Source organism: Macrotis lagotis, chromosome X, assembly GCF_037893015.1.
Source record: "Macrotis lagotis isolate mMagLag1 chromosome X, bilby.v1.9.chrom.fasta, whole genome shotgun sequence".
In the NCBI taxonomy this organism is placed as follows: domain Eukaryota; kingdom Metazoa; phylum Chordata; class Mammalia; order Peramelemorphia; family Peramelidae; genus Macrotis; species Macrotis lagotis.
The window spans coordinates 502,937,731-503,081,909 of NC_133666.1; the positions used below are offsets into that span (position 1 = coordinate 502,937,731).

At 36.8% G+C, this 144,179-nt stretch overlaps 4 protein-coding genes and 1 pseudogene across 6 annotated transcripts; 4 read left to right on the plus strand and 1 right to left on the minus strand.

Annotated features, from left to right (window-relative positions):
• Window positions 1-227: 227 nt before the first annotated feature.
• Window positions 228-27,684, minus strand: LOC141499311 (centrosomal protein of 97 kDa-like; annotated as a pseudogene).
• On the plus strand, window positions 15,471-72,166 carry LOC141501181 (glyoxylate/hydroxypyruvate reductase B-like). 2 transcript variants are annotated; one of them, XM_074204929.1, is made up of 6 exons: window positions 15,471-15,596; window positions 54,699-55,083; window positions 57,035-57,206; window positions 58,086-58,264; window positions 67,071-67,167; window positions 70,501-72,166. In XM_074204929.1, exons 2-6 carry the CDS (start codon window positions 54,702-54,704, stop codon window positions 70,655-70,657), a joined length of 987 nt encoding a protein of 328 aa, XP_074061030.1. In that variant the 5' UTR covers window positions 15,471-15,596; window positions 54,699-54,701; the 3' UTR covers window positions 70,658-72,166. The 2 variants fall into 2 exon arrangements, with proteins under 2 accessions (XP_074061030.1, XP_074061032.1); XM_074204931.1 differs by lacking the exon at window positions 15,471-15,596 and adding an exon at window positions 54,342-54,548.
• Window positions 72,167-79,484: 7,318 nt separating this feature from the next.
• On the plus strand, window positions 79,485-80,340 carry LOC141501437 (intraflagellar transport-associated protein-like). The gene is given in 3 exon segments (XM_074205373.1): window positions 79,485-79,654; window positions 79,656-79,873; window positions 80,009-80,340. Coding segments are annotated over 3 exon segments (672 nt in total). The 3' UTR covers window positions 80,293-80,340.
• A 5,555-nt stretch (window positions 80,341-85,895) lies between these two features.
• On the plus strand, window positions 85,896-97,023 carry LOC141501195 (glyoxylate/hydroxypyruvate reductase B-like). The gene is made up of 6 exons (XM_074204949.1): window positions 85,896-86,040; window positions 90,240-90,624; window positions 91,391-91,562; window positions 92,269-92,447; window positions 94,311-94,407; window positions 96,664-97,023. The coding sequence occupies exons 2-6, from the start codon at window positions 90,243-90,245 to the stop codon at window positions 96,818-96,820; spliced, it is 987 nt and encodes a 328-aa protein (XP_074061050.1). The 5' UTR covers window positions 85,896-86,040; window positions 90,240-90,242; the 3' UTR covers window positions 96,821-97,023.
• Window positions 97,024-108,154: 11,131 nt separating this feature from the next.
• Window positions 108,155-140,746, plus strand: RBFA (ribosome binding factor A). Of its 2 annotated transcripts, none has more exons than XM_074204951.1 (7): window positions 108,155-108,571; window positions 110,707-110,749; window positions 111,455-111,631; window positions 112,846-112,958; window positions 119,735-119,819; window positions 125,397-125,467; window positions 138,979-140,746. In XM_074204951.1, exons 1-7 carry the CDS (start codon window positions 108,384-108,386, stop codon window positions 139,391-139,393), a joined length of 1,092 nt encoding a protein of 363 aa, XP_074061052.1. In that variant the 5' UTR covers window positions 108,155-108,383; the 3' UTR covers window positions 139,394-140,746. The 2 variants fall into 2 exon arrangements, with proteins under 2 accessions (XP_074061052.1, XP_074061051.1); XM_074204950.1 differs by lacking the exon at window positions 108,155-108,571 and adding an exon at window positions 108,679-109,280 and having other exon boundaries at window positions 138,979-140,326.
• Window positions 140,747-144,179: the final 3,433 nt, after the last annotated feature.

Below are 144,179 nucleotides of genomic sequence, written 5' to 3' on the forward strand. Positions count from 1 at the left end.
CAAAATAATAAGTTTAAACATGTCATGTGGGGCGGCTAGGTGGCGTAGTGGATAAAGCACCGGCCCTGGAGTCAGGAGTACCTGGGTTCAAATCCGGTCTCAGACACTTAATAATTACCTAGCTGTGTGGCCTTGGGCAAGCCACTTAACTCCCTTTGCCTTGCAAAAAGCCTAAAAAAAAACCCCATTCATTTGTAGTTATTGATTAGAAAATTACGGAATCATATTCACCTTTCTTTTTGTGAAATCATATAACCATCTAGGGCTTTGAGATTCAGGCACCAACTTACAACATATGGCTGATAATTAAATCCTGGAACAGATGGCACAGTCATTACACAAGGATTTTTCATTATTGATAATTGTTCCATCTTCAAAAGGGATGATAAGAAAGAAATCTGTAATAAAAAGATAGGTCTGTTGAGCCAAAAAGACTCAATGTCCAAACATTGGGTTTCAAGGTTTAGTTATCTTCAGTATTTATAAGTGTAACAATTTCTCCCTTTTTCTAAAAATATTCTTTTCCCCTCTCCCAAATTTGAACCAAAAGCAGTATGATCATATGTCTATTCTACTTTAGCAGGATCCTTGGAAAGTATGATCTTTACTCACTTTTCTTGTCAAAAAGAACAAATGAAGGTTTTTAAAAATACGTTTAAAAACCTAGAGATAAATAGTTTATTCCTTTTAATTTCTCTTATTCAGTTGGTCAAAGTTCCACAGATTAATAATATTATAAATGAAGGGGCAGTTGGAAGGCACCATGGCTAGAACACTGGCCCTGGAGCAGGAGTTCAAATTCATCCTCAGAATCTTGATACTTACTTAAGCTGTGTGATCTTGGGAAAGTTACTTAACCCCACTGCCTTGCAATAACCAGAAGATAGATAGATAGATAGATAGATAGATAGATAGATAGATAGATAGATAGATAGATAGATAGATGATAGATAAAATAAATGACCATGGAGAAACTCAGACCTGCTTTCTACAACCATTAATAGACTGTAAAAGGAATAGAAACTAAGCTTCAATAGTACACATTATTTCACATTTTGTGGTATCTTTCTAAGTTGTTTAAAATTTAACACAAATCTTATAACTATGCTTTCCCTCTTTTGGATCCCTTAATTATCATACTCCCATAAAATACCTTCAATTTCTTACCTCATTTAGATCACAGATTTCATTTTCTGCTAAAGAAAGGATAGTCAGTGAATGAGGTAGATAAACAGGTGCTGCTCTAAGTGAGGTTATGATGTTTCCATGTAGAAGCAAAGTCTTAAAAAACAAAAACAAAAGTAAGAGTTCATAGTAAGAGCAAAGACATTGAATACAAAGAAACTTAATTACTTTTTTCAATGCTAAAATATTATTTATGCAAATAATGTAATTCCCTTTATTATATGAGACATAACCTATGCTGTGGAATTTCAAATTCCTTTTGAATGATTTCCACTGTGCTCTTATTTAGAGTGACCTCTCCTTATCTTCATCTATCACAACCCAGGTCAAATGTCACCTTCCATATATTTTCTGATCTATCTTCTCATTCCTGAACTGTATAGTTTTCTCTAATCTCATATAGTTTTTGGTTGTTGTTTAGTCATTTTTTTAAATCATATCTGAGTCTTTGTGATCCCATTTGGAGTTTCCTTGGCAAAGAGACTAGACTGGCTGGCCAGTTTCTTCTGCAATCCCTTTTATAAATGAGGAAACTGAGGCAAAGCTAGCAAGTATCTGAGGCCAGATTTGAACTCGGGATGATGACACTTTTTATTCTAAAAGTTATTTTATTTTAGTCTTTCAACAATAATATGCAAAGATAGTTTTTAACATTCATCTTTTTTTTAAGCTTTTGAGATCCATATTTTTCTGTCTCCCTCTTCCATCCCCCTTCCCCATGACAAGTAATCTGATTTAAGTTATACATGTAAAATAATGTTTAATATATTTCCATATTAGTCATGTTGTGAAAAGAAAAATAAGAACTAAAAGGGTAAAATCATTATAAAAAAATAAAATAAGTGTTAAAAATGAACATATAGGGTGGCTAGGTGGCATAGTGGATAAAGCACTGGCCCTGGAGTCAGGAGTACCTGAGTTCAAATACGACCTCAGACACTTAATAATTATCTAGCTGTGTGGCCTTGGGCAAGCCACTTAAGCCTGTTTGCCTTGCAAAAACCTAAAAAAAAATGAACATAGTATGCTATGGTCTGCATTTAGACTCCATAGCTTTTTTTTCTAAATGTGTATGACATTTGCCAAAACAAATCTTTTAGAACTGTCCTTGATCACTGAACTGATGAGAGTTAGCGAGCTAAGTCCATCAGAGTTGATCATCATACATTTTTGCTGTTAATATGTACAATATTCAGCTGGTTCTGCTCACTTCATTCAACATCAGTTCAAGCAAGTCTTTTCAGATTTTTCTGAAGAGCAATAGTACTCCGTCACATTCATATACCATGACTTGTTCAGCCATTCTCCAATCAATGGGAATCCCCTCAATTTCCAATTCTTTGTCACTACAAAAAGAGCTGCTAAAAATATTTTTGTACATATGGGTCTTTTTTCCCTTTTTAAAAATTCTCTCTTTGGATCAATGAGAATGCATAGCTTTATTACCTTTTGGGCATAGTTCCAAACTGCTCTCCAGAATGGTTGTATCAGTTCACAATTCCACTAACAATGCATTAGTGCCCCTGTTTTCCCATATCCCCTCCAACCTTGATCATTTTCCTTTTTTGTCATATTAGCTAATCTGGTAGGTGTGAAGTGGTACCTCAGAGTTTTTTCATTTGTATTTCTCTAATCAGTAATGATTTAGAACATTTTTTTATATGACTAAAGGTAGCTTTAATTTCTTCATCTGAAAACTGCTTGTTCATATCCTTTGACCATTTATCAATTGGGGAATGACTTATATTCCTATAAATTTAAATCACTTCTCTATGTTGTTTAGAAATGAGTCCGAGTCCTTTATCAGAAACACTGTGAAAATTGTGTCCCAGTTTTCTGTGTTTCCTTTAATCATGATTGCATTGGTTTTATCTGTGCAAAACCTTTCTTTAATTTAATATAATCAAAGTTATTCAATTTACATTTTATAATGTTCTCTATCTCTTATTTGGTCATAAACTTCTCTCTTCTCCTCTCCATATAACTGACATAAACTATTCCTTGTTCTCCTACTTTGCTTATGGTATCACCTTTTATGTCTAAATCTTGTACTCATTTTGACATTATTTTGATAAAGGGAATGAAATGTGATTTTATGCCTAATTTTTGCCATACTATTTTTCAGTTTCCCCCAGCAGGTTTTGTCAATTAGTGAATTCTTATCCTAAAAACTAGAGTCCTTGGGTTTATCAGACAGTAGTTTACTAAACTCATTTCATTACCTAATCTATTGGTACCTAATCTATTCCACTGATCCACCACTCTTATTTCTTAGCCAATACCAGACAGTTTTTTTTATCAACATTTTATTTGTTTTCCAATTATATAAAATAGTAATATGTACCCATCATTTTTTGCAAGGCTCTGAATTCTACAATTTTTTCCCCCGTCCCCCCCGACAAAGGCTGTCTGACAGTCTCTACATTGTTTCATGCCATACATTGATGTAAATTGAATGTTATAAGAGTAAACCTAAGAATAAACATAAACCCCCTCCCCCCAAGAAGATGGGGAAACCTCAAGAACAGAGAGAGAGGAAAAAAATGTACTTCAGTCTGTGTTTAGATTCCAATGGCTCTGTCTCTGGGGTGAGTTGCTTTCCCTATTATAAATCCACCAGAGAAATTGCTTCAATATTTTTCCCTCACTTGCTCTTACTAGCTGTACCTCCACTCTAATTCTCCCCACTCTCATTTATTCTATTCTTTCTCTCCTTTCATCCTGACCCTGTCCAAAAGCATGTTGCATCTGAGTACCCTCTCCCTAGATCTTTCCTCTCTTCTACACCTATTTTCCCCTTTCCTCCCCCCCCCCCATTCCCCCTCATCCCATCCCTTTCCTCCCATCCTTCTCCAGGTCAAGATAGATTTCCTTACCCTATTGTGTATGTCATTTCCTCTCTGAGCCATTTCCGATGAGAATGAAGGCCCACTCATTCCCCCTTGCCCTCCCCACTCCCCTCCATTCAAAAAGCTTTTTTTTTACTCATATGAAATCTCTCAGCTTATTCTTCATCTCCTTTCCCTTCCTCCTAGTACTTTCCCCCATCACCCATTGACTCCATCCCTTTACCACATCATACCATTATATTCTGCTCCTTCCTATGTCTTGTCTATATATGCTCCTTCTAACAGCTCTTATAAATGAGAAAGTTCATAAGAGTTATCAGTATCTTCTTCCTGTGCAGGAAAACAATCAGTTCAACATCATCAAGTTCCTCATAGTTAATTCCTCTCTTCCACTCCCTCTATGGTTCACCAGCATCCTGTACTTGGAGATCAAACTTTGTTCAACTCTGGTCATCTCTTAGGAAAGTTTGAAAGTCCCCTATTTCATTGAAAATCCATCTTTTCCCCTTAAAGAGGATGTTCAGTTTTTCTGGGTAGTTGATTCTCGGTTGTAAACCAAGATCTTTTGCCTTCTGGAATATCATATTCCAATCCTTACAAGCCCTTAATGTAGATTCTGCCAGACCCTGTGTAATCCTGACTATGGAGCCTCAGTAATTGAATTGTATGTTTCTGGCAGCTTTTAGAATTTTCTCTTTGATTTGGGAGTTTTGGAATTTGGCTATAATATTCCTGGAAGTTTTTCTTTTGGGATCCCTTTCAGGGGGTGACCAGTGAATTCTCTCAATTTCTATTTTACCCTCAGCTTCTAGGATCTCAGGGCAATTTTGTTGTTTTATTTCTTGAAAACTGAAGTCTAGGCTCTTTTCCTGGTCATGGCTTTCAGATAGTCCAATAATTTTCAAATTATTTCTTCTGGATCTGTTTTCAAGGTTAGTTGTTTTTCCAATGAGATATTTCACATTTTCTTCTAATTTTTGGCTTTTTTGGGGAAGAGTTTTATTTCTTCCTGCTTTCTTGCAAAGTCATCAGTTCCTTTAGTTCCATTTTGCAGTTGAAGGAATTATTTTCTTCAGAGAGCTTTTTTTATCTCCTTTTCCAGCTGGCCAATTCTGCTTTTTAAGGCATTCTTCTCCTCATTTGCCTTTTGTTTTGCTTTTTTCCATTAGGCCTAAACTGGTTTTTAACATATTATTTTCTTCAGTATTTTTTTGCATTTTCTTTCACCAAGATTTTGATTTGGTTTTCATGATTTTTCTGCATCACTCTCATTTCTCCTCCCAATTTTTCATCCACCTCCCTTAATTGCTTTTCAAAGTCTTTTTGGAGCTCATTCACAGTCTGAGTCCATTTTCTATTTCTCTTGGAGGTTTTGGATACATAAGTTAAGATTTTGTCATCATATGAGTATGTGTTTTGATCTTCCATAGGACTGAAGTAATTTTCTATGGTCAGATCCTTCTTTTTCTGTTGTTTACTCATTTCCTCAGCCCAAGACTAATTTACAGCTCTTCCAAGGCTTTAGGGTTGTTTTTTTGGGGGGGACACCCCACTGGGACCTTTATTCCTCCAAGGTCTTATGCTCTCTAGTCATTGCTTTGATATGTAGATGATCACAGCACTATCCTCTGCCCTGAGGCTATAAGGAGGGATCTAGCTATCTTAGTATGGAAGCCCAAACTGCAACCTGGGTCTGAATGTAGGCAAACAGCAGGGTCCTACCCCAGGGAAAGCAGTGAAATCTCTGCAGATTTCCCTTACAGTCTCTGGGTGTGCAGGCTGCTTTCTTTAGATTCTTGCTGCAGATTCTGCGGCCTGTGCTCTTCACTCTACACTCACCCAGGTGCAGCAGAGTTCTCTCATTGCCCCTTCAAGCTGTTATGGGTGATCTCTGGGCTGGGCTGCACCACGGCTTTTTTTCCAACCCCCAGTCCTGATGAAGCACACCTTTCCCACAGAACTTCTAAGTTATCTTAGACTGGGAAAATGTATCATTCAGTCTTTTCTGTGGGTTCTGCCCCTCTAAATTTTTGCTACAGCCATCCTTTGTTTTTTGGGGGTTTGGGGGCTCAGAGTTGTCAGGAATTCTGCCTTTACGCCACCATCTTGGTTCCACCCATACCAGACAGTTTTAATGACTGCCATTTTATAATATGGATCTGGTAGAGAAAAGCCACCTTTCTTTGAATTTTTTTCATTAATTCCCTTGACATAAGATGAGACTTCTTAACTTCAGGCCAAGAACTCTATCCATTTTATCACCTAGCAGCCCCATATAGCTGTTCAGTTTGTTACATTTCTCTTTATTTTTTATGCTGTTAGTTCTCCCTTTGCAAACAATCTAGTATTACTGGAAAATTAACCAGTTTCACATTTGTATTCCCCCCCAGTAAAATTTAAATGAGGGCATTTTTATAAGCATTTTCAGAGCCTAACTTAGTGCCTTAAACTTTAGTATGCTTAAAATAAATGTTTGTTGAGTGTAAAAATGAATAAAAAGAACATTTACATTTATTATGTATTACAGTTATTTTAATAACTAGATAAGATCCATGAGGACATACATATATACATACCTTATCTTACATACATCTGAATCTCCCCCAACACAATGTAAACAACTAAACAATCAAATATTATCACATTTGAACATTTAAAATCTTTTTAGAACAACTATTGAGAAAAATGTATTCCTGTTAACAGTAGTTGAATAATAGAATTACCTTTTGCCTTCAAGGTCTAGAGTCCACCTACTGCTCCTGATGTCAAAAGGGAAAATAAGAGGAAAAATAGCTATGCAAAATTCGAATCATGATTACCAATTATCATTTGGTTTTTCTTAATAATATTTCCTTCTCTCTCATCAAAGTATTGCATAGCATATTTATACAATCTAATTTCAAGAACTTGAGAAAACTAGAGACATCCAAGATATAAGATGGCCAAATTTTGGAAATATAGTTTGAAGTCTACTTAAAACACACACACACACACACACACACACACACACACACACACACACACACACACTTCTCAAGCCACACAGACAAACTCTAATAACCTAGGAAAACAATTATATATATATATATATATATATATATATATATATATATATATATAGACATATGAATAATAGGTCATAAGGCTCATATCTAAGGATGTCAGTTTTCTATCCTGCTTCACTTTTAGACATTGACATCAATCAACAACAGACTTGGCTTTTCTCAGCAGGAGTGATCATAGACAATTTAAAAGGACTTGGTTTGGAGAATGACATATCCAGAGAAAGATCTATTGATCTGAATGCAGATCAAAGTATTCACTTAAAAATTTTTTTTTTCTTTCTTGTGGTTTTTCCCTTGTGTTCTGATTCTTCTTTTGTAACATGACTAATAAAGAAATTTGTGTAATATGATTGCATATGTATAGCCTAATTCAGATTACTTGCTATCCAAGGGTGGGGGGAAGGAGGATTGGGAGGGAGAAAACTTTACAAAATTGAATTTTAGAAATTATCTTTGCATATAATTGGGAAAATAAATAATTTTTTAAAATGAAACTGATATCGACAAACAGTTATGAATGGCAAAACAAAAAAAATCATAGTTCAACTTTGAAGGAACTCTTAAAGATCTTAGAACAGTATTGGTCATTAGGGATACATTTTTTTTTAGGTTTTTTGCAAGGCAAATGGGGTTAAGTGGCTTGCCCAAGGCCACACAGCTAGGTAATTATTAAGTGTCTAAGACCAGATTTGAACCCAGGTACTCCTGACTCCAAGGCCGGTGCTTTATCCACTATGCCACCTAGCCGCCCCAGGGATACATTTTCTAATGGTAGAGGACTAATTTATGATAATCAGATAATTTATAATATATCTTAGAACATCAAATCTCAAAAGAACCTTCAGGTCAAAAAAAGTACATATACCTTTAGGGATATCAATTTAGAAAGATCACCTATTTGAGAAATGTTATTGGCTGACAAATCAAGATATTACAGAGTTGTACAGTTACTAATTTGGTCTGTAGCCTATGAAAAGAGAAATTTGAGTCACTTTAGTTCAACTGTGAATGACAAAAAAATAAATATACCATAAACCCAATTCCTTCATTATCTCCCTTAAAGTTTCATTTTATGGTGTTGTACCTTTATTTTTTTTAATTGGAAATTGGAAGGAAAAGTGAAGATTGAGCAAAAGGAATTGAAAGATTCAGGAAATTATAGATCTTTCTCCATGACTTTACAAAAACAATGGATTACCACTTCTCATCTGATATAATGAAAAGAGTCATTGGACTTTAAGTATGAAATTTAGTTTCAAGTTTGACTCTCATTTAACTAGCTATATAACTAAGTGAATTTATTTAATCTCATTTATTTATTTATGTTTGTTTGTTTATTTCTTTCTTTAACCTCAATCTCAGTTTGATCATCTGATAAACAAGGATAGTTATATTTACTATTTTTTCCATAAGATATTTTGTAAAGAAAATAAAATATAAAATATAAATCAAATATATATAAATGTGGGCTATTACTTATTGACAGTTTACTAAATTAGCTCCCATTTAAAGCCTCTCTACTTGAGAATAGACACTTTGAAAATCTTCAAAATGTTTGAATCATTGTATCTGTTTTAAACTTGTTTTTGGCGTATTTCAGGTTAGACTGTATACATTCAAAGAAAAATAAAATGCATTATTATTTTTCACTGGATTTGAAGTGAAATGCTAAATGATTCCATTAGTTTTTCATTCAGAAGCTCTATTTTATATTAAAACACAAAATATTTTACCTTAAGATTATTTCCTGCCAAATTGAGCCATTCCAAGTAAACTAGCTCTTTTAGCCCCTCCACACAACCAATGCTATTATGAGGCAAATTCAGCACTAGGAGCTGAGGCAGTTTAGCCACACCTGTCATCCGAACTAACTGGTTATTAGCTACAGATAACTGAAATAATCAAAGAAAAATGTTATTTTCAATGGCAAAATACAGAGATCTCGCAATTTAAAAGAAGGATTGTTGTGGCTTGCTTCCTTGGGGCCCTCAGCAGTGACCTCCCTCCAGGAGGGGAGCTGAGAATAAGGAGTCAAGCCACTACTGCCTTATGCCTCCAGCTCAATTTTATTATTGCTTAGCTATTACATATATACTGTTAGGTCTTCCAGGGTAGAACAAAGAATAATGAGGTAATGGTTAGGGGGTGCAAGCGATGTGTGGGTACAGCTTCTTGCATTACAGGATAGGAGGGTACGTTAGGGAGGAGATGATAAGGCACAGCTGTGTCTAGTGCCCTTGGACAGTGGGACGGAATGTCCAGCTCCCAAGGACTCTGGCTCCCAAGGACTCCGGCTCACCTTATCTCTCAGGGCAGTGTGCCAGCTCCTGAGACTGTCCAGGTGGCGGTTTACTTGGAGATGATTTGTGTCATGGCTGTTAGAATAGCCTGTGTACCCACATCTCCTTCCTGTTTTTCATTTAGGACCTGGAGGGCCTGGATAGTCATGGCAGAGCCGATGAGGGCTTTTGCAGCTCTGTGCCAGTTAATCAAAGAACAGAGGAGGAGTAATAGACAAATAAGAATGAGAACCCCAAGAACAATTTTGGTTGGGGAAGTCCAGCTAAAAAAATCATGCAAGAGCATGTCTATGGATTCACTATCTAGTCGTGGTTGGATGACCGTGTCATTGAGGTCCAGGACCTTATATGTCATGTTGGCAAGCAGGGATTGCAAGTGGGAGTCCCACTGGGAGGAAAGCTGCCTATTGAGGAGAGTTTGAGCATGGGAAAGGTTTTTTACAAGGAATGGCGTCACACAAAAGGAGGTATATCTTGCATCACACATGGTCCTAATTTGCTGTTCTACAAAAGAGATTCGTTCATTAGTGAGGGCTAGCTGTTGGTTTAGGTTAAGGATAGCTCCTCTCAGGAGATTATTAACCTCATTTTGCTGGTGAAAGATTCTAGCCATTTGTCTGGCCATGTGCTCTATATCCTCTGGCCATGGGGTGGTGGCAAGGGTGGTGGCTATAGAGGTGGCTGCAGAGGCTATAAATGTAATAAGGGATGCTATGAGCAGGGCAAGTAGGCCAATGGCTCAGGATTCCCTGTGATAGATTGTAACTTGCTGAGTCCACCCATCAGTGGTCACAGGTATCCATAGATACCTGGTGTACGGACCAGGACATGTATGTCAGCATCAGGCAGGGTGCAGGAGGTAAGACAGCAAGAATAATTACTGGAGCAGTTCAGGATATCAGAGTGGTCAGGGGTCAGATTGGTAGCTACCCAGAAAAATGGGGGTGTGAGACAGGCCTGACTGTGTAAAAATACTGATTTTTTTCTGGCTGTATTGTAGGCTCAACCAGTGCTAGCTTGGACCGCCTAGGGTCTGTTTTTCCCCAAGTTCCATTATACCAGACAAGCCCTCTCATGAAAAAAAGAGGTCTAATGTCTGTGCAGGCTGAAGGGCCGCACAGAGGGACCTGAGACAGGGCAGTGTATTTTTTATATGGGGGGGTCTACATCTCAATGGGGGTGCCCCAACCTCATCTAAAGCAGAATAGATACTGAGCCGGGAACCGATAAGGAATGCATAGGGGCCTCTGCATGGGGCCCAGGGGATCTGTGGAGACCAGAACTGGGGTGGGGGGGAATGTCCAACGTTAGGAAGAAAAGGTCAGGGAGGGGAGTGTGGAATTTGGGGTGGTCTAGTATTCTCAGGTCCATAGTACAGTGTTCTAAAATCCTTGGGCCAGCACACACTAGTACCATTATATCCCCATAGACTTCCAGCTGGGAATCTTATGTCAGAAGAGTCAAAAGCAAAAAGGTCCCCTTGAAATGAGCGGTTTAGTGGGACCCAGTATGGGTGTGCAAAGGACCATTTAAAGGTGAAACCAACAGAACTGGAAACGTTAAGAGTCTTGGGAAACGGTGTGGCTGCTTGTTCTTCCAGTGAGAGTGTGGGGAGACCCACAGTTCCACTACTGGCAAAGAGCGGAGTTGATGAAGAGACAAGTGTCCTCTGGGTTTAAAGTCCATTGCTCTTTTTGCCAAGGTGAGGAGCTCGTCCTGGAGCACTATGGAAGGTTGGGGAAATTGCCTCCTCCCCCTCCCTCTGCATCTTGGGTCTCGTCTACTGTTGTTCAGCGACATTCTCTGCATCTCTTTGGTGAGGGCTGCAACGTGGGGCATCATCTCGAGAGGCAGGTTGGGGCAGTGCAGTCTGTGGGAAAAACACAAGCAAACCCTCTCCCTTGTGTTAGAATAGGGTCAGGTCTCCCTTGTGTTAGAAATAGGATCCTTCCAGTGAACCATGGGCAAAGGTGTGGCCAGGAAAAGGGGCCCCCAGTGTTTAAAGGCGGGGGCGGGGACCCTTCAGAATCAAAAGTCAGGAAGTTCATAGTAAAGAGGGCCCCATGCAAGGCAATTTTCGGGCCACGCCAGTTGTGGGCATCACTGTCTTTTTGTTTTAGGAGAGTATTCTTTTACATGCCATGAGTCCGTTCAACAATTGCCTGGCCTTGTGGGTTGTGAAGGATTCCCGTGACATGTTTAATTCTCCACTGGGAACAAAATGCGGCAAAGGGGGAAGAGGTAAAGCAAGGGCCATTATCTGTTTTTATAGTGTGAGGGGACCCCTAGGGTGCAGAAGGTGGACATCAAAGCAGTGACAACTGCTCTGGAAGTTTCAGAAGTCATGGCTTCAGCAAAAAAGAAAGTGAGAAAAAGTGTCAATACAAGTAAATATGTATTTGTGCTGGCCAAAAGGTGCAAAATGAGTGACATCAGCCTGCCACAAAGAGTTGGGTCTGAGCCCGTGAGGGTTGACTCCTGTCCTAGTGAGTGGGCCGAGGGGTAAAAAGGGTGCACACTCACTGCACTGTCCAGAGAGGTGTTTGCATGCCTCAATGGTTAGATCAGGGTAAAGACGGTGAAGGGATCCCGGGGATAAATGGAACCTGGGGTGGAGCTCCTTTGCCTGTTGCAGAGGGTCAGAGGGGGTAGTTAACAAGATAAGATTGTCCATGAGACTGTTGCCTGCAGACAAGGGGCCTGGCAGCCCGGTATGTGAGCGGATGTGGGAGAGGAACCACGGTGCTGCTCTGCTGTGTAGAAGTGACTGGCAGGAATGCATCAGAGCGGAGATGAGGTCGGCCTCTTCTGGGAGCAGGGATGCAAAGGGGGAGCCTAGAAAGCGTCTGCACAGCATAAGCACTGTCACTGAAAATGTTGATGGGATCGGAGAGGAAGCAGGCAAGGACCAAGGCCCTGCAGTTCTCCCCGTTGCACAGACTGGGTGTGAGGGCTCTTATGAGTGAACAAAACAGTGCCATTTTTGTAGATAACATAGCCCAGGTGCTTTCTGTTTGCATCTGTAAAGGCTACATAAGCCTGTGCAATGGGTCGAGAGGAGGAAAATGAGAAGGGGAGAGTACTGATGGGGAGTGCTGAAATCCCCTTGAGGAGAGGGGAGGGCGGGTCATGGTTACCAACAGACCCCGTAAAGCCCAGGAGTGTCAAGGCGAGATCAGGGGAGTCAGAAAAGCAGTGAGGGATATGGTGAAGGGGTATGGGGAGGACAAGTTCGTCAGGGTCGGTTCCGAAATGAACTTTGGCAGCCTTCCGACCCTTTAGGGTGAGATGAGCCAAGGACAACTCCAGTGAGGCTATACGGGGAAGAGAGGACTGTGATAGGTGTACCCAAAGCAGGGGTGCACTCTGCCAGAGGAGGGCAACGTGTGCAAAGACAATCAGGGAGAAGGGTTTGTGAGGGTCTCTTCGGGAGAGGGTAGCTAGGCGTAAAGCCGAGTTAACTTTGTCAGTGGCTGCCACGGCCTCTCTGGTCAGCACACGGGGGCTAGAGGGATCAGGGGAGCCTCTAGGCCAGTTGAAGAGAGGCTTCAAAGCTTTAGTGGAGACAGGCAGGGGGGTGAAGCCAGTGAATGTTCCCACAGATCTCCTGGAGGGAAGTAAGAGTGAGGGTCTTTGTATTGGTAATGACTGGCCAGCCTAAGAGGGCCAGGGAAGAATGCACCTGGAGCCCAGGTAGGTAAATGGGGGGTGCCTCTGAATCTTATCCGGAGCTATTTGCAGGCCAAAATTAGAAAGGCTCTCTATAACCCAGGCCTCTATCATCTTAAGGGTGGCCTGAGAGGGGGTGGGACAATAATATATCGTCCATGTAGTGGATGCAGGTTAGATGTGGGTAGGTCCAGATGGGTTTGAGGGCTGCAGCAACCCAAGGCAGACAAAGGGTGGGGCTATTTGCCATGCCCTGAGGCTAAACCACCCAATGAAAGCGGTCATTGGGAGATTCATAGTTCTTAGCGAGAACGGAAAAAGCAGGAAAAAAGCAAAGCGGGGGGGGGGGGGGCATCCTGAGGATGCAGGGGAATGCTGTAAAAGCAGTCTTTAATGTCTATTACAAAAATGGGTTGGTTTGGGGTATAGCCGATGGGTGAGGGAGACCTGGCTGTAATGGGCCCATGGGGACCAGCCGGCTGTTGGGTCCCTGGAGGTCATATAAGAGATGGTATTTTCCTTGTGTCTTTTTTTGGGGGAATAACACAAATCGGGGAGTTCCAGGGACTGGTGGAATGAACAATGTGTCCCAAGGAAAGCTGCTCCGAGACAAGAGAGTGGAGAGCAGTCAATTTAATAGTAGGTAAAAGCCACTGATCCGTCCATAAGGGGGTCTCATCCTTCCATTGCATTGGGGTAGGCGGGGGGGGGCAAGGAGGGAAGGATGGCAGGGGCGGAGCAGTGGCCTCTAGAATTGGGGGTGACCAGTAGAGACATCAGTGGATATGTGGAGACCCATCTGTTTCTGGAGGTCCCTTCCCCAAAGGACATGGGGGGCACCGGTACCAGGAGGGGTCGGATGGATCCTGAATGACCTTCCCAGTCCTCCCATCGGAGGTCTCGGGATAGCATCCGAGTGGATGTTTCCCCACAGACCCCCATGGTGGTGGGTCCTTTTTCAGTGGGCCATTCACTGGGGGCCTGATCGGCAGGGATAACAGTGGTGTCAGCTCCTGTGTCAATGACCCCAGTCCAGACTGACCCGGGCAATTTTAGGGACAGTCTGGGCTGCCCAAGTTGAATGGGTGCTGTCCAGAGGATGTCGTTCCCTCTTAGGCGCGGGGCTGAGGGTTGCCCCACATCCCGTTTCCCAAGGGGGAAGGAGGAGGGAGAGCGAGATCCAAACGACAGTCTTTAGCCCAATGAAAGCCTTTCTTACATTTGGGGCAGGGTGTCCTTGGCTTCCTTGCCTGTGAGGGCTGGGGCCCATGGCTGGGGGCAGTACCAGGGAATTGGTGCTGCCGATTAGCACATTCTCATGCTAGGTGGCCTGTCCCCTCACATGTATAACATTTCCTGTCTTGGTTCCCTGTCTGTGCACTCTGAACTGGTATCTGCAAGGTCTCTAGGGCTCGGGCTAGGGTGGAGGCTTGATGGGTCATAGACCCCACATCCCGGCAGGCTAAAACCCAATCTTCGATGTGAGTGGATTTAGAAAGATCGATCAGCCTCCGGCATTCCTGGGAGCAGCTTTCCTTAATGAGTTCTTTAGCAAGGGCATGGGCTGCTCCTGGGTGAGTGACTTTAAATTCAACAGCCTCTTGGACCGGAGCAACGAAATCAGAAAAGGGCTCTGTAGGTCTTTGGATGAGTTTGCGCAAGGGCTCTTTAGAGGGGCCTGATCGTGGTGTGTGACACCAAGCCTGTAGTGCACAGAGCCTGACCTGATCAAAGTACTCTGGGGGGGCCCTGGGACTGGATGTTCCTAGTACTAAAGGTCCCTTCCCCTGCCAGCGTGTTAAAGGTTAGCTGGACACCAGTGCGACTATTGCGCTCAGCCTGTTGTTCACATTCATCATAAAAGGCTGCCTTCCACATGAGAAAGTCCCCAGGGGTTAAAAGGGTCCACATGAGTTATTTATAGTCCCCTGTGCAATTAAGATCAATGCTCCAAGTGTCTAACATGCTTTGCAAGTAGGAGCTATTAAGGCCTTCCTCCCTGGCGACCTTCCTCATCCTTTCCGGGACCTTAGCATCTGTGGGATACCACCTTAAGGGTCTTTGTGGGGTAGGGTTAACGTTAACTGGGAAAGCCTGAGCGAAAGGTTCTGACTTGGGGGAAAATGCACCCCAGCAGGGATCTCTCATCTGGCAGGCCTCTGTGAAGTCATTAGTAGGTGCTGAGGGGGCAGGGGAAGCATCTGGATGTTTCAGGCCCCAGGAGTTATCATCAATGGGCTTGTCAGGGATTTTACCGTGTGTCCAGGGTGGCTCTGGGGGAGAGTGTTGGGGGAGTTGGATCCAGTCATCTCCCCAAGGCAACTCAGAGCAGAGACAAGGAGGCTTTGGGGGGCGGAGTTTGTCTGGCGGAGGATCCGGGGAGGGCTTAGGAGGAGGGGGGCAAGTAGATTTCTCATCAGTTTGAGTGCCCTCATCACAGACCTCAGTGAGGTGGCACGGGCTCTCTGCTCTGGCCTTTTCTACATCCAAAGCTGCCTTGAGGCTTTTCCTCTCTCCCTGAAAGGCAGGTATGTATTGCAGTGACAATAGGACAGAAGGGCAGCGGGGGAGAAAAGTCACCACAGACCTCAGCTCTGCGGGCAAGTGTCAAAACGCCTCCAAACATCAGGATCCAGGATGTGACCAGCTTTAATCCAGGGGGCCAAAGCCAAAACCGCCTGGAGTGTTATCTTACATTCTTTTTCAGTGCATTTCAGGCGACGGGAACTTAGGAGTTGTTTAAGAACCCGTCCTTGCGTATCTTGGGAAGAAGGGGGAAGATTCCCCATTAGGATAAGGGACTACAGGGGGCTCTAATAGCCGTGGGGCCGCTGGGGCGGGGGGCCGTCGAGAGACAGGCCCGAATGGGGCACTTACCTTGGCCAGCAAGGAGGGGTGCGAGTCTGAAGAGCTCTTCAGAGGGGGATCCCGGGTTTTCGGCACCATTTGTTGTGGCTTGCTTCCTTGGGGCCCTCAGCAGCGACCTCCCTCCAGGAGGGGAGCTGAGAATAAGGATCAAGCCACTACTGCCTTATGCCTCCAGCTCAATTTTATTATTGCTTAGCTATTACATATATACTGTTAGGTCTTCCGGGGTAGAACAAAGAATAATGAGGTAATGGTTAGGGGGTGCAAGCGATGTGTGGGTACAGCTTCTTGCATTACAGGATAGGAGGGTACGTTAGGGAGGAGATGATAAGGCACAGCTGTGTCTAGTGCCCTTGGACAGTGGGACGGAATGTCCAGCTCCCAAGGACTCTGGCTCCCAAGGACTCCGGTGCACCTTCTCTCTCAGGGCAGCAAGCCAGCTCCTGAGACTGTCCAGGTGGTGCTTTACTTGGAGATGATTTGTATCATGGCTGTTAGAATAGCCTGTGTACCCACAAAGGATTATATCAAGAATCACTTAAAAATTATGCAGTATCTTTAATATAAAATATACAAAATGGTCATACCAGCATACATTCTCATGTCACATTCCCTTACACTCGGTCCATTTTCCCATATATTTTTGTACATGAATTTTAATTTTACATAGTCATATGTAACTCAGGTCCTCCTGACTCCAGGGTTGGTGCTTTATTTACTGTACCAACTAGCTGCCCCCTTAAAAGGCAGATAGGTGCATTTCATCACTGGACTGACAAGACCAAGATTGTTACTAACAATTATTTGGAGTTCAAATGATAAGAATTTTCTTTTTGTTCAGATTATTATACTTGTGGTCATTGTGTACATTGCTGTTTTTGTTCTGTTTACTTCACTTTGTATAATTTTAAACAATTTGTTCCAATATTTCTCTGAATTCCTCCTATTCATTCATCATAAAGGTATATATATAGATCATATAGGGAGGAATCAATTATTTTTATTGCTATATAGAACTCTCAAGAAAGGAAACATTTTATGCCAATGCAGGTCAGCAACTCTGGAAACTATGGCTTAGCAAGTCTAGAGCACTGATCGTTTGGGACCTGTGTGGTGACATAGCCAGAATATTTCAGAAGTGATACTAGGACCCAGGTTTTCCTTTCTTCAAGTCTGTCTACAATATATTCATTTACCACAGCTTTGTAATGGGGTTTTTTGGTCATTTTTAAACGAATGAATATCCATTTTGTTTCAATTTTTACTACCATAAAAGGTTACTCTGAATATTTTGTTACATATAGGTAGGGCTGTGCAGGAATTACCCCTACTAATTTATGGGAGTTGCCTGTTAAATTTTCAGTGTGAGTATTTACATTTTGGAAAAGAGCAAATGCTATAATCCAGGAGTTGATTATTTGTTATTTATTTAAAGAAAATTAAGAGAAAATGTTAAAAATGCAGATTAAACTTAAAAGTGTACTGTATACATTTCTTTTTTTCGAGAAGGCAGCAGTTAAACATTTACTAGTACACTTCTGCATACAGGAGTTTTCTTTTTTGTTATTGGCTTCATTAACATGTATGGCTAGATGTGAGACCTGGTTCAAAGGATATGAAGTTTTATGATTTTTTTTTTCCAAACTGTTTTCCAGAATGATCAGTGCAACTCATAGGTCCAATGGCAATGTATTAGTGTGCCTATATTCCCATCAAACATTAATATTTCCATTTTTATTCATCTTTGCAACTATTTTCAGGATACAAGATAAAAAGTTCATACTTTGTTTTGCATTTCTTTTATTATTAATGATTTTGATTCATCTTTCATAGGGTTGTTAATAGTTTACAAATATTCTTTTGAGAACTTCTCATTTCTTCAACAATCTGACACTTGGGAAATGTCCCTTAGTCTAATATATTTATGTCAATTTTCTATATAACTTGATTATTAAAATATTTAATGAAAGATGTTCTCATTACAAAGATTTTCTCATATTTTGTTCAAAGTTAAAATTTTTCAGCCTAGTGTAATAAGAATATTTTATTTCACCTTTTATAATCAATTTTATGAACCCTGACTTGATAAAGCATTATCAAATAATCAAAGTTGCAAAATGTCTCCTTACTTTTTTTTTTTAGTTTATTTTTTGTTTTATATTTAGGTCAAGTAACCATTTGAAATTCACTTACTTCAAATAATGCTTGCCTTAAAGCAGTTAATTTCAGTCTAAGTTCTAGAAACTATCTTTCAATCTTCTAGCAGTAGGAAATACAATTGAATTGACTAAATCCTTGGATGTTATTATAATGCTTATTTTCTATTTCTTAGCAAAAAAGGAAAGACACAATAGTCACAAGGCCAGAATAACTTTATAACTCAATCACAGAGGCAGAACCACAATAACTTTGATCACAGAGGAGTAATTTATTTCTCATTATAAGAGAAAATCATTTGAGATTTTAGAACAAATATTTCACATCAGTGACTTCTACTTTAGCAATAAAAATGTAGTACAAACATTATCATGTATTATAATAAACTGATTTTACCCTTGGACTTCTAAAACTAACAATTTACAGCTTTGTGTATATTTTTAAAAATAAACTACTAAACAATAATTTCCCAGAGTTTCACACATTACCTGCAATAATCTTCTGAACTTTTCAAGGTTTTACAATTTGATCATTTGATTTTTTTTTTTAGATTTTTCAAGGCAATGGGGTAAGTGGCTTGGCCAAGGCCACATGGCTAGGTAATTATTAAGTGTCTGAGGTCAGATTTGAACCTAGGTACTCCTGACTCCAAGGTCGGCGCTCTATTCACTGTGCCATCTAGCCGCCCCTGATAATTTGATTTTTAACAAGAACTAAAATAAGGATATCAGCTTTACAAGGCAAATTTTGATCCAATTTCTGTAATCTTTGACCTTGGAGAAAAGAGAAGAGGAAAGTATTGTAAAGAAGAAATAAAATAAATACAAAAGATTTTACAAGGAGATTGGACTGGGGTTAGAATTGAAAAGAAAAAGGAAAAACAGTAAAGATGTGAAATATCAATTAATTGGTCATAAATATTTTAGGTAAATTTTCTATCTTTGATATAAGATTTTTAAAAAAATAAAATGTTCCAATTGTGTCAACACTAATTTTGTATAGCAGACAAAATTATTAAGTAGGAAAAAAAGAGCAATAAGACAATCTGAGATCTAGTTCTAGCTCTTCCATTAACTCTAGGTTTCAGTTTTCATATCTGTAAAAGAAGAGGATTGGATTAAATCAGAAGTTCTCAACCTAGGGTATGTGAACTTTAAAAAAAATTCTGATCATTATATTTCAATGTAATTGACTTTCTTTGTAATTATATATTTTTTATTTTTATGAATTTAAAAACATGATTTGGAGAAGGGTTCCCCAAAGGCTTTACCAATTTATATAAAAGGGTTTGCTTCCCACCAATGTTCAAAAAACCTATGAATTTGATGATTTCTGAGATTCTTCTCTAGCTTTAAAGTTCTATTATATAATATATGCTATTTTATTTTATTTTTTAGTTTTTGCAAGGCAATGGGGTTAAGTGGCTTGCCCAAGGCCACACAGAATATATGCTATTTTAAAATATTGTTTGTGGATTTGCAAAATAAGTATGCAAGGAAAAACTACTATCAGGATTATCTTGGTGGTTGAACAGTTCCTCCAAGTCCTATATTGTGCTGTGAGGCCTCTGTCACTGTGGCATTGGTCACTGTGTGTTCTTGAAGTTTAGACCTGGTATCTGCTTTATGAGGAAGGGGAATTCCAAGGGTAATCCTTATACCAATAAGCCAGTCACTTGGTTATAAATTCTTTGACCATGGCAATCTATGATATTTCATCATACAGAGTTTTACCATACTCTGGAAGTTGGAAAAGAAGTAAATCAACTGCCAAAGTGAGGAGCACAAGGGAGCTCAGTTAAACATAATGACATTGCCTCTCTATTGACATGTAGAGGGATATAGCATACAAGATCAATATTGGTTGAGAACATAAGCTAATTTATAAAGTCTTATGGAGAAGGACAGTGGAAAATTATGAGCAGTATCACTCAAAACAATAGCAAGTAGCCAATCCCAGTCTCTCAATGTAGACATGAAGAAAATGAGTCCTAATGAAGTGAATGCCATCTCATTCACATCATTCACTGAATGGTAGACATGGGGCTGGAACCCAGGTTCCTGACTCCATATTTGGATCCTAGGGCAGGAATTTCACCTCCTTGTTCCTAGAAGCTAATCCTTCCTTAATTCAACCCAAGATTTTTTTAGGATGCCAAGGTACATTGATTCCTAATGATTTGCAATCTACCAAAATCAAGATTTTTAAGACTAACTTCTGCCTAACCCATAGTTCATATATTTTTGAACTTGGATCTCTTCTCATTGCATTGATAAGAGTTTTAAAGTATTGCAAATTTGCTTTTCTTCATAATAGTTATTTTTATATAAATTGCACTAATTATCCTGTTCTCTTCATTTTTCATGAGTTCATGTGGGTTTTTTCCTTTTTCTCTGAAACTCTCTATTTCATATTTTCTTGTGGTGTACTATATTCATATACCATAATTTGTTGAGCCATTCACTAAGGGAAGGAAGGAGCCCCCTTAATTTCCAGGTCCCTGTAACCACAAAAAAAGAAAATTATAAAGATTTTTGTATACATATTTAAGTTTGATTATGTGAATATATTACTTATAGGACACTTGAATTCACTTTATATGACACATGCTTGAATATATGCACCTAATATATATGTACAAGTTAATTTAAAATTATGAATAATAAGGAAAATCATTACCTGAAAGATCCACTGTTTCATGACTGAAAATAGCTCCCTTTATAATGAATTGGTCTTGGAAGCACTTACTATTAGCAGACAAAACAAAATTAGGAGTTCTGTATTTTTCTCCATCTATCAGAGGTTCAGGACTGGGAAGTCTTTGCTGATTCATTTGTTTTACCATCTTTGAACAATATTTTGAAGAAGATGTCATTGCAAGGTTTTTGATGTCAGTCTGTTAAAAGTTAATTTAACATGATAAATTATCTCTATAATAATTCTTTTTTTTAGTAATCTGCTAATCAAGATTAAAATTTTCATTATTCTGGACTTGGTAAACCACAATAAATGTCAATATTTCCATACAGATAACAAAAAGAAGAAAATAAAAACAGATTCATAAAATATAACATATTTTTATGACTTTTTTGTAAGTATATATTAAATTCAGTATGTTACTTCCTAAGGTTGTCTTGCTTGACTATTTTCTCCAATGCTACACTCTATTCTCTTTTGTATCATTTAAAATACTTCATTTCTTTTCTATTTTTTTCCGCTTTGTAATCACTAGCCCCTCTCATTAACAATTCCTCTTCCCCCTCAAAAAAGCCCTCACTTGATAAAAACTTAGCACATGTTGGCCATATCCCAAGATATATCTTATTATATACTTCTAGTCTATTATCTTTTTGTGAGGTAAGAGATAAGTTAGGGGAGACAGAATGTATCATCCCTGATCCTCTGACTTACACACCTTTTAAAGTTCTGTTCCTGACTCTGGACTTTTCTACAATGGTCCAACAACCCTCTAACCCTTGAAGATTCTTTCAACCCCTGTGCCCTTTCCTCCAAATGTCAAGTGCCTATCCAGAACATCCATCTGAGGAAATGACCAGTCAGGTTTATATGGTCATTGCTCCCCCAACTCTGCTCCTAATTCTCTGGACTTGTCCATCATTCTTCTATCTAGTTACTTTCTCTCCTTGTTGTCCCTTACTATCCCCCCACCTTTTCAGTTATCTTTTGTAAATTTCCTATTAGAATTCTTCCTCCCCCTTCCATTCCTCAACTTTCAATTATCTTTTATGTTCCCTCCCATTATAATTCTTACTTTTCATCCCAACTCTACAGATATTGTCTGTTTCCTTCTATTAGAATTCTTCCTCACCCAACCTTTCAGTTATCCTTTGTTTCCTCCTATTAGGATTCTTCCCCTCTTCACAACCCACAACTTTTCAGTTATCTTTTATCTTTCCACCTATTAGAATTTCCCCCTTCCCAATTCTCAACTTATTTATCTTTTATTTCCTCCTATTAGAATTTTTCCTCCCCCAACTTTAAAGTTGATCTTTTATGTTTCCTATTAGAATTATTCCTGCCCTTCTCATCCCCAACTTTTCAGTTTTCTTTTGTTTCCTTCTATAACAAGTCTTCTTCCCTTTCCTAACCCCCAACTTTTCTTCTATTAGACTTCTCATCAAACTTTCCAGGTATTTTTCCCCTCCTTTTAGAATTCTTCCTCATCCAAACATTCAGTTATCTTTTATGTTTCCTACTCTTAGAATTCTTCCTCTCCTTCCCACTCTCTCAACTTCTGTTATCTTTTATGTTTCCACCTATTAGAATTCTTCCTCCCCTTCCCAACTCCCAAGTTTTCAGTTATCTTGTTTCCTCCTATTGGAATTCTTCCTCCCCAAACATTTTAGTTATTTTTTAAGTTTCCTCCAAGTAGAATTCCTCCTTTTCTTCCCATCATCTGAACATTTCAGTTATTTTTTGTTGCCTCCTATTCTAATTCTTCCACCCCAAACTTTTCAGTTATTTTTTCTGTTTCCTATTATAATTCTTCCTCCCTTTGATATCCTGCCAACTTTTCAGTTAACTTTTGTTGCCTCCTATTCTAATTCTTCCTGCCCCAACTTTTCATTTATCTTTTATGCTTCCTATTCGTTTTTTCCTCCCCTTTTATCCCCCAACTTATCTTTTTACGTTCCCTCCTATTAGAATTCTTCTTACCCTTCCCAACCAACAACTTTTCAGTTATCTTTTGTTTGCTTCTATAAGAATTCTTCCTTCCCAAATTATTAGTCATCTCTTTAGAATTATTAAGTCATCTTTTGCAATTATCCAAAATTATCATTTTTTATAATTCTTTCTCCTCAGCACTCAAATTGTTCAGCTTTCGTTTCCTCCTATTAGAATTCTTCCTCACCTTTTCAGTAATTTTTTGTTTCCAACTAGAATTCTTTCTAGACTTTGTATCACCCAACTTTTCAGTTATCTTTTGTTTCCTCATATTAGAATTCTTCACCCCTTTCCCAATCATCAACTTTTCACTTATCTTTGGTTTCCAACTAGAATTCTTCCCTCCTCAACTTTTCAGTTTTCTTTTATGTTTCATTAGAATTCTTCCTTCCCTTCCCAACAACCAACTTTTCAGTTATCTTTTGTTTCCTATTAGAATTTTCCACTCCAACTTTTCAGTTATCTTATATGTTTTGTTCTATTAGAATTCTTCCTCCCTTTCCCAAACTCCAACTTTCCAGTTATCTTTTGTTATCTCCTTTTAGAATTCTTCCTCTCCCAACTTTTCAGTTATCTCTGTTTCCTATTAGAATTCTTCCTCTTCTTCCCATCCCCTAAACTTTTCCATAATCTTTTATTTCCTCCTATTAGAATTCTTCCCCCTCCAAATTTTCAGGGGTTTTTTTGGTTTCCTATTTGAATTCTTCCTCCCCATCCTATCCCCCAACTGTTCAGTTATCTTTCCCCCACCTATTTGAATTCGTTCACACCAACTTTCCACTTATTTTTTTCTACCTTTTAAAATTATTCTCATCCAAGTACTGTTATCTTTTATATTTTCTATTAGAATTTTTTCCCTTTCCCAACACCAACTTTTCAGTTCTTTTGTTTCTACCTAATAGAATTGTACCTCCCCTTCCCAACCAACTTTTCAGTTACCTTTTGTTTCCTTTTAGAATTCTTTGTTGTCCAATTTTTAATTTATCTTTATTTACATTTTTATTATTTATACTTCTATATTTATAGTTTTATTTATATTATGTTTACATATTTATATTTAATATATAAATATGTGTTTATATGTTTATTTATAACATAAATTTATGTTCCTTACTAGAATTCTTCCTCCCCTTCCCAACCACCAACTTTTTTAGTTCTTTTGTTTCCTCCTATTAAATTTCTACCTCCCTTCAGTTATCCTTCCTCTCCTTCCCAACTACCAACTTCTCAGTTATCTTTTGTTTCCTTCTAGAATTATTTCTCCCCCTCCCCCTACTTCTCAGATATCTTTTATGTTTCTTATTAGAATTCTTCCTCCCCTTCCCACTCACCAAATTTTCAGGTATTTTTTTTCCTATTTGAAATCCCTGTCTGCCAATTTTTCAGTTATCTTTTATGTTTCCTATTAGAATTTTTCCTCCCATTCACATCCCCACAACTTTTCAGGGATTTTTTTGTGCTTCCTCCTTTTAGAATTCTTCCTCCCCATCCCAATACCAACTTTTCAGTTATCTTTTTTTGTTTCCTTTTAGAATTCCTCCTCCCATTCACATCCCCACAACTTATCAATCATTTTTTGTTTCCTCCTATTAGATCCACCCCAGTCACCAACTTTTCAATTATCTTTTGCTCCTTCCTATTAGAATTCTTCTCTGCAACTTTTCAGTTATCTTTTGTTTCCTTTTAGAATTTTTCCTCTTTCCCATCCCCTCAACTTTTCAATAATCTTTTGTTTCCTCTTATCAGAATTCTTCCTTGCCCAAATTTTGAGTTATCTTTTGTTTCTTATTTGAATTCTTCATCCCCATCCCATCCCCCCAACTTTTCAGTTATCTTTTGTTTCCTCCTATTTGGATTCTTCCTCACCCAACTTTCTAGTTGTTTTCTTCCACCTTTTAGAATTTTTCCTCATTCAAGTATTCAGTTATCTTTCATGTCTCTTAACTATTAGAATTCTTCCTTCCCAACACCCAACTTTTCAGTTATCTTTTGTTTCCTTCTATAAGAATTCTTCCTACCCAAACTTTTCAATTATCCTTTATGTTCTCTATTAGAATTCTTTCTCTGCTTTCCAACCCCCCAAATTTTCAGTTATCTTTTGTTTCTTCCTATTAGAAGTCTTCTTCTCCTTTCCAACCACCAACTTTTCAGTGATCTTGTTTCCTTTTAGCATTCTTCATCCCCCAATTTTTCAGTTATCTTTTATGTTTCCTCCCATCATAATTCTTCCTCACTCAACTTTACGGTTATTTTTTCTACCTTTTAGAATTATTCTTCACAATTTGGATCAATGTACAACATGGAAACAAAGTAAAGACTGACAAATTGCTTTCTATGGCGGGGTGGGGGTGGAGGAAAGTAAGATGGGGGGGAATTGTAAAACTCAAAATAAATAGAATTATTCTTCATCCAAGTATTCAGTTATCTTTTATGTTGCCTACTATTAGAATTCTTCCTCTCCTTCCCATCCTCCTAACTTTTCAGTTATCTATGTTTCCTCTTATTGGAATTCTTCCTTCCCTTCCCAATATCCAACTTTTCAATTATCTTTTATTTCTACCTGTTAGAATTCTTCCTCCCCTTCCCAACCACCAACTTTTCAGTTTTCTTCTATATTTCCTCCTATTAGAATTCTTCCTTCCCAAACTTTTCAGTTATCCTTTATTTCCTTTTAGAATTCTTCCTCTCCTTTCCAACCACCAACTTTTCAGTTATCTTTTATGTTTCTTACTAGAATTCTTCCTAGCCTTCCCATGCCCCAATTTTTTAGTTATCTTTTATATTTCCTTCTATTAGAATTATTTCTCCCTTTCCCAATCCTCCACTTTTCAGTAATCTTTTGTTTCCTATTAGATTTCTACCTCTCTAACTTTTCAGTTATCTTTGTTGCTATTAAAATTCTTCCTCTCCTTCCCAACCACCAACTTTTCAGTTACCTTCTGTTTCCTTTTAGAATTCTTCATCCCGGAAACTATTCAGTTATCTTTTTTTGTTTCCTCAAATTGGAAGTCTTCCTCACCCAACTTTCCAGTTATTTTTTTCACCTTTTAGAATTCTTCTGGAGGTAGCTATGTGGTGCAGTGGATAGAGCACCTGCCTTGCAATCAGGAGGACCTGAGTTCAAATCCACCCTCAGACACTTAATAATTATCTAGCTGTGACTAAAAATTAGAATTCTTCCTCATTCAAGTATTATCTTTTATGTTTACTCTTGTTAGAATTCTTCCTCCCCTTCCCAACTACCAATTTTAGTTATTTTTTGTTTCCTCCTAATAGAATTCTAACTCCTGAAGCTTTTCAATTATCCTTTGTTTCCTCCTATTAGAATTCTTCCTCTCCTTTCCATTCCCTCAACTTTTCAGGTATCTTTTGTTTCCTCCTATCCTATTCTTCCTCCCCAAATTTTTCAGTTTTTTTCTGTTTCCTATTAGAATTCTGTCTCCCTTTTCCAACCCCCAACTTTTCAATTATCTTTTGTTTCTTCCTATTAGACTTCTTCCTCTTCAACTTTTCAGTAATCTTTTGTTTCCTTCTATTACAATTCTTTCTTCCTCCTGCAAATTTTTAGTTATCTTTTTTTTCCTATTGGAATTCTTCCTCTCCATCCCATCCCCCCAGCTGCTCAGTTATCTTTTTCCTCCCACTTTTCTTTCACACCCAGCTTTCCATTTAATTTTCTCCACCTTTTAGAATTATTCCTCATTCAAGTATTCAGTTATCTTTTGTTTCCTCCTATTAGAATTCTTCCTCTCCTTCCCAACCACCAACTTTTCAGTTATCTTTTGCTTTCTTTTAATTCTTCATCCCCCAACTTTTCAGTCTATGTAGCCTAGTAAAGTTCTTCCTCTCCTTCCCATCCTCTCAACTTTTCAGGTATCTTTTGTTTCTTCCTATTCTAATTCTTCCTCCCCAAATTTTCATTTATTTTTTCTGTTTCCTATTAGAATTCTGTCTCCCTTTCCCAACCCCAACTTTCCAGTTATCTTTTATTATCTCCTTTTAAAATTCTTCCTCTCCACCTTTTGTTATTTTTGTTTCCTATTAGAAATCTTCCCCTCTTTCCCATCCCTCAGCTTTTCAATAATCTTTTGTTTGTTCCTTTCACACCCAACTTTGCATTTATTTTTTCCACATTTTAGAATTATTCCTCATCCAAATATTCAGTTATCTTTTGTTTTCTACTATTAGAATTCTTCCTCTCATCACATCCTCCCAACTTTTCACTTATCTTTTACGTTTCATCTTACTAAAATTCTTACTCTTTCCAATACCCAAGTTTTTAGTTACCTTTTGTTTCTACTTAATAGAATTCTTCTTCTTCCCCTTCCCAACCACCAACTTTTCTGTTATCTTTTATGTTTTCTCCTATGAGAATTCTTCTTCCACTTTCCAAAGATCAACTTTTCAGTTACCTTTTGTTTCCTTTTAGAATTCTCCCTCCAACTTTTCAGTTATTTGAGGTTTCTTCCCCCAATTTTTCCATTATCTTTTATGTTTCTCACTATAATTTTCCCTAGCCTTCTCATCCCCCAACTTTTCAGTTATCTTTTATGTTTCCTTCTATTCGAATTCTTTCTTCCTTTCCCAAGCCCCAACTTTTCAGTTATGCTTTGTTTCCTCCTGTTAGAACTCTTCCTCTCCAATTTTCAGTTATTTTTTGTTTCCTATTAGAATTCTTTTTGCCCCTTCCCACCCCACTAACTTCTCAGTTATCTTTGGTTTCCACCTATTATAATTCTTCCTCACCCAACTTTCCAATTATTTTTTTTCTCCTTTTAGAATTCTTTGTCATCCAAATTTTTAGTTATCTTTTGTTTCCCTACTATTAGAATTTTACTTTCCCTTCCCAATCACCAACTTTTCAGTTACCTTTTGTATCCTTTCAGAATTCTTTGTCCTCCAACTTTTCAGTTATCTTTTATGTTTCTTAACTGTAATTCTTCCTAGCCATCTCATCCCCATAATTCTATTAGAATTCTTTCTCCCAGAAGCAGCTAGGTGACACAGAGGATAGAGCACTGGCCCTGGAGTCAGGAGTACCTGACTTCAAATCTGGCCTCAGACACTTAATAATTGCCTAGCTGTGTGACCTTGGGCAAGTCACTTAACCCTATTGCCAAAAATGTTAAAAAAGAATTCTTTCTCCCTTTCCCAAACCCCAACTTTTCAGTTTTCTTTTGTTTCTTCCTATTCAAATTATTCTCCAAGTTTTTGTTTATCTTTGCTTTCCTATTAAAATTCTTCCTCCCCTTCTCACCCCCCCAACTTTGTTATTTTTTTCCTCCTTTTAGAATTCTTTGTCATCCAAGTTTTCAGTTATCTTGTTTCCTACTATTAGAATTCTTCCTTTCCTTCCCATCCTCCCAACTTTTCAGTTATGCTTTGTTTCTTCCTATTAGAATTCTTCCTCCCCTTCCCATCATCTCAATTTTTCTGTTCTCTTTTTAAAATTCTTCCTCCTCCAACTTTTCAGTTATCTTTTTTTGTTTCCTATTAGAATTCTTTTCTTCCCATCCCTCAAATTTCAGTTATCTTTTGTTTCCTCCTCTTCTAATTCTTCCTCCCTGAATTTTTCAATTATTTTTTTCCTATTAGAATTTTTCTTCCTCTTCACATCCCCCAAAGTTTCAGTTTTCTTTTGTTTCCTCATATTAGAATTCTTCCTCCTCCAACTTTTCAGTTTTCTTTCATGTTTCCTATTAGAATTTTTCTTCCCTTTCTCAATTCCCAATTTTTCAGATACCTTTTGTTTTCACCTATTAGAATTCTTCTGCCCCTTCCCCTACCAGCAAATTTTAGATTATCTTCTGTTTCCTACTTTTAAAATAAATTCTTCCTCCAGGGGGGTGGCTAGGTGGTACAGTGGATAGAACACTGCCCCTGGAGTCAGGAGGACCTGAGTTCAAATATGACCTCAGACATTTAATAATTGCCTAGCTGTGTAGCCTTGGGCAAGCCACTTAACCCCATTGCCTTGCAAAAAAATAAACCTTAAATAAATAAAATTCCTCCTCTCCCAGCTTTTCAGTTATCTTTTGTTTCCTCCTATTAGAATTCTTCTCCCTCAAAATTATCCAATTATCATTTATGTTTCCTATTTGAATTTTTTCTCCTCATCCCATTTCCCCCAACTGTTGAAGTTATTTTCTGTTTCTACTCTTTGAATTTTTCCTTGCCCAACTTTACAGTTAATTTTTTTCACCTTTAGGAATTCTTCCTCATCCAAGTATTCAGTTATTTTTTGTATTTCCTACTATTAGAATTCTTTCTCTACTTCACATCCTCCCAACTTCTTAGTTACCCTCATGTATCCTCTTATTAGTAATCTTCCTAGGCTTTCTAACACCCAACTTTTCAGTTATATTTTGTTTCTACCTATTAGAATTTTTCCTCTCCTTCCCAACCACCAACTTTACAGTTATCTTTTGTTTCCTTTTAGAATTCTGTCCCTCCAACTTTTCAATTATTTTTATTTCTTACTAAAATTCTTCCTAGCCTTCTCACCCCCACCCCAACTTTTCACTTATCCTTTGTTTCCTCCTATTGGAATTCTTCCTTCCTTTCCCAACTTCCAATTTATCAGTAATCTTTTATTTCCTTCTATTAGAATTCTTCTTCCCTGAACTTTTCAGTTATCCTTTATATTTCCTCCTATTAGAATTCTTCCTCTCCTTCCCAATCACCAACTTTTCAGTGTCTTTCATGTTTCCTATTAAAATTCTTCCCCTCCTTCCCATCTCCTCAACCTTTCATTTTTGGTTTCCTCCTAATTCTTTCTCCCAAGATTTTTCAGTTATTTCTTCTTTTTCCTATTAGAATTCTTCCTCCCTTTCACATCCCTCTAACTTTTCATTTATCCTTCGTTTCCTCCTATTAGATTCTTCCCCCCCAACTTTTCATTTATCTTTTGTTTCCCATAAGAATTCTTTCTCATCTTCTCATCCCCCCCAACTTTTCAGTTATCTTTTGTTTCCTCCTTTCAGAATTCTTTCTTCCCCAACTTTTCTGTTACCTTTTGCTTCCACTTATTAGAATTCTTCCCCCCCCCAAATTTTCAATCATCTTTTATGTTTTTCCTTCTATTTTCCTTTCCATTTCCCACCTTTTTAGTTTTATCTTTTTTTCCTAACAGAATTCTCTCTCCTCCTTTCACCCCCAACTTCCGAATTATCTTTTACTTTCTACTAGAATTCTTCCTCCCCTCTCATCCCCCAACTTTTCAGTTATCTTTTGTTTCCTCCTATTAGAATTCTTCCACTCCTTCCCAACCACTAACTTTTCAGTTATCTTTTATATTTCCCATAAGAATTCTTTCTCACCTGCTCATCCTCCCAACTTTTCAGTTATCTTTTGTTTTTCCCTCTATTATAATTCTTCCTTTCCCCTTCTCCATCTTTTTATTTTTGATATCATTTTTACTATTAGAATTCCTCCTCCTTTCATCCAACTTTCAGTTATCTTTTGTTTCCTCCTATTCCAATGCTTTCTCCCCAAACTTTTCAGTTATATTTTGTTTCCTATTAAAATTCTTCCTCCCCTTCCCATCCCAACTTTTCTTATCTTGTTTCCTCCTCTCAGAATTCTTCCTTCCCCAACTCTTCTTCCACCTATTAGAATTCTTCCTCCCCCAAATTTTCAGTTCTTTCATTGCTTCCTATTAAAATTCTTCTTCCCCCTTTCTATATCATCAAATTTCAGTTATCTTTTGTTTCCTCCCATTTGAATTCTTCCTCCCCCCACTTTTCTATTAACTTGTTTTCTCCTTTCAGAATTCTTCCTTCCCCAACTTTTCTGCTACCTTTTGCTTCCACCTATTGGAATTCTTCTTCCCCCCACCTTTTCAGTTATTTTTTATCTTTCCTCCTATTAGAATTCTTCCTCCCATTTTCATCCCCCCAACTTTTTGGTTTTCTTGTTTTCTATTAGAATTCTTCTTCCCTTTCCCATCCCCTCAACTTTTCAGTTATCTTGTTTCCTCCTTTTAGGATTCTTCCTCCCCTAACTTTTCACTGATCTTTTGTTTCTTCTTCCTCCTTCTTCCTCCCCCAACTTTTTAGTTATCTTTTATGTTTCCTATTAGGATTCTTCCTCTCCTTCCCATCCTCCCAACTTTTCAGTTAACTTTTGTTTCCTATTAGAATTTTTTCTCCCTTAACTTTTCATTTATCTTTTGTTTCATCTTTTAGGATTCTTCCTCTCCCAACTTTTCAATTATCTTGTTTCCTCCTATCACAATTCTTCCTCCCCCAAATTTTTAGTTATCTTTTATGTTTCCTATTAGAATATTTCCTCCCTTTTCCATTTCCCCATCTTTTCAGTTATTTTTTGTTTCCTTCTTTTAGAATTCTTCCTCTTCTAAGTTTTCAGTTATCTTACCAATTTTTCAGTTATCTTTTTTCCTTCATATATATATATTCTTCCTTCCTTCCTCAACCCCCAAAGTTTCAATTATCTTTTGTTTCCTCCTGTTAGAATTTTTCCTCTCCTTCTCATCCTCCCAACTTTTCAGTTATCATTTGTTTCCTTTTATTAGCATTCCCCTACTTTTCAGTTTTCTTTGGTTTCCTCCTATTAGAATTCTTCCTCCCCTTTCCATATCCCCAACTTTCATATTTTTATTGTTTTCTCCTATTAGAATGGCAAGAATGACTTTTTTCTTTTTCTTAGTTTTTTTCATAGTTCATAACTTAACAAAGCAACAATAAGTTATTTAATAAAGATCTATATCTCCAGTTCAGGCACTATGGTTGATTAATTGGTCAGAAACCTTCATTCTTTCAAAGTTGCTTTTTTAATGTTGTTAAGTTGTTTAAGTCGTATTCATCTCTTCATGACCCCATTTAGGGCTTTTCTTATCAAAGATACCGTATTAGTTTGCAATTTCCTTCTCCAATTGATTTTACAGAAAAGGAAGTGAAGGAAACAGGTTTAAGGGACTTGCCAAGGGTCACAGCAAGTCAGTGTTTTAGACTGAATTTGAAGTCATGAAGATGAGTCTTCCTGATTACAAGCCCAATGTTCTATTCATTGCCCCAACTTAGCTGTTCCTGAAGCTTTGTTAGTTCTTAGGAAATTGTTTTTTTTTTCTTATCAAACATTATACTAGGGGCAGCTAGGTGGTGCAGTGGATAAGCACCAGCCCTGGAGTCAGGAGTACCTGGCTTCAAATCTGGTCTCACACTTAATAAATACCTAGCTGTGTGGCCTTGGGCAAGCCACTTAACCCCATTTGCCTTGCAAAAAAAAAAACACCTAAAAAAAACCCATTACACTATAATACTTGCTTACTTTTGAATATTGTGTCCCTAAGTTGTCTCAGTGGAAAATTTTCCATTTTTTAACCAACTGATTTTAATGATTACTCTTTTGCCAATTAATATAGTATTCCTAGGTCCTTTTTACTTTTTTTCATTATTTCCTAATTAAAAAAATTTTTTTTTTGCTTTTCCAAATGAATTTCATTTTTTTTTCCTGTCTCTGTAATAACTCTTTGGTAGTTTAAGTTGGCATGGTACTGATTAAGTGAATTAATTGATGTGATAAGTGTAATTTTATCACATTGGCACAACCAAACAATCAATTTCCAATTGTTATGACTTTTATTTTTATAGTATTATATTTTATTAATATTGTATACATAGTCTAGTTATTTTGAATGGAATTTATCCATTTCTGGTGGATTTTGTTGATAAAATACAGAAAGGCTGATGATTTATTAGGGTTTATCTATTGCTCTTTTCCTGAAGTTAATATTTCAAGTCATATTTAGCTAAATTTCTATGGTTCTTAAAGGAAATAATTATTTCATTTGCAGAAAGTGATCATTTATTAGGTCTTATCTGTTTCTTTTTCTTATCATACTATCATATCTAGTATTTCTAAGACTATATCAAACTATAGTATTGCTAAAAGACATTTTACTTTAACCCTGATCTTACTGGAGCATTTCTTACATATATATATATATATGTATATATATGTATATATATACATATATATATATATATGATGCTGTCTCTTGGGGTTTTATTTAATATTTTCATATTAAAAAGGTCTATTTTAGTGGGGATTTTTAGCAGAAATTAATCCTATATTTTGTCAAAAGTTTGTTTTGCATGGACTGATATAATCATTTTTATTTTTATTGCTTTTGTTTTTATTGTTGTTCATTTTTATTGCTTTTGTTTATGCTTATCATGTTCCTAAAATGGAACCAACCCTTCATTTCTAATATAAAACCAACCTGGTAACAGCATATGATCTGTTAACTATATTGCTACAGTATCTTTGTTTATATTTCAATACAATATTTTTGCACTGAAATTCATTAAGATATTGGTCTATAATTTTGTTTCATCTTTCATTCATTTAGATATCACATCTATTTTATATAAAAAACTGGATAGCAACTTTTTTTTGCAAGGTTAATGTATTAGAATTTGTTTTTTTAAATGTTTAAAAGTATTTCCTTAAAAATCAATCTGGTCCTGGCATTTTCTCCTGTGGTAGTTAATTTATGGTGGTAGTTAATTTATGAATTGCTGAATCTCTTTTTCTGAGATTGAGTTATTTAAAGTCTCTATTTCTTGTGCTATTAATTTGAACATTTAAACAAATACCCATTTCATTTAAATGACTAAGTTCTGCTGGCATAGAACAAAATAGTTTCTAACAATTTCCTTTATTTCCTTTTATGAATGTTTTTTAATTTGTTGTTGATAATTTCACCTTCTTTTAAAAATTCATAATAGCTTAGTTTATCTGTTTTATTAATTTTTAACCCCAAATATTATCTCCTCTTTCAGTTCAATATTGTTTTTGCTTCTTAATTCTGCTGAACTTTTCTTTGATTTTTCAGAACTTCTTTTGATGCTTAGGTTACTGATTTGTTGCTTACTGAGTTTTTTGTAAAATTTCATGCTCAAATCATCTATCTATTTTTCCTCTTTTTTTGTTGATGAAAATAGTAATATAAAGTTTCCCTCTCAAGATTTCTTTGGTTGAATTCCAAAAGTCTGAGAATGTTATCTTTGTACTATTTTTTTTGATGAAATTATCTATTTGCTCTTTGAATCACCAGTTCTTTTATGTAAAGGTCCTTTATTGTTTATAATTTTGTGTTGTGATCAATAAATTATATACTTAATAGTTCTGCTTTTTTGGAATATATAAGACTCTTAAGCCTTAGTATATGGCCAATTTTGTAAATATGTCATGTGTAGCTGAGAAATATGCATATTCCTTCCTATTCCTCTCCAATAATTATTAGTGATCTATCATATTTCATTTTTCTAAAGTTCCATTCAGGTCTTTAACTTTTGTCTCTTTGATCTTTTTTGTTAATTTGGTTGGGACTGAGAAAAGTATATTGGGATCCTCGATCTGGTTTTTGCATCTATTCTTATGGTTCAATTAACTTTTCTTTTAAGAACTGCCATTATACCTATACATTACATATACAGTATGTATTGGGATGATTTCATTTTCTAAGGTGCTTTTAAGCAGACTATATTTTTCTCTTTTAATGATTTTTTTACTGTTACCTTGTCTTAGATAATTTTTACTATCTCTACTTTTTCAAATTTGCCTGTAGTATAATAAATTCTGTTTTGTATCTTTAAAATGTGTTCCTTAAAAGCAACATATTGTTAAATATGGCTCCTCTGTATGGGTTGAGTTCATGCTATTCCTGTTCATGGCTATGTTGGCTCACTGCAATTTCCCTTGATCATATTCCTTTATACTGTTGTTTCCTGAAATAGAAGGAATGTCATGAACACTGGTGATCTCTAATTAGAGCAATCTGCTTCCCCTTGCTTGTTCCTGCTACCTTTCCCTTTGCTGGGAACAAGATTCTTGGTTCTTATGTATTGTCTCTTTTTAATTCTCCCTTTGCAATTCATCTCCCAAAGCTGCAGTTCATTTGCTTATGACTATTCCCTCTCTTAATTCTATCCTTCTGTCTTAAGTCCCTCCCTTTCCCTTTGCCTATCCCAACTTGATAGAATCAACCAAATCATTATGTGCTAGGCAACATACATGCCACTGAGAATAAAAGTACAATGAATGAAATAATCTCTGTCTCAATGATCTTGTATTTTATAGGGGGAATCTCAGCCCCAGGTTGCTCATCCAGCCTTGGTTGTCCTCTGAGTGGAGAGCTAGAAGGTGAGGGCCAGTTCCTCCCACTGATCTGCTTTATAGAGTATAGAAATCAGACTCATCCCCTCCATGTGGTAGCCACTGCTACTTCATCAAACTGTGGGCCCTATATTGGGTGCATCCTCTTGACCCCCTACCAGCTTTCTTCCCTCTTTTTTTGTGTCTTGTATGCCCCTGCACAACTCCTTGGGGGCAGAAACTTTCTTTTTAGTAACAGTATCTACAACTTTAGCACTGGGTCTAGGATCAAGGTCATATTGCAAAGAAGTTTCTGAGGCAGGATTTGAACTCAGGTTTTCCTGCCTTGGAACTCAGTGTTGCACAATCTGGATGTCTCAGTTGCAGCTTAAAGAAAACTTTATGAGAGGAGAGAGTGAATTCCAAGAAAGGGAGATGGGAGCTGTGTATTTAAGGAATAGAGATTGGTTTGGTTAGGCAAATTAAAGGAAGGAGAATAAGATCCAAGAGTCTAGAAAAATGGATTAGGGTCATGTTGTATAGGACTTTAAAGGATAAGCAGAGAAATTAGTATTTTATCCTATGCACAATAGGAAGCCACAAGAATTGGTTAAGTAGGGAAATTATTGGACCAGATCTGTACTTGAGAAAAATACTTTATCAAAAGGATGTAGGATAGATGGGAATGGTGAATGACTTGCAGTGAGGAGACAAATTAGAAGGCTGTCCTAATAATTTAGATAAATAAGAATTTGAATCATATGAGTAAGAAGGGATCATATTTGAGAAATATTATGAAGTTAGAAACATGATGTACAGGGTGAGGGGAAATGAAGATATCATGATAAATGCCAAAATTATGAACTTGAGCCATTACAAAGATGATGGTGCCTTAGAAATGGGAAAGTTTAGGGAAAAGGAAGATTTGGGGGCAAAGAAAATGAATTCAGTGTTAAACATGAGTTTAAGATATTTCTAAGACTTTCACTTTAAAATGTCTACTAGGTAATTGGTGATCTAAGATTGAAGTTCAAGAGGAATTAGAGCTGTTTATCTAAATTGGAAGTCATCTGAAATGTGATGTTTTCCTGTTTGATATATTGGCAAAATAAACTCCATGTATGTGTCGTTAGGTGTCGCCATGTCCCTGCCTTGATATGATCCACTCCCCTTCTTCTATGTTTACATAGTCTCTGGCTGGAAGTCTTTGGGTCTGAAAGTAGTCTGACAGGACCCAAGTACTTGACCCTGGGGGTCATAGATATACCATGAATTTGTCTAATATCCACAAAGCACTCTTGTTAGCCTAATTATCTTGCTATACCTGTAAAATTCCTGCTTCCTCCCAGGACTGCCTCCCCTTCCCCAGATGTAGCTGGAACCATAAGATAGTAAATTTCACTCCTTCAAACCAGTGGGAAACTCATGAATACATGACTCCCTCTGTCTCAGGAAATATGTTCAGACATAACCCAGAGATCTTGACCCTTTCCCACTCTATCTATACTGAACCATGTGTTTACATATGTTTGTAGTAATATGACAAAATATTTCTAACTGCTGTCTTTCCTTCTGAATCCTTCTTGCTCTCAGTATACCCCCCCCAAAAAACACTATAAAAACCCTATCCTTGAACACTCAGGTACTGTCAGATTTGGGTACTCTTCATCCACAGGTAGTTCCTGGGAAATAAAGATCTCCAAACTTATCAAATTCTGGTCTCCCTCTCCCTCTTTGGGGTCAGCAGAGAATGAACTCGGGATACTACGAATTGAAGTTTTTAGAATGATATTTAGATAGGGATAAAAACTAGATCTAGTATTTCATTGATCCATCAATGCTAACTATTTTCTCATATGTCTCCTCCCTTTTGTGGTTAAATTCCTTGGAAAAGCTGTCTTCAGTGTCTCTGCATTTTTTCTCTCTTTCTCTTCACTGCACTTTGGCTTCAAGCTCATCATTCAACTGAAACATTTCTCCAAAATTACTAATGTTCCCATTTTTTCCTTTTTCTTAATAAGTTTGTTTTGAAGTCTTTTATTTCTTATATTCTCATAGTTATCTCCAGAATACTCTTCTCTTCCCTCCCCCTCATAGAGAACTGTCCCATATTCCAAAGTATTGTTAAAAAAGAGTAAAAAAAATCAACATAACTGATCAATACATTGGAAAAATCTGAAAACAAATCCAATGTATAATATCATCTCTTATCACCATGTGGGATGTCTTTTCATGTCTCTTTATTAGAGTTATACTCACAAGTGCTTTGTTGGTTGCCAATCTTGTGGCCTTTTCTCAATCTTCAGTCTTTTTATCTTTTCTGTAGCCTTTGGTATTAAATAACTCTCTCCATGGTGATACTCTCTTCTTTCTTGGTTTACATGATACTGCTCTGTCCTGGTTTTCCTCCTACCTGTATGACCATTCTTCAGTTTACTTTGTTGGACCTCCCTCCAGCTTGCATCTGCTACAACTGTTGGTGATTCCCAAGGTTCTGTCCCAGGCCATCTTCTCCTTTTAAGGCTATTTTGGTTGATCCCAAGAGCTCCCATAGATTCCATGCTTATCTCTATGCTGATGATATTCTGATCCATTTATCCTGCCCTAATCATTTTCTTCTAGACATCTTAATGTGTCAAAAATTTGAACATGCTTTCTTTCCCCTAAAATTCTATCCTCTTCCAAACTTACTTGTTCCTGTCATGGTTCCCACCATCGTCACTGGGTGCATTGGGCTGAAACTCCCAATTTGGCTTGACTTCTCACTTTCACTCACCCCCTCCTGACATATCCAAGCTGTTCCCAGGTTCTGTCATTTTTACATAATACTCAGAATCTCATTTACTTCTTTTCTCTTACACTATCATGACCCTGGTCTGTGCCTTCATCATTTTAGAAACCAATAATTGTAATGCCTCCTGTCTTGGTCTTCCTGTCTCAATTCTCTTCCCACTCCATTCCATTTTTATTTAGCTGACAAAATGATCTTCCTAAAGGACAGCTCTTATTATGTCAAACTTTACTCCATAAATTCTAATATCTTCAAGGATCAAATAGAAAATGCTCTTCATAACTTGACCCTTTGCTTCCTTTCTTACGCCATACTCCCTTCACATATCCTACATATACTGACACAAGCTTCCCTGATATTCTTCAAATCAGATACTTTATTTCTCAAATTTGCTTTTTTATACTCTCTTCCCTATTCATGGAAAGTTTTCTTTTGTTTTTGCCTCTTACCTTTCCTGACTTCCTTCAAGACCCAAACCTTCTGCAACAAGGCTTCCCCCATCTTCCCTAAGGCTAGTGCTTTTATTCTAAGAACTTATCCTGTTTCTGTCTCTGTAATTTTCTTTCTAAAGAGTCCACCCACAACCCTCTTGTGTGTATCTGAACTTCATTGAAATTTTCCAATTGATTTTAATTTTTTCTGTATTAATAAAAAAGAAATATGTAAATATGTGTCATTCTTTATCATTAGGCACAGTTAACAGGCCCACTTTTCTATTTGACATTTCTGACCTAAAGCAAAGAAGATTATCTGAGGATACACAGAGGAGGTAACTCAGAATCAGGACATGAAAACTGCTGCTGAGCAAGTCACTTAATCTCTGGCTGCTTAGCTGTTTCACAATAAAAAACAAACTGTGATAGAGAGAAACTGAAGTTCAAAGTTCTAAGCATGATCAATTTATTAGCAAGGCAAGTTAATTGCCTATAAGTGGGATCCAAAGCCACTGAAAGACTAAGGACCCCTCTGAGAGTCAGAATAATTCTTTTATATAGTACATCAGGTACCTGAGATACAAACTAAACTAAGACTATAATTAGTTTAACATAAAGATGAAGACTACTCTCATTGGATTCAACTAGGAAAAATTTTTCCATAACCCTGGGCAAAATGGAAAAATATAGAAGTACTCTCATTCTGTGCAAGATCTTCAGGCAGGCAAACAACCTATGTTAAGATTGACTTTTCTTCCTTTTTTATTTCCTCCTTTCCAAAAACAAATAGGTTTTGAGTCTTTTCAATTAGCCTGTAGCCCATAGGAATAGGGAAGTTAAATTCTTAGAAACTCTACCACTGAGATCTATATAATCTGATCCATATTCAATTGATACTTTAATTAGTACAATTCTCAATCACTAAGTCATAAGAATACAAAATAAAGCAGGGAATCAATTTTCAATTTTACAACTATAAAATGATAATGATAATAACACTTGCCAGAGTTGTTGTCAGTATCAAATGAGATAATATTTATTTAAAAAAATAAAAAAAAACTCAGCAGTCTCCCATTTTTTATTGTTGGTATTTTTTTGTCACTTCAGTTGAATCTGACCCTTTGACTCCATTTGGGATTTTTTTTGGCAAAGGTACAGGAGTGGTTTATCATCCCCTTCTTCAGTTCATTTTATATATGAGGAAGAGAAGCAAACAGGGTTAAGTGACTTACCCAAGGTCACACAGCCAGTAAGTATCTGAGACCAGATTTGAACTGAGGAAAATGAATCTTTCTGACACCAGGATGTAAAAATTAAGTTCAGAAACTTTATTTCTGATCAAAAACTGGTGTCTCATCCTCTAATTATGGTTTCTAAGTCTGATTGTTAGCTTCTGACCTCAAAATCTTTGTTTCTCCAGTCATAAATCTGAGGGCTGATTCTATGTAAATTAGCCTGGTCCTCCTCTAATTGCATCTCCAAATTGACTTTCCTAGATGTGTCAACTAAGAGAGAGAGAGAGAGAAAGAGATCATTCTAAGAAAGCAGGAAACTTGTCTGGTTATCTCAATAAGAGACTCACATAAATTTCTATACTTTTGACATTTTAGAAAGGAAGAAATCTCAGTGTTTTATATATCTTTATTATATTTGATAAAAACAAAAATATCAGGCCAGAAAGGAGACACTAATCTGGCTACTAAATGAATCTTTGTCAGTTCTGACATAGAATTGACCTCATGGACAGGGAAGAAGATCATAAAGTAATCAAGGACACCTTCATGCACTACTGTGAAACCTGATTGGTTGACTGGCAACAGTTTGTGTCTCTTTTTGAGTTTTCTAGTAATACTCTTTCCTCATTTTGCTGTAGACATCTCTATTGATGACTACCCCCTATAGGTTTCTAGGTAAATCTTAGACAATAAACTTCAGGTATATACTGTACTTACTTTTGGCTTATTTTAAACTAAAATTAATTTTTTGACAGGGCCCAGAGCACACAATGGCTGCTGTATGTGTTCTTTCCCTTCCTTCCTTTGCCCCTTTGACACTCTAACTAATGTGCTGTTTTCAAAGACTGTTTTCAATATTTAGATAGCATTTAATGTGCAAGTATGTAGAAGCAATCAAAAAATATTAAGAACCTATTATATGCTAAAGCAGTGTGGTAGATATTGACTCAAAACATACTATGGTCAAGATATTACAGACTTCAAGAGATATAAAGATATAAAAACAGTCCTTGCTCTCAAGGAGCTTACCTTCTTCTAAGAAAGAGGAAGGATAAATACAACATTCATATTAATAAGTGAGTGCAATGTAATTTAAACAGGGGGAAAAACACTAACCAAATGATCTTAAAAGACAGAAAAATGAAGAAATGCAGGCTGGGAGTGGGAAAGAAGGGCAACCTATACAAAGTTCTGGAATTAGGAGGTGGATTGCAGAGTTAGAGGGTAAGCAAGTGGGATCATGAGTGCATAATAAGATTAAGTGAAGTGAATAATGTGGAATAAGTCTAGAGAGGTGCACTTAAGCCAGATTGTTAAAGGTTTTAAATACCACACTGGGGAATTGATACCCTGAAGATCTTTGACTCTGGGAAGCAGGGAAGACACAAAATCAGATTTATGGTTTATAAAGATTATTTTGGCAGTTATGTAGAGGATTCATTGGAAAAGGGAGAGCATAGATTTGAACTAGAGTCTAGATTTAAGGTGTCAACCTGAAATGAAGAGGACTATCAAAGTTTACAAGGACCTAAATCTTTCATCAAAAGAAGGAAATTGCAATTTGGGACAGTGTTAGAGTACTGGAATGTCCAAAAGTAGTAGAAAGGGTAAGGTTCTAATATACTTTAATCCACTTGAAACTGGAGGGGTTTTCTGGAGCTGCAACACATGCAGGAGTTCAGTTGTTTTGCAAAATAGCCAAAGGGTGGGGAGTGATTGACATCTAGTCCGAATAATGGTCTGCAGGTGCAGTAATTTCCAGAGACATCACAAGACCTGCTGTAACCCTGGGATCCTGAGGTCAAGGTAGTCCCTTCAGATATCTGCTTTTAACAAAAGTGTTGAGGGCCTAAGCAGGCCATGTTACTGGAGAGAGGAGAATTGGCTACCAGGTGTTATGCATGTGGACAAGAAAAGACTTTAAACATCTCATTTGTCTCTCTATGACCCTATGAGATAGATACCATTATTCTTATTTTAGAATTAACAAAAAAAACTGAGATGCAAAAGGGTTGTGTGATTGTTCAGCCAGTTTCTAAATGTCAGGGATATAATTTAATTCCAAGTCTCTTCTGGTCACAGGTGCCAAGGTGATTTTTCTAACATATTAGTCTAACCATATCACTCCCCTATCCATGAACTCCAGCATCAAATATCATTCTCTCTCTCTCTCTCTCTCTCTCTCTCTCTCTCTCTCTCTCTCTCTCTCTCTCTCTCTGTTGGGTATTAAGAGATCTTCAAAAAGTGTCTTTCTATCTTTCTTGACTTCTTTGAATTTTCTCTCCTCTGGCCTCCCTACAATCCAAGAGCACTTACCTACCTGCAATTCCTTAAACAAGTCACCATCTCTGTCTCCTTTGCAACCTTAGTGTCCTTTGTTTTTCCCTTTGAGATCCAGCCAAAATTCTAACTTTTGCAAGAGGAATTTTCCCATTTGCTGTAGTTTTTCATTGTTGTTCCATCAAGTGACCCCATTTAGGATTTTCTTGGCAAAGATATTGGAATGGATTTACATTTCTTTCTCCAGTTTATGAGGAAACAGGCCCAGGGTGACTAGCCCAGGGTCACACAGCTAGCTAGTAAGTATCTCAGGCTGAATTTGAACTCACAAAGTGAGCATTCTGTCCACTTCACTACTTGTCTTCCTCTCTGGAATTACCACCCATCTATTTCTGGATATATCTTTTATGTACATAGTTATTTGTTCTAGGGAATTTATGATTTTCATATCATTTGTTATTATATATATATATATATATATATATATATGATGATGATTATACTATCTTATCTAGATTGTTGGAAATCCCATATTTCCCAGGAGATTCTGGCTTGGAAGCCAGAGATAAAACAGACAGGACTGCAGCAGAAAGTGATAAATCAAGAATACTTCATAATTATCAAGTGAACCAAACCAGAAGTTATTGCACTCCTGTTACTGCCATGCAAACTCTGGTTATGTACCCTGCTGAATAATCACGTGGTTCAACAACCCTTAAGACCTGAGATGATCACTGTAATAATTGTTCCTGCAGAACTCTCAGTATTGTCCTTAAAATGCCTGTACACGGGGCAGCTAGGTGGTACAGTGGGGACACCTAGGTGGTGCAGTGGATAGAGCACCAGCCCTGGAGTCAGGAATACCTTTGTTCAAATCCAGCCTCAGACACTTAATAATTACCTAGCTGTGTGGCGTTGGGCAAGCCATTTAACCCCATTGCCTTGCAAAAACCAAAAAAAAAAAAAAATGCCTGTACACCTGGGCCTGCCATGGGAACTATTTCAAGGCCTAAGAAAGGTTGTGTTGTAATCCAATACCTTTTGGGGTTTTTTATTTATATAAGTGCTCCCTTTGCCTCAGCAAAAGAAGGGTTCCCCAGGGGGAATTCAGGATTTGCAAACCTGCCTTCCAAACTCTGAAATTAATTAAAACAGGATTTGATTCTTGACAAACCTGCCTCTGATCTGCTCCTTTTGACTCTGGTCTTTCCCAGTTTGTAGACTGGTCCATTTCACACTATATTTAAAATTTTTTTGATATTTGTATGGTATCTTCCCCATTAGAACGAATCCCTTATTGGCAGTTAGTTGACTCAGTGGATAGAGCACTGGCCCTGGAGTCAGGAGGACCTGAGTTCAAGTTTGACCGCGGACATTTGATAATTACCCAGCTGTATGATCTTGGGCAAATCACTTATCCCCATTGCCTTACAAAAAGTAAAAAAATAAAATGAAACTAAAATAAAAAATAGAATGATTCATTAAGTTTATTTACTAAGTTTAAAGGCTATTGACTTTCTTTTCATCCTCAATGCTCAGCACAGTATTTGGCCCATACTAACTGATTAATAAATGCTTGCTAACTATCTGACTTTGCACCCTACACCACAAGACACAATTTCTGACCTGGATTTGAAAAACATAGTATCCCACCCCCATATTGAACTATCCTGCTGCTTTGGTTGGTTATACAGAATATCCTTTAATCATTTGGGGGCACATAAACAAAGGGATTTAATAAAATAATATTAATAAGCAAAGATACAATAAAGCATTTTCCTAATAAACTTGAGACCTACCCCTCCATAAATGCACTATCAGTGGGAAGAGTGAAGGTCATACTAGGAGAAGCACATCCCTTGGGAACACCTAGTCAGAGCAACAGTGTTCCTGGGGATAATATTGCTCCTCTGTATGCTGTTAGTCTTTGCCCTCTTGTACCTGTGGTTGTGGAGCTTCTGTTTCTTTTCAGTGTCATTCTAAGTCATTAGCTATGGTCCTGTCTCTTATTTTGAAGAGTAGGCTTTGCAAAAATAAATAAATTTGTTTCTTCCCTTTGACCCATCCATTAAATCTGTATTCCAAAGATATCAAGGAAAGACCCAGAGATATAAAAATATTTATAGTAGCTCTGTTTTATAAATAAAAAGAATTGGTAACTGAGGTGATATCCACCAATTGGGGAATGACTGAATAAGATGTTTTATGGATATTCTGGAGTACTAAAATTGCTGTAAGAAATAAAAAGAGGATCAATTTGGTGATTTGTCAGTTTGAGGTAGTTAGTTTGGAGTTCCCTTAGAAATAGTATCAGGATCAATATCACTTTCATTCATTTAATAGTTTTGATTTTTTTATTTTCAGAGCATGCTTAGATCATTTGGGTTAGAGTTACTATATTTTCAGACAAGGTTAACTCATCTTGAACTTGGAATTTCATTTTTCTTAAAAAAGCAACTTTCATTTTTATTTAAAAACATGTGATTCAACATGTGATTATTTCTCTGCCTCAGTAATCAGTAATAAAATGTAAAATCAGTAATAAAAAGGTATGTTTTTTCACTTGTTACTGATCTTTTTACCACATGATAGGTTGTAGTTTCAAATCCCTCCCTCTCACAATCACTATTAGCAAACTCCTCCTTGACAATCAACTTCCTCTATTCTTGTTTTTCCCCCCATTTTATTTTCCTCTTTGGATTGAAACTCAGCAGAATCATCAAGTAAGAAACATTATTTAGAATTCTGAAGTTCTTGAAGGCAATTTCAACAAAAGGTAATTTTCTCTTTTTAAAATTCTTAAATCATTTTTCAATTAAGGGAGGTGTGGGAAAGACTAATCTTCAAGCAGTCCAAAGTACAAGTTACATTCATAGTTATCACATGCTGTAAATACCTGAATTATTATCTGGTCAAACCAAGAGTAAATATAAATTCCTTTTTTCTTCTAATTTCAAATTGTAGTTTTAGCAGTATAGTATACTGTCTCACCAATATCCTTATCCTTTGACCTTTAAAAATGGGGAAATATTTACTTTTGCATATTGTTTCTAGTGTAAAATTGTTTGCCCTTCATTCTTGAAGAAGACCTTGATATCAGAGAGCTGACACCATGACAAGCATATGAATTTGCTGTGTTAAGTAACCAACCTCACTCTCTCCTCCAGGGTCATTCTGGGTCCAGTAATCAGATATAAACCAGGATGACTGGAGATGGCCCTAGATTCGAGGCAATCAGCATTAAGTGATTTGTTCAATGTTATACAGTTAGTAATTGTCCAGTGTCTGAGGCTGGATTCAAACCTTCTGAGTTCAAGGTCAGTGCTCTATCCACTGTGCCACCTACTGCAATACAAGTCAGATATTTAAAGGCTTTCATCATCTGGAGTCATTTTCCTTTTTCATATTTCTCTCCTATTACTTCCATTGTTTATACACTAAACTAAATGCTCCCTAGATGCATTGGTCCATCTCCTGCCTCCCTGTATTTGCACAGGTCATTTTCCATGTCTTTAATATACATCATCCTTAAGTCATTTTCTCTCAATACGCATCTTTTATTCCTCAGTTCAGGTACCACCGCTGACAAGGAGGATTCTCTGTTGCCTCTTATTTTTATTCTCATATCACTTACATCTAGCATAATGACTAATAATAATCAACATTTATATAATATATACTATGTGCTATGTACTATCCTCATAACACTGGGAAGTAAGTACTATTATTATTATTATCCTCATTTTATAGATGAGGAAGTTGAGGCAGACAAAGGTTAAGTGACTTGCCCAGGATCCCACAGTTAGTAGGTGTCTGGGGCTACATTTGAGTTCAGGTCTTCCTAACTCAAGGTCCAGTCTTAAAGCCACTGCATCATCTAGAATCTAGCATAGTACCTTGTACTTCAGTCTGTTAAACTGAATTGAATTAAAGGAATCTTAGGAATAAACCCATATTCAATCGAATACAAGGCATTAATAAAGGTAAGTGTACTGCCATCATTACATGGGTGAAAGGCTACCTCAAGCAAATGTACAGGGCTTTGAGCTAGTCTTTAAAAAAATAAAATAAAATAAAATAAAATAAACAAATAAACTCTTTACCTCAGATGAACTATGTAATTCCATAAATAGATCTAGAAGATGCAGTAAGGCAATGTTATAAAAAGCCTTCATCCAGGAATTAGAGAAGAGTAACCAAAGGAGATACTGGCCAGTTACTGTCTGAAGAAGTCTACAGGGGAGTCATTTATAAAGTCAAGGAAATCTTTGTTGAGTCAGTCTTCTAAAAGTAAAGTTTCTGGGAAGGAAATGAAATAGTTTTCAATACTACATCGTGTCTTCCAAGTTTTTAGGTAACTATTTGTACACTGAAGTACTAACTTGCTAAAAAGTCCTTTCACAGAGAGAAAATTAATACTGTTTCCCAAAGGGTTGAACTTAGGATTCAGTAGAAAATTACACCTGCAAAGAATCTGGATGTCTTGGAGGAAAGAAAGTGCTAGGCATAGACATTAAATAGTAAGGCTGCCTTTTGGTACCATCCTCTGAAATTTTCCATTGGGAAGAAAAGCAGTACATAGCAAAGAAAAATTAAAAATTTGTCCAAATGGAAAGAAAAATTAAAAATTTGTCCAAATAGAAAGAAATGCCTACTTTCCTCTAAGCCCAAATAGCCTTTGGTTAAATGAAAAGAAGGCTTAAGGAGAGGCAGCATGGCAAAAAGGAAAGGTAAATAGTCTTGATAGAAAGATCTGGAGTTCAAGTCCTATCCCTGACATAGATTTGATGTTTAACCATGGATAAATTCCTTAACTTTTCAGTGCCTCCAGAAGGCTACTGAGTTTCACACTAGCATGATCTACATCAGTGGGGAAGATTTCACATTGGATGTTTCATGCTCTATGTTAGTAGAAGGTGTTTCCACACTTACAAACTCCTCACACTAACTAAATTACAGGTCTTTTCCCTCACCACCTCCACTCTCAGATTCCTCCAGTGATATTATTAATACATTCCAAGTGAGTATTATTAATACATTCCAATAATGAAACTCTGGCCATCCCAGACTTATCACAATTTACTACTATTTGTCTTCATGAAGAGGACTAAAGTCAACCTCTGTTTGCTCCTAATGTGAAAAAGAATAAACTATAATAGGGAAAATAATGAATAAAAATTGGCACTGTCAGTTTCCTAAAACCCAGTCAAATACCAGTGGATAGGTTTGACATAGACAGTGATAAAACTGGCCCTCTGCTCTCAATTGCTAATTAACCATTTTCTTTGCAAATACCTTCTATCAATTGTATAGAGGAAAAAAGAAAGCTGATAAGGAAAAGAGTTTCACCATATTGTTTCACATTTATCAGTATACATGAGATTAAACATTATCAGTAAAAGCCCCTACTGAGTACACCAGAAGTCAAGTGCCTAATAAGCAGGATTATTGCATCCAAATAATTCCTAAAACCCATTCCTTGAATGTTCCATCTAGAAATTGAGGCTGGAGATGTCATCTTCCCAAGGGATGATGGAATCTTCTGGACAAGATTCTACACAGTATAATGATCTAGATCTGAGTTCTTAACAATATCTGTGTCCTGGGCACCTTGAGCATTCTAGTCAAGCCTATAAGGACCCTGCCCAAAATAATTTTTAAATGCATAAAATAAAATGAACTAGAGAACAAAGGGAAACAAACATTAGGAAAACAAAAATATATAATTTTTCCAAGTTCATGGGCCCTTTGAAATTGATCCCAGGGATTAGTAGATTCCAAATGAAGAACTCCTGATCTGGCCAAATCAAGTGGATCTGCAACACTGGCCCTTCCCAAATCTACTTCATTTAAGCTGCAGCTAGAATCCAGATCTAGTTAAACACACGCCACAGATCCAGGAATAGTGCAAAGGTTTCAGAGAAGGTCAAATCCAAATACAAGAAGAGAGCTGATCCAAAACCAGCTTTTGCTTTTACAACAACAAAGTTCATAAACCTTGTAGAGGATTTGGGTCACAAAAGCACATGTACCTATTTTTCCATCACTTTTATACCTATTATTTTCTCATTTTACTTTGACAATAATCTTGCAGGAGAGGTTAAAAAAGATTTAAATATTTCCATTTACAAAAGGAAAAACTGAGGTAGTAAAATGAAATGCCATTGTCAAAAACTATCTTTAATTAATGATAAGACTAAAATTCAGGGCTCCTGATTTCCAGGCCAAGATTCTTATCACGAGAACACATATTTTTAACATGGTATCTTAATTTATTGATAACTATATTTCAATATAACTGACTTTTCTGATAATCTTACACATTTCATTTTATGCATTTAAAAACAGCGGCCCAAGTGGTCCTTGGCATAAAAGAGGCTGAGTCCCTTTATTAGAGTATACTGTCTGAGCTGCTCCTGCAACATAATAGTTGACAGTCACTAGAGGAATGGGGTTCAAATTCATTGTCAAACTAGAACTCAGAAGCCATGTCCTTCTGCTCATTAAGAGACTGTTCAGGAATATCTCCAAAGAAAGGAAAATGCTAACAACAAAGAGTTCACGTTTTACATGTGTTCCCAAGAAAAGTATTCTTCCTAAAAGAGCCTCACCTATTTATGTTTCCATCAAAGGAATATAAGAGATGCAGTTGAGTCCCATCACATAAAAGAAGCATTGAATCTAGGAAGTTGTAAATAACTGCATAATAGGGGAATATTAGGCCTGCATAGAAAGAAAAGCAATGTTGCATAATGGATAGAGTCAATCTCAGAGTCAGGAAGATCTGGGTTCAAGTTTTATCTCTTACTAGTTATTTGTCCCTCATAGATTTCTTGATGTCCCAGTCTTGGACATAGAGGATATTTCCCTGAAAGTTCCCTATAAATGAAATCATATTGTTTAAAATATGTATATATACAAACATATATATATATATATAAAACACATGTGATATTAAAAGGCATAAAAAGGCTACACTTATCCAATAAAATATTCTGGTAGAGATTAAACTGTATTATTAAACTATATTACCACTGGGATCAATAAATCAACAAATAGTTATTTTTAAACACTTACCAGGCACTGAGGATTCAACTACAATGAATGAAATAATTTCTGTTCATAAGGAATGTCCATTCTAGGGTCTTTTCTAACTCTGATTTTCTGATCTCCACTCTAACCTGTCACAATGTAATTCCACTATTAACAATGCATTTCTTTAAGTCAAATCACCACCAACTAGGCCCCTCTAATAATTTCCAGTGAGAGAAATTCTCTCTGGCAATGCAAGTGGGCACCCATTCTATCATAAATAAATATATGCATATATTTGTTTATTTATGTATTTATATAATTTTAGAGAATTGTCTGGGGACAGTAGGAGGTTATGTAATTCAGCCAGGGCCACACAGATAGTATATGTGAAAAGTAAAAAACAAACCTTTCTTGTATTAAGGTTCCATCCACTACCCTATACTAAATAAAATAGGTTTTTCTTCAAAAGGGTAATATATTAGACTTAGTTGCTAATACCTGATTGTGACTTGATTTATAAAGTCTAATTGAAAGAATAACCTTGAAATAAGAAGAATACTGATAGAAGAAGAAGGAAGAATAACTGTACTGTTTTGCCATACTGCTAACAGAGGGACCGCCTTAGTAAGATTTAGCACTGAAAGCCAATGGGCTGTCAGAGGACACTGGATGTCCAGAATTGAGGGAAATGAGAGGCAGTAGTAATGAGTATAGGGACACTTAAAAGAGGTCAGAAAATACTGAAAACAAATATACAAACTTCACAATTTTCACTAACTTTATCCCTACCTTGCCCCTTTAGTATAAGACTGAGCACAACATTTAGGATCTAAAGTACGGTAGCATATTACTTGACCCCAAGAAATGGGAATTTGGTCCAATAGAGATTTAACATTGATTACTCATACAAAAGTCTCCACATTGAGCATACTTACCCAGACCCACTGGCCACCTCAAATATAAATCTGGGAAATTTGCCCTCTCTATAACACTGGTCCCTCCAATCTTCTGGAGAGCTGTCTAAATTGCCCTCAGGTTTCTCTCTAGAGTGAGAAGCAATTCTCTGTGGGATGGCAGCCCATTTTCCTAGCTTAATATCTCCCTCTTCTGTTTCTGCCTCCCTCCCTCTTTTTCCTGAAAGGCTGTAGTTATTGCTCCATCACTGGTAATAACAATGAGCATTTTTGCAATCTCAGTTTTTATTGTAAAGTGATTGAGGAGCAGTAAGTATAAGTTATGCCACTGAAATGAAGGAAATCCTGTCAAGCAAATGGTGTGTGGATAGAAAATTTTATTGGTGCAGCCTGCATTTTTCTCCACCAGTGAATCACTTGGAAATTAAAAGCTATCACCTCCCTGATTCAGACAAAAGCTATCAAAAGTATAAGCAGTGATATTGTAATTTTACCAGTGACAATTTCAGCTGTGGAAGAATAGATGAGATGCCCCAAAGGTGAAAAGAAGGACATTACATAACTAGACAAGGGCCAAGAGTAACAAAAGTAAGGTCCTCTCTAGCCAGGCTTGGCTTGTATCAATCTCATACAATTTCTACTTGCATGGGATGACACATCTGAAAGGAGGAAAGTGGCTTCTAGTGGTCAGGTATTAAGTCATTCCCAGTTGCTCTAGGCCATTCCCAAAATAAAGATCAGTATATGGAAGGAAAGGAATGTAGAATAAAGAAGGGTTTGACTTACTTGGGCTTTTTCAATTCGTTATGTCTCTGTTGCTCATTCACTGTTTCTCTACCTTTCTTTAGAGAATTGTTTTTTTCTGAGTCAGGGGTAACACCAAATTAATTGGTACCAATGATCTATCCAGCTCAGCATCTGATGGTTAGGTTTTCTGAAAGATAAACTTCAGGTTTTCTGAAAGATAAATTTTTAGGTTATCAGATAACTTTTAGGTTATCAGATAACTTTTAGGTTATCTGAAAGATAACTTCAACTTTAAAAAAGATAGGGAGGTCTCCAGAGATCAAAGAAAAAAGCATGCATATATAAACAGTCAATTCTCATTATTTGTGGATTCTGCCATCTTGCTAAATTTATTTGTAACTCCTAAATCAATACTCGAAAGCACTTTTGTGGTCATTCATGAATAAGGCACAGAGCAACAAAATATTTGACTTGACACATATGTTCATTCCCAGCTGAGTGTGAACAAGACAATGCTCTACCTTCTTGTTTCAGCTCTTAAAATGTAAATAAGTGTTTTGGGGGTATTCTTAGTGCTACATTTCTTACTTTTTTTTGTTTTTTTGTTGGTGATTTCACTGTTTAAAATGGCCCCCAAGTATAGGTTTGAAATGCTGTATAGAGATCCTAAATACAAGGGATGTGAGGTGCATATGTAGAAAGTATATGTTTAATATCTTTTATTCAGGAAAGGTACTAATGTACTGTTGGCCATGAAATGTTAATAAATCAAAAGTATGGTATATCCAGAAAAAGAAAGGAGAAATTTTCAAATCCATATAAGAAGTTGCTCCAGAAAGTGCTTACATAGGTGAAACCAAAGATTTTGACAAATCTAACTCTGTTTTTCCCCTAGGAGCAATTTCAGTATTTATGAATTCAATGTTTGCATCAACTTTATAGAACTATCACAAATGATGAGATTCAACAGCACAAAGAATTTATATCAGCTCAAAGAATTTGTATCATAACAGAATTTATATTATAGCAGCACAAAGAATTCAGTGGCAAAGAATTGGGAACTACCACGATACCATCAACTGAGGAATAGCTGAACAAATTATGGTATATTATTGTAATGAAATACAATTATATTCATGAGAAATAATGAAAGGGATAGTTTATTTTTTCTTTACCAAAGTATTTTTTTTAATAATGGTTTTATTTTTTGGTTATATTTGAATTCCCAAACTGTTTTCTTTCCTCCTTCCCAACCCTGAACTACAGGTCAATATTTGACACAAATATACAAATGTGTGTGTGTATGTGTGTGTCTGTGTGTCTGTGTCTGTGTCTGTGTGTGTGGGAAACTATACAATATTTAGTTCCATATATTAGTTCTTTCTCTGGAGGTAGGCAGCTTTTATTGTAAATTGTACCTGATTTGGATTTCATATAACTCAGAATATCTTAGTCATTCACATTTATTATTATAACGATATTGTTGTCACTACACACAATGTTCTCTTGGTTCTACTCATTTCACCCTTTATTATTTCAGGCAAGTCTTCCATGTTCGTCTAAAATCAATCTACTCATCTTTTCTAATAGCACAGTAGAATTCCTCACAATCAAATACGACCATTTATTCAGCCATTTCCCAATTGATGGATATTCTCTCAATTTCAAAGTTCTTGTTGTTTGCTGTCACAAAGAGAGTTGCTATAAATAACTTAGAACATTTTTTAGAACATTTAGAACATTTTCCTTTATCCCTAATCATTAAAAAAACAACAACAACCAGATAGTAGTGATATTGCTAGGTCAAAGTGTAGACTCAGTTTTATAACCCCTTGGACATAATTCCAGATTGCTCTCCAAAATAGTTGAACCAGTTCACAATTTCCATCAACAGCATATCAGTTTCCCAATTTTTTCATATCCCCTCTAGCATTGCCATTTCTCTTCTATCACTTTAGGCAATCTGGTAGCTATATTTCAAGGTTTATTTGTACCTCTATCAATAATGATTTAGAGATTTTTTTTCAAATGACTATATATATATATATATATATATATATATATATATATATATATATATATATTGCAATGCTCTTAGCAGAATGCCTCTCACACAGAAAGTCCTATATACCTTTTAGGTACAGGTATTATTATCTTTATGATGTCTTAGGAAGATCTAGGAGTGGTATTGTAGGATATGTACAGTTTGATCACCCCATAGGCATAGTTCTAAATCACTCTCCAGAATGGTTGGATTAGTTTACAATTCCACCAACAATGCATCAGTGCTCCAGTTTTCCCATATTCCCTCCAACATTGATCATTTTGCATTTCTTGAATCAATAATGATTTAGAACATTTTTTTTCATGTGAATATAGCTTTAATTTCTTCATCTAAAAACTGCCTATTCACAGACATTATTTCTTTTTGGGGGGAGGGGGGTTGCAGGGTAATTGGGTTGAATGACTTGCCTGAGGACACACAGCTAGGTAATAAGTGCCTGAGGCTGGGTTTAAACTCAGGTACTCCTGACTCCAGGACTGGTGCTCTATCCAGAGAACCACCTACCTAGCTTCCCCCACAGACATTATTTCTTAAAGCACAGAAATATTTATTATTTTTGTGCACCACAATTTTTAGCTATTCCTCCATTAATGGGCATTTACTTTATTTCTTTTTTTTTATCACAGAAAGAATTACTGTGAATATTATGATGTATTTGGGCATCTTCTTCCTCGAGGTTGTTTTAGTTTGTTTTTCTTTTATTACTCAAGATCTGGAATATTTTTTCATGTAGATGTGAATACTTTGCAATTCACCTTTTGAAAATTCTGTTTAAAACATTTGATCACTTATCTTTTGGGAAATCACTGAAGTTTCTTTGCCAGTATTTCACTTAACTTTTCATCTTCATGTTCATTAGTTTATGGCTTTCTGTCTGCTTTGTCTCTACATTGTTTACTTGTCAATCATATTTGTACCATAGAGCCTAGAAGGTATACTTTCCCCCAAGCTTCTATACCTGTAAATACGTTGTGTGATAGTGGAAATAATTGTTCCATAAATGTTTGAGAGAATTCTCTTGGAAATCCATTTGTTTTCTGCCTCTAGATTTATCTTTGTAACTTAATGGCACATTTAATTTTTTTCTGACAATGAGTTGTATAAATACTTCAAATCTGTATCTTGTTCTGTTAATCTGCATATTTTGTTTTTATATTTATCCATTTTGTTTTCATTTTTGTCACAGAATTGCATAAAATAGTATTTGATAGTTTATTTCATCTTCATTTGTTATGAATTCCTCACCTTTGATTCAAACAATTTGGTATTCTTTTTTAAAAAAAAAGAATCACAGGGGTGGCTAGGTAGCACAGTGGAGTCAGGAGTACCTGAGTTCAAATCCAGCCTGACACTTAATAATTACCTAGCCATGTGGCCTTGGGCAAGCCACTAACCCCATTGCCTTGAAAAATCTAAAAAAGAATCACACTAATATTTATTTTTTTAATTTTAAGCAGTTCTTTATTTTTATTTGTCAATGTGATTAGAACTTTTTTCTGCCTTCAATTTTGTTAAGTTCTTACTTGGTTTTCAGAATTCAGAATTTTCACTTCACTTTCAAGATTCACTTCAGAAAATTAAATGCTCAATCCATGATTTGTTTTACATAAACTGACAGATGTAATTGTATTAGTACCATGAAAACTGTGTAAGTCTTGGGAGACATAACTAGCCCTTAAGTCAAGGGAAAAAAAGTAAATGTGAGCTTTTCATGAAGGGTTTACAAGTAAATATTTGCTTTTATATATATATATATATATATATATATATATGTTAATTGTATTCTGATTATTACATGTCTTATTAATATATGAAGAGATTTTCAACTTGTAATTATATACTTTATTTGCTTCCCTGAATCTTATAAAAATTCCATAAAAATATAATTTCTCCATCAAGGACTAGTTAAAAAGAAGATTGAACTCATTCATTTACTATACTTTTAAAAAAAGAACTTGCTATTTGAGATATAAAATGTATTTGTTTTTGTTAAGCATCAAGAAGAAAGAATTTTATTTAGTAAAAATTAAAAGACAATGAAAATATTCCTCATTAAATGATATGTTTAATTTTAGAATAGAGATGGACCAAGACGCAAGAATGTAAAGGAGACATGTACACCCAGGATAATATGAACTCCTAGGACCTGTGAGCTATTTTGGAAATTTCACTAAAATCTCCAAACAGTTCTGTTCTATTCTTGTTGTAATTCAGAAATTCAATGACTAATTAAAGAACACCCCATATTCTTAAGATTTTTTTTCATTTACTTCAGATACCTTTTATTTTTCTCTACAGATTATGCAAGATCAAAAGCTACCTTCTGTTTTGATAAATGGTTTTGAAGGACCATGTACTGTGAATGAAGATCATGTAGGAGATCTTAAGAAACATTTTAATGTAATCACCATGCAAGAATTTCTTGAAAACAAAGCAAATTTCTGTTCAAAGATACAAGCAATATATATATGGGGAGGGAAACCACATATTGATCAGGAACTCCTGAAGAGTTTGCCTCACTTGAAGATTATTGTAAACTCAGGAGCAGGTCTTGATCATCTGGACCTGAAGATGATTGCCAGCTTTGGTGTGAAACTGGCCAACACTCCACATGCTGTTACTAACAGCACTGCAGATATGGGAATGGCCTTACTTCTGGCATCAGCCAGGAGGCTATTAGAAGGTAATAATGACATTTTAAATCATTTAATTTCATGGCAATTAAGAGTCTCTTATTTGTCAAAACAATAAAAGTAGTCAAACTGATATTTTTTATTAAAGATATTATTTGACTTTTACAATTTTCCCCCCAATCTTACTTCCCTCCCCCCACACCCCCACGGAAAGCAATGTGTCAGTCTTTACTTTGTTTCCATGATGTACATTGATCCAAATTGAGTGTGATGAGAGAGAAATCATATCCTTAAGGAAGAGAAAATAAGTCTAAGAGGTAACAAGATCAGATAATTAAGATATCTCTTTTTTCCCTGAATTAAAGGGAATAGTCCTTCAATTGGGGAATGGCTTAGCAAACTGTGGTATATGTATGTCATGGAACACTATTGTTCTATTAGAAACCAGGAGGGAAGGGATTGCAGGGAAGCCTAGAGGGATTTGCATGAACTGATGATGAGTGAGATGAGCAGAACCAGAAAAACACTGTATACCCTAACAGAAACATGGGGGTGATGATCAACCTTGATGGACTCGCTCATTCCATCAGTGCAACAATCGGGAACAATTTTGGGCTGTCTGCAAAGGACAGTGCCATCTGTATGCAGATAAAGAGCCGTGGAGTTTGAACACAGTTCAAGGACTATTCCCTTTAATTGAGAAAAAAAAAACTTATATCTTATTGTCTGATCTTGTTAACTCTTAGACTTCTTGTTTCTTCCTTAAGGATATGATTTCTCTGTCATCACACTCAATTTGGATCAATGTACAACATGGAAACAAAGTAAAGACTGACAGATTGCTTTCCGTGGGGGGGGGGGGGGAGGAAAGTAAGATTGGGGGGAAAATTGTAAAACTCAAATAATATCTTTAATAAATAAATAAATAAATTTAAATTAAAGGGAATACTCTTTGAACTTTGTTTAAACTCCACAGCTCCTTATCTGGACACAGATGAAACTCTCCTTTGCAGACAGCCCCAAATTGTTCCCGATTGTTGCACTGATGGAATGAGCGGATCCTTCAAGGTTGAACATCACCCCCAATGTTGCTGTTAGGGTATACAGTGTTTTTCTCATTCTGCTCATCTCACTCAGCATCAGTTCATGCAAATCCCACCAGGCTTCCCTAAATTCTCATCCCTCCTGGTTTCTAATAGAACAATAGTGTTCCATGACATACATATACCACAGTTTGCTAAGCCATTCCCCAATTGAAAGACATTTACTTGATTTCCAATTCTTTGCCACCACAAACAGGGCTGCTAAAAATATTTTTGTACAAGTGATATTTTTACCCCTTTTCATAACCTCTTCAGGGTATAGACCCAGTAGTGGTATTGCTGGATCAAAGGGTATGCTCATTTTTGATGCCCACTGGGTATATTTCCAAATTTCTCTCCAGAAAAGCTGGATGAGTTCACAGCTCCACCAACAGTGTAATAGTGTCCCAGATTTCCCACAACCTTTCCAACAGATCATTATCCTTTCTGGTCATATTGGCCAATCTGAGAGGTGTGAGGTGGTACCTCAGAGAAACTTTAATTTGCATTTCTCTAATAATTATTTAAAGCAATTTTTCATATGGCTATGGATTGCTTTGATCTCCTCATCTGTAAATTGCCTTTGCATATCCTTTGACCATTTGTCAACTAGGGAATGGCTTTTTGATTTAAAAATATGACTCAGTTCTCTTGCCATGATATTCTAGTTTGTACTATGAAGTAAACTACTTGTTTCTAGTATGTTATGGTTTATGTTTTGCTGAAACTATTATTTTATTTTACATAGAAATAGATGAGTCTTGTGTTCCAGAGCATGAGTTTTCAAAACTCATTTTATCAGAGATTGTATAGCAAGATGCAAATCACAAGTTGTACTTTCATTTCTTTGTCTTAAAAGCAAATTAGAATTGTGTGTGGAGATAGCTCCATGGCTCACTTTTGCATCTTGGACTTTTAGGGAATGAAGAAGCTACTTCACCAGACACTAAGCACTATTCTTTTAATTGGATGGGACAAGAAGTAACTGGATCTACTCTGGGAATCATAGGTATGGGCAACATTGGCTATAAAGTTGCTCAGCGAGCCAAAGCATTTGAGATGAAGATAATGTATCATAATAGGAACCGCAGGTAAACCTTTCAGCAAATAAATTTCTAAACTTAACTAAAGCTTTGTCTCTAAAGGAAACTCATGATTCCATTTACTGCCACATCATGGTATAATGATCAAATTCCACTATTTTCCACAACAAAAAGATGTTTCAGTCATCATTCTTCTCTTCCTTTCTTCCCCATTCAAATTCCAGGATTTTCTCCTAAAAAATTATATCTTTTTGAGCAGCTAGGCTACATAGTAGATAGAGCACCAGACCTGGAGTCAGGAGGACTTGAGTTCAAATCCAACTCAGACACTTAATTACCAGCTGTGTGGCCTTGGACAAACCACTTCACCCCATTGCCTTGAAAAAAAAAGTATATTTTTAAAAAATATATAATGTTGCTTCATCCCTCTTTACCTATCCTATTCTCCTCCAGTTGTAAAACAGAGGAGTATTTTAACAGCAAATATCTTCCAAAAGTAGCTTTGACTTTGCAGATCCCCTCCCTTACTCCACAAAAGAGTGCTGGGAATCCCCCACAACTGCTACTCTTTGATACATAGACTGTTTTCTCCTGCCATTCTTTTTATTTTAAAATCTCTTTGATTTACAAGATACCAATTGGAGCTAGAATTTGAACAAAGGTTTTCTGATTCTAAATCCAATTCTTTTTCCACCCTGCCAATGCCACACTGTCTCCATGCTTCTTTTATCCAATCTGAACTTAATTGGCAGCACTTAGCCTAAATAGTATATCTGAATTATTTTACCTTGTTTTAGGTTCCTTTTCAGTGACTTTCCCCTGGAATTTGTTCTTAGTCAGTTAAGGTATTTTTTGGGGGGAGGGGGACATCTTGGGTTGTTTCTGATTAAGAAACTCACTTTATTTTTTCGTGGTTTATTCTGTTAGGAAGCTGGAAGAAGAACAGGCTGTTGGGGCCCATTACTGTGAAACGTTGGATGAGCTTCTGCAGCAATCAGACTTTGTTTTGTTGGTCACTCCTTTGACACCTCAGACTGTTAATATGATTGGAAAGAGGGAACTAGGGCAAATGAAACACACTGCTGTTCTTATAAACATTGGCAGAGGTAATGGATACTAAAAGATATGCCTGGCAAAATGTTTTTCTTCTTCACTGAAAAGATGCAACAATAAATCTCAAATATTTGACATCCTCCATCAATTTTTGGTTCAAAGACTAAAACTCATAGTTAAAATTGACCTTAATAATGAGTTCTTGACCTTTTTGTGAATGTATTTTAAAGCAAATTATTTATAATTCAAGAAAATGATATTTTGCATTCCAATTTGCAATACCTTTTTATGAAAAATAGTATCAAATTGTGTATCTTCTATGCTCATTAAATTATATAGTTCACAGTGTTCAATCATTATTTTCTCAGCAAAATTCCTGTTTTTCTTGCCTAACATTTTAAAAATATCTAATTTAAATATCCATATATAATTGCCAAAAGCAATTTATATGAACAGAGAACTTATAAAACTGAGAATTCTAAGTTTTCTTTTTTTAAAATTTATTTTTATTAAAGATATTATTTGAGTTTTACAATTGCCCCCACCCCCACCCCCCACGGAAAGCACTCTGTCAGTCTTTACTTTGTTTCCATGTTGTACCTTGATCCAAATTGGGTGTGATGAGAGAGAAATCATATCCTTAAAGAAGAGAAGTCTAAGAGGTAACAAGATCAGACAATAAGATATCTCTTTTTTTCTAAATTAAAGGGAATAGTCCTTTCACTTTGTTTAAACTCCACAGCTCCTTATCTGGACGCAGATGAAACTCTCCTTTGCAGACAGTCCAAAATTGTTCCTGATTGTTGCACTGATGGAATGAGCAAGTCCTTCAAGGTTGCACATCACTCCCATGTTGCTGTTAGGGTGCACAATGTTTTTCTGGTTCTGCTCATCTCTCTCAGCATCAGTTCATGCAAATCCCTCCAGGCTTCCCTGAAATCCCATCCCTCCTGGTTTCTAATAGAATAGTGTTCCATGACATACACATACCACAGTTTGCTAAGCCATTCCCCAGTTGAAGGACATTTACTGGATTTCCAATTCTTTGCCACCACAAACAGGGCTGCTATAAAACATTTTTGTAACAGTAGTGTTTTTACCCTTTTTCATCATCTCTTCAGGGTATAGACCCAGTAGTGGTATTGCTGGGTCAAAGGGTATGCACATTTTTGTTGCCCTTTGGGCATAGTTCCAAATAGCTCTGCAGAAGGGTTGGATGAATTCACAGCTCCACCAACAGTGTAACAGTGTCCCAGATTTCCCACAACCCTTCCAACAATGATCATTATCCTTCCTGGTCATATTGGCCAATCTGAGAGGTGTGAGGTGGTACCTCAGAGAAGCTTTAATTTGCATTTCTCTAATAATTAATGATTTGGAGCATTTTTTCATATGGCTATGGATTACTTTGATCTCCTCATCTGTAAATTGCCTTTGCATATCCTTTGACCATTTGTCAATTGGAGAATGGCTTTTTGTTTTAAAAATATGACTCAGTTCTCTGTATATTTTAGAAATGAGTCCTTTGTCAGAATCATTAGTTGTAAAAATTGTTTCCCAATTTACTACATTTCTTTTGATCTTGATTACATTGGTTTTATCTGTGCAAAAGCTTTTTAATTTAACGTAATTGAAATCATCTAATTGGTTTTTGGTGATGTTCTCCAACTCTTCCTTAGTCATAAACTGCTCCCCTTTCCATAGATCTGACAGGTAGACTAGTCCTGGATCTTCTAATTTGCTTATAGTATTGTTTTTTATGTCTATGTCCTGTAACCATTTTGATCTTATCTTGGTAAAGGGTTTGAGGTGTTGGTCTAATCTAAGTTTCTTCCATACTAACTTCCAATTATCCCAGCAATTTTTATCAAAGAGGGAGTTTTTATCCCAATGGCCAGACTCTTTGGGTTTATCAAACAGCAGATTACTATAATCATCTCCTGCTTTTACAACTAGTCTATTCCACTGGTCCACCACTCTATTTGTTTTTTTTTCTTGCAAGGCAAATGGGGTTAAGTGGCTTGCCCAAGGCCACACAGCTAGGTAATTATTAAGTGTCTGAGACTGGATTTGAACCCAGGTACTCCTGATGCCAAGGCTGGTGCTTTATCCACTACGCCACCTAGCCGCCTCTCACCACTCTCTTTCTTAACCAATACCAAACAGTTTTGATGACTGATGCTTTATAATATAATTTTAGATCAGGTAGGGCTAAGCCACCTTCTTTTGCACTTTTTTTCATTAAGCTCCTGGCAATTCTTGACTTTTTATTTCTCCATATGAATTCACTTACAATTTTTTCTAACTCATTAAAATAATTTTTTGAAATTTTGATTGGTAGAGCACTAAACAGATAGTTTAGTTTTGGTAGAATTGCCATTTTTATTATATTAGCTCTACCTATCCATGAGCAGTTGATATTTGCCCAGTTATTTAAATTTGATTTAATTTGTGAAAAGTGTTTTATAATTGTTTTCAAAAAGATTCTGAGTCTGTCTTGGCAAATAGACTCCCAAATATTTTATATTGTCTGAGGTGACTTTGAATGGGATTTCTCTTTCTAGCTCTTCCTGCTGTTTCTTGCTAGATATATATAGAAAAGTTGAGGATTTATGAGGGTTTATTTTAGAACCTGCAACTTTGCTAAAATTGCTAATTGTTTCCAGTAGTTTTTTGGATGATTTCTTGGGATTCTCTAGGTAGACCATCATGAGAGCTTTGTCTCTTCCTTCCCAATTCTAATTCCTTCAATTTCTTTTTCTTCTCTAATTGCTGATGCTAACATTTCTAATACAATATTGAATAGTAGTGGTGATAATGGGCACCCTTGTTTCACCCCTGATCTTATTAGGAATGACTCTAGCCTCTCCCCATTGAATTTAATGCTTGTTGATGGTTTCAAATAGATACTGCTAATTATTTTAAGGAACAGTCCATTTATTCCTACACTCTCTCTAGTGTTTTTAATAGGAATGGATGCTGTATTTTGTCAAAAGCTTTTTCAGCATCTATTGATATGATCATATGATTTCTGATAGGTTTGTTGTTGATATAATTGAGTATACTAACAGTTTTCCTAATATTGAACCAACCGTGCATTCCTAGAATAAATACTACTTGATCATAATGTATTATCCTAGTGATGACTTGTTGTAATTGTTTTGCTAAGATTTTATTTAGGATTTTTGCATCTATATTCATCAGGGAGATAGGTCTAAAATTTTCTTTCTCTGTTTTAACTCTTCCTGGTTTAGGTAACAGTACCATATTGGTTTCATAGAAAGAGTTAGGCAGAGTTCCACCTTTCCCTATTTTTCCAAAGAGTTTATATAGGATTGGAACCAATTGTGGTTTAAATGTTTGGTTGAATTCACTTGTGAATCCATCAGGCACTGGAGATTTTTTTTAGGGAGTTCAATAATGGCTTGTTGAATTTCTTTTTCTGAGATAGGGTTGTTTAGGTATTTAATCTCCTCTTCATTTATCCTGGACAACTTATATTTTTATATTCATCCATTTCACTTAGATTATCAAATTTATTGGCATAGAGTTGGGCAAAATAATTTCAAATTATTACTTTAATTTCCTCCTCATTGGTGGTGAGTTCACCTTTTTCATTTATGATACTAGCAATTTGGTTTTCTTCTTTTTTTTAATCAAATTAACCAGAGGTTTATCAATTTTTTTGGTTTTTTCATAATACCAACTTTTGGTTTTATTCATTAATTCAATAGTTTTTTTGCTTTTGATTTTATTAATTTCTCCTTTAATTTTTAGAATTTCTAATTTGGTATTTAATTGGGGATTTTTGATTTGTTCTTTCTCTAATTTTTTTAGTTGCATGTTACTTCATTGATTTCCTCTTTCTCCAATTTATTCATGTAAGCATTTAGAGCTATAATATATCCCCTGAGAGTTGCTTTGAATGAATCCCATAGGTTTTGGTATGTTGTTTCATTATTATCATTATCTAGGATAAAATGGTTAATTCTTTCTACAATTTGTTTTTTGGTCCACTCATTTTTTAAAATGAGGTTATTCATTTTCCAATTTGTTCTGGGTCTATATCTCCTTGGCCCAGTATTGCATATGACTTTTATTGCATTGTGATCTGAGAAAGATGTATTCACTATTTCTGCCTTTCTGCAGTTGATCATTAGGTTTTTATGTCCTAGTAGATTGTCAATTTTTGTATAAGTTCCATGTACTGCAGAGAAAAAGGTATATTCCTTTCTATCCCCATTCAGTTTCCTCCATAAGTCTACCATATCCAATTTTTCTAACAATCTATTTACCTCCTTAACTTTTTTCTTGTTTATTTTATGATTCGATTTATCTAGATCTGATAGTGGGAGGTTGACGTCTCCCACTAGTAGAGTTTTGCTGTCTATGTCTTCCTGTAGTTCTTTCAGCTTCTCCTCTAAGAATTTGGGTGCTGTCCCACTGGGTGCATATATATTCAATATTGAAATGACTTTATTGTCTATGGTACCTTTTAGGAGGATAAAGTTTCCTTCCTTATTTCTATTAATGATATTTATTTTTGCTGCTGCTTTGTCTGAGATAAGGATTGCTACCCCTGCTTTTTTTACTTCAGCTGAAGCAAAATATATTTTGCTCCAACCTTTCACCTTTACTCTATATGTATCTCTCTGCTTCAAATGAGTTTCTTGTAAGCAGCATATTGTAGGATTCTGGTTTTTAATCCACTCTGCTATTTGTTTAAGTTTTAAGGGAGAGTTCATCCCATTCACATTCAAGGTTATGATTACTAATTCTTCATTGCCCTCTGTGCTATCTTCTGTTTGTATTTTTCCTCCTTTCCCCCCCCATCCATATTCCCCAGTATTTTGTTTTTGAATACCACCCCCTTCAGTGTGTTTGCCCTCCTATATCACACCCTCCCCTTTCTTTCCCCTTTCCCTTCCCTTCCTTTAGTTATTTCCCCCTTTCCCCCTCACTCCCCTTCCCTTTCTCCATCCCCGCTCCCTTTTTGCCCTTTTAATACATGAAAGGTTAGATGTTTTTTTAAGTTAACTGAGTATGTATAGGTTGACTTTAATCCAAGTCTGATGAGAAGATTCAGGTGTTTCTCCTCTGTTCCCTTCTTCCTCTCTATTACCATAGGTTTTTTGTATCTCTTAGTGTAATGAGATTTACCCCCATTCAATCCCCTGCCTCCTCCAGTCTCTTTCCTGCCCCCCCTTTTTAAGGAGGTAGTGTTTTTTTAGATCATTCTAAGTCATAGAAAATTCTGAGTGTTCCTTCTAGTTCAGTATATTCTGTCGAATAGAGTCAAAATTCCTGAGAGTTATTAGAGTCTTTCTCCCAAGTGGGGTTAAAGCCAGTTACATCCCATTAGACAGTAGTCTCATGGATAGGTCATGAATGTCCATCATTTCTGGCTAGGTGTATTCTCTCTGTTAGAGTTACAATTCTCAAGATTTATGAGAATCTTTTTTCCCCCCATGCTGGGATATAGCCAGTTTCAACTTATTGGATTGCATTTTTTTTCCTTTTACTGCTCCCCCCCTTTTTTTTAAACCTTTTCATGTGTCTCTTGAACCTCCTGTTTGATGTCCAAATTTTCTGTTTAGCTCTGGTCTTTTCATCATAAATTTTTGGAATTCTTCCATTTTGCTAATTGTCCATCTTTTTCCCTGGAAGAGAAGGCTCAGCTTTGCAGGAAAGTAGATTCTTGGCTGCATTCCAAGCTCCCATGCTCTTTGAAATATCTTGTTCCAGGCCCTTCGATCCCTTAATGTTGATGCAGCCAGGTCCTGTGTGATCCTTACTGTGGCTCCTTGATATTTAAATTGTTTCTTTCTGACTGCTTGCAGGATTTTTCTCTTTTATCTGATAGTTCTGGAGTTTGGCCACGACATTCCTTGGTGTTTTCATTTTTTCTGGTGGGGATTGATGTACTCTTTCAATAACTACTTTGCCCTCTGATTCCATGATATCAGGGCAGTTTTCCATCACTAGATTCTGTAATATTAAGTCCAGGCTTTTTTTCTCTTCAATGTTTTCAGGAAGTCCTATAATTTTCAGGTTGCCCCTCCTCAATCTATTCTCAAGGTCAGTGGTTTTGTTGATGAGGTATTTTACATTTGCTTCTATTTTTTCTATTTTTTTTGATTTTGTTTAATTGACTCTTGCTGTCTCATGGAGTCATTAATTTCTGTAGTCTCCATTCTTTTTTGAGGGGAGGAGTTTTCTTCATTAACCTTTTACAACTCCTTTTCCAATTGGTCAATTCTACTTTTGAAAGTGCTTTTCATTTGACCAATTGAGGTTTTGAGAGAAGTAATTTCTTTTTGCATTTGCTCATTTGAGGATCTGAGAATTATTCTCGTTTTGTATTGGTCCAATTTATGATCTAAGAGATTTATTCTCCTTTTGTAGTTGTCCAATTGTACTTTCTAAGGTTTTGTTTTCTTGTTGCAAGGTATTAATTGTCTCTCCCAAATTTTTAAGCTCCTTATTTCTTCAAGGAAGTCTTTCTGTGCTGGAGAACAGATTGTATTCTCCTCAGAGGTTCCAGGTCTTTCTGAGTTAGGGTCTTTCCCTTCCAGGAATTTTTCTATGGATCCACCCTTCTTCATTTTGCTAAGACCTTGAGTTGGGGCGGGGGGCTGGTTCACTGGGACTTGGGATCACTAAAGGCTTTACTCACTGAGTGCAGTTTCTCTGGCTGGCCAGTAGGAGGTGCTGGTTGCTTTCTCTGGAGTGTCTGTGACCTTGGTTGAGGCCTTCTCCCTTTGCTTGAAGGGAGGGCTTGGAGCTATTGAATTCTTTTGCCTTCAATCAATGGTGGGCTTTAGCCTGGCCTAAGGTCATTCCTCAGCTGGGCTGGTTCTTCTGCTCACACACCTGGGCCTGAGGCAAAAGTAGTTTGCATTTGTTTGTTTGGGAAGAGGCCTGACCTGCAATGGAGGCGTGGACTCAGAGTTCCTCAGACCAGAGGAGCCCAGAGATGGTGTCTGCAGCTCTCCTGCACCAGAACTCTCCCCTCAGCCCTGTCCCCAAGCTCCAGGGGGACAGCACCAACAGCAGCGCCTCTGCTTCCCCACCGACCCAAGGCCCTGTCATCAAGCCCCACCACTGATCTAGCAGGTCCAGCTCTCGGGCCCTCAGACTCCTGGTTCCAATTCAGCTGTTAATCTGGCTGATCTGGGGCTGATCCTCCCTCTGAGCCCAGACTCACCCGCCCAAATTCAGCCAAAGATGCTGCAGGTTACAAATCCTGAGGTAGATGCTCTTTCTCCTGGCTTTTCTTTCTGGGTTTTGTGGGTTGGATTTCTTTTAAGAGGTTTGTTTCATGTGATAGATGGGGAAGAGATGAGGAGACTTTAGAACTGTGCATGTCTTCTCTCTGCCATCTTGGCCGGAAGATCTAACAGTTTTCTATAGAGAGACAAAGATCTGTTGACATTGAAATGATATGATGGAAATGAATGGCAAGTGCTTGTGTCAATATTAATTTACTGATGATCAGAAAGCAGATAGAGAAGTTTGGATGCCAGAGTTATAGAAATGGTTTTTGCTATTAACTATGGCCTTGAATAATCTTTGTACCTTCGTTCCTTTATGTATATATAATAAAGATATTGTCTGGAATTTGTAAATCACAAGCATTAATAACCAAAAAATTTCTTTGTAAAATAACATTTAATGTATATATAAAGAAAAGTATATTTCTATATGATTTTATTATAATACAAATAATAGCTAAGTATGAAGATACATAAATATATTGCATATATGTAGAATTGTCATTCTGCTTGATATCAGTTATTACTCCTAGTGACTTAAGTGGTCATCTTTGGAAAGCAGAAATCTATTTCCCATAGAAGATGCATGATTAAAGATAAAATTGGTACTTCCATGGCCATAGCACTACATGTATTTTCAATTCTAGCGATGATTATTACAACAAACAGAAGAATAGTGTTTTAAAGAATTGGTCATCAAAAGAAAAATATCTATCAGAGCATCTCACTAAACTTTGTTACTCTAAGCTATGGAATTAGACATTTACTGAATATTGATAGACATTCAGAAAGAGCCTCATGAACCTTTCTGCAAGTCTGTGAAGTTTCTTAACTACTATATGATGGGACCCAGACATAGCATTTTGAACCTGAAATGAGAGACAATATGATCTAGAGGAATTGAGGTCAGCAAAACATAGGTTTAAAAGTGGTCTCAGTCATGTCCTAGTCATGTGATCCCGGGTAAATCACTCAATCACCTTAACCCCCAGTTTCCATATCTGTAAAATGAAGTAATCGGACTGTATGACCTTGGAGATCCATTCCTTTCAGGTCTAAATCTATGATATTGAGTTATAATCAGTGGTTGACCATTTCAAGAACTTTAAAATTTGCACAATGCTTTAAATACATTATCTCCTTTTTCTTCCCAACTTATCCTATAATGTGATTTTTAATACTATTAACGTGATTTTGTAAAAGATACTGAAAATCTAGGAATTATGTGACTTATTCACAGAGAAACCTAAGTCTCTCATTTGTAAGAATGATCTTTCTTCAGTTAGAACATCCTCTCAACTAAGTTTTAAATGTAAAGTTATATGAGTCAGAAAAAATATCCTTCTACACCAAAGTAAGTTATGTGGCCATATTCATTGTTTTCTAGGACTTGTTTTTAATTTTATATCTCTAGAAATTCATTTTATGTGATTTATTACTCATGTGTTTCTGTTATTTGGTCAATAAGGACAGGATAACCATGGAATGTTAAAGAAGTTATTGAAACAGCTTGAAATGTGGACATTGCTTCTCTTCTATAGTCTATCTACATGAGAGTGACAAAGATACTTTTATCTTAATTCAGGTCAATTGGTTGATCAAAATGCCCTAACTGAAGCTCTTCAAACTGGAATTATTAGAGCTGCAGCACTTGATTCGACTTATCCTGAACCCCTGCCAAGGTAAAAATAAAACAAAACAATGCAAAACTGTTCCTGCAAACTTTTTTTTTGAAAAATAAAAATAAAAGGAAAGGCTCCAACTCATGTTTAAGGATAAAAGTTGTCTTTGGCTAATAGTTCCATGTTAGACTTATTGGGTTTAAAATTCTGATTTCTTACCTGCTTGCTATATTTGGGCTCTCTCTACCTTCTCTACCATAGTCCCAGATCAAGTACCCTTTCCCTTCCCTCCCAAATACACTTGTCATCTTTCTTTTGTCTTTTTTCTTCCACCATCAGCTTCTTTCTCTCTCTTTATTCCCTTCACTTTGCACAATGCCCAGGACATAGTCATGATGATGTTTGTCCTGCATTCTCTTTTTAATTTTTTCCAAGGCAATGGGGTTAAGTGGCTTGCCCAAGGCTAAACACCTAGATAATTCTTAAGAGTCTGAGGTCAGATTTGAACTCGGGTACTCCTGACTCCAGAGCTGGTGCTCTATCCACTGCACCACCTAGCCGCCCCCTGTCCTTCATTCTCAAAGAAAACCAAGACTTCAGGTACCATGCCATGCATGTGAAGTAGATTTGAGTGAGGGGATGTGCTAAATCACCAGTTTTACTTTCTCCTCCAGAGTCATCTGGGTCCAGTGATCAGATATGAATCTGACTAGATATGAATCTGACTGGAGATGGCCCTGTATATGAAGCAATGAGAGTTAAATGATTTGTCCAAGGTCACACAGCTAAGTGTCAAGTGTCTGAGGTCACATTTGAAGTCAGGTTCTTCTCACCTCAGGGTTGAGGTTCTGCATCACCTAGCTGCCTGGCACATAGAAAACATTTAATAAATGTTTTTTTCATTCTCCCACACAATATAGGAATTCTTTCTATAGCATCACTGAAAAATAGTTCAATATCTTGAAACAGAATATCTGCAGTGACAGATTGTTTGATACTCCTATAAGTCAGTCTATTCCATCGGTAAACAGTTTTAATATTAAACAGATTTTAGATCAATTTTGAAAAGAACTCCTTTCTACTTCCCAGTGGCTCTAACTCAGCCAATTTTAGCAATACAAATCTATTGCTTCATCGAGACATAATTTCAGACTTCTGAACTCAGATTTTGTATCTCTATTAGCTTTCTCTCCTCCAGATTGTCTCCCTAGTTTTCTGAACAGAAAAATCAGAATATTCTACTTGATCTGTCTTCCTGAAAATTTTTTATTCTTTATGCTCCTTTACATGCTTAAATTATCAAGGAATATATCTACTGAGATTTTATTATATTTGATACTGAAACTAATAAAAATATTAAAATATTAATTCATTAAAATAACAATATACCATAACATGTTAATATTAATAATATGCTTTAAAAATTTATTTTTCCACTTACATGCAAAGATACTTTTCAATGTTCATTTTTTCTTAGGTTTTTGAGTTTCACATTTTTCTCCCTTTCTCCCGTCCATCCCCCATCCCCCTGGCAGATAGCAATCTAATATAGATTATAATTTGTGTAACTATGTTAAACATATATCCATATTAATCATGTTGTGAAAGAAGAATCAAATCAAAAAAGGGAAAAAATATAATGCGTAAAATAAATTTAAAATATTCAGACTCCATAGTTTTTTCTCTATATATGGGTGATATTTTCAATCACAAGTTCTTTTGAATTGTCTTTGATTATTGTTTGTACTGATGAGATGAACAAGTCCATTATAGTTGATCATCACACAATGTTCCCATTAGTATGTACATCAGTTCATGCAAGTCTTTCCTAAAAAGTATGTTCATAAAAACAAAAAAAATCTACATCTTCCAACAAAAAAAAAATCGTGAGAATGACAATTTTACATATTTTTACAAATCTCTTCAATTACTGACTAAATGGAAGACAACTTAATTTTTATGACTGTTTCTATATTCAATAGTTTTTTTTTTTGGTTGCTTCTCACAGATATAAAGATGGAAAATGGAGGACTATGTTAATAGGCAAATAACATCTTCATATTCAAATACTTGTGACCTGCTGGATCTTTCAAACATGTCTTAGGAACTCTGAAAAAGTTCTCAGGCTATACTTTTAAGACCTTCTGGATAAGAAAATTTTAAAATCCTTTCTAAGGGCCAAGATTGGTTTACTCTTCCTTGAATCAAGTGGAATTTTCTTGAATTCTTTTCTAATCTTCTATATTTTTATCTTTGTATAAGTGTCATCAAAGTAATTCCAACTTGATAATTCTAGAAGAAACCAATTAAACTGGAACAACTTTTTTAAGTTCAGGATATTTCAGATCTCATCTTTTGATAAAGGCAACAAAATTATGTTAGCACCTCATGCTTATAGCACAATTCTTCAAATTCTGTATTTAAAATTTAACACATTTATAACTTCCATTTATTAATCTTAGCTTTGCCATCATTAGCAACATAAAACAAATACATTCCTTCATCTATTAGTATTTTAAATGTTTGAAGTCAGATTTTCTGTTTATTCTTCACTAGGCTAACTACCAGAATTAAACACTTCCTCAGATGATAGTTGTCCTATGCAGGTCACTATCCTCTGAATACAATTTGGTTTGTTGAAGTTGCTCTTAAATTTTGGCAGCAAGAATTGAACATGTGAAATTTGGCCAGTGCATTGTATAATGAGAATGTCATTTCCTATCTACATCTTCATGAATACTCTCAATAGCTCTATTGTTTTTTTAATTTTTAGCAAGGTTAAGTGACTTGCCCAAAGTCAAACACAGCTAGGTAATTTATTAAGTATTTGAGGTCAGATCTGAACTTGGGTCATCCTGACTCAAGTGCTCTGTATCCATTTGTGCTTACTAGCCTTCTAAATAATGTATTAAAAAGTCACATCACATTGTTGGACAACTAGAACTGGAAATGGAAGCTCAGATTTTTTTATTCTGGACTCTTGACCAGCTACATGTACTTCAACCAATTTTGTATAGTTGATTTATTATTCCTCAATGCATGCCTTTACATTTACTTTTTAAAAATAATACCAAGTTTTCACTCAGTGTTTTATCCCTTTGAGGTAATTTTGAAGATGATGAGGTACACTGGGAGTCAGGGATCTTGCACTGTGTCCTCATTCTGGGCCTATAGTTACCTCATCTGTAAAATGACAATACTGAACTAGGCAATCATTAAGATTTTATCTGGTTCTAAGATACCATTATTACTCCATAAAGTAAATGGAATACTCTTGCATCTTTATTAATCTCCTATAAATTTTTATTTTCTTAGAACTATTAAAAAAGTAACCACAGCAAAATATTTTAAAGGAATGAAACCTGAATAATTTCTAATGCATTTATATTTCAGATCTCATCCTTTATTAAAGTTAAAGAATGTTATTTTGACACCTCATATGGGAGGCCAAACTCATCATTGTCTCCGTCTCATAAAGGAAAGTATGATTGAAAGCCTTCTGGCTGCTCTCAGTGGTATGCCTATTCCTAATGAAGTACATTTTAAATGATTTGTTTGGGTAGAAAGGTCATATTGATGGAAACTCCATAAAGTAAATGACAAAGCTTTAGTTTACTTTATATACATTACATCTGTTAATCAAATCATTAAGGTAACTGGAGTCTCAGAAAAAAATCTCTGAAACTGAGATTCTGTAATTTGTTCTCACAAACAGGTTTTCTTTCCTATTTTCTCCCCACCCCCACCCCACCCCTGCTTTGGACAAGACTGGTTAGAGAATTTGGTTTTGCTGGAGTACACATATTTCCAACAGGTATTTATTTTTTTGATATCAATGGATGAGGGTGAGAGTACAGAGTATGAAACTAAAAGTAAAATATTTTTTTTTAAATCACAGGGAAATAATAAAGTGCTATTTCATTGTAAAACCCTGAGGGTTACATCTTAGAAAAGTAGTAGGCAGCCTCAGGATGGCAGAAAGCCTCCCATGGTGGGCTTTAAAAGTGCTTGAGGTAGATAAAACCACTGTAACCAAGATCAAAAGAAATGTAGTAAATTGGGAAACAATTTTTATAAACAATATTTCTGACAAAGACTCATTTCTAAGATATACAGAGAACTGAGTCAAATTTTCAACAACAAAAAAAGGCATTCCCAATTGACAAATAGTCAAAGAATATGCAAAGACAATTTATAGTTGAGGAAATCAAAGCAATCCAGTCATGAAAAATTAAATCATTACTTATTAGAGAAATGCATATTAAAGCATCTCTGAGATACCACCTCACACCTTTCAGACTTGCCACTATGACCAGAAAGAACAATGATCAATGTTGGAAGGGATGTGGGAAATCTGGCACACTAATACATTGATGGTGGAGCTGTGAACTCATCCAACCTTTCCGGAGAGCAATTTGTAATTACAAAGGGCAACAAAAATGTGCATACCCTTTGATCCAGCAATACCACTACTGGGTCTATACCCTGAAGAGATGATGAAACAGGCTAAAAACATCATTTGTACAAAAAATATTCATAGCAGCCCTGTTTGTGGTGGCAAAGAATTGGAAATCAAGTGAATGTCCTTCAATTGGGGAATGGCTTAGCAAACTGTGGTATATGTATGTCATGGAACACTGTTGTTCTATTAGAAACCAGGAGGGAGGGAAATTCAGGGAAGCCTGGAGGGATTTGTATGAACTGATGCTGAGAGAGATGAGCAGAACCAGAAGAACACTGTACACCCTAACAGCAACATGGGGGTGATGTTCAACCTTGAAGGACTCGCTTATGCCATCAGTGCAACGATCGAGCACAATTCTGGGCTGTCTGCAGTGGAGAAAACCATCTGTATCCAGAGACACAACTGTGGAGTTGGAACAATGACCAAGGACTATGACCTTTAATTTGTAATGTTATTCTCTCTTACATTGTGTTTCTTCCTTAAGGATCCGCTTTCTCTCTCATCACATCCAACTCAGATCAGTGCAGACTGGCAGACTGCCTGCCTTCTGTGTTCGGGAGGAAGACGGGGAAAATAAATAAAATCTTAAAGAAAAAACAAGTGCTGGTGGCGCCTCGCCCCAGAGACAGCGCCTTCCCCGGCCGCGAAGGCCCTGGGCGCGGGTTCGGCCATCTGGGAGGCCCAGGTCGGCCCCTGCGCACCGGGCGGGCCTCGAGGCCTCCCTCAGAGGGCCGGCCAGCGGCGGGGGGACGCGGGCAGCGGGGGGGGGTCCGCGGGCAGCGGCGGGGGGACGCGGGCAGCGGGGGGGGTCCGCGGCCAGCGGCGGGGGGACGCGGGCAGCGTGGGGGGACGCGGGCAGCGCCTACTGCCGGCCAGCTCACTCCGGGCCAAAGCACGGGCCGCAAACGCGGAAGAACCAGGGACGGACAAGAGCGGTGTCGGGGCCCGCGCCTGCGCCCGCGGCAGGGAAGCGGCCTGGAGCTGAGAACGGAGGCGCTGGGCCCCAGGCCGGCCGGGCCGCCTGTAGCCGGGAGCACGGAGCCTAGGCGCCAAGCCAGGAGCCGCCATCCGGAGGAGGCGGAGTCACCAGCGGAAGTGACGTGAGGAGGTGGGGCACAGGCCGAGGTGGGCGGGGCGGTGGGCGGGGCGGGGCTGTTTCCCTGAGTTCTGGCCACTGGGCCAGTCAGCCCCCCGGGACCCGCCCCAGTAAGCCCCCTCGGACCCGCCCCCAGTCAGCCCCCCGGACCCGCCCCCAGTCAGCCCCCTCGGACCCGCCCCCAGTCAGCCCCCCGGACCCGCCCCCAGTAAGCCCCCTCGGACCCGCCCCCAGTCAGCCCCCCGGGACCCGCCCCCAGTCAGCCCCCCGGACCCGCCCCCAGTCAGCCCCCCGGACCCGCGGGGCACAGGCCGAGGTGGGCGGGGCGGTGGGCGGGGCGGGGCTGTTTCCCTGAGTTCTGGCCACTGGGCCAGTCAGCCCCCCGGGACCCGCCCCAGTAAGCCCCCTCGGACCCGCCCCCAGTCAGCCCCCCGGGACCCGCCCCAGTAAGCCCCCTCGGACCCGCCCCCAGTCAGCCCCCCGGACCCGCCCCCAGTCAGCCCCCTCGGACCCGCCCCCAGTCAGCCCCCCGGACCCGCCCCCAGTAAGCCCCCTCGGACCCGCCCCCAGTCAGCCCCCCGGGACCCGCCCCCAGTCAGCCCCCCGGACCCGCCCCCAGTCAGCCCCCCGGACCCGCCCCCAGTAAGCCCCCTCGGACCCGCCCCCAGTCAGCCCCCCGGGACCCGCCCCCAGTCAGCCCCCCCGGACCCGCCCCCAGTCAGCCCCCCGGGACCCGCCCCCAGTCAGCCCCCCGGACCCGCCCCCAGTCAGCCCCCCGGACCCGCCCCCAGTCAGCCCCCCGGGACCCGCCCCAGTAAGCCCCCTCGGACCCGCCCCCAGTCAGCCCCCCGGGACCCGCCCCCAGTCAGCCCCCAGGGTACCCGCCCCCAGTCAGCCTCCCGGACCCGCCCCCAGTCAGCCCCCCCGGACCCGCCCCCAGTCAGCCCCCAGGGTACCCGCCCCCAGTCAGCCTCCCGGACCCGCCCCCAGTCAGCCCCCCCGGACCCGCCCCCAGTCAGCCCCCCCGGACCCGCCCCCAGTCAGCCCCCCCCGGACCCGCCCCCAGTCAGCCCCCAGGGTACCCGCCCCCAGTCAGCCTCCCGGACCCGCCCCCAGTCAGCCCCCCCGGACCCGCCCCCAGTCAGCCCCCCGGACCCGCCCCCAGTCAGCCCCCCCCGGACCCGCCCCCAGTCAGCCCCCCGGACCCGCCCCCAGTCAGCCCCCCCCCGGACCCGCCCCCAGTCAGCCCCCCCCGGACCCGCCCCCAGTCAGCCCCCCGGACCCGCCCCCGCCCCCCATTCCTTGTCCCCCGAAGTAGCCCCTGCGCTGACAGAAGGAGGAAGGTTCTCCTGAGAGTGGGCGGGGCCGGGGCCGGGGCCGGGGCCGGGGCCGGGGCCGGGGCCGGGGCCGGACCGCGGAAAGGACAAGTTGGAGGGAAAATTTCGAGGCGGGCATGGGGGGCTGTTTCCAAGTTCATGGCAAGACTTTAGCTTGGGGGTCCGTGCGAGCTTGTGGCCCCCTGCCCCCCCCCCAGTGCAGTAATGAGCTGAACAAGGGGGCAGGGAGCCCCGAGTTGAGGTTCTGCCTCAGAGTTTATTCTTCAGTAAAAGTAAAAAAACACAAAAGCCCCTTGGCTTAGGCTTGATGACCAGTGGGGCCCATTTCCCGGGCTGTGCTCATCAGGAGAGGGAACGGCAGCGGCTCCCTTGCCCTCCAGACCAAACCCTATGGGCCTTGGATGGGCCCTTTCTGATGAAGCCTGGGGACACCTCCCCAAAATATTTTTATTACAGTTTAATTTTAAAGCACAAGATTACAAGAAAACAAAAAATAAATACAAATATCAGAACATTAAACAAAACGCAAGTTAATGAATCTCAGGCTAAGAATTCTTTGCCCTAGTTGAAAACTAAAGATTAACCTACCTTTGTAAGAGAGGGAAATTATTGAGGCCACCCATGCCTTTTCCACCTTCACGGAGACTTTGTTCCTGTAAATAAGGGAGACAGAAAACAAGGGTTGTAAACAAATCCCTTAGCTTCCTGGACCAGTAAGACCTGCTAACGACAGCAACAAATATTAAAGTCCTGCTTTTATGTCACTTATTTAAGCATTTCATGAGGTCTGCTATGTGTCAGACACTGTGCTAGAGGACTTAGGTTTCAAATAGCAAATGGTTACAATTGCACATAGTAGGATTTCAATTAAATGCATAATAAAGAAGGAAGCCTGGAGGGGCTTAGTACCAAAAATACTAAATAGGATAGAAACATGAAGACAGTTTGCTGGGCCAACAGATATATGACTGCGTTTGGACCATACACTGAGTTTCCACATTTGGTGCAATGGTTTTTATGTAGCATTTACCACCTTGCTTTCAAAAAACATTTATCACACATTTGCTATGTGCAAAACAATACTGAGTCCCAGGAATTCTAAGGCAAAAGTGAGCAGGCAGTCTAACAGAAGAGATGACCCATCTGTAGGAAAAATACATGCATACATACAAATAGTATTGCAGTCTGCAGTAGTTTGCAGAAAGAGGACACTATTGTAGAGCTCTTATAGATACTGCTCTTATCTTGGATCAGGAAGTGGCTGCATTTGGGCCACACAGGTGGTAAATGTCTGGGGCCAAATTCCAACTCAGAAGAGTATTCCTGTCTCCAGTCCAGGAAACCTATCCTCAATGCCATCTATCAACCCCAAATTTAAAAAAATTGACATCAATGAAAATGGACAAATCAATGAACTATTCTCAGCTTCAATTTCCTTCTCTGTAGTAAAGGAGATAGTAAATACCCACCTTTTAGTTCTTTTGAAATTCAAAGAAAATAACATATATAAAGATAAACATAGAGAACTGTGAAGATCAGATAAGATGCCATATAAAGTACTTTTTTTGCAAAACCGAAAGTGCTATATAAATTTTAGTAATTCTATTCAAGAAAGATTGAATATAAAGCAGGGATTCTTAACCTTTTTTGTGCCAAAGATCCCTTTGGCAGTCTAGTGAACCCAATGAAAGAAAACCCTTCTCAGAGCAATTTTTTAAATGCTTTAAAAATAGATTCAACTACAAAGGACTTCAGCTGTGATGAAGTGCAGTTTACAAATTATTTAAAAAACAAATTTATGGATCCCATATTAAGTACCTTAACTTGGACAGTGACATTTCAGCTGAATCTTGAAAGAAGCTAGGAGAATCAGGATGTGGAGGAGAGGAAGCATTGTATTTCATGGAGGCACGGAGGATCAGTATGGCTATATCAAAGCATATTTTACAAAAAGAATAATGTGTAAGAAGAGTAAAAAAGGTGAGAAAGGGCCAAGTTGAGAATAGTTTTAAAAGACAGTTTATGTTTATAAGTTTCCAAAATGATTTCCTAAAGCCAGGTCTGATCATATCATCCCACCTCTTCAAAAAACTATGATGACCCCCTGTTGTCTCCAGGCTCAAATAGAATTCCATTGGCATTTAAGGCCCTTCACCACCTGGTCTCTTCCTACCTTTCCAACCCTTGTATCCTTTACTCCCTCCACTGATCCAGTTTCACTGGCCTGCTTGCTGTTTCTCCCACATGATACTCTATTGCCCAATTCTATCATCTTTGCTGTCTCCTGTGCTTTAAATGCACTTTTTTCTCCCCTTCCCTTCAGAGTACCAGACTTCCTTCAAGCCTCAGTTCAAAGTTCACTTTCTTCAGAACATCTTTCCTAGGTCCTCCCCGATGCTCCACTCTCCACTCCATTCTCTCTGAGATTGCTTTCCACTTACACTGTATCTTGGATGTACACAGATATTTATTTGCATGCTGTCTCTCCAGTGACAACAGGGTACATATTTCTGCCTTTCTCCAGCACTTAACATGGGGTCTGGCACATAATAAATACAATTAATAAATACTTCTTAGTTTAGAGAGTGGAAAGACATGATGTAGGGACTCTGTTTTGGGGGGAGAGTTTATCAAATAGTATCATCTGTTGAATTTACATCCAACATTAATGATGATAAACTAGGTAACAAAAATATTCTGATGTAATAATAATAATAATAATAATAATAATATCATCAATGGGTTTTTGAAGGCTTTGCCAGCAAAGTATAAACCTTAGGAGTGGGGAAATATGGAATCAGCTGCTCACAGGACCACCTATTGTCTCAGAGATCCCTTTCAGCTCTAATGCTGAACTTCCAATCCAGTCATTCTGGAAAGATTTTAAGTACAGTCACCTCAAGAAACTGCTTCCAGAGGAGCAGAGCAGTCCAGGTTAGTCCACAGCAGGGGGCTGGTCACTAGGAGATGAATTTTTGTAACTGTCACCTGACTGAATAAAGAAAACTACACAAAGTCCTTCTGTCCTTTGCAGCTCCCTTTCACTTTTGAAGTGATAGTAGCTGGAGAATGGACTGGGGATACTGGGAATTGAAATTTTTAGAATGATATTTAGATAGGGATAAACACTAGTGCTAGTATTTCATTGGCCCATCAATGCTAACTATTTTCTCATGTGTCTCCTCCCTTTTGTGGTTACATTCCTTGGAAAACAGTCTTCAGTGTCTCTGCTTTTTTTTCTCTCTTTCTCTTCACTGCACTTTGACTTCAAACTCATCATTCAACTGAAACATTTCTCTCCAAAATTACTAATGTTCCCATTTTTCCTTTTTCTTAATAAGTTTGTTTTGAAGTCTTTTATTTCTTATATTCTCATAGTTATCTCCAGAATACTCTTCTCTTCCCTCACCCTCATAGAGAACTGTCCTGCATGGCAAAGTATTTTTTTAAAGAGTAAAAAAGTCAGCATAACTGATCAATACATTGGAAAACTCTGAAAACAAATCCATTGTATAATACCACCTCTTATCATCATGAATGGGATGTGGCTGTCTTTTCATATCTCTTTATTAGAGTCATGCTCAAAAGTGCTTTGTTGGTTGCCAATCTTGTGGCCTTTTCTTAATCCTCAGTCTTCTTATCTTTTCTGTAGCCTTTGGTATTAAATAACTCTCTTCACGGTGATACTCTCTTCTTTCTTGGTTTACATGATACTGCTCTGTCCTGGTTCTCCTCCTACCAGTATGACCATTCTTCAGTTTACTTTGTTGGATCTCCCTCCAGCTTGCATCTGCTACAACTGTTGGTGATTCCCAGGGTTCTCTCCCAGGCCATCTTCTCCTTTTAATGCTATTTTGGTTGATCCCAAGAGCTCCCATAGATTCCATTTTCATCTTTATGCTGATGATATTCTGATCCATTTATCCTGCCCTAATCATTCTCTTCTAGACATCTTAATGTGTCAAAAACTTGAACATGCTTTCTTTCCCCTAAAATTCTACCCTCTTCCAAATGTCCTTGTTCCTGTCATGGTTCCCACCATCCTTACTTGGTGCCTTGAGCCCAAATTCCAAATTTGGCTTGATTTCTCACTTTCACTCACCCCCTCCTGACATATCCCAGGTTCTATCATTTCCATGTAATACTCAGAATCTCATTGACTTCTTTTCTCTTACACTATCATGACCCTGGTCTGTGCCTTCATCATCTCAGACCCCAAAATAATTGTAATGACTCCTGTCTTGATCTTCCTGTCTCAAGTCTCTACATAATCCATTCCATTTTTATTTAGCTGACAACATGATCTTCCTAAAGGACAGCTCTGATTATGTCACCTTTTACTCTATAAATTCCAAAATCTCCCAGGATCAAATAGAAAATGCCCTTCATAACCTTTGCTTCCTTTCTTACACCTTACTCCCTTCACATATCCTACATACACTGACACAGGTTTCCCTGATAGTCTTCAAACCAGATACTTTATTTCTCAACTTTTGCTTTTCTATACTCTCTTCCCTATTCATGGAAAGTTTTCTTTTATTTTTGCCTCTTACCTTTCCTGACTTCCTTCAAGACCCAAACCTTCTGCAACAAGGCTTGCCCCATCTTCCCTAAAGCTAGTGCTTTTATTATAAGAACTTATCCTGTTTCTGTTATGAACCTAATTATTTGCATCTTATCTTTGCACAATACCTGCAGCAAGAATTATATAGGAAACTCCAGAGTAAGGAAACTCTTTCTACTGAAGCCAGTTTGTACAATCTTTCTAATTTTCTTTCTAAAGAGTTCACCCACAATCCTCTTATGTATTTCTGAACTTCATTAAAAATGTTCCAATTGATTTTAATTTTTTTCTGTATTATTAAAAAAGAAATATGTAAATATTTGTCATTCTTTGTCATTACACACAGTTTAGAGGCCCACTTTTCTATTTGACACCTCTGACCTAAAACAAAGAAAGTTATCTGGGGATACACACAGGAGGTAACTCAGAATCAGGACATGAAAACTGCTGTTGAGCAAGTGACTTAATCTCTGGTTGTTTAGCTGTTTCACAATTTAAAAAAACTGTGATAAAGAGAAACTGAAGCTCAAAGTTCTGAATATGATCACTCTATTAGCAAGGCAAGTTAATTGCCTATAAGTGGGATCCAAAGCCCCTGAAAAACTAAGGACCCCTCTGAGAGTCAGAATAATTCTTTGATGTAGTACATAAGATACCCGAGATACAAACTAAACTAGGACTATAATTAGGTTAACATAAAGATGAAGAGTACTCACATTTGACTTGACTCAGAAGACTTTTTCCATAACCCTGGGAAAAATGGGAAAATATAGAAGTTTTCTCATCCTGTGCAATATCTTGAGGCAGGCAAACAACCCCCATTAAGACTTCTATGTTGAAGGACGCCTGGGCTCTGCTGGGCCCCAGAGCTGGGAGGAGGGAGCCACGAGATAAAGAGACTGCTCAAAGAGATATATGCCTGTTCAGTTGTTGGGATTAGGGGTCATGGATGAAGATCAGTTAATTAAACAAGCCCTGGATCAGTTTATTAATCGCCATGATCAGACATACGAAGAATTTTTGAATACTTTCACTCATCTTTCAAAAGATCATCAAGTGATCAAGAACCAAAGGTCTGGAACAGACTGCAGAAAACAACTTTGCCCAGTTCCTGCTTCCCAACCTTTCATGCTATCTTGCCTCACAGTCTCTGGAGGAAGAGCAGATCATGATTGATGAAGGCCAGAAAGTTGGTATTTCCATTCAAGGGGACTTAAATTATGCAGGAAAGCTGAAGGTAGACAATTTCCTAGATTTGGAAGATTTTGACATGGATGAAGAGACTCACCACAAGTTGTGCCCAGGGGCATCAGAGTACACAAAGCCCTGGACCATAAGTCAGGAAGATCTGGAGATTTGAATTCTGCCTGAGACACAACCTTGATGTGTGACCCTGGGCTAGTCCCTTTCCCTCTATCTGCTTCAGTTTCCTCAACCATAAAAATTGCTGCTTCCAGGAGCGGTAGAAGAGATGGTCCATTTCTCTGCCTCATGCTATACTCCTTCTTTTGACCAGCATTCTCATCCTGAACCAAAGATTTGGCCAACGAAACAACCAATGTCCAGGCATTTGGAGGAGGTATCTGGAGATGAAGTTCAGCCATTCACACTTGATGAAGACTTTGACTATGATAATGTGATGCTCACTCCCAAGTTCTCCAGTGATGAGATGAAAACAGTTCTGAAAAAGTTGAGCAGACTGAACCCTAACATGCAGGCCTAAGAACCAATGATTGATTTATGATAATATTTGTTTCTTTTTTTCCTCTTGTTCTTATTCAAGCAATTTTAGAATAAAAGACAGAGTCTGTTGTACATTAAAAAAAAGACTTCTATGTTAAGACTGACTTCCTTTTTTATTTTCCTCCCTTCCAAAAACAAATAGTATTTGAATCTTTTCAATTAGCCTGTAGCCCATAGGAATAGGAAAGTTAAATTCTTAGAAACTGTACCACTGAGTTCTATATAATCTGATCCATATTTATTGATACTTTAATTAGTACAATTCTCAATACAAAATAAAGCAGGGAATCAATTTTCAATTTTACAACTATAAAATGATAATGATAATAACACTTGCCAGAGTTGTCACGATCAAATGAGATAATATTTGTTTAAAAAAAAACCTCAGCAGTCTCCCACTTTTTATTGTTGTTGGTATTTTTCTGTCACTTCAGTTGAATCTGACTCTTTGACTCCATTTGGGATCTTTTTTTGGAAAAGATACAGGAGTGGTTCATCATCCCCTTCTCCAGTTCATTTTATATATGAGGAAGAGAGGCAAACAGGGTTAAGTGACTTAACCAAGGTCACACAGCCAGTAAGTATCTGAGACCAGATTTGAACTGAGGAAAATGAATCTTTCTGACACCAGGATGTAAAAATTAAGTTCAGAAACTTTATTTCTGATCAAAAACTGGTGTCTCATCCTCTAATTATGGTTTCTAAGTCTGATTGTTAGCTTCTGACCTCAAGATCTTTCTGTATTATTAAAAGATGTTTCTCCAGTCATAAATCTGAAGGTTGAGTCTATGTAAATTAGCCTGGTCCCCCTCTAATTGCAACTCCAAATTGACTTTCCCAGATGTGTCAACTATGAGAGACAGACAGAGAGAGAGAGAGAGAGAGAGAGAGAGAGAGAGAGAGAGAGAGATCATTCTAAGAAAGCAGGAAACTTGTCTGGTTATCTCAATAAGAGACTCACATAAATTTCTATACTTTTGACATTTTAGAAAGGGAAAAATTTCAGTGTTTTATATATCTTTATTATATCTGATAAAACCAAAAATATCAGGTCAGAAAGGAGACACTAGTCTATGAATCTTTGTCAGTTCTGACATAGAATTGACCGCATGGACAGGGAAGAGAATAACAAAGTAATCAAGGACACCATGCACTACTGTGAAACCTGATTGGTTAACTGGCAAAAGTTAGCGTCTCTTTGTGAGTTTTCTAGTAATACTCTTTCCTCATTTTGCTGTAGACATCTCTATTGATGACTACCACCTATAGGTTTCTAGGTAAATCTTAGAGAACAAACTTCAGGTATACACTATAATTACTTTTTGTTTATTTTAAACTAAAATTAAGCTTTTGACAGGGCCCAGAGCACACAGTGGCTGCTGTATATATGTTCTTTCCCTTCCCTCCTTAGCCCTTTTGACTCTAAGACCAGCTCTCTAATGTGCCATGCTGTTTTCAATATTTAGATAGCATTTAAAAATTAACATGTAGAAGCGATCAAAAAAATTAAGAACCTATTATATGCTAAAGCAGTGTGGTAGATATTGACTCAAAACATACTATGGTCAAGATATTACAGACTTCAAGAGATATAAAGATATAAAAACAGTCCTTGCTCTCAAGGAGCTTACCGTCTTCTAAGAAAGAGGAAGAATAAATACTACATTTATATTAATAAGTGAGTACAATGTAATTTAAACAGGGGGAAAAACAGTAACCAGGGTGATCTTAAAAGACAGAAAAATGAAGAAATGCAGGCTGGGAGTGGGAAAGAAGAGCAACATATGCAAAGTTCTGGAGTTAGGAGATGGACTACAGAGTTCAGAGGGTAGCAAGTGGGATCATAAGAGAAAGTGAAATAAATAATGTGGAATAAGTCTAGAGAGGTTCACTTAAGCCAGATTATTAAAGGTTTTAAATATCATACTGGGGAATTGATACCCTGGAGATCTTTGCCTCTGAGGAGAAGAGAAGGCACAAAATCAGATTTAAGCTTTATAAAGATTATTTTGGCAGTTATGTAGAGGATTCATTGGAAAAGGGAGAGCCTAGAAGCAGGAAGATCAGTTTCGAGACTAGAACACTACAAGTCTAGATTTAAGGTGTCAACCTGAAATGAAGAGGACTACCAAAGTTAACAAGGACCTGGATCTTTCATTAAAGTAAGGAAATTGCAATTTGAGCAGTGCTAGAGTACTGGAATGTCCAAAAGGAGTAGAAAAGGTAAGGTTCTAATACATTTTAATACACTTGAAACTGGAGGGGTTTTCTGGAGCTGCAACACAGGGAGGAGATCAGTTGTTTTGAAAAATAGCCAAAGGGTGGGGAATGATTGACATCTAATCTGAATAAATGGGTTGCAGGTGCAGTAATTTCCAGAGATATTACAAGACCTGCTCTAACACTGGGATCAGTGAGGCCAAAGTAGACCCCTCAGGTATCTGCTTTTAACAGAAGTGTTGAGGGCCTAAGCAGGCCATGTTACTGGAGAGAGGAGAATTAGCTACAAGTTGTTATGCAAGTGGATAAGACAAGACTTGAAACATCTCATTTGTCTCTCTATGACCCTATGAGATAGATACCATTATTCTTATTTTACAATTAACAAAAAAAAACTGAGATGCAAAAGGGTTGTGTGATTGTTCAGCCAGTTTCCAAGTGTCAGAGACATAATTTAATTCCAATTCTCTCCTGGCCAGAAGTGTCAAGGTGATTTTTCTAACATATTAGTCTAACCATATCACTCCACTATCCATGAACTCCAGCATCAAATATCATTCTCTCTCTCTCTCTCTCTCTCTCTCTCTCTCTCTCTCTCTCTCTCTCTCTCTCTCTCTCTCTCTGTTGGGTATTAAGAGATCTTCACAAAGTGTCTTTCTATCTTTCTTGACTTCTTTGAATTTTCTCTCCTTTGGCCTCCCTATAATCCAGGAGCATTGGCCTACCTGTAGTTCCTTAAAAAAGTCACCATCTCTGTCTCCTTTGCATTCTTTTGCTAAACACTGGCTGTCCCCCTTACCCATCTGCCTCTTAGTTTCTGCTTTTTCCTTTGAGTTCCAGCCAAAATTCTAAGTTTTGCAAGAGGAATTTTCCCATTTGTTGTAGTTTTCCATTGTTGTTCTGTCATATGACCTTGTTTAGTATTTTCTTGGCAAAGATATTGGAATAGATTTCCATTTCTTTCTCCAGTTTATGGGGAAATACACCCAGGGTGATTAGCCCAGGGTCACACAGCTACCTAGTGAGTATCTCAGGCTGAATTTGAACTCACAAAGTTAAGTGAGCATTCTGTCCACTTCACCACTTGTCTTCCTCTCTGGAATTACCACCCATCTATTTCTGGATATATCTTTTATGTACATAGTTATTTGTTCTAGGGAATTTATGATTTTCATATCATTGATATATTATATGTGCAATGATTATACTGTCTAATTTAGATTATTGGAAATCCCATATTTCCCAGGAGATTCTGGCTTGGAAGCCAGAGATAAAACTAAAAGGACTGCAGCAGAAAGTGATAAATCAAGAACAGTTCATAATTATGAAGTGAACCAAAAGAGACATTATTGCACTCCTGTTACTGCCATGCAAACTCTGGTTCTGTACCCTACTGAATAATCATGTGGCTCAACAACCCTTAAGACCTGAGATGATCACTGTAAGAACTGTTCCTGCAGAACTCTCAGTATTGTCCTTTAAATGCCTGTACACCTGGGCCTGCCACGGGAACTATTTCAAGACCTAAGAAAGGTTGTGTTGTAATCCAATACCTTTTGTGAGGTTTTATTTATGGAAGTGCTGCCTTTGCCTCAGCCAAAGAAGGGCTCCCCAGGGGAATTCAGGATTTGCAAAACTGCTTTCCAAACTCTGCCTCTGATCTGCTCCTTTTCACTCTGGTCTTTTTCAGTTTGGAGACTGATCCAGTCCACACTATATTTAAATTTTTTTTTGATATTTGTAGGGTGTCTTCCCCATTAGAATGAATCGCTTAGGGGAAGCTAGGTGGCTCAGGGATAGAGCACTGGCCCTGTCAGGAGAACCTGTGTTCCAATTCGGCCACAGACACTTGATAATTACCTAGCTGTGTGAGCTTGGGCTAATCACTTAACCCCACTGCCTTGCAAAAAGTTTAAAAAAATAAAAAATAGAATGATCTGTTAAGTTTGTTGATTAAGTTTAAAGACTATTGGCTTTCTTTCCATCCTCAGTTCTCAGCACAGTATTTGGCCCATATTAAATGATTAATAAAGGCTTGCTAACTGACTATGCACACTATACCACAAGACATGATTTCTGACCTGGATCTGAAAAACATAGTACCCCACCCCATATTGAACTCTCCTGCTGCTTTGGTTGGTTATACAGAATATCCTTTAATCATTTGGGGGCACATAAACAAAAGATATTTAATAAAATAGCATTAATAAGCAAAAATGCAGTAAAGCATTTTCCTGATAAACTTGGGACCTACCCCTCCATAAATGCACTATCAGTGGGAAGAGTGAAGGTCATATTAGGAGAAGCACATCCCTTGGGAACACCTAGTCAGGGCAACAGTGTTCCTGGGGATAATATTGCTCCTCTGTATGCTGTTAGTCTTTGCCCTCTTGCACCTGGGGTTGTGAAGCTTCTGTTTCTTTTCAATGTCACTAAGTCATTGGCTATGGTCCTGTCTCTTCTTTTGAAGAGTAGGCTCTGCAAAAATAAATAAATTTGTTTCTTCCCTTTGACCCATCCATTAAATCTGTATTCCAAAGATATCAAGGAAAGACCCAGATGTATAAAAATATTTATAGTAGCTCTATTTTATAAATAAAAAAATTGGAGGGGCAGCTAGTTGGAGCAGTATATAGAGCACCGGCACTGGAGTCAGGAGTACCTGAGTTCAAATCTACCTTCAGACACTTAATAATTACCCAGCTGTGTGGCCTTGGGCAAGCCCCTTAACCTCATTTGCCTTGCAAAAATCCTAAAAAAAAAAAAAAGAAAAAAGAAAAAAGAATTGGAAACTGAGGTGATATCCACCAATTGGGGAATGACTGAATTAGATGTTTTATGGATATTCTGGAGTACTAAAATTGCTAGAAGAAATAATAAAGAGGATCAATTCAGTGATTTGTGAGTTTTGAAGTAGTTATTTTGGAGTTCTCTCAGAAATAGTACCAGGATCAATATCACTTTCATTCATTTAATAGTTTTGATTTTTTTATATTCACAGCATGCTTAGATCATTTGGGTTAGAATTACTATATTTTCAGGAGTTCTCTCAGAAATAGTCCCAGGATCAATATCATTTTCATTAATTTCATAGTTTTGGGTTTTTATAAATTTTCACAGCATGTTTAAATCATTTGGGTTAGAGTTACTATATTCTCAGACAAGCATCTTGAACTTGGAATTTCATTTTTCCTAAAAAAGCAACTTTCATTTTATTTAAAAGCATGTGATTCAAGACATTTATTTCTCTGCCTTGGTAATCAGTAATAAAAAAAGGTATGTTTTTTTTCACTTGTTACTGATCTTTTTACCACATGATTGGTTGTAGTTTCAAATCCCTCCCTCTCACAGTCACTATTAGCAAACTCCTCCTTGACAATCAACTTCCTCTGTTTTTGTTTTTAATCACCCATTTTCTTTTACTCTTTGGATTGAAACTTAGCAGATTCATCAAGTAAGAAACATTAACTAGATTTCTGAAGTTCTTGAAGACAATTTCAACAAAAAGGTAATTTTCTTTCTTTTTTTAAAATTCTTAAATTATTTTTCAATTAAGGGGGGGTAGGGAAGACTAATCTCTAAGCAGTCCAAAGTACAAGTTACATTCATAGGTATCACATGTTGTAAATACCTAAGTTATTATTTGGTCGGGCCAAAAGAGTAAATGTAAATTCCTTTTTTCTTCTAATTTCAAAGACTAGTTTGAACAGTATAGCATACTTTCTCACCACTATCCTTATCTTTTGATCATTAAAAAAGTGAAAGTATTTACTTTTGCATATTATTTGTTTATAGTCTATTATTATACAGTTAAGAAAGCACTATTTTGTAGTAGGAAATGGCAAACCAGTCTAGAATACTTGCCAAGATAACCCCAAATGGGTTATGAAGAGTCACACTACTTGAAAAGCCTGAACAAGAACATTATTTACATAGCAGAATATCTTGCAATCAGGAAGCTAAATCAGAAGCCAGATTGAAAAGTATTGAAAGTCTATTGGATTAAAAGTGAATCTGGAATAAACTATTACTTGATCTTTGTAAGGGAGAGACTTGTTTTTTGCTCTAATTTTATTTTTTCCCAATTAAATGTAAAGATAGTTTTTAACATTTGTTTTTTATAATATTTTGAGTTCTACATTTTTCCCTACCCCTTCCTTATGACAGTAAGAAATCTGATGTAAGTTATACATGTACAATCATGTTAAACATATTTACACATTAGCTATGTTGTTAAGAATCAAAAGAAAAGAGGAAAAAGTGAGAAAAAAATTTAAAATTTAAAAAAGGGAAAATAGTTTGCTTTGGAATGCTTTCAGGCTTCATAGTTCTTTCTCTAGAGGTGTATGGCATTTTTAGAGAAAGACTTCTTAAACAAACTTTGGAGATAATCATAAAAGAGAATATAAATAGTTTTAATAAGATTTTATTTTTCTTAGTTGACATGTAAAAAACTTTTCACACTCATTTTTAAATTTCCGAGTTCACGTCTCTCCTTTTCCTCCACTATTCTGTCCCTGAGACAGTAAGCAATTTGATATTTGTTATACATGTACAGTCATATAAAACTTATTTCCCTATTGGTCATATTGTGAAAGAAAGCACAAAGAAAAAAAAGGTAAAAATAATATGCTTTGATCTGCTTTCAGACTCCTCATCAGCATTAACTATAGAGATAGCTTTTTTTCCTCATTAGTCCTTTGGAATGTCTTAGATCATTGTTTTCCTGAGAAGACCTAAGTCATTCACACTTGAGCATTCTGTAATAAAGCCAATTTTTCTTACATTAAAATGAAAAAGCTTTTGCTTGAATCAAATTTATGCAGTTAGAATAAGGAAGAAAATGTTATTAATAAAGTGAAATTTTCATATCCAACATCTTTGGTAAAGCCTAAGTATTCAAGATATGTTAGACCAAGACTTATTCTCCAACAAGTAGTTGACCAAAAGATATTAACAATTTTTAAAAAAGGTATTTAATGATGTTCAAATCTTTTTTTTAAAATTGTTTTTTGAATTTGACATACACCAAATACTTTGGGCATTTCCATATATAGTAAAACAGAGAGAGAAGGTTATACATAGAACTTTGAATTCATATTCTGTATAACTTTTCTTTTTAAAAATTCTTCATTTTATATTTTCAAAGCTGTCCTAATTGCCTCTGATTCCACTGCCCTTCCTTATTTCTGTTTTTTTGTCTTTAAAAAAATGCTTCAATAACCTGCTTAATTCCTTTTCTTTTATTGGTTAATTTATTTGAATTTTTCTTCTTCAAACTTCCCCCAAATGAAAAAGAATTCAACAATCCTTATCACAGATATGAATAATAAAGCAAAACAATTCTGCATTTACTTGCTAAAAATGTTTGTAGTTGTACCTAATTTGGCATCTAGAAGCTATCACCTCTTTTTTTTTCAGGAGGAAGGTAGAATGTTTCATCATCAGAACTGCTTCAGGTTCCTTATCTGTTAAATGGGTATAATAATAGTACCTACCTCCCAACATTGTTGTGTGGACAAAACAATTGCAATGCTCTTAGCAGAATGCACATCATACAGAAAGTCCTATATACCTTTTAGGTACAATTATTATTATCTTTATGATGTCTTAGGAAGATCTAGTAGTGGTATTGTAGGATATGTACAATTTGATTGTCCTATGGGCATAGTTCTAAATCACTCTCCAGAATGGAGAGTTGTAAACTAATCCAAGTTTAATTTCTTCACCTAAAATCTGCCTATTCACAGACGTTATTTCTTTGGGGGATGGGTGTTTGCCGGGCAGTTGGGTTAAGTGACTTGCCTGAGGACACATAGCTAGGTAATTATTAAGTGCTTGAGGCCGCATTTAAACTCAGGTCATCCTGACTCCAGGAATGGTGCTCTATCTATAGAACCACCTACCTAGCTAGCTACCTCCACAGACATTATTTCTTTTTTTTTTTTTTTGGTTTTTGCAAGGCAAATGGGGTTAAGTGGCTTGCCCAAGGCCACATAGCTAGGCAATTATTAAGTGTCTGAGACCAGATTTGAACCCAGGTACTCCTGACTCCCGGGCTGGTGCTCTATCCACTGAGCCACCTAGCCGCCCCTACATTATTTCTTAAAGTACAGTAATATTTTATTATTTTTGTGCACCACAATTTTTAGCCATTCCTCCATTAATGGGCATCTATTTTGTTTTATTTCTTTTCTATCACAGAAAGAATTCTTGTGAATATTTTGATGTATTTGGGCACCTTCTTATCAATAACTTCCTTGAGGTTATTTTAGTTTATTTTTCTTTTATTACTTAAGATCTGGAATATTTTTTCATATAGATGTGAATACTTTGTAATTCATCCTTTGAAAATTCTATGTTTAAAACATTTGATCACTTATCTTTTGGGAAATCACTGAAGTTTCCTTGCCAGTATTTCACTTAACTTTTCATCTTGATGTTCATTAGTCTATGGTTTTCTGTCTGCTTTGTCTCTACATTGTTTACTTGTCAATCATATTTGTACCATAGAGTCTAGAAGGTATACTTTTTCCCAAGCTTCTATACCTGTAAATCATTTGTGTGATGTGGAATTAATTGTTCCATGAATGTTTGATGGAATTCTCTTGGAAATCTATTTGGTTTCTGCCTCTAGATTCGACTTTGTAATTTAATGGCATATTTTTTTTTCTGACACTGAGTTGGGTAAATACTTCAGTTCTGTATCATGTTCTGTTAATCTACATATTTTTTTATTTGTCCATTTTCTATTATTATTTTTTCATCATAGAATCGGATAAAACAGTATTTGATAGTTTATTTCATCTTCATTTGTTATGAATTCCCTTTATTCACCTTTGATTCAAACAATTTGGTATTCTTTTTTTAAAAAAGAATCACACTGATAATTATTTTTTTTTAAGCAGTTCTTTATGTTATTTGTCAATATGATTGGAGCTTTTTTTGCCTTCAGTTTTTTTAGTTCTTGCTTGGCTTTCAGAATTCAGAATTTTGACTTTCAAGATTCAGTTTTGAATATTAAATGCTCAGTCCATAATTTGTTTTATATAAAACATGACAGATGTAATTGTATTAGTACCATGAAAGCATGTGTAGGTCATGGGAGACATAACTAGCCAAGGGAAAAAAATAAATGTGAGATTTTCATCAAGGATTTTCAAGTAAATATTTGCTTCTTTTATATATGTTAATTATATTCTGATTATTACATGTCTTATTTATTATTATATGAAGAGATTTTCAACTTGTAATTATATACTTTATTTGCTTCCCTGAATCTTATAAAAATTCCATAAAAATATAATTTCTTCATCAAGCACTAGTGAGAAAAAGACTGAACTCATTCATTCACTATACTTTAAAAAAACTTGCTATTTAAGATATAAAATGTGTTTGTTTTTGTTAAGCATCAAGAAGAAAGAATTTTATTTAGTAAAATTAAAAGATAATGAAAATATTCCTCATTAAATGATATGTTTAATTTTAGAATAGAGATGGACCAAGATGCAAGAATGTAAAGGAGACATGCCAGGGTAACATGAACTCCTAGGACCTGTGAGCTATTTCAGAAATTTCACTAAAATCTCCAAACAATTCTGTTCCATTCTTGTTTTAATTCAGGAATTCAATGATTAATTAAAGAACATACCATATTCTAAAGATTTTTTTTCTTTTATTTCAGATAACTTTTATTTTTCTCCACAGATCATGCAAGATCAAAAACTACCTTGTGTTTTGATAAGTGGTTTTGAAGGACCATATAGTGTGAATGAAGATCATGTAGGAGATCTTAAGAAACATTTTAATCTAATTACCATGCAAGAATTTCTTGAAAACAAAGCAAATTTCTGTTCAAAGATACAAGCAATATATATATGGGGAGGGAAACCACATATTGATCAGGAACTCCTGCAGAGCTTGCCTCGCTTGAAGATTATTGTAAATTCAGGAGCAGGTCTTGATCATCTGGACCTGAAGATGATTGCCAGCTTTGGTGTGAAACTGGCCAACACTCCACATGCTGTTACTAACAGCACTGCAGATATGGGAATGGCTTTACTTCTGGCATCAGCTCGGAGGATCTTAGAAGGTAAAATGATTTTTTAGGCCCCTTAATTTCATGGTAATTGATAGCTAGAGAATCTTTATTTTAAAAATAAGGAAAAAAGATTCAAACTGATATTTTAAAAATGTAAGTTCTTTTTTAAGTTTTCCTTATTCTCAAATTATTTCTTATAAAGCTTATGCATTTTCTCAGAATAATATTTTAAATGAATAAATGAAAATACATAAATTGTGAAAGGAAATCATTTCAACTGAAATATAGTTATTAAAAAAAACTTTAAAACACAGTCCCAAACCCATAGTTAAGAAGCCAAGCCTTTGGTGGCAGAATGTTGCTTGTTTAGAATAACTGTTACAGTCTAACCTTTTTTGCTAGTATATTCTGGTTTATATTATGAAGAAAACTAATACTTGTTCCCAATATGTTATGTTTTGTTTTTGTTCAAACTTTTAGTTGAAATGGATAATTCACGTATTCAGAGCATGAGTTTTCAGAACAACTCATTTTATCAGAGATTTTTATATAGCAAGATGCAAATCAAACTTATTTCTTCATTTCTTTCTTTCTTTTTTTTTTTTGCAAGGCACTGGGGTTAAGTGATTTGCCCAAGGCCATACAGCTATGTAATTATTAAGTGTCTGAGGTCAGATTTGAACTCAGGTACTCCTGACTCCAGGGCCGGTGCTCTAGCCACTGTACCACCTAGACACCCCTCTCTCATTTCTTTGCCTTAAAACACAATAAAATTGTTTGTGGAGATAGTACCATGGCTTACTTTTGCTTCTTTTAGGGAATGAGATAACTACTTCGTCAGACACTAAGCACTTTGATGTTAACTGGATGGGACAAGAAGTGACTGGATCTACTCTGGGAATCATAGGTATGGGCAACATTGGCTATAAGGTTGCTCAGCGAGCCAAAGCATTTGAGATGAAGATTCTGTATCATAATAGGAACCGCAGGTAAAACTTCCAGAAAATAAATTTCCTATCTTAACTGAAGCTTGAAATTCATGATTCCATTTACTGCTACATCACAATGTAATGATAAAATCCTTCCTGTTTCTCCCTCCATATATTTTCAGTCAGATATTCTCTGTCATTCTTCTCTTCCTTCCTTCCCCATTCCAGTTCCTGGATATTCTCTATATTTTCTTAATATACAGTGTTACTTCCAACCCTCTTTACCTATCCTCATCCCCCAGTATGTAGTTGTAAAAGAGAGTAGCAAATTATTTCTTATAAAAGTAGTTTTGACTTTCTGGACTACCCTTCCCCATGCCACCCCCCTCATATGAACCATAATTTGAGAACTGCTGTATATGACATATATCTTGGTGAATTTACATAGGCCATTTGCTCCTTCTATCTTTTTTTATTTTAAAGTCCTTTTGATTTATTGGACAACAATTGGATCACAGTTTTCTGACTCTAAATCCAATTCTTTCTGCACTGTACCACACAGCCTCCATGCTTCCCTTATCCAATCTGAATGTAATTATCTGCCCTTGATCTAAATAATATGTCTGAATTATTTCACCTTGTTTAAGATTTCTTTTCAGTGACTTTTTCTTGGATTTTGTTCTTAGTCTCTTGAAATTTCTTCGAGTATTTTCAGCTGTTCCTGATTAGGAAACTCCTTTTATTTTTTCTTGATTTACTTTGGCAGGAAGGTAGAAGATGAACAAGCAGTTGGGGCCCATTACTGTTCGAAGTTGGATGAGCTGCTGAAGCAATCAGACTTTGTAATTCTGGTCCTTAATCTGACACCCCAAACTCATAAATTCATTGGAAAGAGGGAACTAGGTCTAATGAAACCCACTGCTATTCTTATTAACATTGGCAGAGGTAATGAATACTTGAAGACATGATTACCAATTGATATTTTTTCTTTCATTGAAAAGATGTAGTAATAAATCTCAAATATTTAGCATTCTCTATCAACTTCCTTTCTTTGCATCATTCTTCATTTAAAGAAAGATCCTGATTGGACAGTAAGAGAGTTGAAATTTAACATCTAATTGTAAGAGTTCTTGACTTTTTGTCTTTGAAACCAAGTTATGAATAAGTCAAGTAATAGATTTTTAAAAATTCATATTTTTTAAACATTTTATGGGAAAAAACAGTACTGTATTGGATATCTTTTAAGTTCACTTGTATGCTTCTCAGTCTTTATTTAGCAAAAATTTCTCCTTTTCTTAACATTTTTATAGTGTCTAATTTAAATAGCTATAGATAATGATTATTCCTGTACCCACTCAAAATTAAGTCATGAGTTGAACATGAGAAGCATAACAGAAAAATAAAGTTCTGTTGACACTGAAATTATATGACTGATATCAATGATGATTGCTTGTATCATTACTATTTACTGATTATCAAACAGGAGATAGAGGAGTTTGGATGAAAGAATTCTAGGACTGGCTGTATTATTAACTATGGCCTTGAGTAATCCTCGTCTTAATTATTTTATGCATATATGATAAAGACAATATCTCAAATTTGTAACAGACAAGGCTTAAGTAATAAAGGGAAAAGTATTTTAGAAAAATAAGATTATAAAGATTATCAATAAATAAGAATATAAATAAATAATGTGGGAATATAAGAATCTATAGTCTATGCAATTAAATATTTAGATAATATACAAATATTTACAGAATATTGATGGACATTCAGAAAGAGCATCATAAATCTTTCTATAAGGAGTCAGCATGACCCGGGTTTAAGACTGTCTCAGACACTTCTTGGTTGTGTGATCCTAGGCAAGTCACTGAACCTCTTTGAACATCAATTTCCATATCTGTGAAATGAAGTGGCTGGACTGTATGACCTTTGAGATTCAGTTGTCATAGTTGGTAACTGACTTTTTTTAATAGATTTTGAGATTTCTGAAGTGATTTGTGCACCTTATCTCATTTCACCCTCTCAACCACTGTATAAGAGAGTATTAGGGATATTAATTTGTAGATTAGGAAACCAAAAGTTCAGTGACTTGTTCAGGGACCCATGGCTAATATATGGGAGAAACTGAATTAAAAGCCACGTCCCTCTTATTGGGGGAACTAGGTGACTAAGTGGCAAGAAGTCTCCCTCATTTGTAAAAGGAGCTAGAAAAGTGGCAAGCCACTCTAGTCACTTTCTGACCCCAAATGGAATCAGAAAGAGTCAGACATGACTGAAAAATGACTGAATAACAGCAACTTTCATTTCTAAGGCTAACCTTGCTTCCATAAAAGCATTTTCCCCTCTCAACTAAGCTTTAAATGTTAAGTTGCTCTTGATTTATAAAAATGTCTGAACAACAATAACTCTTGTTTCTAAGGCTGACCTTCCTTTCATAAGAATATTTTCCTTTTCAATCAAGCTTTAATGTGAAGTTGCTCTTGATTTATAAAAAATAACCTTTTCCACTGGAAAAACAAAGTCTCGTGGCCATACTTATTGTTTCCTAGGTTCATTTTTTATTTTTGTATCAATATCATTTGTCTTTATGTAATTTGATAATTTATGTGCTCCTGTGATTTGATCAGATAGAACAGGAGTAATGCATAGTTTTAAAGTTATTGAAACAGGTTGAAATGCAAATATTCCTTCTTTCTTACATATGTATAATATATAGTTGACATACATATATATTATACATAGTCTAATTCTAATAGTGACAAAGATTAATTATGATGTAACAAAGATAATGATATTTTAATTCAGGTCAGTTGGTTGATCAAGATGCCCTAGTTGAAGCTCTTCAAACTGGAATTATTAAAGCTGCAGGACTAGATGTGACTTATCCTGAACCCCTGCCAAGGTAAAAAAAAAGTAATTTCTATTTTTTTTTTAAGATAGAAAAAGAAGCAAAGTTTTCAGCCCATAATTGAGGACCAAAGTTTTCTTTGGTTGCTATTTCAGTCATAGATGTGCAGGGTTTTGGAGGCCTTCTAATTCTTGTTTTCCACCTGTCTCCCTGACTTCTCCTTCAATCCCCCAGGTCAAGTACCTTCTGCCTCCCTCCCAAACACACTTTTCATCCTTCTTTTCTTTATCATCTTCCCCAGGAGATCATTAGTTCTTTAAGACATGGGCTTTCTTTTTCCCTCTTTATATCCTTAGCACTTAGTAGAGAGCTATACAGTAAGCAATTAATTTTGACTTTGGACTATTCAATTTCTCGCCCAATATAAACATCATTGAGAGTTATTTGCCCAGCTTATAATTTAATATCTGCATTGATAGACTGGTACTTCTTTGAATTAGTCCATTCCATTATTGAATAGTTCTAATATTTAAACAGATTTTGGTTTAATATAAGGAAAAAAACTTCTTCCCAGTGGCCCTAGTTATACCATTTTTAAGCAAACAAATCTGTTGTTTCATCTATATTTGCTTCAAATTTCTGAACTTAGATTTTGTGTCTCCATTTGATCTTCTCGTCTCCAAGCTATTTAGTTTCCTCATCTGTATCATGAGGATATTTGACCTGATCATTGTTTCTAAAACTTATTGGTCTCAGTGCCCCCTTTAAAATACTGAAAATTGTTGAGGATTATATCCATTGCTATTTTACTATGGTTGACATTAAAACTGATTAAAATTTTTAAATGAAGAGTGACATTGTTTTACATATTTTTTGCAAATCTTTTCAATGTGTAACTTAATAGAAGACAGGTCTGTTTCTGTATTCAATAGATTTTTTTTTGGTTGCTTCTCATAGATATGGAGTTAGAAAATGGAAGAGTATTTCAATAGGTAAATAATATCTTCATATTCAAATAGTTGTGACCTGGTGGATAGTTCAAACAGATCTGATGAACTCTAAGAGTTCTCAGACCATACTTTAAGACCTTCTGGATAAGAAAATCTTTGAGTTTCTGTCTGTTTACAAGACTGGTTGACTCTTCCATGAATCAGATGGAATTTTCTTGAATCCTTTTTTAATCTTCTGCATTTTTATTTTTTTCATTAGTATTAAAAATATAACTATAGTTTGATAAAAATTCTAAAAGAAATCAGTAAAACTACAGCAACTTTTTTCAGTGCAATGTATTTCAGATCTCATTCTTTATTAAAGGTAACAAAATTATGCTAACACCTCATATTTGTAGCACAACTCTTTAAATTTTACATCTATAATTAAAATTAAACATATTTGTCACTTTCACTTATTGCTTACTGATCATAATGTTGCCAACATTAGCAACATTGCACAAATGTATTGCCTCATCTCTAAATACATTGAATGTGTCAAGTCAGATTTTTGTGTCTCTATTTTTTTTTTCTCCAGGTCAGCTACTTGTTTTTAATTCTACCTCTGGTGATAGTTTTCAGATTTTTTTGCCATGCATGTCTCTATCCCCTGATGGCATGTTTTGATTTGTTGAAATCCTTAAAATTTCACATTAAGAATTGAGCATATGAAATGTGACCTATGCGTTGTATGATGGAACTATTATTTCCTAGCATCCTGTCAGTATATTTTTATGATTGCAGTCAATAATTATATTAGCCTCTTAAAAAATTATAAAAAGCCATATCACTTGTTAGCTATTAAAGCTTAGAGGCAATTAGACCAGAGAGTGAAAGCTCAGATTTCTTTCTTATAAACACTTGACAAGCACATAAACTTCATTTTGTCCTATGTAGTTGATCTATTGAACCTAAATGCAAATCTTTGTATTTAATTCTTTAAAATAATACCAAATTTTCACTCACTGTTCTATTTTTTGTAAGTAATTTTGAGAACAATGTGGTATATCAGAGTTCTGATTTGGGAGCCAGCTGGGAGCCAGGAGTCCTGGGTTTTACCACTGGCTCTAATTTATTCTGTCCTTAATTTGGGTCTCTAGTTCCCTCACATGTTTAAAATGAGAGTATTGGACTTACCAGTCTTTTAGATCCTATCTGGTTCTGAGTTCCATTATTATTCCATGAATCAAACAGAATTTTCTTTTATTCTTTTTTAATGTACAAATTTTTATCTTACAAATATAAAAAATGAAATTATGGTATAATAATTTTTTAAAAACCAATGAAACCTGAATATTTTTTCATTGCATTTGTATTTCAGATCTCATCCTCTGCTAAAGTTAAAGAATGTTATTTTAACACCTCATATTGGAAGTGCAACGTATCAAAGTAGACGTCTTATGATGGAAAACATGGTTGAAAGCCTTCTGGCTGCTCTCAGTGGTCTTCCTATTCCTAATGAAGTACATATTTCATAATGATGAATGATGAAAGGCTTGACAGACTAAATGATAAAGGCTTATTTTTACTTTGCATACTTTATATTTCCTAGTACTTTTCTTTATGAATTTAAAACCTCTTAGTTCATTTAATCATGTTTGAAGAGCTAACAGAATATGTGTTCCCAAGAATCCTTCAATGTTTAACACTGCACTGAATATAAGTAAAGTATCTTTGGGTAGTCTTGTCTGTCTCTCTGTCTGTCTCTGTCTGTCTGTCTGTCTCTTTCTCTGAAGTTTACAATATTCAAAACTTATCTAATAAATAATTTTCAATTTATGAGCAAACATGGTAGATAAGGCAAGAAAGAAATACACTCATCAGGATAAGGGAAGAATCAATGAAACCAAAAAGTGGAAGGAAATGCAAAAACATTTGTAAAGCATTGGCTAGCTCAGGCCCACCTCTAAATATTTTGGGTTTTTTTGGTAAGGCAATAGGGTTAAGTGACTTGCCCAAGGTCACACAGCTAGGTAATTATTAAGTGTCTGAGGCCGGATTTGAACTCAGGTACTCCTGACTTCAGGGCCAGTTCCCTATCTGCTGTGCCACCTAGCTGCCCCTCCCCCCAAATGTAACTACAGAGTAGACTGGTTTATTTTTCCATTCCTATTTCTGCCTTATCTTCTCTTTTATTCACTGATGCTCATGGCTCTTATTTTTCCCTTTGGCTATTCTGTCCCCTCCCAGCAATTGTATGATGAGAATAATTATATTAACTTAGCATAAGTTTTAAGTCTCTTGTGACTGAGATGTTTTGAATTAGTGTTTTAACTATTAGAAATGCTTTTCTATATACTGTAGGTTGTTTTCCAATAATAGGAAGAGTACTTATGTGATATAGTTTGATCAACAACTTGTCTGTTTCCAAAAATCTAATCAACAATTTGTAAATTTCTAAATATGAAAAACCACTAATAAAAATTACTTTAACCTATCAATAACATTTAATTTTCTAACAACAAAATTATGTGGTAAACACATTAATAAATCTATCAAAACTTCAATGTAATCAGCCAACACCTCCCTCTATACTACTTAATTTTATGATCTCAGCTCCCCTGTGCTTAATTACCATTTCTATGCTGACAGTCTCAGCTCTAGTAATTATGCCCCAATCTCTCTGCTGACCTCTTATTTTGCATCTCCAGCATGCCCATTTTGAATAGGATGTCCAGTATACATATTAAACTCAACATTTCCAAAACAGACCTCATCTTTCCCATTAATTCTTCTCCCTTACTCCCTGCCAACTTCCTTTTCACATAGAGGGCACCACCATCTTCCCTGTTTCTCAGGTTGTCATCCTCATCCATCTTATTCAAACTATTGCTAAGAGAAGGCAATCTCACCTTTGCAAAATCTCTCCAATAGCTAATGCTGCTGCCCCTCCAGTGTAGACACTCATCACCTTATGCCCAGTACAAGAGCATAAAGGTGGATTTTCCCACTTCAAATACCTCTCCATTCCAAACCATTCTCCATTCAACGACTAAAGTGATTTTCCTAGTGTGGGTCTGATAATGTGCCCCACTCCCACCTCCATCAATAAACACCAGTAGTTTCCTATTGTCTCTAGTAACAAATATGAAAATGCCTTTCAAAATTCCTTCATAATCTCACACCTTTCTAGTCTTTTCACTTCTTAATCCCTGATATACACTTTTTTTTATTTCAGTATATAACACACTCCAATTCTGGATTCTGGTCATTCTCTCTGGCTGTCTCCCATGACTGAAATGCCTCTACTCCAACTATTGACCTCCCTGACTTCCATTAAATGCCAACAAAAACCCCAACTTCAATGTGAAATCTTCAATACCCTTGAAAGCTAGTGCCTATCCTCTGGGAATTATTTTCCATTTAACCTGTATTTAGATCATTTTATATATATTTGCATGTTGCTACTCCATTAAATTGTGAGTTTCTTGAGGTCAGAGACTGTCTTTTTTGTATCTAATTAAATCTCTGATATTTAATAGTGCTTACTAATTGTTTATTAGTTAATTGATTGGGATACTCCCATTGTGAGAACTCCCTCCAGCATACAGATGAGCAATTTGACTGCCAGTATAGATTTTTATGTGATATATTGAGAAATTTGCCAATCTCAGCTTCCTGCCATCCCTAAGTTTTCTCTTCCAAGCAGAAAATGTGTGAAAGATTGTAAAGTCAATGACTTCCTGGATCCCTTCCTTTATGAGAACAACACAAAAAAGAAGATTGGATCCCAGAGCAGTTATGGGAATAAAGAAATAATGTGAGCTTTTTGTATTGGGAATAAATCTTGTGACTCCACCCCTCCCCAAAAGGGAAACTTTCCAATGCAGGATTTGGGCATCTCCCAAGCCACCACCTCTTCCCATGGACCCTAAGGGGGGATTTAAGGAGATTTCCTGTGAGACTCACTCTCTTTCTAGAGACTTCTCTTTCTGGATTTCAGTTTATCCTGGCAGATGGCCTGCTGAAATTAATTAGCAATCCGCTTGGCTTTTCTTTAATCTCTTCTTAACTTCTCTATCACTTTCTTTTGTGTTGTAACTTCCTTTTTTTTTTTTTTTTTGCAAGGCAAATGGCGTTAAGTGGCTTGCCCAAGGCCACACAGCTAGGTAATTATTAAGTGTCTGGAGATCAAGTTTGAACTCAGGTACTCCCAACTGCAGGGCCAGACTATCCACTGCACCATCTATTGGCCCAGTAACTTCCTTTTTTAAATAAATCTCTACTTTTCTTTTCACACTTGCATTCCTGGGTTGGGGAGTGATTCATCACAGGAGAAAACTGGAATTCACTGCAACTCATTCAGTGATTGGGGCTAGGTAAGAGAAAGGAGACAAAGAGGCCAAGAATGGCTACTTTTGCTTAAACTGGGAGGGCAAGACCCTCAGGGCTTCTTAGATATTAAAGTAGGGAAGTAACCTCTTTTTCAAAATAAAAAAAAAATCAATCCAGGAGGGGAGGCCCTCAGGATTTCCAGCCAACACAGCAACACTGGCTATTTATGACCACTTTGAACTAAAAAATGAGCAAGTGGGTTTAGCCTGGGTTTTTCAATGTTCATGAGCTACAGAGACTGGAAAGCAAGAGACAAGTGACAAAATATTTTCCCTTGGTGGGAGGGTGAGGAGGAGAAGAAGGGAGGAGGCTTAGTACCTCAAACAAGTTCTAGGAAGTTTGACAACTCTGGAACAAGTACATAATGCTGAAACATTTTTTTCTCAACAAAATGTAGAGTAACAATGTTGCCGATGTTTTAAAGATTTAGAGATTGAAGACAGATTTAAGGCCACTGAAAAGGCGAAGGAATTCACAGCTTTCTGGGATGTTAAAACTGCTCAGGATTTTATTGTAGAATATAACAAAGCAAACAGGTTAAAAAACTTAAGGGTCAGAAGCACTTAAGACAGACTGAATAATTAAAGACTATGCCTTGCTATTTCATATTAAAAACTCTTCCTTTAGAAAAGCAGTAGAAGGCTTCCCTCATTAGGCAAAACTCCCTCCTGGTCTATCTTGATCCTCTAAGAGTCTTGGGTAAACTGCAGCAGACCCCAGAGAACTGAGAGGTTTAGTAATGTATCTAGTGCCTCATAGTCTATGTGCCTGTATCAGAGACAGGCCTTGAGTGCCAGACTTCTTCACTGCAAGGCCAATGCTCTAAGCTCTACATTGGCATTGGTTCTTGTATAACAGTGATTTGTGAATTTTGAGGGTATGTTTTGGATTTCTCTTAGAAATAGCTATTGGATTGATATCACTTCATTAATTTCATATTTTTTCATCAATTTATATAGATAAGTTGGGTTGGAGCAAGTATAATTTCAGGCACTGTTTTTTTCTTTTTCATAGAATCAAAGAATATTTTTCTTTAAGGCTTTAAAAAATTATGTGATTCTAAATGGATTTATTTCTCTGGTTCAGTGTTCAGTGTTTTCTCTTTTTTTTTTCCAGTTTATTTTCCTCTCTGCATTAGAATTTTTAAAATTAAAAAAAGTTAATAGAATCTTTTAGAATTCTGAAACTCCTGAAGATGTTTTCTTTTTATATTGCCTTTTTGCAATAATATTTTTTTTTTTAGGTTTTTGCAAGGCAAACAGGGTTAAGTGGCTTGCCCAAGGCCACACAACTAGGTAATTATTAAGTGTCTGAGACCGAATTTGAACCCAGGTACTCCTGACTCCAGGGCCGGTGCTTTATCCACTATGGCACCTAGTTGCCCCTGCAATAATCTTTTGCAGGTAATCTTTAATCAGTCCAAAGTATAGGACTTAAACATAGCAATCACTTGTAAATACCTAAATTATCACTTGTTAAGCAGAATGAATAAGTATAATTTTTTTAATATTGAAGTATAAGTTTTAACAACACAACATAATGTCTCATTTATGCCTTTATCCTTGGACCTTTAAAAGATGACTATATTTGCTTTTGTATATTGTTTGGAGCTCATTATTTAGGAGTAAAGATAGCACTGTTTAACTAGGAGAGAGAGATTTTCAAACCAGTGGCTGAGCCAGAAGTCATGAAAAGGAATGAAAAAAAATAAAATTAAAGGGTCAGAAAGAAGGATGTACTGGGTGGATAGAGGAAGAGGTAGAATAAGGTAACTTAAGTGATATAAAAGAGGTAAGAGCTTTTACAATTTGGGACAATATAGGAAGTGGTAGACTACACTTGAACCTTACTCTCATTAGAACTGGCTCAGAGGGAATAAAATAGACACTCAGTTGAATATATACAATTATTTTACCCTATAGGAAGTAGGGAGAAAAGGTAGGGGAGGGGCTGATAGAAAGGAGGCAAATGGGGGAGTGGTAGTCAGATGCAAAACACTTAAGGAGGGGAGGGGCTAGAGAGAGAGAAGAGGGTAAAGAAGGGGAAAATAGTAATTGTAATTGTGAAAACAATTTACTTCAAATTTCTCTGATAAAGACCTCATTTCTCAAATATATAGAAAATTTGTGTTGTTCCCTGATTGATAGTCAAAGGATATGAACATACTCTAAATCACAATTATTTAGGGAAATGAAAAGTAAAACAATTCTTATCAAATTGGATCATATGACAGAAAAAGAAAATGACAAATCTTGGAGGTGATCTGGGAAAATTGGTACACTAAAGTACTGTTAGTGGAATATGAACTGATTCAACTAGTCTGGAGAGTAATTTGGAACTTTTGACCAAAGGACTATAAAACTGTGCATGACCTTTGATTGAGTAATACCAATATCCCAAAGAGAGCAAAGAAAAGGGGAATAACTTTTTGTATAAAAATATTTCTATTGGCTCTTTTTGTGGCAGCAAAAATTGGAAATTGAGGAGGTTGCCCATTCTAGAAATAGTGCAGGATAGAAGGTCCTGGTGTCATGAAGAGTTGGACACAACTGACTAACAACAAAATCAACTTAATCTTTTGCAGGTTTAAAAACTGAATCAGTTGAAATTTGCCTTCTAACTCTAGGTGTTCTTGTGTTCTTGACCTTTGGTGAATATCTTTTTGCCCTAAGTTTACGTCAGGAATAACAAAAAATGTTTTTAATTCATATATTTTTCATGTCTTCTGTGAGAAAGAACAGTAAAATAATGAGCGCTTCTAAGTAATTCCTTGTATACTTTCTGAGTATTAGTTATTATTTTCTCATCAAAGTCTTTCAGCTTTTTTCTTAATATTTTTTGAATGCCTAATTTAAATATCTATGCATAGTAGTTATTAAGTCATTGAGCTGAACATAGAACTTTAAAAACTGAGAACTATAGTAGATTATAGCACAAATAAATGAAGTTCCATTGATATTGAAATACATAACTGACATGAAAGGTGATTGCATGTGTCTGTAATAATTTAATAATGGTCAAAGAGCAGACAGTGGAGTTTGGATGCCAGAATTCTAAGAATGGCTCTGTTATTAATTAACTATGACCTAATATATATAATCCTTGTATCTTAATTCCTTTATGTGTATAAAGTAAAGATGACAATATCTGGGATTTGTAACTTAAAGATTTTAGGTACAGAGCTAAAAGAGCTTTGGAAAAATAAGAATTCACATTTTTTATGTTGCATTGCCATTCTATAAGATATATTACTATTTCTCCTTAATGCTGGAGTGACCATCCTGGGCATCCTAATTCCCCAAGTCAGATGCATTAAAGGATGAAGGTTGGTTCTTTGATAGTAGTAGCATTCAACACTGGACAGGTAGATAACTCTATTCTAGAAATTAATATACAACTAATAAAAGAATAGTGAATCTTTCTTCAAAAAGATAGAATCCTTAAGGGAGCCACATGCAGTTGGTTTACCCTAGCTTTGGAGTTAGTTATTCAGTACTGATTGACATTCATAAAGAACATCATAAATTTTTCTGCAATTCTATGAAGGTTCTAAGGAAAAGAGTTTCTCAGTTTAACCACTGCTTGGTGGGACATGGATATATAATTTTAACCCAAAATGAAATCAGAGGCATCATGACCTAATGGATTTGGAGTCAGCAAGATCTGGATTTAAATCCTATCTCATATACTTCCTGGTTGTGTGACCCCCTGGGCAAGTCACTCTACCTCTTTGGTTATCAGTTTCCATATCTGTAAAATGAAGAAATTGGATGTTCTGACCTTTGAGATCCATCTTTTCCAATTCTAATTTTATTTCATTTTATTCTCCCAATGATGTAAAGTGGGTTTATTTATGATTATTTACTTGATTTTTATAGATGAAAAAACTGAAGATCCAGAAATTAAATGACCTACCTACTGGCACAAAGCTAGCAAATTCAAGAAACTAAATTAGAACCCAAGTCTCTTAAGAATTTCTCAGGCTGTTCTTCCTTTCACTAGAATATTTTTCCTCTCATCACAGTTTTAGATGTTAAGTTCATTTTAAAATATAAAAATGTATTCTTTTGAATTGAAAAAAAGTCATGTGGCCATAACATTAATGTTTTGTAGGCTCTATTTTTGGTTTTGTCTTGTCATCATTTGATTTCATGTGATTTGATATTCATGTTTTGGTCATTTAATCAATGAGTTCAAGGGTATTGGCAGTTTTAAATTATTATTGAAACTGATTGAAATGTGAACATCATTTTTCCTTTTTTTAAACAATTTTATTTTTTCTAATTACATGCATTCTACATTCATCCTTTGCAAGCTTTTGAGTTCCACATTTTTCTACCACCCTCCCTCCTTCACCCCCACCATGGTAGTGACCAACCTTATATAGGTTGTATATACACAATTGTGTTTAACACATTTTCATATTAGTCGTGCTGTGAAAGCAGAATTAAAACTAAAGGGAAAATAATGAGAAAGAAAGAAAAATCCTAAAAGAAATTTTTTAAAGTGGACATAGCATGCTTTGCTTTTCATTTGGACTCCACAGTTTTTCCCCCCTTCTGGATACAGATGGCCTATTTCATAACAGGTCTCTCAAGATTGTCCTTGATTGCTGAACTGCTGAGAGAAGTTGAATTCATCATAGTTGATTGTCTCACAATGTTTCTGTTAATGTGTATAATGTTCTCCTGATTCTATTTACTTTTCTCAGAATCATGAACATTATTTTTCTATTGTGTGTAGTCTAATTATGATAGTGACAAAAATACTGTCAGATTAATTGTGGTCAAATAGCTGATCAGATGGTCTTAGCTGAAGCTCTTCAATCTGGGATTATTAAAGTTGCAGGGTTGGATGTGTTTTACGCTGAACCCCTGCCCCAGTAAAGAACTGATCCTGCACATTTTTATTTAGATAAAAATAGAGCAGAGTTCCCAGTCTTTGTTCGAGAAAAGAGGTTTTCTTTGACCAATAACTTGCTCATAGAGACAAAGAGTTTTAAACATCTTCTTATCTATTCTTCCACTCAATGTAGAATTCTTCCTTAAAATCAATGAGAATTGGCCAATATGGCCAGAAAGGACAATGATCAATGTTGGAAGGGATGTGGAAAATCTGGGACACTAATACATTGTTGGTGGGGCTGTGAACTCATTCAGCCTTTCTGGAGAGAAATTTGGAACTATGCTCAAAGGGCAACAAAAATGTGCATACCCTTTGATCCAGCAATACCACCATTGGGTCTATACCCTGAAGAGATGATGAAAAAGGGTAAAAATATCACTTGTACAACAATATTCATAGCAGCCCTGTTTGTGGTGGCAAAAAATTGGAAATTAAGTGAATATCCTTCAATTGGGGAATGGCTTAACAAACTGTGGTACATGTATGTGATGGAATACTATTGTTCTATTAGAAACCAGGAGGTATGGGAATTCAGGGAAGCCTGGAAGGATTTGCATGAACTGATGTTGAGTGAGATGAGCAGAACCAGAAAAACAGTGTACACCCCAACAGCAACATGAGGGTGATGGTCAACCTTAATGGATTTGCTCATTCCATTAGTGCAACAATCAGGAGCAATTTTGGGCTGTCTGCAAAGGAGAGTGCCATCTGTATCCAGGTAAGCAGCTGTGGAGTTTGAACAGAGACCAAAGACTATTACCTTTAATTAAAGAAAAAAAAACCGGAATTACACTATCTTATTATGTAATTTTGCTCTTATATTTTATGTTTCTTCCCTAAGGATATGATTTCTCTCTCTTCACATTCAATTTAGATCAGTGTACACCATGGAAACAATGTAAAGATTAACAGACTGCCTTCTGGGGGGGGGGATCAAGATTAGGGGGAATAATTGTAAAATTCAAAATAGAATCTTTAAAAAAAATCAATGAGAATTATTCACATGTGGCAGATTGGTACTCTATGAGGCCTTCTATTCCATTATTGCTAAATTCTAGTTGTTAGACTTTGATTCACTATAAGACACAGAGTAGTCCTAAGTTTACCATTTTAAGAAAAACAAAGCAAAGCTATCAACATATCTATATCTATATCTATATCTATTCTTCAAATATTTGAAGTCAGAGTTTTGTGTCTCTAATCTTCTCTTTTCCAGGCTGACTACCTAGTTTTCTCATCTATAAAAAGAAGACATTGGACTAGATGAGTGTTTCTTATACTTTTTGATCTTAGTATATCTTTACCCCTGTTAGTCTTGGGTTCTGGTAATGGCTCTGCCATTAACTCATTATATATCCTTAGTCTGGGATTCTAGTTCCCTCATCTGTAAAATGAGGATATTGGACTAGAAAATCTTTAAGGTCTTGTCTGGTTCTAAGATTCCATTATTCCTCCATGAATCAAATGTTTCTTATGATAGTCTCAAAAACTTCTAGACTAGATTTGGGAAAATTCACAAAAAATTTTGGAAGAGGGGTGGGCTAGCCCTGGAGTCAAGAGTACCTGAGTTGAAATCTGACCTCAGACACTTAATAATTACCTAGCTGTGTGGCCTTGGGCAAGCCATTTAACCCCATTGCCTTGCAAAAGCCTAAAAAAAATTTTTTTTTCAAGAATAAAAAGTTCAGATTAAAATGTCACTGAAGAATATTAGGAATTAACAATAATGGATTCATATCTTGTCAATCAGTCAATAAAAATTCTGAAGGTTTGCCTTATTAAGGGCACTCAGTCCCTGCCCTCAAAGGACTGCAATAGAGGAGACAACATACAAAACAACTAAATACAGGAAATAAATTAGAGATGATCCAGGGGGTGGGGGGGAAGGAAGTAAGATTAGGGGAAAAATTATAAAACTCAAATAAAATCTTTAATTTAAAAAATAAATAAGAGACAATCCACAAAGGTCAAAGTCAGATCACAGAAAGCAAATTGTGAACTTTGAAGGTGGCCAGGCGTAGATGTGGTGGCAGAATGTTCCAGGCTACTATTGAGATGCAGCATGAGGTGGAGAAAAGGGTGTTTTTATATCTATATCTATACCCATATCTATATCTATACCTATATGTATATCTATACCCATATCTATATGTATAACCATATCTATAACTATACCTATATTTATACCCATATCTATACTTATATCTATTATCTATAGTGATACCTATATCTATACCTATATCTATATTTATACCCATATCTATACTTATATCTATATCTATACCAATATTTATTCCTATATCTATATTTATGCCCATATCTATACTTATATCCATATCAATATGTATTATCTATACCTATAGCTATACCCATATCTATACCTATATTTATCTCAATCTATACCCATACCTATATCTATATCTGTATCTATATCCATAACTATGTCTATACCTATATCTATACCCATAGCTATATCTATCTGTATATCTATCTCTATATATCTATACCTATATCTGTACCATAGCTCTCTCTATCTCTATACCCATATCTATATATCTATACCTATATCTGTACCCATAGCTCTATCTCTATACCCATATCTATATATCTATACCTATATCTGTACCCATAGCTCTCTCTATCTCTATACCCATATCTATATATCTATACCTATATCTGTACCCATAGCTCTCTCTATCTCTATACCCATATCTATATATCTATACCTATATCTGTACCCATAGCTCTATCTCTATACCCATATCTATATATCTATACCTATATCTGTACCCATAGCTCTATCTCTATACCCATATCTATATATCTATACCTATATCTGTACCCATAGCTCTATCTCTATACCCATATCTATATATCTATACCTATATCTGTACCCATAGCTCTCTCTATCTCTATACCCATATCTATATATCTATACCTATATCTGTACCCATAGCTCTCTCTATCTCTATACCCATATCTATATATCTATACCTATATCTGTACCCATAGCTCTATCTCTATACCCATATCTATATATCTATACCTATATCTGTACCCATAGCTCTCTCTCTCTCTATACCCACATCTATATGTATATCTCTACCTATGCCTATATCTGTTTACACTTATATTTCAGTGGCCAGAGCTGCATGGGCACCACCGCGGATGACCCTGGTGACTTGCCCAAGGTCACGCAGCCGGCGAGCACGGGCCTGAGGGCGGATCTGAAGCCGGGCTGTCTGTCTCCGAGGCCGGTCCGGTCCGGTCCGGTCCGGCTGAGAGCGGCGCGGGCGCCCCCGTGGCCCCGCGCCGGGGGAAGGGCAGCTTGGCGGCTGGGTGGGAGGCGTCCGGCGACGCCGGAAGGGCTCCCGCCTGGAAGGGCTCTGCAGCCCCCTAGCGGCAGAGAAGTTTTTGTTCCGCCTCTGCTTTGTCCCTTACGTCTAGGTCCGGGCATCCGATGACTCTGGACACGCTGAGGAAAGGGGGGGTTTAGAGAAGAAGAAAAAAAGGCACTGAGTTCGGGGAGGCGGCCTCGGAGGGGAAGGCGCGAGGCCCGGGCAGCACGGAAGGCAGCGGTGGCTGGGCCGAGCCGGCCCGCGGTCGGCTTCCCCGGGAAGGGGCCGTCGCCGGGGCGGTGGGCGGAGCTCCCCGCCGCGGGACCAATCCCTGCGCAGCGGAGCGGCGCGACCAATCGCCGCCGGGGGCGCCCCGACCTCAGGGCCGGAACTTCCGGAGCGGGCCGCAGCGCCGCGTCCTGCGGGCCGAGGCGGCGGTGGCGGCGGCGCCCCGCGCGGAGCCATGTGGGCCGCCTCGGGGCCCTGCCGCCGCCTCTGTCGGAGCGGGCTGGGGCTGGCTGTTTGGGCAGCGCGCGGAGCCGGGGCGGGGAGCGGCCTCCCTCGGGGCGGGCCCCGGGCCCGGGCTCTGCACGGCACTCCCGCCGCCTGCGGCAAAAAGAATTTGCTCAAGAAATTTGCTTCGAAAACCAAGTAAATGCGCCGAGGGAGGGGCGGAGGCGACTGGGGGCCCCGGGGGTGGAGCGCCCAGGCGTCCCGGGCCGCCCCCCGGCGCTTCTTGGCCGAGGGACCCCTCTGTGAACTGGGGGTCGTAATAGTGCCAGCCCCGGCAGCGCCTGCCTCCCCACCCCGAGGGCTTCGCCGCTGTTAAAGGGGTGCAGATGGAGGCTGGAGCCCCGGCCCTGGAGTCGGGAGGACCTGGGTTCAAGTCCGGCCCCAGACACTTCATAATGACCGAGCTGTGTGCCTTGGGCCAGCCACTGGACCCATTGCCTTGCAAAAACCTAAAAAAAAGGGGTGCTGGGGTTGGACTTACTTTGGACCATCTGCCGACAGTTTTAACACTCGTCAGTCAGATCTTGTCTGTTTGATCCCCCAAATTATGGACTTTGACGTTTAGAGCCTCAAGAGACCCCCTCCCCATTTTACAGATGGAAAAACCGAGGCCCAGGGGAGGTCAAGGACTTGTCCAGGGTTGGTAGAGGTTGAGATGATGCGCTGTTACTTACAGCTGGCTTATTTGCTTATACTTTGTTAGGTCAAAAAGAGGAAAATTAGATCAAGACGGTGCTTGGCATGGTTGAGCACCCTTCTGATTTAAGTTTCACGGAAATTGGAAAAAACCTTTAGAGATGGGCAAAAGCATTTCTAATATTGATAATCAGAACCTCTACAATTCTGGGTAATAATACAGAGAAGCATTGAATCTTAAAGACTTATGTAAAATGGAAAACTTTGAATGTTTACAGTATAAAATTTCAATAGCACTATTGGTGGATTATAGTTGTGCTGGGATTATAATATTAACTCTAAATTCTGCCTTATTACTATATGAGATTAGTAAAAGAATAGCCTAACACTTTAAACCACAAGTTCTCAACTTCTTGTCTGGAGACCTCTCTGAGGAGGGTGTCTGAGAGTACAGAATTTTTTTCATAATTTATTAAGATGTTATGCTAAGATGTTATAATTTCTATACAGTAAATATCAGTAGATATAGAGTCCATATAAGCAAAAGTTCTTTGGGGAGAAAGTCCTCAACTTTTTAGAGTTTAAAGAAGTCCTGAGATCAAATATGTTGTGAACCTCCACCCTATGCCATAAACAGTGTCCTTTGCTAATCCAAATAAGAACTTTTCACTTCTCCCTCTTCTCCCCAAGATATGACATTTCTTCTTTAAACTCACACAACTTTTAAGGAGCTGTGTGAAGGAGGACAGATTTTTGTCATCAGTACTTGAAGTGTGGTTGATAAGACATCTTTGTTGGGTATTTAAAATGAGCAATTATACAATGTGTAGAAACCTCTGTGCTTAATAAAAACATCTATGGTAAATGTAGCTCATAGGAAGTTTATAGCATTGGTCAAGCTCAAAATCAAGACCTTAGATCTAGAAGAGAACAGTTCAATATGTCTGCTGACATGATTGAATTGAGAAATTCTGGGCTGAGTAGGAGCCTTTTTAGGGTCACTGAGTGGCTTGGGATAAATCAGTATCTTAAGTTGTCCCATCTCTGAAATCTGGCTCCTCCTACCATTCTTTTTTAGAAGTAGCCGTTGTGACTTTGCTAATATTGTGAAATTGTGAAATTATTTCTAGGGTAACAAGATGTATACTGTATCTGCATTGATGCTGCTAAACACTATCCCCATTCACTTTACAGAATCAAGTCAAAGAACCATGTCATTTTAAAGCTGACATTCAATGGATCCTTGAATATTTTGTTTTTTATTTGACTTTTAATAATGACAAAAAAGATATGCAGCTGCATTTTAAAAAACTTGATTGCCATAGAATTACTAATGCCACTTTTTTTAATGAATAGAACTATTTTTAGGTAGTGTGGAAGAGAGATTCTTGAGAAATTTTTTGCCTTTATATAGTTAAATAGAAACAACTTAAAATTGTTAAGACTTGAATTGACTTCATTTTCTCTATCCACCATAAGTTGTTTTTTAATTAGTTTCTTAGTAATATTGTCTCTAAGTATAGCACTTAGTTATATAGTTGTGGTATCCAGACTTCTCAGGAGTCTAGTTAGATAGTCATAACTGTTTTATTCAAGTTGCCATCAAAGCAAATGTAATCTTCCTATTTTCTTCACAGAAAGAAGTTCTGGTATGAAAGCCCTTCCCTGGGACCCTACCTTGTAAGTAAAGGATGATGGTGGTGATGGTAAAATTTGAATCCTAGAATCTTTTGCTGGATAAACCTGGACACATTTATAAGTTATTCTCATTCTTCCAAAGGGCTGGAGAGAAGATATATTTTTTAGAATAAAGTACTAAAAAGGTTGCCTATCATCATGTTATTACCCACTTGTCTTTTTTATAAGTTTGAGTAGGCTTAGTTGTCATACATAGCAAATGGAAAATGAAAATTTGCTCTTTTTGCTGAGAGTACAGGAGTATTTACTTATATTTCTTTGTAGTTTCAAATTAAGAGAATGTGATTGATGCTTTTTAGGGTTGCTTCACATAGAATCATTACACACAAAAGTATGCAAACTGCTAATGAATTTAAATTTTCAGATATTCATGTAAAAGTAAATTTTCAATATTGGTGAGTGCTTTTATCTAAGAGGATTTACTATATTAATATTAAGAAAGTCACTTGTAAAATAAACAGTTAGGAGGGGTTACTAAATTAATACCAAAAAAGTCACCTGTAAAATAAATAGCATTTTTCACTGAGGACCAAGACAATTCAGATTTATCATGGGCTATTTTACATTTATGAGTATGGTTAAATGCCATTTGAGAAATCTTAGTATCATATCCTTTAAATTTTATAACAGTCAAATGTACCCCTATGTTAGTCATTTTTAATATCTGTGTTTTTTCCCCTATGAAAGACTCACCATCCATCCAGTTGGGAAAGTCTAATGAAACATACTTCAAAGAAGATGAAGAAAGAAGACAGCATTCGCAAGAAGGCCCTGGATGGTGTTCTTTATCAAGCATTGTCAGATTTGACAAGTACTTTTGAAGTGAATCAAGATGTTTATGATCTGAATGTGGAATTTTCTAAGGTAAATCATATTGACTGATGTTTCTGAAAAGTTATGTTATTGGAAGTTTCAGGATTCACATTCACATTTTCAGACTAGTTGTGGGCTGTGGGGGGTAGCATTAAAACTTCATTTAAAAAAAGTAAGAGGAAATTAGAATGTGCAGGTACAAACAAATACTTAAATAGAGGAGTAGTATGTGAGTCTAGTATGTGAGAATGAAGTGAGTAGATGAATTGTTTTTTGTTTTTTTTTTTAAACTCAGGTAAACTATTTCCTTTGAGCAGTGGATAGAACATGGGCCCTAGAATTGGGAAGATGAGTTCAAATGTGGCCTCAGTGACTTACTAGCTGTGTGACCCTGGGCAAGTCACTTAACCCTGTTTGCCTCAGTTTCTCATCTGTAAATGAGCTGGAGAAGGATATGGCAAACCACTCAGTATCTTTGTCAGGAAAAGCTCAAAAGGGTCATGAAGATTTGGGCAGGGCTGAAAATGTTAAAGTAATTTTAAAGTAAATTCACCCATAGCAGAAAGAACATTGGAAAGAAAAGGTCTGCATAGTGATCTCTTTCTTCTCTTTACTAGTTGGGATGAATGTACTAAGTGCCATAGGATCTGACTATGGAGGTAATTAGATGGTTTGTGGAAACAAAGCAGTGATTGCTTTCAATGATTTCTTAGTTTTTTTTTCCCCAATTCTCTAGTTCTTTGAATAAAGAAAAGATGTGGTTTTGAATGGATGACCAAACCAATAACCAACAAACATGATGTTTACTTTGTGCCAGGCACTGAGAAGCCTTGATGCTCCATAGATCAAAGCAGAGTGCACTCAAGGAACTTTGTCTATTGGGGGAGAGCATTTGTCTGACTATCTATCAGATCTATTGTAAATGGGACTTTTGGTGAGAAATGACTTGAACTAGATGGGCTTTGAAGAGCTTCCCAATTCTTGAACTTTGGTAAAATATTGAGGCTTTGTATATTTCATCATTTCCCCTCTCCTACTCCCATAGCAGCAATAATTGCATTATTTGCACTCTTAAGAGAATGGGACCCCTGGAAATAAGGCACTGAGCATGAAGAGTGGAGTATGTATTTTGAAGAGTTACTGACTAGTTTTTGTTTCTTATTCATGGAAAGAATTTTTTGGATACACAAAGCTTAGGAGAACTGACTCCTGATTTAATAATTTTTTTCTTTGTTGTTATTGGGGGTTGGATGGTGTTGTTTCAGGTGTCTCTTGCCCCAGATTTCTCAGCCTGTCGTGTATATTGGAAGACATCCCTCTCTGCTGAGCAGAATGATCACATAGAAGCAGTTTTACAGAAGAGTGCTTCACGTTTCAGGTGCTACCATTTTGCTTTCTAAATGATTCTACATGATAATTTTCATCCTACATTACAGCTTTCCCAAAACAGCCAAATGTTTTATTTGTAGTTAAATTATTTTAGATTTTCCTTATTAATTACATCCCTTTTATGTAAAATGTTGGGTAGTTTTCTAGGAAATTCATAGTATATTTTGGTATTTCACAGAAAGTACTTTCTATTTAGTGCTTTCAAAAATTTGTTTTCCTCAGACTTTATGTAAATAAAGTCTTATTTATTTGGAACTCAATTCATTTAAACATTTAATAAAAATCTACTGTGTTTCATTTGAGAAGAAACAGGTTAAATAAAATCCAACTTATTGTAGACTTCAATTAATCAAAAATTTCCTACTTTGCACTGTACTTTTAGGTGAAAGGGGCGAATTTCAAGAATGTTATATAATAACATTATATAAATCCTTATATAAAGGATTTAATTTTTTTAAAAATCAACTTATAGGCAGCATCCTAGGGTAAGCACGTTTTTGTTCTTCAGTTGTTTCAATCATGTCTGACTCTTCATAACCCCATTTGGGGTTTTCTTGGCAAAGATAATGGTATGGTTTGCCATTATCAACTCCAGCTCATGTTGAGAAAACTGAGACAAATATGATTAAGTGACTTTTCCAGTGACTTTCACAAAGCTAGTGTGTGTCTGAAGGCAAATTTGACTCCCGTCTACCTATATCCAGGCCCAGTGCTCTATCCATTATACCTCCTAGCTGCCCAGAAGAGAGCATTTATTTTTGCCCAATATTTCTGTTCTAAAATACCATGAGAATTGATGTGTGTATAATGATAGTTATGAGTATTAGAGTATTCTGCTCTTAAAAGGCAATTCACCAATGTCATCTCTTTCATCATTTTATTACAGTCTATGAGTTTTTCTCGGTTTGCCCTTTCCTCTCCAATGGAAACTCTAAAAATATGATGCTATTAAAGTGCTCTCCTCACTATGTCATCAATTTTGGAAAACAGAATAGTGGCTACTGGATTAGGAAAGTATCAATTTATATCCTAATCCTAAAGTAAGACAGTGCCAAGGAATGCTAAAATTACCAAACAATTGCATTCATTTGACATGCCATAAAGGTTTTGCTTTAGGATTGTGTAAGCTAGACTTCAGCAATATGTGAATTGATGACACTGGTGAATGATCTTTTAAGATAGAATACTGTAATACTCTACTAGGGAAGACCAAAGGACAACTACAAGGAACCCCAGTTCTAATGAAGTGACTGGACCAAAGCCTAAAGGAAGTTTAGTTGCTCTGGTGGTGAAAGGAAAGTCTGATGCTGTAAAAGATCAGGAATCTTGAATGTTAAATCTATGAACCAAGGAAACTAGATATTATCAGACAGTAGCTGGAAAGATTTAATATCAACATTTTGAGTGTCAGTGAATTTAAATGAACAGGAATAGGGGCAGCTAGGTGGCGTAGTGGATAAAGCACTGGCCCTGGAGTCAGGAGTACCTGGGTTCAAATCCGGTCTCAGACACTTAATAAGTACCTAGCTGTGTGGCCTTGGGCAAGCCACTTAACCCCGTTTGCCTTGCAAAAAAACAAAAAAAAATGAGCAGGAATGAATTTAATTCAGGTGATTCCCTACATATACTTCTGTGTGCAAGAATCCCTTAGAAGAAATGAAATCATCCTTATAGTCAATCAAAGGGTGAGAAAAGAAGCATTAAAGTATATTCTCAAAATGACTGAGTGATATCTGTTCAAATCCAAGGCAAACCATTCTATATCACAGTAATATATAAGTCTTATTCTTCAACCACCAATGCCAAAGATGCCAAAGTTGATTGGTTTTTATGAAGACTTAAAATTTCTAGAAATAACATAAGAAATGGCATCACATTAATCATAGGGGATTGGAATGTTAAATTAGGAAATCAAAAGAAAATTGGAATAACGTGCAAGTGTGACCTTGGAGTACAAAATAAAGCAGGGCAGAAACTTTGCCAAGATAGCTTGCTATTCATAACAATATCCCAAAAAAGGAACTCTACACATGGACATCATTAGAAGGTCAGCATAGAAATCAAATTGATTATATGGTTGGTTCTTGTCCTTTGTTATCAAAGAAGACCAAAATGACCTCACTATGTTTGAGACAAATTACAGTGGGTCCTACTATGGTTGATCAGCCCAATATGAGCTCAGAATGCTCAACCACAGAATGGGCACAAATAGTTCATGTGAACACCTATGCTGGATACTCTTAAGTTTAAGGAAGTCACGTTTCCTTTGAGCTATTTCAATTCTGCCCTTTTCCTAGAGTGCAGCATTTTCATTGATGAGGGCACACCATTTTGGGAAGTCCTGTGCGGGGTTGTCCCAGTGTTGCTTTTTCTGACCCCCTTGTGAGCACTTGCCCTGTGTGAGTTCTCCTTAGAATAGTCTTTTTGGCAAGCATACTACTTCAGGCATTCTAACAACATGACCAGCCCATTGTAGTTGTGCTCTCTGTAGTAATATATACTTTGTAGCCAAAGACAGAGAAGTTCTATACAGTCAGTTAAAACAAGGCTTGAAACTGACTGTGGTTGAGATCATGATTTTTTTAATTACAAAATTCAGACTAGTTTGGAAGAAAGTAGGGAAAACATTATTTCATATAGGTATGACCTAAACAGTATCAGCATATTGGTCATGTCTGAAAATATATACCTCACTTTGCACCTGTAATCTACCACTTCTGGTTAAGAGGAGCAAGGCATACTTTGAAATCACAATTGGTTCAGTGTTTTCTTTTAGATAACCAGGTAAATTGTTCTGATTCTGCTTATTTCACCCTGTACAGTTTAAACAATCCTCCAGATTTATACTGGAGACGTCTTAAAATTTAAACCATCCAGAACAATACAATTATCTTTTACTTTACTTATCCCCTCTCTTCTTTCAAACTTCGCCATTTCTGAATCAGATATCATCATCCTGCTCTCCTAAGTTTTCACTTCAGGATCCTGAACACCTCTTCCTTCTCTGCATATATATATACATATATATATATATATATATATATATATATATATATATATATATATATATATATATATATATATAATCACTTGCCAAATTTTCCCATTTTGCTCTCTTTACATCTCTAATATGCAACCTCCTTTCTGCTCACACAATGACCACCCTAATTTAAGCCCTCTTTACTTCTTGGCCCCATTATTGCAACAACCCCCTAATTGTTCTCCCTCCCTAAGCTCTCTCATTCCTCCAATCCATCCTTCACCTTGTATAGTCTTTAAGCACAGATTGAGTCATGTGATTACCCTCTCAATCAACTCTAGTGGTTTCCTCTACAACTCTGGTTGGCTTTTTATAGGCCTCAACAGCTTGACTTGGACCTGTCTTTCTGGTCTCCTTCTCCTATACTCTGTAATGCAGCTAAAATGACCTTCCCTCTCTTCTTTCCACATAAGACTCCATCTTCCATTCCCCTGGCTTTGCAGGATTCACTTGAATACACTCTTTCCTTACCACCCCTTCATGAAGTTGCTATCTTTGTTGAAAATACAACTTGAGTACTGTCTTTTTACAGGAAACTTTTCCTGATCCCCTTCTCTTTCTTCTATACTACTTTTCTTACATACCTGTATTTATTAGTTTTATGTTTAGGCATTTGGAGCATTCTTAAGATTGTTGATAGATAGGATTTTTTAAAAAAAATCCTAGGAATGGTTCTTAAATAGAAGGCAGTTTTCTTAAATGTAAAATAAAGATCATAGTATCTACTACCATAATAGCACAGATTTATTAAGTCTCAAGATGATATATATATATATATATATATATATATATATATATATATATATATAAAATATGCTTTGCAAACTTTAAAGCTCTATATAAATGTTAGCTATTATTATTAACAATTATCTATTGGTATCACTTCCCTAAATATCTTGAATATCAGACTTTTTTTTTAGACATAGTATTAGCAAACATTTTCTTCCATTTCAGTTTCTTATTTTTTTTACTTTTTGGTTACTTTTATCCTTTATTTGAGACTTTCTTCTAATCATGGTTGTGTGTTCTTTACTCATTTTTAAAATTTTAATATAGTATGACTTACTATTTAGGTCTTACCTCCATTTGGAACTTATTGTTTCACATGGTGTAAGATATTATACAAAACCTCATTTCTGCTCGACAGTTCTCTAATTTTCTTACTAATTCTTCTAATTAGAAAGTTATTTCGTAGTATTTTATGATTCTGGGCTTATGGAGCACAAAGTTATTCTGTTAAATTGCTTCTAAGTTTTCTTTACCTAATTAATATTTTAGGAAGACTTTCAATATAGTTTATATTTCAGTACTATAGTTTATCTTATTAACTCTGAGATAATTCATTTACTCAGAATATTTTGTTCCTTTGGCCCAACCATTCTAGATAGTACAAAGACTCCAAGAAAGTCAGTGATAGAAAACAAGACCTAATATATATTTCAATATATACATTAGCTGCATTCTTTATGGTAGCAAATTCCTATTTTCATGAATGTGCTCTCACTACAAATTTGAATATTGGCATCTTTTTTAATGAAAGCTAATATGAAATTTGTATTAGATATAATACTTAACAGTATTCTTAAAGAGGTCAGCTACATGACACAGTGAATTAGCATGCCAGTCCTGAAATCAAAGTTTCTGAGTTCAAAGCTGTGTAACTCTGGACAAGTCATTAACCCTATTTGCCTCAGTTTCCTCATCAGTAAAATGAGCTGGAGAAGGAAATCGCAAACCATTCCAATATCTTTGCCAAGAAAACTTCAAGCAATCATGAAGAGCTGGGCACAACTGAAAAAAATGACTAAACAAAGATAAAAGTATTTTTAAATTATGTATTATAATAATAGCAGGACAGGAAATGATGGATAACTTGTGGCATAGGGAACTCTCAGATCAAGAAACACCCTCTATAAATGCAAGTTGGCACCTTTTGTGCAACTTCAAAGTCTTAGAAATTTTCCTGAATCATGAAGTGGGTAATTGACTTACCCAGGGTCACATAACTAGTATGTGCCAAAAGTAGGACTTGAATACAAGTCTTCAGGTTCTGAGATCTGATTTCTATATACTCTTTTTTTGTTTTGTTTTCTTTTCATTTTTGAGGGCAATGGGGTTAAATGACTTACCCAAGGTCACACAGCTGGGTAATTATTAAGTGTCTGAGGTCGGATTTGAACTCAGCTCAGGTCTTCCTGACTCCAGGGCCAGTGCTCTATCCACTGCACCACCTAGCTGCCCCAATTTCTAAATATTATTTGCCATATACTGCCTCTCTTAATGCCAGCTAACATTTACTTAATATTTATATTTACTGCTTCTCTGTAATTTATATAGCACTTGAAGGTTTGCAAAGCATTTTACATGTGTTATCTCATTTGAGAAATGATAATTGGAGATGTCAGAAAGCCAAGGTTCAGATCCCAGATCAGTTACTTATTGAACAAGCATTTATTAAATAACGCTATGTCCTAAGTACTGATTAAAATAGTCCCTGCTCTCGAGATTTATCTATCTGAGAAGGAACAATAAATGAATGGGAAAATAAACCAGTAAAATTCAAGGAGAGAGTATAATCTTGCTAAGCAAATCGGAAGGTGATTCTGTTGTAGGTGAGCAGTAGAGTCAGGAAGACCTAAGTTCAAATCTAGTCTCAGATACTTCCTGGCTGTGTGCCCTGGACAAGTCACTTCACTTCTTTTTGTCTCAGTTTCCTCACCTGCAAAATGGAATAACAACACACCTGCCTCTTAGCATTGTTGTGAGAATCAAATGAAATGTTGTTTATAAAGTGCTTAGCACAAAACCTGGCTTGTAGAAGCTATATAAATATTGAATTATTTCTCTGGTACTTTTTAGGTCTAAATTCTGTGATTTAATGAATTCTGTATTCTCTTAATTTTGAATAATAAAAACTTTAAAACTGAATTTTATAGAATCATTGTCAGTAAATGTTTAACTTGGTAATATCCTAATTAAAAGACATTTGATCAGAAAGCTTATGAATTTTATCCAGAGAGGTGACACAGTAGATAGGGTTCTGAGCCTTGAAGTCAGGAAGAACTGAATTCAAATCCTAGCTATCTGTGTGACCCTGATTGAGTCACTTAAACTCTGTCTGCTTCAGTTTCCTTAACTGTAAAATAGGGAAGCTAATAATAGCACTTACCTCTCAGGATTGTTATAAGAATCAAATGAGATATTTGTAAAGCCCTCAGCACACGATCTGGCACTTTGGAGACATTTATTAGGTGTTCATTTTCTTTTTTTCCTTAATACAAGTCAGTATTCAAAATATTGATCTGTAGTTGGGCAGGGTTTGGAATGTGGATTTTGATATATCCTTGTTTTGTGTTAGTTGCTTTAATTCTTTGAATTTCAGTTTCTGTATCTGTAAAATGAGAATATTTGCCTCAGAATTGTTAGAAGGAAAGCATTTTTAAGATCTTAAAATATAGAAAGTATGAGTTTTTGTTGAAAAAAGCACATTATTTTTTTAAACTAGTGTGATTAAGACTCTACATTGTAATCTATTTTTCTCATGTCACAGTGGACTGCAAGAGACTTTTTTAGCTTGACATTTTAGTCTAGAAGGTTAAATTCCTAAACTAGTTGCTTGCCACTTGTAAATCATCTTGTGTTTTTATTTGAACACCATCATATCTGTCCAGGAAATGTCATAGTAAATTAGAGTAACTCTTTGGGCCTTCTGGTTTTTTTTTTAGGCATCTTTTGATTACCCATCAGATCCTGAGAAATGTTCCTCCAATAGTATTTATTCGTGATAAAGAAAGTGCAGCAATAGCAGAGGTAAGTAAAATTTATTTTCTGACGCCACATATAAAACATTAGATTGTTTGTATAAATTTTTTTTGTAGCCATATTATTCCCCTTGCTAGGAAAATGTACTATGATGAGTTTTTTATTCTTGCCTTGAAAAAGGAATTAAATTTATAAGGTCATGGAAATTTGATATAAATATGTTGGAAGAATTTGAAATTGAATTTATTGATAATTAAATTATTATCCCCAAATTTTTCCAAATCCTAGATTTGGAACTAGAAGGGATCTTATAGACTACGATGACCCTTTCATTTTACAGATGAAGAAATTAAGGCACAGAGAGGTTAAATGATTTGCTAATGGTAACAATTTGTAGCTGTCTGATTTTCTTCTGATTTCAAATTCATTTACATTCCAAGAGTAAGGGAGCTCTATACTTTATATCATACTATGTCAATTTAAAAAAAATTTTTTTCCCTTTATTTTTCCAACAGCATATATGTGGTTTTCAACAATTATTTTTTCACATTTTTCTGCCTCCCCCGCCCTTCCCAAGACAGCATACTATCTCAATTAAATGAGGATCTAGTTTTCATTTTCTAAAAGTCTCTTTTCATTAATTTGACAAGCTTTGGGTTTTTTTTTTATTTTTGTTATAGAGTGTCTACTAGGTATAAAACATGTCTTGTCTTGAGACAAGGAGTACTGCCAATGCAGTTTATATTAGAATGGGGGGGCTAGAAACATCTTCTATTCACATTTTTATCTTTACTGAAATTATCTTTCAGTCATGCAAAGAGGGAAATGGCAACCTTTCATCCTCATCATTACATTTGAACTTTGGAATGATTACAAGTTCACAAACTGAAACAGCTGGTGAAACTGACCTTTTAAAATTTGCAGATTTTCTGGTTAATCCTGATTCACTTTTTAGAGATCTCTGAAGAAAATTCCAGTTTTGCTGGAAATTCATATAGTTTATAAGACATTTTAAAAGTAATAAGCAAGGTGACCTTTGGCATAATTATGAAATGATCGATTTTCCTTTTGATAATCTTCAGCCCTGGATTTCCTAACCCTTTTTTCTCTCTTAATCCCTTTTCCACCCTTTCCTTTTTTTTTTTTTTAAAGATTTTTCAAGGCAATGGGGTTAAGTGGCTTTCCCAAGGCCACACGGCTAGGTGTTTATTAAGTGTCTGAGGTTGGATTTGAACCCAGGTACTCCTGACTCCAAGGCCAGTGCTCTATCCACTGAGCCACCTAGCCTCCTCTCCCCTTTCCTTTTCTTGTACCGTATTTTTGTCAATTGGATTTAGCTAGTAGGCTGCTAAACTGCAAAAGCAGGAAAGACTTTAAAGATGGAGTCAAAGGAACCAAGTCCTTTAGCTTTATCCTTGGGTATCACATTCCTTTTAGGCAAGTCACTTAATCTTTCTGACCCTTTGTATCTTTGTAGAAATAATAAAAATAGGTACATCCTTCCCAGAAATGTTCACATTTTAAAAAGGAAAATATGAAGGTCATAGAGTTGCCTTGCTTTCTGCGCTTGAAAAAGACTCTGATCCAAATCCTTTTTAGTGTAAAAAAAGATACTTTTATTTTCCTACTCTAGCTTTGCAATGATTTAGGCTTTTAGTTTTTTAATACCATCTTACATTGATTATGAATAATAATATAGGGGAGCTGGAATTTCATTGGTGTGAGTGTTCCTTCCATTTACACAGATTGCAATTCTTTTATAACTTGATAAATTGTCTTTGAGAGTTGTTAGCCAACAAATTTCTTTGATTACTGCTTCTCATCCAACATATTTTCACCAAATCTGTATTTGAAGTTTTTCCAACTTACTAGAACCTACCAAAATTTGAACTTCGAGTCAGTCGTAGGCCAAACATGTTAAGATGCAGCTTCCAAATAAGTCTTTAGTGGAAGTTGATTATGACAAATGATAAATATATTTTAAAAAACATAATTGTCAAATTCATAAAACATTACTTAGAGAAAACAACTTTGATGAAATGTTTTCCCTAAGAAATGAAAGGTTTGGCATTTGATAATTTAATACAGTTTTGGCTGAGATGTTAATCTAATACAGGTATTTTCTGCTTTTAGAAGAAATAAATTAATGGAAAATGTCTTTTAAGGTGGATTACTGTAAAGTGAAACCCTGTTGTTAGATTTGGACATCACTGGAGAAAGGTGCTGAAAAAATGGCACAGGCCTTTTTTAGACTGCCAGTGAGAGACTAGTGATATGGTATAAAGTAATCTGCCTATTGTTCTATGTCACTCTAAGATACTTTATATATGTGGTCTAACTTTTGTGTGGTCATTGCCTACCATCTGTCTTCCTTGTAGTCAATTTATTCCTCACGTTTAGGTCAGAACTACACAGCAAGTTAGTGATAGTGCTTTAACATAAATGCCATATTTTGATTTCTTTGTTATCATTCATTTGCATTGCTTCTTATATAAGCTAGTCGGTAGCCTTTCAGCCCACAAGAGAAGGATTGAGAAGTGTTAGGAAAAGGAAGATTAATAGGAGTATGTGAAGCATTTTTCAAAAATACTTTGAACAACCTAGAGAAATACTTATGAAAATGAATTAAGATTGCACATGAAATTATTTCAAATGGATCAGCACTTCAGAGAAAATACTAATAATCAATAAACATTTATTAAATACCTACTATGTGCCAATGGTTTAAGGAAAGTTTAAAAAGCCTGATTGCCTCAGAATATGGTGAGGTATAGAAAGAATCATATAAAGTGAAGTTTTGATATCTGCACTTGAGCCCATTTTAGGTTTAACAGAATTATTAAAATTTGCAAATATAATTTTAGATAATAACTCACCTTTATATGATGCTTTAAAATTTACAAAGCAATCTTAAGACAGATGGGATTATGCAGGTATTGAAAGGATAAGGATCTCCTTTTGATGATTAAGAATCTGAGGCTTTAGAGATGATGGAATCCTAGAGGTTCATGGGACTGACCTTAGTCTTTTCTAGCCCATCCTTGCAGAGGAATATCTTCTGCAACATCCTTGTGGATTGGTTATCTGATTCTTCTGTTCTGTTCTGTTCTGTTCTGTTCTGTTCTGTTCTGTTCTGTTCTGTTCTCTTCTCTTCTCTTCTCTTCTCTTCTTCTCTTCTCGATTTTTGCAAGGCAGTGGGGTTAAGTGAATTGCCCAAAGTCACACAGCTAGGTAATTGTTAAGCATTTCAGACTGGATTTGAACTCAGATCCTCCTAACTTCAAGGATGGTGTTCTATTGCACTACCTAACTGCCCAATGATTATCTGATTCTTAATGATCTCCAGCTCTGGGGACTTACTGTCTTCCAGGGCAATCCATTTTCTCTGCTGACAACTCTTTTTATTTAGAAAATTTTTTGTTACTTCTAGATTAAACTTTGCTTATACTTATCAATCTTTTGACTCTGGGACCAAGCAAAACAAGTCTGATCCCTTGTACATGGAAAAGCCTTTTTAGATATATGAAATGTCTGTTAAGTCCCTTCTGAGTTTTTCTCTTCTTCACAATAAGCATTCTCAGTTCTTTCATTCAATTCTTCTATGTTCCTTTATGATATGTTCTCTAATATTCTCATTTTTAGACATGTTCCAGCAGGCCTTGAATCTGAACTTAGTGTTCAAACACAGATGTTTCTGACCAGTTTAAGGTACAGATGGATTATTACATCCATCTTTCTAGTTACTGTGCCTTTCTTAAGTCAGCCTAGGAGCATTTGCTTTCTTTGCAGCTATTTTAAACTTTTGACACATTGAAATTGTAATCCATGTAACTTTCTAATTTGTTTCAGACTGCTCCTCTATTTTGAACTTGTGAAGTTTTTTATTTGCTTTGTTTTTTTTACTTAAAGCATAGGACTTTTCTAGTAAATTTCTTTTTATCAGATGAGGTCAGTTGTTCTAGCCATTAAAAACCAAAGGGTTGGGGCGGCTAGGTGGCGCAGTGGATAAAGCACTGGCCCTGGAGTCAGGAGGAGTACCTGGGTTCAAATCTGGTGTCAGACACTTAATAATTACCTAGCTGTGTGGCCTTGGGCAAGCCACTTAACCCCATTGGCCTTGCAAAAACCTAAAAAAAAAAACAAACCCCAAAGCCCCCAAAGGGTCCTGACTTTGTCATCTATAACTTGATGAGCATGCCACTGACCAAATCTTGGGTTGCAATTTTATCGTAATACTGCAAAACATCATAGAGCCCAGAATAGATTACAATTTTTAGAGATCTTTTTTCAAGTTGACATTGGCTTGACTTTTTGTTCATTCAGCTGGTTTCAAGTGATTTTGGGGTTCGGGGGGCAGGGTTAGTATCTAATTTGAAACTCATTTCAGGGCTGCTCATCCACTTTTGGTACCTACCTATCGCCTCGCTTTCATTTATAACTCTAAGAAGTTATAGCATACACAGTGGCCACTCCCCTGGAAAACCATTTTGGTAGATGAGGATAGAGTTGAGGATAACTGACAGGCCTCAAAACCAGCTGAGTTTGAGAGATGTCTACTGCAAGCAGGTCAAGGCTTCCTCTGTCGTAATGGTCAGATGAGAACAATTTGTTCCAATTGTTATGAAGGCAGGTGAAGCAGGCATTATGGAGCATTTAGAATTGGTCAGACATAGAATATGCCAAGGTCATACACTGCATCCCAGACCTTTGCTAGTCATCTTGATTTTTGTCTTGCCCCTGGATTTCATTGACTATGGAAGAGAGAGTGAGACAGATGACGTTATGCAATTTTGTTTCACTTAAATCCAGTCCACCCTCATGATGTCATTAGTCCTCTTTGAAAATGAAGACTGATGAAACCAGTTTGTTAGAATTTTGTCAGAAATGGAAGTTCACCTTATCAGACTGTGGTATGTAGACTTAACTTTCTCCTTTAAAAAAAAATTTAGAACATTTGTCCTTTTCTCTGCCTACCTTTCCAATACCCTTTTATCTTTCAAAGATTGTTGATAACCATTCAGCAGTCACAGCTGCCTGTCCTTTCAGAATCCTTAATATGTATACGTTTTCTCCCAGCTCCACTCCCGGGTGTCTAAACCTTTTCACCTCTTAACTAGCAGTTATCTCTTCACGGAGAACAAATCTCTCGTTGATTTATGAGTTCCTGCTTGGAACTATCATTTCAAGAAGCACTCAGACTGCCTGTGTTCTCTCCTGGTTCTATTCCTGATTCTTCCTACTTTTTTTCACCATTTGTCCCTCTTTCCTTTCTTGCTCACTTTTATGGGTTGTCTTTCCCTATTGAATCATAAAGTGAAGATAATAGTTGAGTACTTCTCCCTTTTCTCCATTGCCTGTTTTCATCATCTTGTCTACCCAAAGCCAGATTACTAGTCCTGCTTTGATCCTCCTTTTAAGTAGAACACAAACTAAAAAAAGCCACTATGTTTTTTCTTCAGCTGTGAACAGGTCTCAAGGAGTATTAGTAGCAATAAATTTGTTAGTATTAAAGCCAAGATTTAAACCCATTCTCTTGTAATTGTAAGTTTAATGCTTTTTGCACTCTAGCTTAATGGGTGTAGATAGTATCAAAATGTAGGTAACTATTTTAATTTACTTTTTCAGGTAAATAAGTTACTGGAAATTGCTGACTTTGGACCCCCTGATGAAAAATATTTGACACAAAGTGATACAAGGTAAATAACCTGTTATTTTCTCTCATGCTTAGCTTCAGTTGAAGATTGCTTTTATGTGTATGTTGCTTATGCATGATATAACTTTCTGTTGTACCAGAAACAATTAAAAAAAACCCTGTTAGCATATATCTATAACTATTGTATAAACTTTCCAGCTTTATCTTTTATGATCTTGATGATCTATATAATTTTATATGATCTTGATAATTTTGCTACATTTACTTTTATTATTTTGGTGTGGTGTTTTTTTCCAGTTACATTGTTATAGTTACTATGTAAATTGCTTTCTTGGCTCTATTTACTTCATTCTGCATCAATTCATATAGATTTTTCTATGCTTCTCCACATTCATCATATTCAACATTTCTTACAGCACAGTAATATTCTATTGTACTCACATACCATAATTTATTATGGGCATCTACTTTATTTCCAGTTCTTAGTTATTACAAAAAGTGCAGCTCTAACCATTTCAGAATATATAGGAGTTTTTTTTCATATTGATTGCTTCCTTGGGGCATAAACCCAGGATTGAGTCTCTGGTTCAAATAGACGTAATAGCTTTTTGTTTGTATAACTCCAAATTAATTTTCAAAATGGTTATATAGTTTTATAGCTCTACCAAAAATGTATTAGTATACCTATCCTTCCACAACTCCACCACTGACTTTTGCCATTTTTTTTTCATTTTTCCTAATTTGCAGGGGTATGAATAACACTTTTTGCATTGTTATTTCTGGTTTTATTCTCTAATTTTTCTTTATATGGAAAACAACTTAAATTATGGTTACACATGAAATAGCAATTTCACGTATGTTTAGGATACACATATATGTATATGAAGTGGCATGGATTTTTTAATTTAATATTTTTCTCCAATTACATGTGAAAGCAATTTTTAACATTCTTTTTTCAAATTGAGTTCCAAATTCTTTCTCCCTCCTTCCCATCCTCCCATTGAGAAGACAAATTTTTTAAGGCAGTGGGGCTAAGTAACTTGCCCAAAGTCATACAGTTAGGCAATTATTAAGTGTCTGAGGTTAGATTTGAACTCAGGTCTGCCTGACTCCAGGGCTGATACTCTATCCACTGCACTGCCTAGCTGCCCCGAGAAGACAATTTAACAAAGACATTTCCTTGTAAGTCATGCTGTGAAGACAAACACAGACAAATTGAAAAAAAAAAAGAAAGAAAAAAGTAAAAGTATCTTTGATCTGCATTCAGGCTCTACCAGTTCTTTTTCAGGTGATAGATAACATCTTCATAAGTCCTTCCAAATTGTCTTAGATTATTATATTGCTGAGAATAATTAAGTTATTCCTAGTAGATGATCATATTGCTATTACATGTATAATGTCCTTGTGGATCTGCTCATTTCAAATTGTATCAGTTCTTGTAAGTCTTTCCAGGTTTTTGTGAAAGTATCCTGCTTGTCATTTTTCATAGCATAATTCCATCACAATCATGCTTGGAAGTCCTCAATTTCATTGAATATTCTGATCCTTTAAAGGTAGAAACTGCTAAATCTTGTGCTGTCCTGAGTGTGACTCCATGATATTTGAATTCTTTCTTTCTGACTTCTTGCAATATTTTCTCTTTGATGTGTGAGTTCTGGAATTTGGCTGTAGTATTCTTGGGAGTTTTCCATTTGGGATCTCTTTCAAAAGCAGGTAATTGATATACTCTTTCCATTTTTATTTTACTCTCTTGAAAATTGATTCTAAGACTATTTTTGATCATTGCTTTCAGATAAGCCCAATAATTCTTAATTTTTTTTCTCCTGGATCTACTCAGCTTTTTTTTTTTCAGTGAGACACTTCACATTTTCTTCTACTTTTTCGTTGTTTTGGTGTTTCTAATATCTTTTGGAGTCATTAGCTTCCACTTCCAATTGAATTTTTAAGGAATTATTTTCTTCAGTGAGCTTTTCTACTTCTTTTACATTTGACCAATTCTGCTTTTTAAGGAATTATTTTTTCAATGGATTTTTCTAGCTCTTTTTCCATTTGGCCAGTTCTGCTTTTATTGGAGTTCTTCTCTTCAGTGAATTTTTGTGCCTCTTTTGCCATTTGACCAATTCTGTTTTTTTAAGGTGTTGTTTTCTTCAGTACTTTTTTGTGTGTTTCCTCTATCAAACTATTGACTTTTTTCCCCATGATTTTCATTCAACAATCATTTCTCTTTCCAGTTTTCCTTCTATCTCTCTTCTTTGATTTTTTTTAAAACTTTACTTAGCTCTTCCATGGCCTGGGGCAAATTCATATTTCTCTTTGAGTTTTTGGATGTAGCAGTTTTGACACTCTTGTCTACTTCTGGGCTTGTTTTTTGATTTTTCCTGTCCCTATACTAATTTTTTGTAGTCGGGCTCTCTTCTGTTCGCTTATTTTCCCGCCCATTATTTGACTTTGATCTCTATAACATACAACTATTTTCAGAGGGTATTCTGGGAACCTGTAAGTTGTCAGTTCTTTTAGGATGGAATGATCCAGAGGGAGGTGTATTTACTACTCTTCTGTACTGAGCCACTGGTCTGTGAGCAATCACAAGCACTCTTTTTCTTGTACAAAAGCAGTATAACCAGGGTCCCAGCTACCCTGTGGTGGCAAGCTCTGGTGTGCTTCTCTTTGCCTGGGAATTGAGATGCAGGATTGTGACCCAGATGCAAGTTTGGGCAAGGTTGCAGAGTCCTGTCCTTTGTGCTACCAAAGTAATCCCTGTAATCTGGTTTTGACCAGTTGTCAGATCCCTTTACCTCTGTGAATTGAGAGGTTCAGAAACTGCCACTACTACCACTGATTCAGTCACCCCCAAGGCATGTTCCTGGTTTGCTGGACCCTGATCTGCATTGGCATGGCCTATGTTGGACTGCACTCCACTCTCACCCTGGTGCAGTAGACCTTTCCTACTGACCTTCTAAGTTGACTTGGGATGGAAGGGGGCATTGGAAAGCTTTTGCGAGAAAGCTCAGGCAAGCCCCTGACTTTTCTCCTCTGCCTATCTTCCTGATTCCTTGAAGTTTTATAGATTATGACCATGGCCTATCATTAACGTGCAAGAGCTGATCTACCAAGATCATGACATAATTTCACTATTTACCTAACTCTTATTATCGTGTAAAAGATGGGTTGACCACTTGGTAAGGGTACTTCTCAGTATCAGGAGAATGTATGAATGGCCTCTAATAAATTAAGTACCTCACTGTCATAAATGTATAGAATATATATGTGCGCACATTTAGGCAAGGTGATTTCTCCTAGCAGCTAGGAGAATTAATAAAGGCTTTGTCTTGGTATCATGTGAGTTTTCTTTTGCCAAAATAATTTTTTATTTAATTTTAATTTTTTCATAATAGTTTGCCTCCTTTTCTTCCCATTTCATTCCCTTCTCACCTTCATTGAGGAAGAAAAACTAAATCCCTTTTACAAATGTGTATGGCCAAACAAAATAAATTCTCAAAATGACCATATCCTAAAATATATCTCATTCTGCAGTCTGAATCTGTTACCTGTCTTTTAGCAAGTGGATAGCAAAATGAGTCCTCTGGAATTATGATTGATTAATGTATTGATCAGAGTTCCAAAGTCCCTCAGATTTTGTATAAACTGTTTTGCTCAATTCACTCTACATCATTCCATAAAAGTCTTCCCAGATTTCTCTAAGTCTGCCCATCACATTCATCTACCATAAGTGATTCAGTTATTTCCCAAATGATGACCTTTCCAATTCTTTCCCATCACAAAAAAAGAACATCTATAAATATTTCTATACATACGGATTTTTCCTCTTTATTTAATCTTTTGAAGATATGACTAGTAGTTTTATTAATGGCTCAAAAGGGTTTCCATAGTTAGTAACTTTTGGGGCACATTCCAATGGGGGAGGGGCTGATGGCTGGACTATAGCTCCACTAACAGTTCATTAATGTATTTTCCCACAACTGCCAGAATTCTTAATTTTCCATTTTTTTGTTAACTCTGCCAATCTGATGGTACCATAGAGTTGCTTTAATTATGTTTTTCTAATTATTAGTAGTTTAGAATAATTTTTATATTCTTTCTTTGAAACAACTTTCTTTAAAAAGTGCCTGTTCATATCCTTTTACTATTGAAGAATGGCTTTTTTTCTTGTAAATTTGAATCAGTTTCCTATTTATTTTTTAAATGAAAGCTTTGTTAGAGAAACTTGCTGGAAAGATGTTTTCCCTACTTAACTAATTCTCATGAGCTATTAAAAGAAAATTAGAGGGGCAGCTAGGTGGTATAGTAGGGGTGGCTAAGGTGGCATAGTGGATAAAGCATTGGCCTTGGAGTCAGGAGGACCTGGGTTCAGATCCAGTCTCAGACACTTAATAATTACCTAGTTGTGTGGCCTTAGGCAAGCCACTTAACCCCACTTGCCTTTCAAAAACCTAAAAAAAAAAAAAGAAAAAAGAAAATTAGAAATTTTTGACTTGAAGATGGTGGAGGAAGTATGTATAGGCTTGGAAACAGGATATGAAGTGACTAGGAAAAAAGTCAGTTCTCTAGAGGGTATGAAGGAGAGTATTATGAAATAAGACTGATAAGGTAGACTGGGGCCAGGTTATGTCATGATTAGGAAAATCACTTGAAACTGTATAGTGGATGAATTAGAGTGAGATTTAAGGCAGAAAGACTTGCTAATAAAGCCATTGTAGTAATTCAGATGAAAGGTGTTGGAGACCAGAACTACAAGTGTATAGGTAGAGAGAGAAGGGAACCAATGTGAGGTTGTTAGGAAGGTAGAAATGTTTAGATTTGGCACTTGATTGGATATGTGGGGTGAGTGAAAGTGAGGAATCAAGTATAACACTAAGATTGTGAAAATCTGGGTGATTATGAGAAAGGTGATAGAAATAGAGAAGTTAGGAAGAGGGATGGGTTGGGGGGGGTGGGGGAGTTGAAGATACTGAATTCCATTTTGAACATATTGAGTTTGAGATGCCTGGAGGACATCCAGTTCAGTATATCAAGGCAGAAACTTCAATTTTTTAAAATTTAAATTTATTTATTTGTTTTTTTTTTTGCAAGGTAATGGGGTTAAGTGGCTTGCCCAGGGCCTCACAGCTAGGTAATTATTAAGTGTCTGAGTCTGGATTTGAACTCAGGTACTCCTGACTTCAGGGCCGGTGTTCTATAAGGCAGGAACTTTTAAAAACAGATGTGAGAGGAATAGGTGAATAGAAGTATAATTCTTTATTTTAATTGTCTTTTTCTGTTGTCACCTTTAGCAAGCATGTTTAATAACCAGCCACTTTCAAATAGCCACTTGTTTTATGACAGTAACAATTAATGTCTGCTACCAGAGAAGAGTGTAGGTCTTATTTAATGCCCAGATTTATTGACTCATCCTTCAACAGTAAGGTATACATGGAGGACATCTTGGTGTCTTAAGCTGTCCTTTTGTTTGTGTGAAAAACTCAACACTGGAGTGTTCCTTTCTACTTTTTTGGTTCATAGAAACTCTAGAAGTTTGTTTATTAAGGTAGAGAGGAATTTTAACCAGATTTGGGGAAGGTAGCACCCACATCAACAAAAGCATGAGTTCTTGTCCTTGAAGTTATCAGATCATCAAATTAGAGCTGAATGGAATCTTCCAAAGCCACCTGCCTAGTCCAACTCACTTGTTTTATCAATAATGAAATGAGGGCCCAGAAGGTAATTTTACTTACCTTCCCAAAGTCATGTAGTTGAAAGTGAGCCATAGGCCTTTTGTCTCCAACTAAAGTATTCTTTCCATTGTATCAAAATAGATGTAAGTCTGGGTTGTTGATGTTGTTGTTTTAAGCTTTTAGAAAAGGCATTTATTCAAACGGCTGCCAAGGATAGTATTACAAAGTATTCTTTCCAACAACCCTGGAGTAGAGAGAGTGGCACAAACTTAATATACATTGCAGGTGAAGAATTATCAACAAAGATTTATTATGTGCTTGCTTACTTATTGCTCGGGGACCTATCCCGAGCCTTCGCCTGGATACATACCTTTCCCCGGTCTTCGGATGTCACGGACCCGTCGGTCTTCGGACGCACGGACCCTCCTTTGAGGAAGGAGGGCAATAACTGGACAGAACACCCGGTTGCAGTCTAACAAGCAGGTCTTTATTGCTTACATAGCAGCGAAAAAAGCCTCTCCTCTTCCCCAGTCCCCTCCCTTATCTAGTCTTCTGTTCCTCCCCCGAGCTCCTCCCCTGTTCCTCCCTCATGGGCGGAGCCACTCCTGTTACTGGGGCGTTCCCAGCACCCATGTGGGTGGGTTCACACCCCCAGGCGTCTCCTAACCCATAGGTGGCCAAGGTCCAGAGCTGGGTCCAGAGCAATTCCCCCTTTTTGTTTAGACAGGGGTAGTGTCCATTTTTGGTCGTTCTCTGGGATTCTGGAGAAGAGCACGAGGGTCAGCCTTTGATAGTGTATTTTTGCAGCAAGCATATGTAGCAAAAGAGGCAGGATAGAAATAATCATAGTCTTAATATCCTATAATAATAAAATTATTTCAGATCTGAATTAAGCACACATACACAGACATATGTACGAACTCACAGAAAACAATCATTTTTAACCAAGCTGTGATTGATGCCCTGGCTGGCATCAATCCCAGAATATAGGAACATTTTCCTATCCCTCCAGGCCAGTAGAGAGATGTGAAAATGTCTCATTGAAGTTTAACTACACATAAGACCGGTCAAGAAAAAATAACTTTTAGAATCAATTAGAATGTCTTGAGGAACCTCTTATATAAATTTATTAAGAATTTTTAAATAACCAATTAATATAAAATTTGAATGCATTCTTAAATAACTCTATAAAATATAATTTTAACTATTCTAGCACACAAAAATGTAGTTATAAGTACAAGCACTGGTGATATGCATTCTTCTTTCTATTTTGCAGTAATATAGGACAGTTCTGGCAGAAGGCCTCAATCCTTAGAGAAAGCGCTGCCTGCAGTCGCTTTCACCAGGAAAGATGAGATGCAAAACGGTGGATAATAAATATTTATATTGGTGCTGAACGAGGAGTGCGATGAATAAGAGACATGGTATCTGCCTTGATGTTGATCAAGGCAGTCTTCATTAGGGATATTAAAAACCGTATCAAGCAGGGGCCAAAAAATACAAAGGAGAAATAATATGGCAACAGGACCTATCCAGCTGAATAACCACTGTAAAAATTGTAAATGCTTGAGATAATTAGCAATATTAAAGGCAGCAGTTTGATGATTTGAAAAATCAGTCGAAATATTTCTCAGTTCTTGAAGCAATAAGGCTAACTGATGAATGTCTGATGAAGCATTATGAGATAGTCGTGTACCCTGTAATGCAGCCCGTATCCAAAGCCATGAACCAACAAAAGAAGAGTTGGTAAGATTTACCTGTAATGGAGTGACACACAATGGTTTATATCTATAGTGACAAGGAATTTGGGTTATCAATTCATGGTAAGCAAGCTCATTCCCAATGTAAACTACTACAGGGGCCAAAGCATCTATTTCCTTTTGAAGTGCCCAGTTTATATGATTTTTGGGTGGTCCACATGGATGATTGCTGGGTCAAGAAGTTCTGCAATACAGATGCCAAATATCCTTGTCGTTGGTAAAGATCCTGAATTTGGAATTCCTCATAAAGTGAGAAAGCAAAATTTATGATATTGAAAGCAAGATCAATCACCTCACGCTTTTGCTCCGAGGTCTCTGGCCCACTTGGTTGGAGCCCAAACTGGTTTCTCCTTTTCTTTGCCATTCGGATTTGGATCTGGTTGAATACAAAGATACCCTTGTCCATTTATAATTGCCGAGCCTGGGCCATGCCATTGGCCATCTGGGCTTTTCCACAGTACTTGGTTGCCTATTGGGCAGGGAGAGGGATGGCTAGTTGCGTGTGTGTGGAGTGTTCGTGAAGTTCCTGCGAAAAAACGCAAAGCTGGGGAGGTACCATCATCTCTCAATTGAAGAAAATTCATGGTGTATACGGCCTGTGCTAATTGTGTATATATAAGGCGGCCACGACCACTGACTCCCCCTTTTTGCTTAATGAGGAGGGTTTTAAGGGTGCAGTTAGCACGTTCAACTATGGCCTGACCAGTGGGATTATATGGAATTCCAGTTTTGTGTAAAATGGAAAATTCTTGACAAGAGTTTGCAAACGCCTTGGAAGAATATGCAGGGCCATTATCTGTTTTTATGGCTGTAGGAACTCCACAAGTGGAAAAACAGGTTAAAAGATGTGCTATAACATGGCGGGCTGCCTCACCAGGTTGAATTGATGCCATGACAAAATTAGAAAAGGTGTCTATGGAGACATGAATAAGGGTTTTCCCATAGTGAGTAACATCCATCTGCCATAAAGCATTAGGACGGTCTCCTCGGGGATTAATAGCACAGTCAATGTGTGGGGGACAAAATGGAGCACAGCCAAGGCATCGTTTCACTATATCCCTGGCTTGATCTTTAGTGATGCCATACAGATGACGAAGAGAACGAGCTGAAAGATGGTACTTATCATGTGCCTGATGGGCTTCTGAAAGTAAAGGGCATAGCAATGCTCGATCTACCGTATCATTACCACTGTAGATGGGCCCAATAGTAGAGACATGGGAATGGACGTGCAGCACAAACACAGGACAGTGACGAGAGAGGAGATTTTGAAGGTCTGCTAACAAAAAAGCAATAGTACTAACACGAGGATTGATAAAAGCTGTAGGGAGTTCTCGAAGTGCTGTAGCACAATATAGACTGTCAGTGATAAGATTAACAGGCACGTCAGCAAGATAAGCAAGAGCACGTGTAACAGCAAGGAGTTCATTTTTCTGGGCTGAGGTATACTCAGTGGTAAAAACCCGCAATATTTGCTTTTGTGGGACGTAAAAGGCTGCCCGTTTATTTTTGGTGGCGTCTGTGAACACATTTGGTCCATCAACAGGGGTAGGGGAAATAATTCGTGGTGGGGGTTGTAATGGAAGACTGTCCCATCCACGCAGCGTTGGGGGTAATGGAAGATTGATGACCTCACATGAAGTGAGTAGGGCAGCCCATTCAGGGACAGAGTCAGTAAAATAACGAAGAGCACCTTCAGAAGCACAAATATTTAAAACAGGATATTTTCCAAACATACAAAGACAACGATCAGACATAGCTAGGAATAAATTGGCCAGCATCGTAAATTTACAAGGGATGCTTCTTTTACTTCTCTGGAAATATTGCCATTCTGTGACACCTTGCTTTTGATAGAGACAACCCATATGTGACCTTTGATTTAAAATGGTAGCAAATATAGGTTGCTCAGGATCAAATTGAACTATAGACTCATGACACCTGGACAAAATCTGTGTCATGGCCTCTTTGGCTTGTGGGGTCCAATACCGGGGTGAGGTCAATGTGGAATCTCCTTTCAGGATATCATAAAGAGGATACATCAAATCATCAGGAATAGGAACTGTAGAACGTATCCATTGTATGGAACCAATAAGTTTCTGGAAATCATTAAGGGTACTACATTTCTCTAAATTCACCTTTGGGGGTATTCTAGATGCCCTCCCTTCACTAAGGGTGTGACCAAGGTATTGATAAGGGCTAGTATCTTGTATCTTATGAGGAGCCACTTGAAGCCCATATTTACTCAAGGAAAGGAGCATTTCTTTTGTTAATCCTTCTAGCTCTGTGGCTTGCTTAGTAGCCATGAGAATATCATCCATATAATGGATTATGATGGCCTTGGGGTACTTACTGCGCAGCGGGTGAACAATAGCTGCAACATATGCTTGGCACATAGTTGGACTATTGGCCATTCCCTGAGGTAATACAGTAAACTGATACCTGATTGACGGGCTTTGAAAGTTTTTTGATGGTACTGAGAATGCAAATTTATCCCTATCCTCAGGGTGAAGGGGAATGCTATAAAAACAATCCTTAATATCTATTATCTTTATAACAAATTCTCTAGGTATAAAGGCAGGAGAAGGAAGACCCGTCGGCCCATAGGGACCATTCTTTTATTCACCGCCCGTAAGTCAATAAGCATTCTCCAGGTGCCAGCTTTCTTTTTTATTACAAATACTGGAGAATTATAAGGGCTGGTGGTAGGCTCAATTCTGTGTTGTAACAATAATTCCTTAACTATATCTTTTAATGCGGTGAGCTTCTCCGTAGAAAGGGGCCACTGTTCCACCCACACAGGGTTATCACTCCTCCAAGTAATCTTTGGGCAGCTCACCATAACAGTAGCCCCTAGGAGTTTGTTGCCAAATGTTCAGGGGTGGTAAGATACAATTGTAACTGATGTAACAAATCTCTACCCCACAGGGCAGAGCCTAGTCCCGTAATTTTAAGGGACGAATAAAACCACTTTGGCCTTCATAACTCCATCTTAAATGACGCTCTGCTTTTCTAGCCCCTTGGTGGCCTCCCACCCCCAAAATAGGGGTGGTAGATGACATAAGTGGCCTAAACACTTCCTCCTTTCTCAATGTTTGCTGCGCCACAGTCCTGGGTCTTAATTTCTGCTGCGCCACAACCCTGATTCTAACTTCCTCCGTATTCTTCCTAGCTCTTGCTCTGTCCTCCAAATAGCTACTTCCTCCTTCTTCTTCCCCAACTCCATATTTATTATGTTTCTTATAAGTTTCTCTAAGTTCTGCCCAAGGATAAATCGGAGGAGGATTATTACAACCCTCCTCCTCAGAAGATTCTCCTAATGATTCTCCCACTTGTGTGCCAATTGTTTCTTGCCCACAGGGATAAGGACCCCCCTGTAACATTGTATTTATGAGAGAATAAAAGGAGAAGTCCTGGTCAGTTAGGATTCCAGGGCATGACTCATCAAAAGAAGCCAACTGTTGCCCAACTGTCTCCCAGTTCTCTTTGGTAATCCCTGAATGTTCTAACCAAGGGGAGAACCCCCACACCTTATCTACAAATTCACGGCACTGCTTAATATGTGGCTTAAATTGATGCCGCTTGCCTAATTTATATAACTGACAAGCTAGAACTGCCTTTTCTTCGGGTCTAATCAGGGGAAAACTCATTCCCTGCCCCATAACTTCGTCCCAGATTAATCTCAAATTAATCTGAGCCTGTCCAGCTCTTCTCCCTGTTAAGGGAGGCCAGGCGGAAATTCCCTTGGCCCCTGTTCGGGCGCCAGCTGCTCGGGGACCTATCCCGAGCCTTCGCCTGGATACATACCTTTCCCCGGTCTTCGGATGCACGGACCCTCCTTTGGGGAAGGAGGGCAATAACTGGACAGAACACCTGGTTGCAGTCTAACAAGCAGGTCTTTGTTGCTTACATAGCAGCGAAAAAAGCCTCTCCTCTTCCCCAGTCCCCTCCCTTATCTAGTCTTCTGTTCCTCCCCCGAGCTCCTCCCCTGTTCCTCCCTCATGGGCGGAGCCACTCCTGTTACTGGGGTGTTCCCAGCACCCATGTGGGTGGGTTCACACCCCCAGGCGTCTCCTAACCCATAGGTGGCCAAGGTCCAGAGCTGGGTCCAGAGCAACTTATCACCAGGTATTGTATTTAGTTCACAGGATATCGATACAAACAAGAGAGAAAAATGGTCTTATCTTCAAGGAGCTTACATTCTGTTAAAAAATATGTATTAAAAATATCAGCCTCAGCCACAAGATCTGTGGGAGGCTAACTGTTCTGTACAGTGGTATTTCTCTTTAGCTAGGAAAGTCCAGAAGAAAGGAAGGAAGGGTACTTTACTCCTTGCCTTCAAGATCTTTACTAACAACCTAGGAGATATGAGAAAGGAAAAGGTCCTATAGACAACACCTAAAAGGGATAGGAAAAGTAAGGGGAAAGAAATGAAAAGAGGGGGATTGCAGGAAGAAGGGATATACCTGCATAAGGGTATGATAATGTAGCTAAAAAGTCTAGAAAGTCAGAAGCAAAGCCAGGAGATGAATGAAAGGACCCTGGCCTGGACTTGCTTCCCAGGTAAATTCCATGGTGAATAAGGGAAGGTCTAGGGTCAGAAGGAAACTGAGACATAGGGGCAAAGTCTAAAGAGCCAGAATCAGAACCAATAGAGGAAATAGTGGCAGGGAACTTAAGGTACCTCTCAACACTTGTCCAGCAGGGCCTCAACTTCTTTCTTTCTCTAGGGACCCCATACATGGTGGCCCTTATTCCATATGGATAATAAATTACATTAAGTTGCATTCTGAACATTTTCCTTTCTCATTATCTCCTAGGTTGTTAATAAAGCTCTCTAAGGCAAGGAGTAAAGTACCCTTCTTTCCTTTCTTCTGGACTTTCCTAGCTAAAGAGAAATACCACTGTACAGAACAGTTAGCTTCCCAGAGGTCTTGTGGCTGAGGCTGATATTTTTTAACAGCAATATTCAGATCCAATGGATTTGAACTCAGTAAGAATATGTGTTCTGAATCAAGACAGGACCTTTTCCAATCAATTAAAAAATTATGTTGTAAGTGATTCAATTTCATATACTGATACTTTCTTACTAAAAAACAAAACAATAGCAATTAACTTTCTGTGATATGCTACTTTATGACTGAAATACAATTTATGACTACCAAATGAGAACCAATTGCTAAAGAGTTCTGCATCCAGGTTTTTTCAAAATGTATATTAATAGTTTTCATTTTTACTTCATTTCTAAATACGTCCCTTTCCTACTGAGTGACCTATCCCTATAACAAAGAAAAATAGAAATTGACTTCCACAAAACTAAAATCAACACATCAACCAAGTCTAACAGTTTATATAGTGTTCCATGCTCATTTAGTCCACTACCTATGCATGAGCACTGAGTTTGGATTTGGTACTGCCTTTTATTTATCTTTTCTGTCACACCACATGCATATGTGGATGACTGTATTGAACTCTTTTCCACACTGTACTAAGAAACTATCCTTTCAGCAAAAAAAGAATCAAATTACAAACATACCTTTAAACAAATGGAAAGCACATCATTACAATTACAGCATGGTGTGGTGGTGTTTTTTGGGTTTTTTTGTTTACAATAAAGCCTCAATTCTATTGGTGATCAGATGAGATGACACATCATTAGCTTTGTTTATAACCAGTTTTCTTTCATATCATGCCCATATAGTAGAGCACTTAATGACTCTGAAAGACATTGTCTCTTTTTCTTAGCCACTCTTGGTTGAGTATCCCTAACATGTATAGGTCTTTCTGTTTGTCCAGTTCACATGATTTTTCTGGCATATATAAGTGCAAAAATTCATTTGGAAAGTATTTAATGAGACATTGAGAGGCTCTGGAGAAATTGGGCTCCACAAAATCACATATATGGTCATAGAATGCTCTGGTTGTTTAACTCTGAAGCAAGAGTAATGACACAAAAGTGGTTAGCTTTCTTGCTACATTTTTGGTTCTTCATTATAATCCTAAGCATGTTTTATGAATATAAATGAATAAATGGATTACTATAGAGAGTATTTTAATGTGAAGATTTTTAAAGTGTTTTTATTATTCTGTTGATAAATGATTTCCTGTTTTTCTTCTTAAATTCACAGTGAACATACGGCTTCAGTAAACTCTGTATCATCTCATTTGTCAGAATCCACCATTCAGTCAAGTCTCTTTGGAATTGACCATGAGGCACTACACAAGCAGATAATGGAATACAAAAGAAACATAGGGAAAAAGCATGAGAGTGTAAGCATTGGGAGTGCAGAGCAAGAGCGGGAACAGGTATCTATGCTGCAGAAGCGAATGAGGAAGAAAAAGAAGGCAAAGTGTCCTGTGGATGATGACATTACCCCCCAAGAGTATATTATCAACAAATATTATGATAATCAGCTGGACAAGGAGGACATATTTTTTGAAGAACATAATCCAGAATTTGAACTCCAGGAAGAGTTAGAGGATAATAATGTTTGTACAGAACAAAGTTCATTAACTACAGATCTTGAAGAAAAAAAATTTTAAAATTGTTAAAAGTATGGTTTGATTTGCTATTTAATATAAAACTGTTCCTAAAAGTCTGTTCCTGTGCTATCATTATATGCATTATTAATAGGCATGAATAGCTCCTTTTTTGAAAATTAAAAGTATATTTTTCCTTTTTTCATAATGGGAAGTCAGGTAAGGAGACACATCAAAAATTTCTGGAAAAAGTAAAATGAGTTGGTCAAGAAAAGAAATCAATTATTTTTTTTTTGACCTAAGCTGGAATCCAGTTTATTTATCATCCTGTTATAAAGTTCATTGAATGGCTTTAGTTCATTCATATAAGGAAATTCAAGAAGATTTCTTTCTCTCTTTTTCCCCTCTCTGTTGTCTTAATCATTATAATTGAAAAAATATGTCAAGGACCCAGATATGTGTATATGTAGAAGATATTCCCCAGAATAGGCCCAAATATATGTAGAAGGTATTCCCCAGAAGAACCCTAGCCTAGGTAAGAAGTTTTCTTACTAACAGAAGAACATTAAAGAAACCACTCTCTAGGTGGTACTATAACCAAAGATAAGCTGAAGTAGAAAAATGATAAACTTAGAACATAGTTCTATATGACCTTGAGCAAGTTAATTAACTTCTCTGGACCTCAATGTCCTCATTTGTAAAATGAGAGTTGGACTAGGTCTCCAAAAATTCATTCCAACCTAAGACCTATGTTCAAAGAAGATATTTTAAGCCATTCTCAGTTGAAATCTATAGGGTAAGAAATGTATCTGCTGATATTCTCCTAAAGTGAAAATTCTTTTTGTCATTGGGAAGACATAGGAAGCCAAATTCTCTTGCCTCAGAATAAACTTATGGGGAGCATTTGGATTTCTGCCACCCTTAATTTAGACTGAATAGTTGGAAATTGGCCTTAATTGATAATAATAAAATTGGTAATATTGATAATTGAAATATAAAAATAATAAATAAAAGTATGTCTTATATTATAAAAAGATAATGCACAGTTTGGTAGGCTCTCAAGACCATTGCATTTTGTTCAACTATTTCTAAGAAGTATCGTTATTTTAAACTATGTGCCCTGAAAATAATTTCTCATTTATAATATCATTATCCTGAAACTTAGAGAAAGTTGAAGAAATGTCTGTTACATTTTATGAAGTAAAGCACTATATGTGCTGTGAGTTTAGACTTAAACCTTCTATAAATTTTTATTACCTGACTCTTCAAACTTTCACATTAGCTAAACTTTGCTTTAACAAATTGGTGGTAACATACATTGCATTGAAGAGACTTTGTGTATGACTTCAGAGAAGAGGGGTTAGTAGAAGTCATAATATCAAATACTTTTTCTTTATAGTCATACTTCATAAAAAATCTGATTACAAAACTAAAAATATATGAAATTAAACTGGTTATGGTTCAGTATAAAAAAATTGGAGTAATAAAAGTAGAAAGAAAAGTAGGATGAATCATTGTACTTTTAAAAAGGTGAATTAGAAGTTATCAAATAATTGTACTCAAGAAGTATTGATTAGTAGATTCTAGTCAACAAAGATTTGTTAAGCCACTTTTGTGAAGTAGAATACTAATTAGTGCTTGGAGAGACAACGTATATAAGAATTACTTCACCTTTGTGTTTTTTAGTTTGGTAGAATATGACAAGATCTCTAGTGGCATGATGCCTTTTGTTTAACCCTGTTCTGTTCAGCTTTTTAAAAAAATTTTTTTAAATTGATGACTTGTATAGGGAAAGCTTTTCATGAAGCCCCAAGTCAAAGCCTTGTATTTTACATAATTGTGTCCCAAAACTAAAATAATAGACCAAATCTTACAAGTGAAGTGAAATATATCAGTAAGTAAATGGAAAGTGCAACAAATAAGTGTGTGTGGGGGGGACCATCACAGCTATACAAATTCAGTATGGTAAGACCTTCATAGAATGCAGATTAAAGTTAAAAAAAAAAACCCCGAGGGTTTTATGGATCACAAGCTTAATAAGAATCAAAGTGAGTGATATTAGTACTTGCTGTCCTTTTCTTGTCAGATAACCTTTGGAGAGTTATATTCTGAGAATCAAATACATGAGGAACATTCATAAGCTAGAGATGACTTGTTTTAGATAATTTTCATTATTCTTGGGTAAAGGAAATTCAGGCTTAGGTAGAACAAAGTTATCTCCATATATTTAAAGAGCTATCACCAAAGGATTAAATTCTGTTGAGCCCCAAAGAGCAAAACTGGAACCTATGAGTAAAAATTAATAGATTATTTTAACTCAGTATACATTTGTATATAGGTGCATATGTGTGTGTGTGTGTGTGTGTGTGTGTGTATTCATATACTTGATTGTAAACCCCCTGAGGACAAAGACTATCTTTTTGAACCAATAGGACATAGCACAAAGCAGGAGCTTATAAGTTTATTGACCATTTGTAGAGCTGTGAATTGCTCTTTTTTTCAGAAAGCAGTTTAAAACTTTCTCAAAAGGGACTATGTATAATCATTGATTCTTGTCATTCCACTCCTAGGCCTATAACACAAAAATATATTTAAAAAAAGAACTCATGTGCAAAAATGTTAATTGTAGCAAAGAACTGGAATCTATTGGGAAATGACTTATGAGTATAAAGTAAATGTGCTATAAGAAATGATTAAATAGCACATTTATGTGAAAACTGGAAAGATTCATATGAATTGATGAAAAGTAGAGTAGAAACAACAGTTTATATAATAACATTATAAAGAAAAATAACTTATAGAAGCAATGCAATTTATGCAACCTATAACATAAAGAAAAAAATGACTTAACAATTGAGAATTAATGTGACAATTTCAGAGTATTGAAGATAAATTATGCTTCCCACCTGACAGTTAACTCAAGATGGAGAGAGACATACAGCTAATATGGGGAGTGGGTACTTCAGAGGTTCTGACTTCTATACTTAACTCTCAGCTTCAACTTCTTGATCACTAGATCTCTAAAGGACTCCAGTACTTCTGTGGATTCTTGTATTGCCTTTGGGAATTTAGAGGTGATTCACCATCTAGTAGGAAGGTAGAGCCAAAATGGCAGAGTAAGAAGTCACCTGAATTCTCCTAAATTCACCTCCAAAACAACTATAAAATGATCTCTCAAAATGAACTATGGAGTGATAGAACCAACAAAATAACAGGGTAAAACAATCTTTCAGTCCAAGGCAACATAGGTCAGCAGGAAAATTCTCTTCAGGTAAATTGGGAAGACAGACCCGAGCAGGCAATATCTGGGCAAGCCAACAGCAAGCTGGGTCCCAGCAGGTCAGTAGTGAGGCCCTAAGCCATGTGATACCAGCAGTGAGGTCCCTCACTCCTGGTGCAAAAAGCTTAGTACAGTGCCCTTCAGACTCCAGGAGTAAAACCCAACTTTACCATAAAATTAAAAATCATGAAATAGACCAGGGCTGTCTAAAATGTGGCCCATGTGCCACATGCTGCCCATGGTGCAATTTTATATAACCCTCAGTGGGTTTACCAAATGCTTTTGTAAATTAATTTGAGTTACCACAGAGCTCTCACTAAAATAGCCAATCAAAATATTTTGTCTATTATTTCAATAAAAGTTTTTAAAGATAAGATTGGACAGTCCTGGCTATAAAAATAAGCCAAAAAAAACCTGACTATAGAAGAAAACGGGTCACAGGGAAAAGTAAAACACACAAAAAGGACAATAATGACAAAATGACTGCATACAAAGACTCAAAGAAAAATGTGAATTGGTCTCAGGCCCAAAAAGAACTAGAAGAACTCACAAAGGAATTTGAAAATCAAGTAAGAGAGGTTGATGAAAAATGGAGAGGGAAATGAGAGTGACCCAAGAGAATCATGAACAAAAGGCAATAACTTGGTAAAGGAAGCACAACAAATGGAAAGGTTGTACAAAAATTTATTGAAGAAAACAATAGAATTGATCAAATGGAAAAGGAGAAACAAAAGCTCACTGAAGAAAATGATTCTTTAAAAATTAGAATTGGGCAAGTGGAAACTAATGACTGAAACATCAAGAAACAAAAATCAAAAGGCAGAAAAAATACAAAATCTCATTGGGAAAAAAATAACTTACCTGGAAAATACAGGAAGAATTATTGGACTATGTGGAAGCCATAATAAAAAAAATAGCCTGGACATCATATAACAAGAAATTATCAAAGTAAATTGTCCTAATAGCCTAGAATCAAAGGATAAAATAAAAATGGAAAGAATCTACTGAAAGAGATCCCTAAATATGAAAACTCCCAAAGATATTATAGCCAAATTCCTGAACTCCCAGGTCAATGAGAAAATACTGTAAGCAACCAGAAAAATAATTTAAATATCATGGAGTCATAGTTAGTATTTAGCAGCTTCTACCTTAAAGGATCAGAGGTCTTGGAATATGCTATTTTGGAAGGCAAAGGAGCTAAGATTAAAACCAAAAATCATCTATCCAGCAAAACTTAGCATAATACATTAGGAGGAGAAACGGATATTCAGTGAAATAGGGGACTTACAAGCATTCCTGATGAAAAGACCAAGTGGAGCAGAAATTTTTATTTTAAAATACAAGCTTTTTTTTATATTTTCAAATATATGCTTCAAGAGAAGCATAAAAAGGTAAATAGGAAAGAGAAAGCATAATGAATTCAATAAGGTTAAAATGATAATCCTCCATGGTAAAAAAATTCTTAAGAACTTTATTACTATTAGGGCAATTAGAAGCAATATATATATATATATATATATATATATATATATATATATATATATATATATATGCAGAGGGTGTAGGTGT

Excerpts from the sequence above, each read along its gene's own strand:
- LOC141501195 (XM_074204949.1), top strand. The coding sequence starts at position 90,243 with ATGCAAGATCAAAAACTACCTTGTGTTTTGATAAGTGGTTTTGAAGGA. Across the intron at positions 91,563-92,268 it reads TATCATAATAGGAACCGCAG|GAAGGTAGAAGATGAACAAG; the intron begins GTAAAACTTCCA and ends TTACTTTGGCAG. Across the intron at positions 92,448-94,310 it reads TCTTATTAACATTGGCAGAG|GTCAGTTGGTTGATCAAGAT; the intron begins GTAATGAATACT and ends ATTTTAATTCAG.
- RBFA (XM_074204951.1), top strand. The coding sequence starts at position 108,384 with ATGTGGGCCGCCTCGGGGCCCTGCCGCCGCCTCTGTCGGAGCGGGCTG. Across the intron at positions 108,572-110,706 it reads AAATTTGCTTCGAAAACCAA|AAAGAAGTTCTGGTATGAAA; the intron begins GTAAATGCGCCG and ends TTTTCTTCACAG. Across the intron at positions 111,632-112,845 it reads TGAATGTGGAATTTTCTAAG|GTGTCTCTTGCCCCAGATTT; the intron begins GTAAATCATATT and ends GTGTTGTTTCAG.
- LOC141501181 (XM_074204929.1), top strand. The coding sequence starts at position 54,702 with ATGCAAGATCAAAAGCTACCTTCTGTTTTGATAAATGGTTTTGAAGGA. Across the intron at positions 57,207-58,085 it reads TATCATAATAGGAACCGCAG|GAAGCTGGAAGAAGAACAGG; the intron begins GTAAACCTTTCA and ends TTATTCTGTTAG. Across the intron at positions 58,265-67,070 it reads TCTTATAAACATTGGCAGAG|GTCAATTGGTTGATCAAAAT; the intron begins GTAATGGATACT and ends ATCTTAATTCAG.